Below are 144179 nucleotides of genomic sequence, written 5' to 3' on the forward strand. Positions count from 1 at the left end.
AATTCTGACATAGGTGTACATGAAATCCTAAAAGGAAAAGAGACGTAAGAAGAGATAGTGACCAAGATGTTTCTAAAACAGAGAAAAGATATCAAGCTACCAATTGAAGGGATTATGTAAGTGGCACTCATCCCATGACCCAAGTGGGATGAGTACAAAGAAAACCATATTTAGACACATCACAGGAAAATGGCTGAAAACTAAGCAAAAAACAAAAAAAACTAAAAGAAGCCAGAGGAAAAAATGACATTACTTTCCAAAGGAGTAACAAAGGAATGATGGAAACCGAGGAGATCTTCGAAGTGCTGAAAAAAACTTGCTAAACGAGACTGCTATACCCAGCAAAAATACGAAGGATAAAATGAAGTTTTGAGGCAAACAGAAATGGAGAGAAATTGTCTCCAGCAGACCTGCTCTGAACAGAGGAATATTCAAACAGAGGGAAAAAAATTCCAGTCATAAGCACATAAATGTATATTGGAACAAGAAGCAACATAAAGGGTAAATATGTAGGCGAATATAATGAGTATTGACTGTACGACGATTATAAAACCTTGTATGGTTTAAAATATATGCACAATTAAAATCCATGACAATAAACACAAAAGGGTAAGTGGAGGCACAATATTACTCTAAGCTCTTAACATTTGGGGGAAAGTGGTAAAAGTAATCATTTATATTAGAGTGTAATAAGTCAATCAGGAATGCTGTAATCTCTAAGATTTCTTTAGAAATGTATAATTAATAAACTGATAGAGGAGGTTAATGGTATACTTAAATATTTAAATTAATTCAAAAGGCAAGAAATAAGAGAATAAGGGATATAAAGTAAATGGACAAAGGAAATGAATAATAAGATGGCAGGTATAAATCTAAATACAGCAGTAATTATATTAAATGTAAATGGACTAAAAACTCCTGTTGAAACAAGGATAGAGCAGCCTTCCAATTTTAGGCTTAAACTAGGCTGGACTCTGTATAAACTGTAGTTTATAACAGATACTACTGAAAGGGCAGGGATTCCTAGAGCGAAATGTGGAAGGGGGAAGAACTTTTAGCTGCCAGCCCTGCATGGCTGAATTCTGAGGAAGCTTGAACCAAAGAGAAGCTGTCCTCCCAGTACTGTGGATTTTGTTTTTTAACATGCAAAAGATGAAGACCTTAATATGTCTTTGTTGCAAATCTTTTATTTTGAGAAGACCGCCTGAATGTGCCATTAAGTTATGCAAATGTAAAGCAAAGAGTCTCTGTAGAAGCTGTTTGAAAAGCTAAACTGTGCTTTGTTGTTGCAAATTGTTTTAAATTCTTGCTACTGTGTGCTTAAACTCCAGTTTGGTCTTTTCACAGGAATGCCTGTGGCTAGTTTCCTTCTAAATTAACCAAAAGCAAACACAACTCATCTCTGTATTATTTTTCTTCTGAAGACCACACACTAGTCTCACATGAAGAACTCATTTTCTTTCTATTAATATGACTTTACCTGTCCTCTTTGGGAAATAAAAACATTGCTTTACTCTTTGAAAAGAGAATTTCCCCCACTTCTTCCCCCCAAATGTATTTTCATTACAAATATCTCTTATTTTACCTGAGACTGCATCTATCTGATTCATCTAGGATGGAAAATATTCTAATAGATTATTTTCTATCCCCAAATTTCTCTCCTAATTTGGGGATGGGGCTTGGCAGTAGGTGATTCAGTAAATCTCACCACATCACACTGACGTTAGCAGTTGTCAGTGGTAGGATACTGAGTTGAAAATATAAGTTGTTATGTTATTATTGAATGGTCTAGACAGTCTATGGTATAGAACAATAAGGCTAAGGATTAGAGTAGAGAAAAGCTATAGAGACAGGAAAGTATAGGTTGAGGTATAAACAAGGCAGGGCTTGATTAGGGGGGTGGAAATTCAATCTCTTAGTAACTGAAATAATGTTCATTCACTAGCAACATTTTTTGGAGTCTTTACTGCTTGCACAACTCTATGCCACTAGAGATGCAAAGAGGCATCCTAGAAGAGAATATACCTGGGAATGCATTCATAAAACGTAGATGAGGCCACACAACCGGTGCCACACGAAAAACAGGGCAAGTGGTCAAACTACAAAAGTTCAGAAAAGGAAGTAGACGATAAGGTAGTAAGCGAGAAGGTGCACTTTAAAAGGTAAAGCTGAGATAAAACGAGGAGGTGTTGGGGAGAATAGTCTACCAGATAAAAAGGTCCAGTGGCAGGAAAACGCTTCCACACAAGATTATCAATTATTTAGTATGTCTTTTCATTTGTCATTTACTGCCCTTCCAGGGAATGCAGGCTAATAAAAAGTATGACTCAGTCTCTGCCTCAGGAGTTTAAACTGGAAGAGAGACCAGACAAAGAAACATCCATGCAGCCAGTAGAGGACAGGCAGGCCATGAAAAGTGCCAGTCCGCAGCTCAGCCATAAATTCGGACAAGAGCAGTGCTGCGTAGGGCACGGGTACAAGACAGGCGTCGGCATTAGACAAATGGAGGCTCCAAACTCAGAAGTGTGCCACCAGACAGCTGTGTGACCTGTGCGGATCTCACCACCGAGCCTTCGCTGGTCCCTACAAAGATGGCTCTGGTGAGGTCCAACAAGTCTCCTGGGGTAGGGAGGATGAGGTCATTGTGGTGAAAGGGCTCGACACGGCATCCAACTTTCTACCCTTCCCCTCCTCCTCGCACCTACTGATTTTCCCGCAAAGGGGTGGATGTGTGGGGAGAAGATGCGCGCAGACAGGGAATGATGAAGCGAGGCGGCCTTCTCCCCGCCCTCCGCCCCAGCTCCCGACCCGGTTCCGGGGAGTCGCCGTGGGAGCGGGGCGCGGGCACCGCGGTGCGGAGGGAGGCTCGGTGACGGTAAACACAGGCGCCATCAGAGTTCAGATCCTACCGGATTTCCGCGCCGCACCGATGCCTCCCCACCCCGGCGCGACCCTCTGCTTCCCCAGCTGTGCAATGGGGACACAGCACCTCCTGCCCCGGCCATCGGCCCGGCCCAACCGCGCTAGAGGGGCGAGCAGGCGCCCCCGACCGCCGGCCTCCTCCAGTCCTCCTCCCGCTTTGGCTTTGGCCTTTTGTACCGGCCCCACGTGATCCGCCCGGCCGGCTCTTCCCTCCTGCCCCGCCCCGCCCTCCGGCCTTTCCCGGCTCTCGGCCCAGCTCTTCCCGCTCCTCGGCCGTCCCCCTCCCGCGCTGCCCCTTCCTCCCCCTCCCGCTCGCCTAGCTCTCGGGCTGTTCCCGCGCCCTCCCCCAGGCAGCCGTTCCCTCGCGACGCTTCCCCTCCCCCCGCGGCTGTTCCACCGCCTCGCCTCCCCTCCCCCCGGCCGCAGCTCACTGTCTCCAAGATGGCGGCCGTGTCAGTTTGGGGCATCTCCGCGGTCCGGCCCGGGGCCCCGCTTACCCGGCGTTCTTCTCCCCCGGTAAGTAGTCGAGGGGCCGCCCCCGGCCGCCCCCGTCCGTCAAGCCCGAGGCTGAGCCGCTCCGGGACCCGCCTCGCCGCTTCGCAGGGCCGGTGGCCGCTGCAGGCCCCGCCGCGGCCTGCGCCGCCTCCCGCTGCTCTGCGCCAGGCCTCGGGCTGGGGCGCCGCGGCCGCCCCCTCGCGCCCGGCCGGCGCCCGGCTCCCGGCTCCCCCGCCCCGCGGCCCGCGCGCCGCCGCCGGCGGCCCGGGCCGGGCTCGGCCGGGGAGCGGGCAGCCGGGAGGGGGCGGCGGCGGTGGCCCAGGCCGCGAAGCCGCGGGCGGGCCGTGCAGGCGGCCGGCTCTCCCTCGGGGCGCGCCCACCGGCCTGGCTCCTGCGCCCGCCGCCCGGCCCGCCCGGCCCCTGCGCCCGCGCTCCCGGCGCTCGCGCTCGGCCCCTGCGGCCGCGCGGCGCGGGGTGACAGGCGGCCGTGTTGTGGTGCGGAGGGCGCACGTGCGGCGGCGTGTGCGCCGGGCTGTCAGCCCCGGCGCCGGGGGCGGCGGGCGCCTGTCAGCGCGGAGCCGCCAGGCCCGCCCGCGCCCCACCGCCCGGGACCGGCCTCCGGGCGGCCGCGGCTTCGGCGAAGCTGGGAGCGCAGATGTGCGGCTCTCAACTCTTTCACGTGATTTCATTGTTAACTTCGTCCTCGGGTTCCGTTCCCGTCCGGTGGGAGCCGCCGACTCCCCGTCGGCAAGCCGCGGGCTGGTGCCGTTACAAGTTTCTGAAGTTTCTCTCCCTTTAAAAATAGAGCGCGAAGAGGCGTTCGCGGGGAGGTGGGGGGGATGGAGGTCGGGGAAGGACTGCCGGAGGCGAGCTGCACTTTCTCTCCGGCCGCCGGGGTACTTTCCTGGCGTTAAAGCTCAGGTCTGCAGGCGCTTCGCTTACTGAAGACCTGAAGACCCGTGCGCATCCCGGCCCGAGAGACCGCGGGTGACTGTCCTTCGTTCTCTCACCTGCGAGGTTAAGCAGCCAGGACGGGCCCAGCGTCTGCAACTCGGGCTGAAGCCTCTCATTTCATTGTAGCGTTAATGCCTCCGTAATGCACCCACTCCGAGTAATACCGTGATTTCTGTCCTCTCGAGACTTTCACCACGGTGAAGCTGAGTTCTTCCCTCGGGGGACTGCTTTTCAGTCAGCTAATTTAGAAAAGAAGTCTTGGCTCAGGTTTGCGTGTTTCCTTCAGCCTTTTCTTTCTTATCAGAGTAATACTATCAGTTTCTTCATATCTGTTAGTTTTCCTTTTGATTTTAGAGGCACTCGGAAGAACGATTACTGTGGGAGCCATTTTTCTAGGATGTTTATGTTGTAAGTGCTCCTCAGAGTACTCCTTGGAGTTCTAAAAAACATTTAGGTAAAGGTAAATGTATTTTTGGAAGCAAAGAAGTTATTAGATTCGGAATTCATTATTTTGGTGATTTTCAAAAAGATTTGTATCTGCCAGATTCTTTTGTCTGAAAGAATACTGACTTTGATCCTGGAGAGGCAACGTATGTGTGTGTGTGTGTACATACATATATGTGTGTGTGTATAAGTATACGTTGGTGTCTTATTCATTCATGTTCATTTCAGGACAGCAATCTTGAATCTTTACGAGGTCGTCTTCTCTTTAGACTACAGACAGGCAATACATTTTTCTCCTGTGCTGTACATTTGATATGTAGTGTGTACATTTGAAGCCAGTGATTCTGGGCCATTCTCATTTCTAGTTGCTATGTCTGTAGATTGGTTATGAACATTTTGACAGTTGTTGGACTCTCTCCAGTATATTGAATGTTACTAGGAGAAGCTTATCAGCATGTGATTCCTAAAATTTGAAGGAAATTGGAATTAAAAAAAATTCTTTGAACACTTTTCGCACTTGACTATTTCCAAAATGTTAATTTTGTTTCCACTTGGAATGTTGAAAGTAATATCATACTTAAAACGTGAACTTGGTTTGTGGAAATTGTATTTGTTTCTTTTACTATATGCAATAGTTAAAATTTTCTCAATGGTTTTCTGTCCATCTTATTGACTGTTTTCATCCAGTCTGAATGTCTGGAATTTTGAAAGATGAAAGTTTCACTCTTACTTTCATTGCAGGATTCTTTCTGCTAATCTAGATACTTGTTGAAGTGCTGAATAGTTTCTTGGAGAAAGATGTCAAGGAAGAGTTTCAATTCATAGACTGGTGAGCAGAGATTGTGGAGGGCAGAATAGCCAGCACCCCTCTGGTTAGTTGTAGCCTAAGGTCATTCACAGTGCATCTCGTCTTGTTTCCTCATTGTATCCTAATTTTTAATCTTTTCTTCCTTTTCTTCGTTTTTCCAGTGGTTTACATACATGATCGTTTTGGAATGTTGATGGAAACATGATCAGACTCCTACAGGTGCTCAGTGAACACTGTTTGAGTGCTTTAAAGACTAGGATGTTTCAGTTCCAGTGTATTTATAAAACGGGCCTTGATAGGAAACTGACCTTGTTTTAATTGTTTTCCAGGCATAAGATGCACATTTTTCTGCTGGGAATGAGATGTTCTTGAGTTCTTACAACTTTATGAACAGACCCATGTGTGGTGCTATTGAGAAGTTTGTTGAGAAGTTTGAAGATATTTCAGATAACAGGTTGTTTTGGTTTCTAAAGTAAAAGTGGGGAGGCACTCTGTTTTGTGAAAGGAGGAAGGACTCAGGCCAGAAAACTTGTATGCTATGGTTAACTGGTTCCCAGCCTCCGGGAATGTTGTTTTCCATGGTGTAAAACTTACTCAGCATCAGGATAAGGGATAACGACTCTATGGATATACAGAATCCTTCACCATGGTAAAACTCGCCAACCCGCTGTATACGGAGTGGATTTTGGAGGCCATCAAAAAAGTGAAGAAGCAAAAACAGCGTCCTTCAGAAGAAAGGATATGCAATGCAGTGTCTTCATCCCATGGCTTGGATCGTAAAACTGTTTTAGAACAATTGGAGTTGAGTGTCAAAGATGGAACAATTTTGAAAGTCTCAAATAAAGGACTCAATTCCTATAAAGATCCTGATAATCCTGGGCGAATAGCACTTCCTAAACCTCGAAACCATGGAAAAGTGGATAATAAACAAAATGTAGACTGGAATAAACTGATCAAGCGGGCAGTCGAGGGCTTGGCAGAGTCCGGTGGCTCAACTTTGAAAAGCATTGAACGTTTTTTGAAAGGTCAGAAGGATGTGTCTGCATTGTTTGGAGGCGGTGCTGCCTCTGGCTTTCACCAGCAGTTACGATTGGCTATTAAACGCGCCGTTGGCCACGGCAGACTCCTTAAAGATGGACCTCTTTATCGGCTCAACACTAAAGCAACCAATGTGGATGGGAAAGAGAGTTGTGAGTCTCTTTCTTCTTTACCTCCAGTGTCACTCCTTCCACATGAAAAGGATAAGGTAAGAATGGCCTATGCATCAGTGTTCACAGAGCTGATGATACAGCATGCTACAAAGCCACATTTCTAGGAAGTTGAATAGAAGTTACCGTTGGTGTTTGGGGCCTTTTGTGGAATAATCACCTCCTGTTTTTTATTGGTGAATTCTAGGTGTGAGAACTCAGTAGATGCTAATTGTTCTGATACTTTGACATATTTGATGACTAAGATTCAAAGTGTAGAGTATTGCTCTGCCTAAAAGAACATACCTAGATTAGAATTAAAAAGTAGCACACAACTTTAAACCTGTTACATAAAAGTTCTTATAATACTTTATTGCTGAAGTTGATGAGCAGCCAAATGCTGGAGACTTTAAGAACCTGTCTTCTTTCTTTTTTCCGTTTTGATGCCGATTACTAGACAGGAATGAGACCGATTATCCTGACCATAGTAGTGGCTAAGCAGATTTAGCAATTCTTATTTTTGCTCTTTGTATTCTAACTTTTGGTCATGCTTTATTTTTTGCATATGATGAAGTCCTAAACATTATTATTTACGACAGGTGTAACTGCATGCATCAGGAATACAGTAGCCTATGCTCCTAAAGTTCTGGGGAGTCCGGAGTCTTGATACTCAAATGGTATACTTTACTGTGCTGTGTGTTTTATGCCATTATTTTGTACCATTGAAAGTATGTCTTCTTAACAGTCAATCTTGGCCCTTAAATAGATATTTGAGGATGAGGAGAGTTTTGTTAGCAGCTCCTTTGTACGTTGACCTGGTGTCTTAGCTGTGAATTTATTTCAGGTGTTCTGAATTGTGGTTCTGTGGGGAGTGGCTGTACTTTAAGTTGTTGCACACCTTACTGTACACCAGTAACATCATCGTCATTGCTTAAGATCGTGGAGGCTACTTCTAGGGTGTTAAGATTCTAAAGTTAACATTGAATGTATTTTAAAATATTTGAGATTTGATCTAAATTCATTGCAGTTAGTAACCCACCAGTAGATTTTTGTTTAAATAGCAACTGAAAATGAACAGGTTTTTTTTTTGGATGCAGGTTTTAGAGATCTATTTTAAGGTTCAGTTTTCCCTGTGAACTTTGAAATAGAAGCATTATCTTACTGTTAGTACCCTTAAAATGATTCTGATGGAGTCATGGATTAATAGGCAATCCCATTCATAACATGGTTCATGCTCCGCGGCATGTGGCATCTTCGCAGACCAGGGCTTGAACCCGTGTCTGGGGAGGTCCCGCTAGGATTTTACTTTTGAAAGGGACTTTTAAGAACCATCTAATCCAGCAATCCTTATTTTGCAGCTGAGCCTGAGACCTTTGCATTAAAAAAATGTTTAATCCAGTAGAGATCTGCTGGTTTGCTTTGGTTAGGAACATCTCTTTGGTTTATATAACTTTAATATACAGTATTGTTAACCAAAGTAACTAAACTTGGAAAAATTGTGTTTCGTTGAGTAGACTTTTGTATATTTGTACTGGTCTGATTGGGAAACAAACTTATGATAGTATCTACAAAATTAGAGTTGATGAGATCCATTATATATTTTTGAATGGAGTCTTATTTTCAGTGGTTAAGTTTTGTGCATGACTTTCCCCAAAGATATGAAAAGCTCACATTAAAAATAATAATACAGTAAACTCTAGGGCAAGGAATTATTCCTCCTATGAACAGATTACGTTTGTTCCTTTTGTTGTATTTAACTACTTTCCTCTTTTTTTAAAAAAAACAAAACTGTCCAATCATTCCCCATTTGGAATTGATTGATTTGCTGTTATGAAAACCTAGATATTCTTTAAAAAAATTATCCAGATTATATTCGACAGGGGTGGAGAAAGGAAAGTGTTAGGCTAGAAGTAGTTTCACTTTTAGGGCATTAATTAATTCAGCAAATAGTTACTGAGCACTTACTGTGGGCCAGGCATTCTGCTTGGAGCTGTGGTGGCCTTACCTGCTCTGGAGTGCATGTGTACCTACTGGTCTGCTCAGCTGTGGGTGAGAGATGAAGTTCAGGGACTATGGAGCAGCCTGAGTACGTTCTTCTTTTTTCTATACGGTTCTAACTTTTATTGTGATTATTAACCTTTGGAAGGAACTGTACATTAACTTTTCAGCCACTGAGTGGTTTTTGTTTTGCTGTTTTTGGTGAGATAGCTGTACAGAAATATTTTTAAGAGTTTTTGTGAAGACACTTGAACTTAAGTGTGTTTTCACTTGAGGGAGAATCTGGAGATACTGTGATTTAAAAGTTTTATCCATGTTATAAGGGAGATTTGCTGTACTAACTTTAGGTTGTTGTAGTTTATGGTGAGTTTATTTAACTTAATGATGTATTTATACTATATGCCAGACGTTACTTTACAGCCAGGCATATATTAACTCGTTTAATCCTCAAATAACTCAATGAGATAGGTACTGTTGTTTTACAGATGGAGAAACTGAGGCATAAAAGAGGTTCAGTAACTTGTCCGAGTCACAAAGGTATTAGGTGACAGAGCTAGGTTTTGGACTTGGGCATTCTGGCTCCAGAGTCTTTGTGACAGCGATACCTACTGCCTCTTGGGAGTTGTTGGGTATAATGCCTGTCACCGCATTCAAGTACACAATTGTAAATATTCTTGGTGTTAACTTCAAGGCACATTCTCTGATTGTAAAAGGACATGTCCCGCCCCCCGACCGTTCCCATTTCACTGGCTGCGTCCCTTTTTTCTCTTTCTGTCATAGAATGAATTCTAAAATTTACTTTGAACCAGCACTAAGAACGTATCAGAAACCAGAGATTATGAATAATCTAGTTTTGTATACCTGAGGTCCATAAATTAAAAAAACAGTTTGGTCTGCATGACTTTTTTTTTTCTTAAAGATATTTTTTGTGTTTCATTTTCCTTTCAGATGTCACTGAAGTCTTCTGATTTGTAGTTTGGGATTGGTTGCATGGCTGTAATAGAGTGCTTTCATTTGGGACAAAATGTTGCTTTCCCTTGAATTATGGGATATGGGTGAGGGTGATAGTGTGTAACTAGCTTAAATAACAACGTCCTCCTTGCAAATTTCTCTTTTTTTTGAAATACAGATATTACTGTAAGATAATTTGTTCATTTACTTCATTTATTCATTATTTATTCAGTAAGCATTTAGGCATCTACCATGAACAGTGCATTTAGGGTTTAGGTCCTGTTGGGGATTAAGGCATAGAAATGTGAAATAACTTTTTTGCAACGTTTGTTTAGCTTATGAAATATAACTTAGTTTTTTGCATTCACTATTTTTTTTTTTTTTGGTAACAATTAGGTATTGTGAATCTCTGAGAAAGAATGAGATGTTTCTTGGGTGAGGCTAATTATTATTTGAGATTCTAATGGTCCATTAAAAGAATTACTTTGGACACTGAGTCTCCATTTCCCTTTCAGGAGTAATTTTCACCTTCATTTCAAATTTCTGGGTTCATTTTACACAAAGAATAATTTACTTGAATATCTAAAGCTTATGTTCCATATTACTAGTACAGAAAACTATACGCTTATGGTAATCAGCCACATCAGGAAAGTGTTGTTAGCCTGTGGAGTATTGTGGAACAGAATTATATTTTGCTGAAGCATTCCACTTGGGAAAGGAAGAGAAGATATTGTCAACTAATGTTATTGTTTAGCTTATTACCCATTAGGTTATTAATGTTATTATTTAGGTGACTTGGAGCAGAAAGATCAAATGATAAATACTAGCCTTCTAATATAAGTTATATCACAATTCAGTAAACTCTTAGTGCAGTCCAGATTATTTTGTGTTACTGGAACTTGGCATTTTAAATTCATAGAATAAAAGGGGCATTGACAGGAACTTTGGTATTTGATGTAGAGTTGCTGATTAGAATGGAAATATGTTTTCAGGTTACGAGAGTTAAGAATGATAGTTTTGATTTAGCTATTTGGAAATGGCCTTTATTGTAAAATTGTTTCACATGTTATGTGTTAGAACAGTGATATGATAAAATTGTTTATAAATGTAAGCTTGGTAATGTTGTTTTCAGATATTTTGTTGCTATCATACTTTTTAGTAATTGTCCATGCTATTAAATTCAGGGGTGTGTTGACTGCTTGGCAGAATGATTGTCTATTTAAAAAAAAAAAAAAAACACAGGCACACCAAAAAACTGCAAAGTAAAGGTGCTACAGAAAAGTTGAGAAGAGATACATTAGTAGTAAAAAGTGGAAGAAGTTCTCAATTTAAAAATCCTTATGAGAGCATGCAAGGAAGTGTATTTCATAGTAAAATTATTGGGAAACTTTTTAAGTTGCAAGTTTTAATTCTTACATCATGGGGGAGGGAATGGAGGATAATGCCAACTGTATCAGTCTTTAAGTGAAGAAGGATTATTTTAGTGAAAATTGTCCTAACCTCATGTAGTTGACTTTATTTTTCAAGTAATGGCAAGGATACAGCGACATGAATATTGTAGATTTTGTAATGTCACCGAGTTTGCAACTGATTGATCTCAGTAGTTATATTTTCTTACATTATAATTAATTACATTAATTATAATTACAGTAATTGTACATTTCTTACATCATTGTTTGTACCATTTTTTGGTGACTCTTAAATATCCTGGGTCCTGAGGAGAAACTGGCTAGAAATAAAAATTTGTTACTAACAAGTCATTGAGGTGGATTAAATATAAACGTGGTTAATATAAACTGACTTCGTCTCAGCAGACTTGTTCTATTTAAAAAAAAACAGAAATTTAAAAATAACTCAGGCAGAGATATGTTTGTAATGCAATATTTATTTAAATACAATCAATTGTACAGATATTTTAAAAAATTTTATTTTTGGCTGTGTTGGGTTTTCATTGCTGTGTGCAGGCTCTAGTTGCGGCGAGCGGGGGCTACTCTTCGTTGTGGTGTGCGGGCTTCTCATTACGGTGGCTTCTCTTGTTGCAGGGCACAGGCTCTAGGCACGCAGGCTTCAGTAGTTGTGGTGCATGGGCTTAGTTGCTCCGCGGCATGTGGGATCTTCCTGGACCAGGGCTCGAACCCATGTCCCCTGTATTGGCAGGCGGATTCTTAACCACTGCGCCACCAGCGAAGTCCCTGTACAGATACTTTTTTGGTCTTCTAGTTAGCCTTTGAGCTATGTGTGCTTTGGTAGTTTTCAGTCCATGACACACCCTGAAAGAAAACTTGAGCTACTAAAGCAACCTTTGATTTAGCCATTGCTGATCAAACTTCTGTACCCAGCCAGTGCACACAACCTAAACATTTTTCTTAGAGTTACAGTTGCTAACACTTTACTCTTTCTTGGGCTAACTTCTTGTAAATTGATGAAATAAATGGAAGAAATTAACGAAGACATCAGATAGTACTACAGATTGCTTCTAACCTCTTTCTTTATCCTGTATCAGGAGGCCAAGGGAATGTAAGCAGTTGCTTGTAGAAACCTATTAATAGCTAACATTTGTTAAGGCCTAACAGTGTGTTGGGCACTGTTCTGAGTACTTTCTTATTGAAGTCTCAAAAGAACTTTACATGGTTAAGTTTTATAGGCATGATATATTTATATAATAGCTGTTTAATAATACAAGTTTTTATTATGGCTTCTTATAAAATGCCAAATGGAAAATAAATATATGCAAAATACATTATTTTCTTATTCTGCTGCCTGTTTTTTTTTCAGTTCATTCGGACACGTGGGCCAGCACTTTTTTACATTGTACTTAACTGTTAATACTATGAAAGCAAATAGATAACAGGAACTGTGCGATGAATCTGGGGAAAGAAATATTGTATCATTCCAGGTTTCTTGAGGTTGTAAGAATCTCCTTCACAGATATTTCTTCCCTTTCTATTTAGAATAGTGGATGAAGTATATTTACACTGACATGTTTCTTAGATATGTGAGAGGACTGAATCTGGGTGCCAAGTTTGCTGGTTAAACTAGAGTTAAAAATGTTGTTTCTAGTGAACTGGGAAATGTTTTTTAAAATTATAATACTGAATACTTTTCATGCTCTGATTTGAAATGTTTTAAAGAACCAAGTAAATGTTACCTATAGGGATTAATTAAGAGCCTCAATCTGGTAAAGTTGTTTACCAGTTGGCTACTCAGGGGTGGAGTCAGTTCATAAAGAATCTGCAGCAGATGAATTAAGCCAGTAGCCACTTCACCCTTCTGCTTTTCCCAGCTGGAGTAGGATTAGGACTCATTCAGCTGCAGCTGGTTCCCAGGAAAATCTAGGCTGTTTCTTCTGGTTTTCTCCTTTTGACAGGAAAGTCAAAGTTCCCAACAGATGGCTTTCATCAGCACTGTACATAACTCTGTAAATTCAAGTCAAAAGAATTACTTTCAACTTTATTAAGGGACAGGTGAAGAAACAGTTCGTAGTATGGCCCTATTTGGTTTAGGGTTGAAATTAAGCATAGAGATTATAGGAGTGTAGCATTTAGATTTGCAGAATGCCATTCTGGGTCAAAATAGTTTTTAACTGCTAGCAATTAAAGAAAAAGACCTGCTAAGAAAAAATAAGTCTGGCTGTAGTGTTGAGTAAGGTATATTTTTTGATTACAGTATATTTTATATATTTATTTATGTTTTATATGTTTTATGTTAATATTTTATATTAAAGTGTACATTTTTATTAAGGTATGTAATTTTTATTTTGGATTATTCTTACAAAGCATAGTTACATTCTTAGAAAAAATAAAGGGTAGAATCATCTCCATTTTGTAGAACTTGTAGCCAGTAGCAATCTTGGATAAAAATGATTCTCATCTTATTTCACAAATAGAGAAACTGAGGGTCAGAGAGATTTGAGTGTCTTGCTTAATGCCCCACAGGAAGTTAATTGCGTCTGGGAGAAGTGGTCGGGCCCTTCTCGGTTCTGTGCTTTTTTCGTTAGGCTGTAGTACTGTCTTACAGTTTTAGAGAGCAACGAGTATAAAATAACATTGTTAAAAATCTCTTCCTTAATGGAAACCATAGGATGAACCCTGGTGTAGAGAATTTTGGTGGTTTTTGTAAACCACAAATATGTAAATCTGCTTGTTTCGGTGTTTGAAGACTCCAGAAAGTCGAAACAGTTTTTTGTTTTGTTTTGTTTTTGGAAAAGACTGCTTTCTTATGACCCAAACTAGAGGAATTAGAAAGTTTTCTTCTGTTTTAGCTAAATATTAGGAGAACATGTTAAACTACCCTAATGCTGGGAGATGAAGTACTCCTTGAGTTTTGGAAAAAATGTCCACTTCCAGTTAAGTCTAATTTTCAGAACGTCTGCAACTCACGATGTCCGCATGATTTGGGTAATTGGTTTGAACTTAAAATATTTAAGACGGAGATAGAAAGGTACAAGCCTTTCTATTAATTAATGAAGTAATTCTCATTAAAGGCATTAAATATGGGTGGCCTAGAAGTGTACAGTTCATCACTCATTGTTATGTATACATAGTATCTTGGTTCTGGGTGAGTTTGTTAATACCAGTAAACAAACCTTACAGGGAAGGCAACAGGCAACAGGTCATGTTTGTCTTTTTTGGTCTTTATGACTAACCGTTCATCTCTGCATTACTTTTAACTTTTACTTTGCTGTAAAACTTAGCAAATAGACTAGGAAGTGGCAAATAAAGGTTAAGATTGGGGACAGTTATAAAATAATTGGATAGAGTAGTATGGCACTATTTGGTTTAGGGTTAAATTAAGCATAGAGATTATAGGAGTGTAGCATTTAGATTTGCAGTAGGTGGTTTTAAGATTATTGGTAAAACTTGTTAAGGAGAAAGTGACTGCTGTAGAAAGACAATCAGGCAGACTAAAAAACTTAAAACCTTTGTATATGTGAAAGAAGACAGCTGATTCCTTTACCTTTTGTGCAGAAGAGGTAGAGTCCATGTACGTGAGATTATTATCGTGCTTTCACTGTAGGCTGCCTTTTCCTCCAGGGAGTTGTGAACTGTAGTTGACCTAGAGAGCTGTTGTTCAGTGTTGGTTTTCAGTTCTTTCTGCTTAGTACAGTGCAGGTTTGTCTTTTTTCTTAGTCATTGGCTACAGCGAAGCATTTAACTCCTGAGTTTTCTAGAACCTATAACAGAACTCTTGGAAACATTACATTTTTGGGTGTGTGTTGAGTATGATGCTGTGTTTTAATAGTTTCCTAACTTTTCTATTCAGGACATCTTTAAATATCTGACGTAGGGTTTAGATCCTCTTTCACCATTTTCCTGCTTTAGTTATTTCATTTCTTCTCATGCCAGTCTGTTTTCCTTTAATTCTCTAACATAAAGCTAAAGTCCTGTTCTTTCTAAAGCAGTGGTTCTCGACGCTAAATCCACTTTAGAATTACCTGAGGAGCCTTAAAAAATAACCACCAAGCCAATTAGACTCCAACAGTGGGGCCCAGATTTCAGTTTGTTTATTTGTTTGTTTGTTGAAGTCTCCATGTGCATCTGATATGCAGCTAGGGTTGAGAACCCCTGCTCTAGCGCTTCGAACCAACATGTCCTGTGGTGGGAACTGGCTGAGGGAGTCAGGGGACAGAATTGCCTAGGGATTGAAATTCAGATACAGGAAACAGCACATTTCACACCTACTCTCATGAACGCACTTTGAACCCAGGACAGGGTACCTCTGGAAACCTGAATTTTGTTCTACTCCGTGACCATAACTGCCTTAATTTTCCACTTTTCTCTTTTCACTCTTGCTGCACCTGCTCTTTTATCTCATCAAGGTTTCCCATAGGGAATGTAGTTCAAAGAAGGTTCCCTGTGTGATTCTGATGCCCCTCCTATCCCCCCATGAATGCTTTTCTTCTAATTGTGTGGCCTTACGGTTTATCATTGCAGTTACTCACTTTACTCCTGCATCTAATTGGCAAACCCCAACCTTGAAATTAAGCCAACCATCCTCTCCCTGCTCCTCTGTGAGACTCGATCATTTTGAAGAAAATGGCACAAACCCACTGGTAGGTTGCCACTTGCAAGTTTGTGGCCTCAAATCTCAGCTCTGTCTTCTGCTTGGGGATGTACGTCTGTGTCTGTAGTCTGTTTTCTCTGCAGCAGTTCAATATTCCCTCCAACCCTTTTGCCTCTCTCATTTTCAGCAGATACTCCTGTATTCTGCTTCATAGAGAGAAGAGAATCTTTCTGACCATATGAGCTCATCCAGCTTTACCCTTCCCACGCTACCCTAAATACATTTGTACTTACTTTTACCCCCTTTACTACCCCTTCAGAGGACGTGAAAGAAGCATCTAGAGGTAATATCTCTGTTTATGTGCAGGATCCTTTTCTTTCCTGCCTTAGGAACCTTGCTCCATCAAGTGTTCCAGTCTTTTCGCTCTTTGCCCCTTAGCATAGAGAAGTCTCTCCCATCAAGTCAGAATAGAAGCAACACTGCTCCAGATTCTTCTCTCCATCTATACCCTGTCTCCTTCCCTTCGTTTTGAAACTTCTTGGAAAAAAGTCTACAGTTGTTCCAGATCTGTTGCAATCTGGCCTTTGGCCCTAGCACCGTCTGAAACAGCTCTTGTGGACAGTTTTCAGTCTTTATCTTACCTGACCTCTCAGCAGCACTTAGCATTTGTTTACTCTTCTCTCTTCCCTTGACCTCTGGGATGATTCTTTCCTAGGTCTTCCCCCACTCCTCCCATCTTTCTGGTGATTCATTTTCAGTTTACTGACTTTTTATCTTTTGCCTGTAGCTTACATGTTGGATTCCCTAAGGTTCTGTTCTTTGTCTACTTATTGTGTTAACCTTCCTGAGTTATCTCCAGATGTACCTTCTCTATACTGATGACTCTAAATTCATATCTTAAACCAAATCTCTCTTTTGAGCTCTGGACTTATATATCTCACTGTGTAGTGTAGTGTCTTATCTCAGGCACTTCAAATTCATGATGACCCAGAAGGAGTTTATCACCCTCCTTCAGCTTGCTCTTTTGATTTTTTACTGTGGTGAGAGGCATTGCCATTGACTCTGATTCCTAAAACAGGAACTTCGGTGCCATCTTCTACGCCTCGCTTGCTCCTCTTTTGGATTCAGTTCTAGTCCATCCCCAGTCTTTTCTGCTGCTTTAACATCTCTATTAATGAGCCCTTTCTCCATTCTAGCTGCTACTCTCTTGGTGCAGGTCCTCATTGTTTCTCTCCTGACTTAGTGTAGTAGCTTCCTCACTGGTTTTCCTTCCTCCAGTATCATCTCCTTCTGGTTCACATTATTGCCAAGAATGATCTTATCAAGAAGCAGTTAAGAACACAGGCTCAAGAACCAGACCATCCAGGTTTGCATCCCATGTTGGTACTACTTGCCTTATGACCTTGGGTAATTTGCTTAATCTTTCTTTGCCACATTTCTTTTTATAGAATGGGGATAATACAGTACCTCTCTCATAATGAAGTAGTGAAGATTTAACGGGTTAATGTAATGTACATCAGTGTTGTCTAATAGAGCTTTGTACGATGGTGGAATGTTTTATACCTGTACTCAAAGCAGTAGCCACTAGCCATATGTGGCTCTTGAGCTCATGAAGTATGGCTGGTTGACTGTAGAACTTAAATTAAAATTTTATTTAATTGTAACTTAAGTGAAATAGCCACATATGACTAGCAGCTATTGCATTGAGCTACACATAAGTCTAGTGCTCTGTAAATGTTACGTATTACCATCTTTCTAAAATAAACTCTGCTTAAGATCCTTCAGTGCCAAATTCTGTGGCATCATATATATGATTTTTAACCCCCTACTTTACCTCCCATGTTGCTCCAAATTGTCTACTGCTACTGCTTCATGTGCCCTCTGTGTTTCACTATACGAGTGATTCTCAAAGTGTAGTCCTAGGACCAGAAGTAGCAGTAATGTCACTGGAAAACTTGTTTGAACTGCATATTTTTGGGCCATATTCCATGCCTACTGAATCACAAACTGGGGGTGGGGTCCAGCAATTTGTATGTTAATAAGCCCCCCATTGATTCTGATGCGTGCTGAGGTTTGCACATTCCAAACTACTTGGAGTTCCTCAGGTCTACCTTGTTTTCTCTTGCTCCTTTGTTTTCGTCCCATCTGGAATCCTTTCTCTCTTCTTTACCAGTTAGCTCTTATTTCACCTTGAAGACTTAGCCTAGGCATATCCTTTATTTCTTCCTTGTCACCCATCCTGCTTCCAGGCTGACTTAGAGAGCTGTCTTCAAGCCCCTGATATCCTGAACACCCCTCCTTCATAGCCCATTTTACACTGTATTCATAGTGAACTTAGGATCTGGTTTTTCATCTTTATACCCTGTCTATCTAACGCAGTGTCTGGTGCTTTGCAAGTATTTATGGAACATCTTCCAGGTGCCAGCACAGTGATTAGGTCCTGAGTGAAGAAGATACAGTCCTGTAATTAACACACACAGTGATAAGTGCTCTGATGGGCTGAAACAGAGTGCTGTGGAAACCCAGAAGAGCGGGTGGGGAAAGTTAGGGAAGCCTTCTCAGAGGAAGTCACATGTGAGAGGTTAGAAAATGGGGAAGCAGATGGGTGGGGTGGGAAAGAGAGCGGTTCCTGCAGAAGGAACAGCATGTACAAAGACCTAGAAGCAAAACATTGTGGGCCCATAATAAATGTTTAATTGAATATGAATAAAAAAGTCACATGTTTAACTTCTAGGTTTTGGTTTTGAAGTCGCTACTCTCCCTAGTAAACTTTAGTTAGCATTTTATGTTTCTGCATTTTATAAGCAGCTTTGGTATTTGATATCATGCTTTCTTTGAGCTGATGATTAAAGGTATGATAGGGTAACCTCCAAGCCAGCAGGATACATTTATCTTTTTTCTTTCTTCCTTTCTGTTTTTTTTTTTTTTTTTTTTTTTTTTTTACCTTTTTATGGTAGAAGAAAGAATTTATCTGAAGAATTATCCTTCAGGGTGAGTAACACATCGGTGGTAGCAGAGGTAAACAGCATTCCTTTCACTGCATAAGAATAGGCCAAGATTTTAAGCAGGCAACTTCAAATTTAGGGCATTGACAAAGCATATCATGAGGAGGGCTGAAAGGCAGCCAGCATGACAGTCACCACTGGTCACTTCTGTAGCCCCGCTCTGTGTTGGCCCTTTTTGCCCTTGTTGCTGCCATCCTTGGCTTCTTGTTGCTCTCATTTACCCTCCATTGTAAGCGCATCAAGGCCTTGGTTAATGTGCTATGTAAGCTCCCTTTTTCATAGCTGTTGAATACCCACTTTATCTATGTACGTTTTAGTAAAATCTCACCTTTTACTCTCTCTGACTGTTCTACAGGTGGGTTGGCTCCATCATCTACTAACTGTGAAGAAAGTTAAAAATACACCATTTTGTTTCTGATAACTTCAGCTACGCGGAGAACTCAACTTCAGCCAAGAAAGTTAGAGAAGGAGAAAGGGAAATAAATAGTCTTTTCCCCCCAAACTTTGTATGAGTGGTAATAACATACTCTGAAGTGTTGCACAGATTAAAAAGAATTTTGCTTTCATACATATTATTTTTGACATAGTACTTGTAGTAAGGTAGGCAGTCCAAGTGCTATGGTGGCCAGGTTTTGCTTACGCAGAATTGTATGGTTGGTTAAGGGAATAAATAGAACTAGAACCAGGTCCCTTTCAAGCCCAGTACTCTTTCAGCCACATTAGGCTGCCTCTTGTTCATGAAAATGACAAGCATTAAAAAAAGTGGGTACTTCTTCAGCATTTATTACATACATCTGTTAAACCACTTATCAAGTCATACATGTTATTAATCCTGTATCCAGGTCTTGACAGATTGTAATATGCTCAGAAAATGTTTGTTGAATGGAAACTGTCAGGTTTAAACTGGAAAGGGGAATGATAGAAATTAGGTTGATTTAAAAATTTTTTTTAAATATTAAGTCTCCTAGTAAACTTAGAAGCTGAACCATTTATCCTCTCAAAATAATATAGATTGAAAGGAGAGAGAGTTCAGACGTTTTCTGCAAATGCTTGACACCTCAGCTGAAAAGTACCATTTGCCACTTCCTTTGGGGTAATATTTGTTCTCTGTTACCCCTGTAGTATTTTTAAAAGTGTAAACAATGGTGTTTTCCCAATAGGTAATACATTCACGGGTACATAACATTTCAAACGTACGGAAGAGTATCCCACGAGAAGTGTTCTTCTGACTCTGGTTCCCTAGCCGACCGGTTCCCTTCCTGGGCAGCGGTCAGTGGCTTTCGTTTCTTTTTTACCTTCCAAGGAGATTCTGTGTGTATGTAAGCAGTCACTTTATATATACATTTTTTTTCTCACAGTTGGTAGCATATCTTAACATACTGTTGTGCACCCTCCTTTTTTCCATCTCTACTTAAGGACATATCTTAAGTGTGTTCCACATCAATACGTGAAGTTTGGTGGTATTCCTTTATGTGGGTGTGCCATAATTTATATAACCAGTCCCTTGCTGATGGACATTTGTTTCCAATTTTTTGTGACTACAAATAGCACTCAATAACCTCCTTTGTGCATTATTTTACTTACAAATTCCTAGAAGTGGAATAATTGGGCAAAGAGTGTGTCTTGGTAATTTTGATATTTCTAAATTTCTCTCCATAGAGATTCACCCACAGTGTATCAGAATAGTTGTTTCCCTACACCCTTGGCAACACAGTTTATCAAACCTTTTGATCTTTGGCAGTCTGATAAATGAATAATCATTATCCATTTTTGACCCTATGCTTTTGCTTTCATTGGAGTTAGCTCTTCCGACCTAGTGACCAGAGACAACCTCTGATCTGTATTTCTACTGTTAGACTGTCTTAAGCCTGATTACTTGAAAATGTACAATTTTTGGGGTCATGGTAAATTTTTTTTAACTGCTGCTTTGTTGCTTTAAGAAGTATCCAGGTCTTTTTGCTGGACCTCCCTTGTGAGCAGCAGCTTATACTGATAGGTTTCTGTCACGTAGAGTCAGCTCCCACAACACCCCCAAGTAGAAATCTTAGCCTGTCGCTTTTCTACTGATGGCAAGGAGCAGATGATTTAGTATGACCTTCTTTGTCAATCTTTTTAAGTGCTTGTATTTGAAAACTTATATAATTTTGAATAAATATTATATGCTTGATGTTACATTTAGGTCATAACAACATTTTAAGGAAGACTGTCTATTTTACAGAAGAAACAAAGGCTCATAGAGGTCTAGTGATATGCCCAAGGTTGTATAGTTATAGTATACGTGCCAGAATGTAGAGGCTAGTGGAGTGTCAAAAGAAAAAAGCACTGTGAATTCAGAGTTGAGATAAACTGAAACTCTGGTAAATTGGTGCAGTGGTTTAAAGTATTCCTGAATTATTACAACATTATTTCTGATTAGTTTAGGGCTTATATTTAAGAGTACATTATCTTGACCTCATCAATTACTTGTTGTTTGATCTTTAAATTACTTTGCCCTCCATGAGCTTCAGTTCCTTTTCTGTAGGAGAGAAGTAACCACCCAATGCGTGCAGCAGCTGCCTACTAAGGATTGTTTTAAGCCTGAGCAGGTCATGGCTCCAGGGATTTTTTTTTTTTTTGCCTTCACTTGCAAAAATAAACAGCAGGATATAGTGCTGATTTTCCTCTCCTTTCTCCGGTGAAACACCAAACACCAAACCAAACAAATCAATTTATTAAACCACAAAATCTTGCCATCATACTTTAAAGACTGAAGTTTTCATGAACACATGTCAATTTTAACAGGACATAGAAGCAGACATATAAATAGCTTAAAAAGCATTTTTCACATATCTGTAATCCATTTAAGTTAGGATGGATGTTCTCTGGTCATGTTCTTTTGGAATAGGCAAAATATTTGACAATCCCTCATTTGGTCCTGTTTTTTAAGTAATAGTAGCTCTCTCTTCCCCGAGTAAAAACAACAACCAAAACACCAACAACCCTCACCACCCCCCTCCCCGCAGAGTACCCCCTTTGTTAAAGTTGTTCATATAAGTCTGTATTTTGTATCTTGAATTTCAAGATTAGAGTAATGATGAAGCCTTAGAGCTGTTGTTTCTCCCCATGCAAAGCAACCTGGCCCATATCGGAAGTCAAACTAAGGACTTTAATATAATTAAGCACCATGTTTTATTTTTATAGCACTGCTTCTCAAATTTTCATCTGGGAATCTTGTTAAAATGCAGTTTTACATCTTTGCTGAAGCCTGAGATTTTGCATTTCTAACAAGCTCCCAACAGTTCCGCTGCTGCACAGAACACACTTTGAGCAGCAAGTTTCTGTAGGACTGAATCTCTCCTTTACTCTTTTTTTTAAAAAATTAATTAATTTATTTATTTTTGGCAGTGTTGGGTCTTCGTTGCTGCACGCAGGCTTTCTCTAGTTGCAGCGAGCGGGGGCTACTCTTCATTGCTGTGTGGGCTTCTCATTGCGGTGGCTTCTCTTGTTGTGGAGCACAGGCTCTAGGCGTGTGGGCTTCAGTAGCTGTGGCACGCGGGCTCAGTAGTTGTGGCTCGCGGGCTCTAGAGCACAGGCTCAATAGCGTGGCACATGGGCTTAGTTGCTCTGCAGCATGTGGGATCTTCCCGGACCAGGGCTCGAACCTGTGTCCCCTGCATTGGCAGGCGGATTCTAAACCACTGTGCCACCAGGGAAGCCCCTTTACTCTTGACTGATTGTGTCTTAAATCATACGGTTATTTTCAGGTGTTCATTTAGACTTCCACTGAACGTCTATGTCACAGGCACTGTGCTAGGACTGGGATTATAATGGGGATGCTGGATAGATACTCTGCTCTCAGTCAAGGGAAAGCCAAGGAAATAATAACAACCAAGTATATGAAATTGTGATAAGTCCAGGGAGCTCTGAAAATCTAAGTACAAAACTACTTTTTAAACAGGTTTAAGAAGATAGTGAAGCTAGGTTGTCTGGTACATTGACGTCTAAGTTCCCATCTAAGTTCCCAATAGGCATAAAGTGGAACTCTGATCAAAGTGTCGGTCTAAAACAGATGATGGCAAACTTTTTTTTGTAAAGGGCCAGATAGTACATATTTTAGGCTTTGTAGGCTCTATAGCCTCTGACCTAACTACTCAGCTCTTAGCAGAGTAGCCATGGGCAATACGTAAATGAACACGTGTCATTTGGTCTGAAGGCCATAGTTTGCCCACCCTGCTCTAGAACAGCAGTATATTACACTCAGTTGTAAGATGTGTTGAAAATAATTGAAAATAAAGTAATGATTTATTTAAAAAATTGAGGTGGTTACCTCTATAATAACATTACTGATTTGTTTGCATTCAAATATGCTATCTTGGAACATGAGTTGTTCATATACCTATAGATACCCCTGAGAATAGATCATGCATGTGATTGTCATTTGTCATGTGTATCATCGGGAAAGGAAGGGTAAAGAATCATAGTTAGTGTTCTTAAAGAGTAGCAGAAACACTTATTTCCTCCTTTTATATGGGGAAAGAAGCTGTGACAGGTTAGAGGGGTTAGGGAATTTCAGTACAGCTATATAATGAAACGTTTCCATAAGTTACTTTTTCTGGCCAGTATTGAAAAACATGTAATTCCTGGACCAGAAGAGGATGGCATTCATGGGCACTCAAATGAGATATCATTTAGGGTGGTGAATAGAATTTGGGCTCTGGAGTTTGCTTTCTGGTTTCACCACATAACTAGTTGTGTCATCTTGGGCAAAGAATTTAACCTCTTTGCCCCTCAATTTCTTAATGGGATCATGATACCGAATACAGTTTTTGGAGATGATAAGAAACACTATTTGATAGCACTGGTAAATAGTAGGCCCTCAGTAGATGTTGCTTCCCCTCCCTTCTGACCTGCCTGAGGAAAGTTAAGAAAAAATGTTTCTGTCATATAAGAATGTTAAAATTTTCTTGGAGGTAAAAAAGTAAAAGAGGAGCATGTTCAAAATAACACGCGAACAAATGTAAGGCCTCTTAATAGAGAGGTAAGTAGGTAAGAAATTATCATTTAATTGTGGAACTAAAAGTCTTAGGAATTCTTTCAATTCAAATCCATATTTTTACAGATGAGAAGAGATTAAACGACTTCCCCTAAGCGTCTCTATGTTGTCTTTGTAAATAGGTAGAGAAGGACACTCGAACGTTGATGAATGCATGTTACTGGCTCTTGGTTAGGATTTTCTTTATCTCTAAGCTCAATTCATCTTGTTTCATTTTAAGCACCTAATAGCTTTCTTTGCTTATTTTGGAACCTTGGTAAATGTTGACTCAAATAATTTTCTGACTTCAACAGAGATGAAGAGTAACTATAGTCTTGACTATAAATTAAATAATCTTGATTTGTTTAATGTTGCCACTAGGAACAATTTTTAAATGACATTTTTGTAGCTCTTGGATTTTTTTGCAGACCTAAGAACTTATAATACTGCGAGTCTTTTTGAATTGCATTAGTAGAAGGGAAAGGAGATATTGAATACTGACAAGCCAGAAAAAATTATACATATATATAAGATAATTGCTGTTTAGTCATGCTCCTATATCTGTCTCCTGTTGCTTTAACTCAGTTCTTTTCTATCTTGGTTTATTGCAGTTGTCTTTCAGCTGGCTTTCCTTCACTCATTCAGTAAATGATACCTGACAATAAATGCTGTGGATTGAGCAGCGAACCGAATGGATAAAAATCCCTGCCCTCATGGGCTTATATTATCTAGCAGACTCCAGTCTAGACTTTTGGAGCTCATATCTATACTGTCTGATTATTCTCTCTAAAATATCTTGTCTTCCCGTTGTTTAGAATCCTCAAGCCTGTTGCATTTCTGTTAATGTCTGGATAAAATTCAGGCTACCGAGCCTTTATGCAGCTTCATCTGTTGCCACACTCTTTTAACTTACTGTCTTTCGACGTATTGCAGTTCCCTGTAGGCACCACATTCTCGAGCTAATAAGCCTCCTTGACCTACCCACTACCATTACTGATTTGGTGAGATGACTTTCTTCCTGTATGACCATAGCAGACATTTTCTCATGGTACATTAGGCATGCTGATTTTTCTCCCTGTATTATGATAGTCTATTTAGCTGCCTCTGCTACTGGAATTAAAGGCAGAGTTGCTTTTTATTCTTTATTTTTCAGTGTCTGTCAAGGGGCCTGGCTCATAGTTTGAAATTTTTATTGAACAGTGAATGAAATGCCTGTGAAATGAAACTTATACTATCTCAGCGCTATCAAGATGACTAAAGAGTGTTGGGGGTTCATTCAGTAAACCTTTGAATTTGTTGAGTGCTTACTATGTGTCAGATAATAGATAAGTAGATAACCTGCTCTCAGATGAGTCAATGATAAGGCTGACAACTTCCTCTTATAACAGGCTATCTTTTTTATTATTACGCGCGCGCACACACACACACACACACACACACACGTGCATGCACACACATGTAAATAATAGTCTCTGCTATCAAGTATCCAAACAGTGTTGATGTTATCTTTTTAGTAAAGCAGTGTTTTAAACTATTGAATAGAGACTGATGAATATTTGGGGACCCACAAACCATTTTAGGGTCATATGAAGAAGGAATATGAGTCCTGGTTTGTCAGAAAACTTCTGTGGACACCTTCTGGTAAGATTAAGAAAGTGTCAGCGTCTGAACTTGGAGAATGGGTCAGTAGCTTGGAAGAAAATTCTGGAGACCACAGTGAAATAGTCTTTAAGAATTACTGTATCACTGACACCTGCATGGTTCAAAGAGTGATACTCTAAACAAACAAAAAACCACCAACAAAAAATGAGCACTGACAACTCTGAATAGAAAAGTGTTCCAAAAGAGATGAACTCTGAATTCAGAAAAAGGTTTAAGGATACTTAATTAACTTTGCTTACAGTTTTCCTTCTTGATTGCACAAGATTAATAATGATAAAAATATGTCTAAATAAGAGCACTTTCAATAAGTTTACATTAAAAATTTAATAAGAGTTTGGGAAAAACTGGGGAAATGGAAGTATAGAAGTATATAAAATGCCAATATTTTTTGCAACCCTCAGAGATCCAAAGTCATTTGCATAGTTTAGTAGCGTACAAGATATATTTTAAACAACTGTGTTTGCTCATTAAATCATTGTATTTATTATCTTTAAAAATGTGAAGGCTTGTAAATGTTTTCTTCCGCCAAATAAGAATAAAGTTTTGACCTTAAATGACCTTTGTAGTAGAGCTGTCTACTTGTATATCTCATATTTCACCAATATCCCTCCTTTTTTAAATAGTAGATTAGTTATTTTCATATTGCAGTTCTCTCTGTGTTTTGTAACCGTTAATCTCTCAATCTGTTGTTGTATATTTTTAGAGATGTTAAAAGTGTTTGTATGCTCATGCTGGTATTTTCAATTCAGGGATATGCATATGTAAATCTGCTGTTTTGAAAAGGATTGTTAAAAAGGATTGTTAATATACACACACAGTGTGTGTATATTTCTTATAAGGAAAAGGTTTAGTTAATCTTCGACTGATGAGCCTTGATGTTAATTTTTATTGCTCACTTTTAATACTAATTTTAAAACAATAAGCAGAAGAGAGTTGTGTTTCCCAAATTGCTTCCTTGGTATACCAGTTCCTGAATTTGTGTTCGGAGAACAGAGGAATCCCGGTCAACAGTAAGTTTAGGAACAGTGCATATTCATAGTTCACATAAACATATTAAAAGCATTGTGGAATCTCCACCCCTACACCTTTTTCACTTTGCTTAACTAAACCTATTTGGATAAGGGGAGACAACTCCCCCCTTTCCCACCTCTTAACTGCCCTTGAGACCTGTTTAGGAACCACGGCTGTCATGCTTTTTCTGGGGCTCTAATATTCTTTCAGAACCTGGCCTTTTGATTGTTAATGGCAGTTGGAGTCTGTGCTCTTGCCTGCTTTTGCAGTAAAATATCTAGGGGAGTTACTTAAAGGGGGAAAAAGGAGCCAGCCTTTTTTTGGTTGGAAAAACCTGTGGCTAGAGCATCTGTGTATGTCCATGAGCAAACTTCTTTGCTGTCTTTTAGTTCTTATATGAACATCAGACTTGTTGGCTGTTTGGATTATTGGAGCAGGAGTAAACTGACGTTCAGCTCAATTTTTCATGGCATTGGAAGGGACAAAAAGATGTTTAAAACAAAATTGTGATTAAATCAATGCCTTTTTTTTCTTTTCTTAAAGAAAAACTTTCAAATGAAGAAAAATACCCTTGAACATAACTGTTTGGCTCGGGCTTTTTAATTACCTGTTTCTCTGTTGAGAAGATAGGATAATACATATTCCAGGAATTGAAATGTGTCTAGAAAACTTACAGGAAATTGTGAACTCGCATTGCAGGCTGTTTAGATTTACTAATCTGTAAGCGCCTTGAAGGTAAAGTGTTCATCTGTATGTTGCTCACGGGCAAATATTGTTTTATGCGCCACAGTAATTTGTGTCCTCATTTAAGGCAAGAAGGGCTTTGTGTTCAGTTATCAAGTGCCTCCTGTGTGTCTTGACATTGTTCATCACCTGGGATGGCCATTAAATGTGACTGTGGTATCTGGAAAGTTGTTTGTGTAGTTACGTCCTGATTCATCTGCCCTCCTTGCTTCCCAGCTCTGCTTTCCCCCAGCTCACAGGGGCTGAAGGGATCTGGCTGTAGATTGTAGTCCTGCTTACTGTAACACAGGCCTGTCGGCTTGAGCCAGGATTCTCTTCAGTACAGAAGGGACACAGGCATGGCCCTGACCTCAGTGGACAGATGATTTGTGGGTTTTGATGTCAGTGATATATCAGGAGGTTTTGGTATGTCTTTGTGGATGGCATTGGTGGAGCATCCCTAACTGTGACTTGACATTTTCTAGCTTACTCTATTCTCATTGCCTTAGTGTCTCCCCTCATGCAGTGGTTCAGCCATTTGAAAGAGTCTCTTGAGGCTTAAGGATGAGGAGTAGTTGAAGAATTATGAACAGTGGTTCCTCAGCTAATTAAAGAGACCTGAACCTATAATCTAACCTAACCTAATGTAATCCTGAACCTGTAGCTAAAATTAATCATTGCATGTACCAAAGTTTGTTATTCTGCTTCAGTTTCTGTCTCCTTTGTACGTGAAGTTGCTCATTCTAATTGAGTAACACATCTCTGAATTTCTTTGTGTGTGTAGGGTTGGCCAAAAAGTTCGTTTGGTTTTAAGTAAAAATAAGACATTTTCACCAAGAACTTTATTGAAAAACGGATTCATTAACCGAACGAACTTTTTGGCCAACCCAATATATATGCATGCTAATCTGCTGTCCTCCCTGCCTCACTTTATCCTTTTCTTTTTTCTTACTTTGCTTCTCTTTTGTCTTCCTACCTATCCTTGTCTTACTGCTGTGATTTCTGCCCCACCCCAACATAAAAACAGAAACAAAAACTGATCATGCTATGGATTGAAGGGCTATTTGTTGACTTAATTTTATATATTAAAAAAAAGCAGACCCTGGTAGCTTGAGACTTCTCTGTGTGTGTGTTTTAAGAAAGAGCATAGCCCCTAAATCTTAAGCCAAAAATGTGGCTGTTTTTGCTGGTATATTTGCCTTCAGTTGATTTTTCTATGGGATTTGGCCCTGGATAGCTATACCATGGGTACAGTGACTGTGAACGGCCTATAGTAGCTGATTACAGGAATTAAAAAGTTCTTACAGAAGTGCACTTGCTTTGTATTGTGTATGGGGCAGTGCGGTAGGAGTACTAACTTATAGCAGAGAGACTGGTAGTGTGTCTGGCAGCTTTTTCTCACATATCACCTGCAGTCCAGTAGCAAACCCTTCTGGCTCTGCCCTCAGCAGGGGTTGGTGATTTACGGCCCCAGCCAAATCTGGCCCCCACCTTTTTTTGTACAGCCTGTGAGCTAAGAATGTTTTTTTTTAAGAATGTTTTTAAAAACATTTTTAAATGGTTGAAAAGGTCCAAGGAAGAATAGTATTTCATACATGTGTAAAGTATATGTAATTCAAATTTCACGTCTTTATAAGAGTTTTATTAGAGCACAGCTACACTTGCTCGTGGCTTCTTTCACACTTTACAGCAGAGTTGAGTAATTGCAGCTAATATGCCCTGCAGAGGCTAAAATATTTACTTCCTGGCCCTTTACAGAAAGAGTCTGCCAAGCCCTGCTCTGGAGCAGGGGTCCCCATCCTCCCCGCCCCCCCCACCCCGCGGTCCATGGAAAAATTGTCTTCCATGAAACTGGTCCCTGGTGCCAAAAGGTTGGGGACCACTGCTCTAGAGTACACAGCAGGATCCATCCACTTCCCACTTCCTCCTCTGCTACTATCTGGGTCAAACTTTTTTTTTTTAAGATTTTTTTTTTGACGTGGACCATTTTTAAAGTCTATATTGAATTTTGTTACAGTATTGCTTATGTTTTATGCTTTGGTCTTTTGGCAGTGACGCATGTGTGATCTCAGCTCCCCGACCAGGGATCAAACCTGCACACACACCCCCGCATTGGAAGGCGAAATCCTAACCACTGTACTTGCAGGGAAGTCCCTGGGTCAAACTTTTTGACTAGACCATTGCTGTTGCTTCCTAATTATCTCCTTGCTTTTGTCCTTGTTCCCCTATATCTGCATGGCCAGAGGACTTTTTTTTGAAAGTAAACCAGATTTTGTGACTGCTTTGCTTAAAACCATTTAATAGTTTGCTGTCTTGCTCAGAGTAAGTGTGAAAAGTGTGTAAAATTTCTCTGATTGTAATGGAAAAGCAAACATAGCAGTATGAAAACAGATGGACATGGCTGAGTTCCAATAAAACTTTATTTGCAGAAACAGGTGGTAAGTTAGATTTGCCCTGTGGGTTTTAAGTGTTCTGACTTCTGCTCTAGATACTATGAAATCCTCCCAAACCCTTTCCTCCCACGTAACACACACTTCCTGGTTTTACTTCCTGCTATTCTCCTCCCCTGCTGTCCACCAGCGAGATAGACTTGCTTTTTGTCCCCAGGTACATTTTGCATTTGCTGATCCCTCTACTTGGAACTCTCTCCACCCAGTCGGTATCTGTTGTGTACCTGCTATGTACCAGGTACTGCCCTCAACTCTTGGGATTTATCTGTGAGCAAAACCTGAAATCTTATCACCTTATGTAGCTCACATTGGTGTGTGTGTGTGTGTGTGTGTGTGTGTGTGTGTGTGTGTGTAGACAGTAAAAATAGTAGCAAATATAAAAGTAAAGGATACAGTTTGTCGTAAGACACATGAAATGGGAAAAAATAGACTGTGCTAAGAGAGGCCTTGTGGATAAAGTGATGTATGCAAAGATCTCTGGGAGTGGCAGTGCGGGGAGGGGGGAGTGGTCTCCAAAATAAATATTTGAGTGGCTTGTGTACCTCACCTTCTTCCCTGACTGCCCTATAGAAAATTGCAGTCTCTCCACCACACTGGGGATTCATTAGTGCCATTTTTGCGTTGTTTTTGTATATAGTACTTACTGTCATTTGACATACTCTGTATTTTATTTTTGTCTCCTCCTACTAGAATTAGAATGTAAGCTCCAAGAGAGCTTTCTTTTTGATTCCTGCTTTTTCCTTAGTGTCTGGCACATAGTGGGTATTCAGTAAGTATTTCTGAAATGAATCAGTCTAGGTGAACTGTTAATCCCTAGACTTATTCTTTACCAGTGGTATTTATAGCATGCTTATCACTGCATGTATTTACTGCTTTTTAGTAAGAAATAGGTTATTGGGTGATAAATTTGGAAGCAAAGGAGGAAGTTCAGCACCACTAAGTACTCTTCAAGATGATTTTGTTTCTTTTCAGATCAAATAGCTACCTATGTATAGTCGAAAGATAGCCATTTAAAAAAAGTGATGTTGGATGGTGATGGAAGGGGGAAAAAAACAAGACTGTGCTTAGTGATACATCTAGATAGGCAGTGACCTGAATGTCCTACTTCTAAATAGGAATGCCCATAAGGAAGTCTACGCAAATGTTCCTCCCCTCGTCCATGATTCTTCTCTTTCCTAATTCAAAATAGCCTCAAAACAATTGATATAGAGCAGGGGTCAGCAAACTAGACCCAGCCTGTGGGCCAAATCCTGTCCAAGACCTATTTTTATATGGCCCTTCAGCCAATTTTATATTTTTAAGGGTTATTTCAAAAAGAGAGACTATAGATGACACAGACTTTGCATGGCCTGCAAAACCTAAATACACTTACTTTCTGATCTTCTACAGAAACAGTTTGCCAACCTTTGACTTACAGGTAGGCACATTCTTGGTTGCTTCCAGGGTAGAAAGGTGCTTCTCTATGGTGGTCTTCATAAATAATAGAACTTTAGAATTGGAACATGTACTCCATCTCACTTGTTTTAAATGTTGTGTCGAGACCTAGAAAGCTACGTTAACTTTTTGGGGTAACACAGCTTTCTAGGTATAGATCCTGAGTCTCTAGTCCATTATTTTTTATGTACCTTTTTTCGTATCAGTAAGGAGTGGTATTCCCGCTTCTGTGATATCTTAGGCAAACTGTCTTCTTCTAAGCCTAATTTTTATCATCTGTAAAACTGAGAAATTGATACTGTAGGCATTCTGTAATAATTAGATGAAATAATGTTATAAGATACTAGTATATAGTTAAAAGTGCTCAACAGATTATAGCTATTACATTTTGTCACGTTGTAGTTAACAGATTTCTGGTGCCTAGAAGTCACACCCTCTCCCTCCCCCCACACATTTTTTAGGGGATAGGGCCAAGGAGGGAAGGTGTTTCTGTCATCTAGAGCTTTAATTCACACCTTCTTTGTGTATTGAAAAGTAGTTAGAGATCTAACTATTTCAGTAATACTGTATTTCATGAGTTTTGCGGGGCTTAATCAACTTTTAGAACACTGTTAAAAAATGGGACATTTTGTTCCAAGTTGTAAACACTGATTTACAAACAGACTTTTTGAAGTTGAAGTGCTGATTGAAGATTACTTTTCTAAAAAGTTTAGGCAGAAGGGATTTTAGGGGGAGCTGAAGGAAAAGAATGAGGGAAGGGAGAGCGAGAAATAGAGCACCTGTGGGAATTCAGGACTGTGGTTTTACAGGCCAGGCTTATTTCTAGTGTGTGGTGATAGAAATGCTGGGAGGCTGTAAAATGCTCAGAATGTCATTTATGCATGGATTAGTTTACCTAGTCTGTGAGGGGTATATTATGAGATTAGAAGGCCATCACGTTGTTCGCCTATCTCTTCTCCTACTATACTCTCTGTCTAGATGAAATAGGGTCAGTAAATTAATATCAAGCACAGTTTTGAAAGAAAGTCATAAAAGGACAAACAACCTTGGTTAAGATAGGAGCAGGGAATCACATATTTGGTGTTTAAATGTTTATTGAATAAAAAAGTGATTTTACATGTGTGCCTGTGAACTTTCTTTTAAAGTAGTAAATGGCAGAGTTCTTGTAACTCCTTCCTTCCTTCCTCCCTCCCTCCCTCCCTTTATGTACAGTAATGTATTCTTTTTGGTGTATAGTTTTTACAAGTTTTGACAAGTGCGTAGGGTTGTCTAACCACCACCACAATTAAGATACAGAAAAATTCCATCATCTTCTCCAAAAAACTTTCTCTGTGCTACCCTTTTGCAGTCAAACCCTGCTACCCTGTGACCAGGCACGCTACTGAGCTGCTATTCTCCTTATAGTTTTGCATTTTCCAGACTATCATATAAATGAAATCATAGCCTTTTGAGTCTGGTTTCTTTCATTTAACATAATGCATTTGAGACTCATCCGTGTTGTTGTGTATGTCAGTATTTTGTTCCTTTTTATTGCTGAGTAGCATTCCATTGTATGGATGTACCATAGTTTATCTTTTCCTTTATTGAGGGTTATTTAGGTTGGTTTCAGTTTTTATCAGTTATGAATAAGGCTGCTATGAACGTTCATATTCAGGTTTTTGTGTGGACACAGATGGCTTGGTTTCCTGTGGCTGCTGTAACACATTGCCAGACTGGGTGCCTTAAAGACCATGGAAGTTTATTCCTGCACAGTCCTGGAGGCCAGAGTCTGAAATGGTATTTCAAGGCCAAAATCAAGGTGTTGGCAGGAACACACTCAGTTTACAGGCTGTTCCAGCTTCTGGTGCTCCTGACATTCCTGGGCTTGTGGCCGCATCGCTTCAGGCTCTGCCTCCATCTTGACATCAGCGTCCGCCCTCTGTGTGTCCAGTCTTCCTCTGTCCCTCTCTTATAAGGATAAATATGATGGCTCACATGGTAATCTGGGATAATTTCCAATATCAAGATCCTTAATTTAATCACATCTGCAGAGATCCTTTTCCAAATAAATGAACATTTACAGGTTCCTAGGTTTAAGACCTGATATCTTCCGGGACAGTCATTCAGCTTACTGTAGTAGGTTTTCATTTCACTTAGGTAAACACCTAGGAGGGGGACTGCGGGGTTGAATGGTAAAGGTGTGTTTAACTTTATAACACACTGCCAGGCTGTTTCCACAGTGGCTCTACTGTTTCGCAATTTTTTTTTTTTTTTTGGTCTGCATTGGATCTTCGTTGCTGCGCACGGGCTTTGTCTGGTTGCTACGAGCAGGGGCTACGCTTCGTTGCGGTGTGCAGGCTTCTCACTGCGGTGGCTTCTGTTGTTGTGGAGAACGGGCTCGGCACGCGAGCTTCAGTAGTTGCAGCGCACGGGCTCAGTTGCTCTGCGGCATGTGGGATCTTCCCGGACCAGGGATCGAACCCGTGTCCCTGGCACTGGCTGGCGGATTCTTAACCACTGCGCCTCCAGGGGAGTTCCTGTTTCACATTTATACCAGCAATGTTTGAGTTTCATTTGCTCTGCATTCTCACTAGCACTTGGTATTGTCATTTAAAAACCATATTCTAATAGGTTTATCATTGTGATTTAATTTGCATTTCCATAGTGATTAGGCATGTTGAGCATCTTTTCTTGTGCTTATTTATTTATTTACATCTTCTTTGGTGAAGTGTTCGTATATTTTACCATTTGAAAAATTGGGTTATTTTCTCAGTTGAGTTTGTTCGTGGTTTTTTTTTTTTTGCGGTACGCGGGCCTCTCACTGTTGTGGCCTCTCCCGTTGCAGAGCACAGGCTCCGTTGCAGAGCACAGGCTCCGGACGCGCAGGCTCAGCGGCCATGGCTCACGGGCCTAGCCCCTCCGCGGCATGTGGGATCTTCCCAGGCCGGGGCACGAACCCGTGTCCCCTGCATCGGCAGGCGGACTGTCGACCACTGCGCCACCAGGGAAGCCCGAGTTTGTTCGTTTTTTAACAACTCTGTTCTCCCCAAGTTAGTCCTGGGTCCCAGGAAATTAGGAAGCTGTTGGTGCTTTTGTAATCCTTGATGTTTCTTACATTTCCTTGCTACAGACTTTCCTTTTTGAGTTTCTAAAGCTAAATAAATTAGACTTGAGTCCTTTTCTAGCTCCTAATAGATTTACTATGTAAAAGAAATGAAGCTAAATCAGCATGTGGTGGGTGTGTTAGTCAGGTCTGGGGTTGTAAGGAGAGTGATTTATTAGTGCATATGAACAAACTGCAAGGAAAGGTAGAGATGGAGCTGGCTTTAGGGACCGCTGGTCCAAGGACTAGATCATTGCGAATTCTCTCTTCCCTACTCTGCTTCTCTCTTTGAATTGGTTCCATTGTCCCCTGTCTCAGACAGGTTTTCTCTCACTGGTCGCACTTCTCTTAGGACTCAGATCCTTCCACCTTAGTGACCCTAGAGGGAAAAAAAGATCTTCTTTGCAGACTTTGTTCAGAAAACCCCTGGGGTTTTCAGCATGAAGGCACATGCAGATCAGTAAAAAGCAGTCACTCTGACCTACTTGAACATCTTAACTCAAATTTAATGGGAATGAAATAAACTCTTGTTTTCTTCTCTCTCTTTCCCCCCCCATAGTTTTCTTTCTATTAGTAAATCCACCCCTTGTCAAAGCCAGAGAATAAGGAGTCCTACTCGATTTCCTGTAAGGAATAGCCCTCTTCTTCCATATCCAGACCATCACCCTTGCCTGCTGCTCTGTAACCACACTGCTATTTCCCCAGTTTCTCCATGTGCCAAGCTCTTTCTCTTCTTGAGACCTTTGCACATGTTGTTCGTTCCTTCTGCATGCAGTGACTTACCCCTCTAGGGGTATAGCTTCTTCTCTACCATTAGACCTCTGCTTAAGTGTCACCACCTCAGAGGTTCTCTTTCTAAGGAGTGTAGCTCCTTCTTCATTCCCATCTCTTTCCAAACTCCTTATTTATTTGCTTCATAGTACTACTTATAACAGCTGAGAGTCGTTTGATCCATCTCTTTGCTTGGATTTTGTCTTTTTACCACTAGACTCTAAATTGCTTGAATTTAGGGACTATCTTGTTTACCTTTGTATCGCCAATTCTAGTGTAGTGAGGGGCATGTGGTAGGATGTAAAGGTTTTTGAATGAATGAATCAGAATGCCTTTTTACAGTTGGCCCAACCTGGGTTTAGTGCCCATTTAGGGTGGGGGTTGGTGGATAGACAGAAACACAGTAGCCACCGCAGTAGGCTCCAAGTTAACCTATGATGAGACGCCACATTTCTTCTAGTTTTTTAAAGAAAAATAATAGTGATTAATTCTGGTATTAGTCATTGTATTTACTAGTATAATTATTTGAATAGAAATAATCTCTAAGAGTTATCTGCAGGCATTGGTCTAAACTAAGTTTAAAATCTTGATTTAAAACAATAGCCAATAGAGTCTGATTAACGCTCTTTTTCTAGTACCTAGTGTGGTGTGGCCATGTTATGGGCCAACCAGATGTTTTAAAGCATCAGTAATGACATTCACCTTCATGTTGCTCCATTGTGCTTATCCTAGGAGGCTTCTGTTCAGCTGCTTGTATTGTCCCTTCCTGTCACTTTCCTTTTGACTGTCCATTTATTTGCTGCTCTCTTAACCAGTGCTGGGAAGTTCAAGACAGAGAAGGATCTGGTCAAGAATGTTTGGCCATGCACTAGAGCACAAAGTTTATAACCTGTCTGGGAATGACTGTTGAATTAGTGAGGGTTAAGGTGATTATACAGTTTGTCATTCAAATGAGGTGGTTTCTGAGCTGAAAGGGAGTGCTGGGAAAACAGGTGTAAACCTGGACTGTCTCACAAATCCCAGTGATGGGGAGGTGATAATCAGTTGTTGCAGGATAGGGTGCTCTGAGCCTGAGAGCTTTGAATGGGAAACACCTTGCCTAAAAGTGTGTTAGAGGAACCCAGGCAGAGCTCTGGGCTTTCTTGAATCTTTTTGAGGACTGAATGTAAACAGCGAGCCAAGGGTTCTGTCCCATTTAGTAGATGTAATTGCCTTATGGATAAGGTTGAAATCCTAGAATCTGAACCAAATTCTCTTTTTGTTTCCCATAGGAAACTAGTATTGTGTTTTGCTGAAATACTCAGAGAATACATGGGTTGTCTGACTGCGTCTGGCCTACTGTCAGTAGAAGATTACTGCGTGTCTTTTGCACTAGTGTTTGAAGGATTTTCCCTTTACAGCCTCTTGCCAGTTTGTGCTATTGATAGTTGTAGTGCACATTTGAGAGTAGGTTGGAAAGATGGGCTTTAAGAGTAGTTTTTAAGTCTTATTTATATGAAGCAAACTTGAACTCTTAAATTAGAGGGAGGGCAGAATTTTATAGCCAAGTACATACCATAGAATTTTGGCTTCGCTTTTTAGATTCCAATCTGGGGATTGTTAATAGGAGCATGGTAATTGAGATTAATAGCTTTTACAGTATGTAGCATGATGGATTCTATAAAGGTAAACTTATCACTCAAGAATTGGGTTTATCTTCTTAAATTAGGTAAAGGTGTGCTTTTTCTTTAATAAGATTTTTGTGCTTTTGACAAAGGATGCTAATATCTAATGTTTTGTGGGAAAACAGAAAAAAGCATTAAAAGTTTTGTGAGGAACGTAAAATACATACACACACAGAGTTGACTTAGGACCACCTCATATGTAACTTTTTCAATGAAGACACTTTTGTTATGCCTTTTCTTATAGCTTTTTTTAAAAAAAACTCCCTTGTTAAGTTACATGTACCTAGATAGAATAAATAGTACTGTATATGGTTTTTCAGTGAGAATCAGTTACTGTGAAGTTTCTTGAGATAACAACATTAAAAATAATATTTAAAATTTTATTCCTGTATAAAGTAGTGGCAATGCCTTTTTTTTTTTTTTTGGCAATGCCTTTTTATGTTTTAATTCAGAGTACTTAATGGTTTCCATTTTATTTCATTTAATCAAGTCAGACAGAGCTAGTTACTGTTATCTCCATTTTATGGGGGATGAAAGAGAACCAGTATAGGTAGCTAACTATATTTTCATCAGCCGACTAAACTAAACCCTCAGAGCATTATATTAAAGGTGAGGGATGACACATGATGTGAAGCACTTGGTATTAAAAAGTGGCCTTGCACAGGGTGCTGTGCATGTAGTCATACACTGGTGAGTTTGTCAAAAACTGTTTTTCAGGGTAAAATATTGCTGTGTAGACATTGCTGTATTCACTTTTTATAATTGTCTTATGCATCAACTTTAAAACTTTATCAGTTTTAAAATGTGATTTCCCTCTATATGGATTTTCTAGAATGGTACCCATACAGATGCCATTAGCCACATGTAGCTATTTTAATTTAAATTAATTAAAGTTAAGGGGCTTCCCTGGTGGCGCAGTGGTTGAGAGTCCGCCTGCCGATGCAGGGGACACGGGTTTGTGCCCCGGTCCGGGAAGATCCCACATGCTGCGGAGCGGCTGGGCCCGTGAGCCCTGGCCGCTGAGCCTGCGTGTCCGGAGCCTGTGCTCCGCAACGGGAGAGGCCACAACAGTGAGAGGCCCACGTACTGCAAAAGAAAAAAAAAAAAGTTAAAAAAATTAACGTAGCCACATTTCAGGTACCTACTAGCTCACACGTAGCTAGTGGTTACCGTATTGGACAGCAGAGATCTAGAACATTTTCATCTTCACAGAAAGTTCATTTAAGAACAGTATTAAAGAAAGTATCATGGGAGGACAGGGTTTGCTTTTGTTTATTAAGCTTTAGGGTTTTTTGGAGTTAAAAATGTGAGCTTTGAATTATTTATCCTAATCAGATGAGCTTTGTGATTTACTATCTGTGGATCAAGCTTGTCATGTTCACACTCGCCCTAATCTTTTTTTAGTCTCTCTGGCTCTGTATAAATCAGTCATACTAGGCTGAGGGTATTTTGGGCTAAGTAATACAAAATTTGCAAATGTGTTTTATGTTGTTAATGTTTAATATCTTTTAAGCCTTAACGCTTAATATCTTTTTCCTTATCGATAGAGGTAATGAGATAATGGCTACCTGGAATTTGAATTAATTGATTGGGGTTATGAAGTTAACAGTTCGAATCCCGATGAACCTCCTGGTCCCAGCAGAACTCTTGGCTCTATTTTGAAGTTATCTCAGCCTCAGCTTTCCTTCAGCCTCTAAAACCCTTACTTAACGTCAGGACTGTCAGCTCAGTGCCTTGCTGAATGGTCTCACACTTGTGTCACTCCTCTGGACCACTCACTCACTGTCTTACATTATTTGCTAATTCATTTATGATTACCCAATACGATTACCCTTAACTAGATTATGAGCTCCTTGAAAGTAGGAAACCCTGTTTTGTATTTAACCTGTAATTTTAGAAATTAAGAACTGAAAGAGGCTTTAGAGATAATCGTGTCAAATATTTTCATTTTACAAATGAAGAACATGACAGGCTAAGTTGCCCATTACTGGAGAACTAGGACTAGAGAACTTGGATAGCTTCCTGGCAAGCTGTCTCCTTAATTAGCTGATTTTAAAGTTTAAACTGAAGCAAGTCCTAAGCACAACTGTTGGTTGAATCTATTTTGTGTGTAAACTATGTCAGTGTACAACAAAGTTATTTATAACTACTGATTTCAACACACGATATTTCCTGTTTGTTTCTTATGACACATTCTTAGGGGCAGATTGTATTCTATTTTTGGAGATACAGCATTTGATCTTGAAAAGGCATTTTTGGTTTTAGACTGAAATAGATTGGTTTCTCAGGTTAAATAAATACTCAGGGTTTTTATTTTCATGTATTGCGTTTGGTAATAGTGACTCTTGCAATGTGTCATGGGGTTGCAGTATTCATTTATTGAAACTAATAGTGTTGAGTTTCTATGAGCTATGAATTCTGATCTCTACTTTCATATTCCAGTTCCAGTTTCAATATTATTATTGTGTACACACACATGCATGCCGGCACATACACACACACACACACACACACACACACACACACACACACACAGGAATACTAAGAACAGCATACTTCCCTACATATAGACAAGACTTTCTAGGGTATATGAACTGTTCCTTGAAATTCATTTTTATTCTCTGTAGTCATTGGCAAAGTGTACATTAGGTATTTATAAGGTAATTGTTATTAGACAGGATGCTTTTGCTTCTCAGAAGTATTACTGGTTTATTTCTGTGGTAGCATATGCTTGTAGTGGGCATGGACCAGACCAGCTGAGGCTTTTTTGCGGACTGTGTTGTTTCCCCACAGGGTCAGAATACCTCCCCTCCTCCTTCCTTCTTCCAAGAACTGACATCAGTTTCAGAAGGGAGTCATTGCTTGTGAATCAAGACTTTAAGTATAGGCTTTCTTCTTTCCACGGGCAGCTCTGTCCTCTGCAGTTGCTCTTGGGTGGAGTGCGCGTGTGTGTGCATGTGCGCGTGCGTGTGCACCGTGTGTTTGCTTGCAGCGTTTGGATCTGTGCAGCGGCGGCACACTGGCTTTCTACACATCCTTTGTAGAGTGACAGCACGTGTGGAGGGGCTGGCAGCCTGTGAAACAGTTTTTTTGGTCTTCCTCCTCCTCTCAACCTCACTCCCTCCCTAGATCTGGTGACATTACAGAGATAAATGTGCTGGCTAGGAAAACAGCAGAAGGAATTGACTGTCTGCCAAAAATGTGCAGCATGAAGCCAAGCTGGCTGCTCAGGCTTGCTTCCTTGATCTCTTATTGTGTGTGCAGTCTGTGAGCCCAGGGCTTTCCTTGTGGAGCATTACGTCACTGTGTTCTCCACCCTCAGGACACTGCCTTTTCTTTTGACAAGCGACTGTCCTCAGGCTTCAAACTTGTTAAACACTTAAGGCTTTATTTATACTGTCACAGAGGTAATATTGAAGATGAAATATATTAGTGTCTGAAAGAGACATTTTATTTTATTTTTTTTTAACATCTTCATTGGAGTATAATTGCTTTACAATTGTGTGTCAGTTTCTGCTTTATAACAAAGTGAATCAGCTATAACATACATATATCCCCATATCTCCTCCCTCTTGTGTCTCCCTCCCATCCGCCCTATCCCACCCCTCTAGGTGGTCACAAAGCACTGAGCTGATCTCCCTATGCAGCTGCTTCCCACTAGCTATCTGTTTTACATTTGGTAGTGTATATATGTCCATGCCACTCGCTCACTTTGTCACAGCTTACCCTTCCCTCTCCCTGTGTCCTCAAGTCCATTCTCTACATCTGCTTCTTTATTCCTGTCCTGCCCCTAGGTTCTTCAGAACCTTTTTTTTTTTTTAGATCCCATATATATGTGTTAGCATACAGTATTTGTTTTTCTCTTTCTGACTTACTTCACTCTATTTGACAGACTCTAGGTCCATCCACCTCACTACAAATGACTCAGTTTCATTTCCTTTTATGGCTGAGTAATATTCCATTGTATATATGTGCCACATCTTTATCCAGTCATCTTTCGATGGATGCTTAGGTTGCTTTCATGTCCTGGCTATTGTAAATAGAGCTGCAGTGAACATTGTGGTACATGACTCTTCTTGAATTATGGTTGAAAGAGACATTTTAATTTGATGTAATATCCACTTGGGCATGTGTGGGCATGTGCTCATGTGTTCTGGACAACCTTAGGGTGGTGTAGAGAAGTAAGGTCCTGGTAACTACCTGAAATTATTACATCACTTTAAAAAATCTGTTCTTCAGGGCTTCCCTGGTGGCGCAGTGGTTGAGAGTCTGCCTGCCGATGCAGGGGACACGGGTTCGTGCCCCGGTCTGGGAAGATCCCACATGCCACGGAGCGGCTGGGCCCGTGAGCCCTGGCCGCTGAGCCTGCGCGTCCGGAGCCTGTGCTCTGCAACAGGAGAGGCCACAACAGTGAGAGGCCTGCGTACTGCAAAAAAAAAAAAAAAAAAAAAATCTATTCTTCAGGAAGAGGCATATCGTCTCAAATGACTTCGAAGACAGTTCAGAGACGTACTCATTTTTAACTGTTGATCTTCATTGCAGATAGACATTTCTAGGACAAGTGATTTCATTTACTTTGTTGAATTAAAGAAGATAATATGAGATCTGGAAGTTTGGGGTTCTTATTTTCAAGACTACTAATGAAATTGAGTATCTAGATTGTGTAAAATGTGTCAGTGATTTTAGAGAAAAAAATTAGCTTTTTGTTCTTTTCCATAGTTTGGTGAGACTGTTTAAATCCATGTCTAAAGAAAATGGTTTTAGCTATTAATTAAAGATTTATATAGTCCTTTAAAAAAATAAGATGAGGTCCTACTTTTTATCATTTTAGAAAAGCATTATTTTAAATAGGTTCATTTGGGTGCCTTTAACCATAGTATTTTCATTGTATTTGTTCCTTATCATGTGTTACCCTGTATTGTAATGTATTTTTAATGTGTATGTTCTGGTTTTACAACTAGATTGTGAGACCCAGAAGCAGGGAACTAGTTTTGTTACACCTTGTTTCTCCAGCATCGAATTTGGTGTCCTTATGCATAATAGATGGTGCGGACAATAGTATGTAGAGGTAACATTGAAGATGAGAATTGTGTGAGGTGATTTTACTAGCTGACTGTCTAAGTCAGCTAAGGCTTCCATTGAAGAATACCATAGACTGGGTGGCTTAAAAAATAGAAATTTCTTTTCTCACAGTTCTGGAGGCTGAAGTCTGAGATCAAGGTGCCAGCAGGGTTGGTTTCTCCTGAGGCCTCTCTCCCTGGCTTGCAGATGGCCACCTTCTTGCTGTGTCTCACATGGCCTTTCCTCTGGGCACACCGCCCTGGTGTCTCTTCCTGCTCTTACAACACACCAGACCTCTATGATTAGGGACCCACTCTTGTAACCTCACTTAACTTTACCTCCTTAAGAGTCCTATCTCCAGATACAGGTGTCCCATTGAGGGTTAGAGTTTAACATATGAATCCTGGAGGGATACAGTTCAGTCCAGAACACTGGCCTGAAGATAGATATGCCAAGTTATTAAGGTATGAGATAACACACTTTGCTGTACACCTGTAACTAACACATCATTGTTAGTCAACTATACTCCAGTATAAAATAAAAACTAAAAAAAAAAAGGTATGAGATAACATACCAAGTCAAGATATAGTCAGAAAAACAGAAACCCTGAGAGAATGCAGGATAGGGCATTGATAAAGCAGATGTTGGAGAACTGAAAAGCACAGTGGGAACACTGAAGATGATAACTTCCATAAGCAGCTACCACTCCTAAGGCTGGGATAACAAAACAAAAGGAAGAGATTTGGATTATTAGAACCTAGAAACTTGGAGGAGGGGCCCCATGGAGCTGGAGTTCAGACCTATGAGGAGGGCCCACTGCTTGGTTTCTTTTAAAAGCTTGGAGAGGGCTTCCCTGCTGGTGCAGTGGTTAAGAATCTGCCTGCCAGTGCAGGGGACACGGGTTCGAGCCCTAGTCCGGGAAGATCCCCCATGCCTCGGAGCAGCTAAGCCTGTGCGCCACAACTACTGAGCCTGTGCTCTAGACCCCGTGAGCCACAGCTCCTGAAGCTCACTTGCCTAGACCCCTGCAACAAAAGCAGCCACCACAATGAGAAGCCTGCACACCACAACAAAGAGTAGCCCCCGCTCGCCCCAACTAGAGAAAGCCTGCACAGAGCAATGAAGACCCAACACAGCCAAAAATAAATAAATAAAATAAATTTATAAAAAATAAAAGCTTGGAGAGGTGCCCGACAGAGTTGGGGTGCAGACCTCCCAAGAGGATAGAGGATATACATTGTCCTGCTGCTGATGAGGCTGATCCTGAGAGAGCTGGAAGAAGCTGAAGACGGCAGATGACTGTTGCTGCTGGGAAAGGACCAATGCTAGGATGGCATTGGCAGGAACAGGAGACAGACCAGAAGGAGCAAGTCCACTCTTTTGTCTTTACCTTCTGGTCTCCCTCTAGCACCCTGACTGGTGGAGCCTAATGGGAAGGCAGCTGAGCAAGGAGAAACGAAGTGTGCATTCTGAGCGCAGCATCACAAAGCAGCCTAAGGGTGAGATTGGAATTGAGAGACAACAGCTTTCTAGCTGGCACAGGTACTACTGGTGGAGTCAGCTTCTCTCAAATTCAGTTGGCAGCATGTGTCAGAAATCTTAGAAATGTGCACCCCTTTGACCCAGCAATTCCAGTTCAAGAAATATATCCTAAAAAAAAAAAAAAATATATATATATATATATATATATATATATATATATATATCCTAAGGAAGTAATCCCAAAGGTGAGCAAAGATGTATGTACAAGGATATTTGATTACAGTATTGGGTATAATAAAATATTAGAAGCATTAGATGTTCATGTATATGGGATTGGTTAGATTATCTTAAAACATGTAATGAATGTTATATAGGCATTAGAAAGATGATGTTGATTTAGATTTGTTGTGGAAATAAATTTAACAAAAAGCAGATTGTACGTCATATGTAATATGAGCCTATTTATGTCTTTTGTTTAAAAAAAACCTGTATATATAGGGAAAGCTGAGAACAATGTACATGAAAAGAGGCAGCACAGTGTCAGGTTGAAGAGTGTGGGCCCTGAAGCCAGTATGCCTGGGGTTTGTATAATATCTGGCTCTGCCCCTTTTTATGACCGAGGATACGTTAATCTTTCTAGGGATCTGTTTTCTCATCTGGAAAATGGTGATAATAGTACCTACCCCATAGGGTGGTTGTTAGGTGTAAAAGTGTTAGTACTATAAAGTATATATGACAGTGTTTTGGTTGCTCAGTAAATGGTAGGTACTGTAGGGGAGGAAGAGAAAGACTAGGGAGAATTTAACTGTCTCTTCTCTCTTTCTTAGCTAATTTTTAAAATGAGAATATAATGATTTTATTATTAGGGTAAACAATAAAGTTTTCTATTAAAACTTTATTATTTCTATTAAAAGTTTTCTAGTTTCTATTAAAACTAAAAATGAGGAAGCTGACAAATATATAATAAGTATTCTTGTTTACTTCTGGAAGTCCTAGAACCCCAGGGTGCTTTGTATGTAGGAGAGCATTTCCCACTGCAGCCTCCATGCTGAGGCTGGTCTCCTAACAGCCTCCTTCCTCCTGTGGGGCAGGTTTACTCAGATACCCAGGGACAACCTTCTGACTGGGCTCCTTGAGTGGGCTCTCTTACCTCTGCCCTGCTCTGTGAAGAAACAAACTGAAGTTCCCTCACTTTTTTTTTTTAATTACTGAAAAATCGCTCACTTCTGTTTTTCATGTGGAGTACAAGTTTCAACATCTTTATTGTAGCATGGAAACAGTCTTAGAACTGAGTGTTACACAGTTCTTCAAAGTCCTTTTACCGGCCACCTCTTTATCCACATTCCAGCCGCCTTCCACATTTCTTTTTTTTTTTTTTTTTTTTTGCGGTACGCAGGCCTCTCACTGCTGTGGCCTCTCCCCTTGCGGAGCACAGGCTCCGGATGCGCAGGCTCAGTGGCCAGGGCTCACGGGCCCAGCCGCTCCGTGGCATGTGGGATCCTCCCGGACCGGGGCACGAACCCGTGTCCCCTGCATTGGCAGGCAGACTCTCAACCACTGTGTCACCAGGGAAGCCCCCTCCACATTTCTTGACCCTCTCTCAATACCCTCTCTTGGTTTTTTAGGCAGACAGTTTGCCTTCCTCGTTTACCAAGACCCTAATGTGCTGTGCTGAAACAGAAGGGCTCTTTAGCCTTTTAGTTACAATTAGGAACCTGCTGTGGCTTCTACATTTTTGTTTTCCTTACCCGCTCCTTAATCATTCCCTCAGAGTAGGAAAAAGGGGTAAAAGATTGATTCCTTTTTTTTTTTTAACTTAGTTATTTTTGGCTGCACCAGGTGGTTTGCAGGATCTTAGTTCCCTGACCAGGGATTGAACGCAGGCCCACGTCAGTGAAAGCGCCGTGTCTTAACCACTGGACTGCCAGGGAATTCCCAAAGATTGATTTCTTACTGCTGCGAATAATGCTTCTCTTTGAAGAAGGCAGGAGAGGATGACTGGTCAGCTTTAGTTTTAAGTATGTAAATTTAAATCCTGCCACACCATATTATTAGTGAATGGTATCACTGTTTACCAATAATGGAAACTCAACCTTTCCCATCTGTAAGGTCTTTCTTTCTTTTAAAAAATTATTTTATTTTTAGGTTGTTTACTTGAGTGACTTAGTTGAAGCTGTTGACTAGAGTTAATACTCTAATGAATAGATTCAGACTTATCTACCTGACTGAATAACTTAATTACTTTACTAGTCATGTATAGCCTTTGACAATGTTTTTTATCTTTGGTAAAATTAGTATATAATGTTTTTTTGAAGATCCCTTCCAATTCCAAACACCGTGATTCTGGTAGTAGCAGAGCACTACCTGTTCTGTCAGATATGTGTCAGTTATTATTTTTGGTAAGGACTTGAGGAAATGATGCTTTTTGCCAATTTGTTTAAGTGCTACTTGTTTTAGACCTTAGTTTGGCCAGAATAAATGCCTATAATTGCAGTCTCTTAAAAATGTAAGGGAACACAAAAGTCTTGTTGAACATCTTGCGTCGTGTAAACCATCACTTCTGTATATTTTTAGCATAGAAAATATTCTTTTGCTAATACTGTTATACTCAGGTACCACTAAAGTTTTTTTTAAGTGCTAAATGTGTGTGTGCAGAAAGACTTAAAAACTTAATGCAGTCTTGCAAATAAATAACATATATAGAAAATCTGTAAGCCCATGGAAAATTTTTATCACCATGCCTTTTTGGGGGTGTCAAAACAAAACAAACATTTGCCCTGACTTAAAAAGTGGTGGTCATTTAACAAAGGTAAACTTTGAAGGATAGATACAGTTTTGAAAAGGAATATAAGAAGTCAGAGTTTTTAGGTGCTTCTTATGTTTGAGTTACACACCCAATAACTTTATCTCATTTTATCTTCGTGATAACTTGAAAGGTAGGTATGTTGTACCGTTTTACACCAAAATGTTAAGTAACTTGGCCAAAGTGATGCCGTAGTAGGAGCCCAGTCTGTCCCTAAGCTGTACTGAGTTGATTCTTAGAGGCAGGGATACAAAGGACTTTGAGGGATGGGGTAAAATAACCTGGAGAAAGAGCATTAAGTATGATCTTTGAAGACAAGTGAGTAATTGGAAGTAGAGGAAGATAGTGTGAGGAAGGTAGTTTGGTGTATGGTGGAGGGAATGGAATACCAGCCGGCAGGAGTTGGTATGTGTTGTGTAAGTTTTGAGCCAGGCGAGTAACTGGATGAAAAAAAGTATTTTAGGGGGATTAATCTGGTAGTAGTGTGCAGAAACCAAGAGAAGAGAGAGTCAGTCCGTGTAGAAGATTGTATATGGTGATATGACTGTGAATTAGGGGAGAGCCATAGGTATAGAAAAGAAACTGAAATAGGAAGGAAAGGCCCACAAAGGAAAGGAGAGGCAGTAATAACTTGGCAGTATCATATTTGGGTGAATGAGGAAATTGATACATAGTGATATATCTGACAAACTGAAAGTGGAGCTTTCAAATAACTGATGAATATGTGAAAGAAAGACAACTCTTTACTGTTTCTTAGCATAGAATTTAAATCCAGCAAATAAGCATATTATCATTTTTGATGTCACCTCTGATTAAGAAATAGAAAATTGTTATAGTATCTTGACAGATGATTACTTTCTCATCTAAATGTACAGTAATCTGTATACATAGTAAAAGTGTAAATTGAAATTGATTGTTACTGATCTCATTATATCAGTAATGTATTTTCTTTCACCAGTGATCTTGTTATGGTATCTAAGTGTAGAAGTTATTGAATGAACTCATAATAATAAAAGAACTCAATTTAGTACCCCTATTAAAGCTTTGTAATGGCTAATGGATTATGTTGGAACTGATTAAAATTATGCAAGATTACCTTATTGTAGACTGTAAATAGTAGAAAATGGACTCTTTTCCAGGCCATTCATGTTGTTTTATTATTATATATCTTTTATGACTGTATGCTGTTGAGGAAAAGATTATCCTAAAAGAATGTTTAATAAGCAGCCACAGAGTACTTAATAGCCTATGAGGTGCTGAAGAATTTAAAGAGATTAAATCCTACCCAAGTTATGTCTCCCCTGAAGGTTATCGATTCTTGGAGGAAAGGCTTTGAGGAAGTAGCTAATAAACCTATTTGGAGCTAAGCATGATTTTGTTGTATTTTAATTTCAGCAAGTGCTTAGTACATACTGTGTACAGGCACTTAACGAGATGAATTAAGAGGTCTAGGGTGATTTCTGCTTACCTAGGGTTGTCTTTCTGGAAAAGATGAAGGCAGATTGGATTCTAAGCTGTTGGAAAGGATTTGGAAGGAGCATGAGTTCACCCAAGGCCGTTGGTAGTGAGGGAATGAAGAACTGGGTGAAACCGAGAGGAGGACTTGCCTGACTGGAAGAGGGACAGTGTATGTTAGAATGTCCAGCTTTTTCAACAGTGTATAAATGCCTTCCAACAACGCATTGATTTCCTAAAGTGAACTGTTATGGGCAGTTTGCTTCTCTTCTAATATTGGAAAAAACGAATCGTGCAAACATCCTCTCAAAAGGCTTGCTTTTGAATTTTTTTTTTTTGTGTGTGTAAGTGGTTAATGTGAAAAGTGAAACCAATTTAATTGGTTTCTAATTATTTTGTGTGGAGTTTTTGTATTTACTGACATTTATAAGTGCTTTAAAAATGTGAGTCCTGATTCTTTTTTTGTCTTCTCAAATTTTTATGTTACATTACAGTGCTTACCAAACAGTAGTATTTACCAGACTTCTTATGCTTTGGATAGTATTTTGAAAAGGTAGCAATATTTGCTTTCCGTGTGCTCTGTCACTGAGCAACATTTTGGTTTCCTTCACTATACCATACCTAAGAATAGTTCAGTTTTCGTCTTTTCTAAGCTAAGACTTACCTCCTCTTTATCCTTTGGGTACTTATTATATATAATAGAGCCATTTTTTTAGCTTTATTATATATAACAGTACTTCAGCAGTAGATATTATCAACTAATAAATGATATCTCTGCTGAAAGTTATTTAAATTTCAAGTTGTGTGAAGTAAATATCCATTGAAGAAAGTTAATTTGCAGTTAAATTTATTTTACTTGATTATAATTGCAGTAGAAGAAACAGGATAAACAAATAGATCTGAACCACTAGAAAAATTCAAAGAGGTAGGTGAGGGCTGTGGTTTTAGGAAAAGTTAAATGTAAGGAAGAGAAATTCAGTGGGTAGATTTGAGAGGAGCTTATGGTGGTTCAGAAACTGGCTGGATCACACAGTGGTCAGAAAGAGGTTTCAGCTTGAGACTGGTGCTTGATTGATAGACTTTTATTCTTAGACTTGTTTTACAAGAAAATTGTTAAGGCATAAGGGTGAGCTATTTTTATGTAATTGGATTAAAAGGTAACCAACTTCGGTGTAGGTACAGTGAGAATAAAATGCCTAATGGTTAAATTTAATAACCATAATTTGTTATTAGTAATTAAAAACGTTTTCATTTTGGGGAGAGTTAAAACTATATTTCTAAGTCTTAATTACTGCACTCAAAGTTAACATAATAAGGGGTTCCACAGGAACAGTTAAAAGATACAGGTTTTCAAGATGAGGACAAATTATAGTAGTTGCTTCTCACCTTTATCAATTTTGACCTTATTACTTCAATCATCTGACTTGTGAGAATATGAAAAATCATAGCACTTAATTTTTTTGTTTATTTTTTATTGTAAAATTTACATAAAATTTATTTTAAACATTTTTTAGTGTACAATTCAGTGGCATTGAGTATATTAACAGTGTTTTATTTTAAAAAATGTTTATTTATTTATGGCTGCGTTGGGTCTTTGTTGCTGCTCATGGGCTTTCTTTAGTTGCAGCGAGCGGGGGCTGCTCTTTGTTGCGGTGCGTGGGGTTCTCATTGTGGTGGCTTCTCTTGTTGTGGAGCATGGGCTCTAGGCACGTGGGCTTCAGTAGTTGTGGCATGCGGGCTCAGTAGTTGTGGCTCGCGGGCTCTAGAGTGCAGGCTCAGTAGTTGTGGCGCACGGGCTTAGTTGCTCTACGGCATGCGGGATCTTCCCGGACCAGGGATTGAACCCGTGTCCCCTGAATTGGCAGGCGGATTCTTAACCACTGCGCCACCAGGGAATTCCCTTCACAGTGTTTTAAAGCCATCACCACTATCCATTTCCAGAACTTTTTCATCATCTTAAGTATGTACTCATTAAACAGTGACTCCCCATTCTCCCCTTCTTCCCAGCTTCTGGTAACCTCTATTCTACTTTCTGTATGAATTTAACCACTCTAGGTACCCCATACAAGTAGAATCATACAATATTTTTCCTTTTTGTGATTTGCCACTTGATTTTTTAAAAAATGAGTTGCAACAATTATAGTTGAACATTAAGTTTTTTATATAATGTTTTTATAGTGCTTTATAGATATTTCGTATTTAAGTCTAAGAACGATATGACCATTATTATTGCTTAATGCATGTTTGAGTATTATAGGGAGTCTTATATGAATTACGTACTTCTTTCATACTCTTAACATTGGCTCTGCTAACTTGTCTCAATCATTTCTAGTGGTCATAAAACGAGAATTTGTAGCTTTTAAGAAGTCACAAATCTTTATTGCCTGATAGTCTGTGACAGGATCTCTTAGAGGTTTCTGAAATCATAAGTCTAAGTGCAGGGTTTTTTTCCTTGAAAATTCGGGTGGTCACAATTCCAGAATTTATCATTCAGGTCAGTCTTGAAAGAAATAATTGCAACAAAACAGATTCTTGATTATCCTTTATGTCAGTGTTTAAGAACAGAGACAACATAAAGGTGGATTTGAGGTCCTCAGAAGATATTAGAAGATGAAGACAGTGACAGGTATATAGTGGATTAAAAAATTAACGTCAAGTCTGGGAAAAATTAAAATTGGACTTTAATAAAGATGGGAATATCTCAGATAATGTGTCTCAGCATTTAGAAAATGTCATTATATTTAAGATTGTCTAAATGATTGTGTCCAAAATTTATTTTCTTTCATGGCGTAACCTCATGTAATAGAGATCATTGGGCAAAATTTTTGCTGTTCTTTTTTTAATCAAAGTTATTTCCAAAAACTCAAGTCAGAATGCTACTCAACCATCTGTCTACTAATGGGAGCATCTACTGTGTATTTGGCTCAGTGCTGCCATCCAGTGATTATTGTGGAGATCTCAACGTGGTGCTTAAGGCAGCCTAGGGCAACCCATGACACAGGGTACAATTTAAGTGCCTCCTGCCACAAATCTCCCCCTACTTTTGAGAAATTGAATGGCAGTAGGTTGCTGTGACCGAAATCTTACTTAGTTATTGAGGTCATGAAATCACTTGGTGAGATTACTTTGAAACAGTAGAGCATTTTTATATTATTAAGATTATTATTGAGCTGTGCATAGCTTCATCAGGCTCATAACCAACTCATAGTTCTTTCTGAGATACTGTTTTTCTTATTATTACCAGTTTTTCAAGGTACTTTGATTAATGTATTGAACACTTCTCAAATGCATATTACATGCTAGGCACTGTTCTTAGTACTAGGAATACAGTCCTCAACAAACAGAAGTCAGAGTCTTCATGGAGTTTACATTTAGTGGGGGACAAATGATAAGATACACATACACACACAATATTTTAATTAGTGAAAAGAGTTAAGAAGAAAAAATAAAGGCAGGGGTTTATGAATTATTGTAGCTGGTGAGTTGCTTTGAATTGTTGGAGTGGCCACAGAAAGCCTTACTGAGAAGGTGACTTTTGCGTAGAGGAAGGATCTAGGGAAGAGCATTCCAGATAGAAGGAAAGCAAATGCAAAGGCCTGGAACAGTTGACTTGTAAAGAAAGAGCAAGCAAGGGGGCTGGAGTAGAAAGTGAGAGGGAGAGAGCAATAAGAGATTAGGTCAGAGAGGCCACTGTGGGCTTGTGTGCGGGGGTACAGATCACATGGGGCCTTTAAGCTGGAAGTGCTTGGGCTGGATGGAGAGTTTGGGGCACCAAGCGACTGTTCTGATTTACCTTCTAACAGGCTCACTCTGGCTTCTGTGTTCAATGGTGTGTAAAGTCATTTGCTACAATTTTTTTTCTTGTTTTATTAGCTGTAGGAGTAGGTTTACTTTATATAGATATGAGAATAATCAGATATAAGGACTACGTTTGGACAGTTCTGGGAACAAGTGATTATATTGCATATTGTGTATCTCTATACATATTTTAAAAGACTTTACTCATGGATTATCAATTGTTCTTATTTTATCTTTGTGATACAGGATAATTGAAATCAGCTGGTAAGAGTTTTACTTGGAAAATGTTATGAATATCACTACCCCAGTACATTTCAGGTTCAAATCTTACAGTGAGCACAATGTAGTGTTAGCTTTTCTCACTGATTTTCATGCTCAGTGATATTTTGGGAATGAGAATGATCTGGAGTTGTAAGTTTTTACGCACTTCACGATATGGTTAGGCATATGCTAAAACAAATCACACAGTTAACTGATTAGCAGTTCTATTTGATCAACACAGAAAACCTCAGGTTTATTTTGTAACCTAGATGATTTATTTAAACCACTTTTTTGCTTCTAGTTCATCAGCTAAAATGACTCATCCTCAAAGTACTGTTACTCTTTCCCAAATTGCACTTAAAAAATGCCCTGAAAATAATTTTTTTTAAAACCCTGAAATTATCAATTAGTTAAAATATCACGATCACTGTTGGTAATAGTATTTCTTTATGGATTCAGTTTTGTTTTGGTAGCTGAAATATTTATTATTTTTATGCTTGGTCCTATGATGTCAAAGAATAAACATCTTCATTGTACAGTGTTTAGTTCAAGGAAATTATGGCTGTACTGCCATGTGTTACTGAAAAGTATCTGTCTGTATAAAATTTGAGTCTGTTTGGACCAATGTCTTTAATTGACTTAACAAATTGCCTTCCAGCCTGTCGTATTTTCACACTGTAAATACCAATACTGTTTAAACTTTTTATTGCTGATAATAATCGAATTGTTTTGTGTAGGGAGTAGGCAAGGTCTAAGACTGTTGTTGTTTGATAAGTACCAGAATAACTGAGTTACACTGCCTGCACAGCTCCAAGTTAACCATGCAGCCAGTGTGTCTAAATCACTGCCCACCCCTTTCCCCCAACTTTAATGAAAGACTTGAATGAACTCAATTATTTTGTTTGAGGTAGACAAAATCTAGTAATATGGAGCAGTGATCATATATTAAAAATATTAACGGCAGAAATATTACAGGGAACATACAGGAACATATGGGGATAGTTTTGGTAAAGATTTCTTAGGTATGATTTTAAATAACATTTCTGCCATTAAGAACTTTATTGTCTGGTTCTAGATGACAAAGATATATGCTTGAAGACACAGATTACTGCATAGTTTTACTTTTTTAAGACTATATTTCCTATACTGAAGAATAGCAATTTGTTTTTCAGACTTCCTCTTTTCTTCATCCTTGCATGTTTGCTTCCTTAAGTATGATCTAATCTATCCCTCAGAAGTAGCAGCAGATTAACTTAATATCTGTTAATTATGTTAACTAAATTTGAGTTATGATACTGTTCCTGCTCTGCCCTGTAGCTTCTTATTGTAACATAGGTTTCTCCAGCTCCACGATTGCAGGTTATACAGGATTCTTTATCTGAACCCAGCTTTGTTTCTTTTTTAGCCAGACTGCTGAAGAGATACACTGCACTTTATGTGAAAGTGGAACCACTAGTCTGCCAGTAGCAGATCCTTACATTGGACTGTGTCCATATCTTCCTAGTGGAGCTACTTTTCCATACTCTTATCCCTATTTTAAAAAGAGGGTGGGTAGGGAGAGACCCAGGAAGACAAGTTGATACACAATCCTTGATCTTTACCACTTCTCAGATGATTGTTGTTCTCTTATGGAACAAGTTCTGACATGAAGTTCTTCCCACCATGAGCTCTGATTGTGTGTGTGTGCGGGCGGGTGGTGGGGAGAGCTGTCATTTACCAATATTCTTTTCTCTAAAACTTAAAGTTTTTGCAGAACTTTCCTATCTTGGGCACAGTCGTCATTTTCACTTAGTTGAACACATGTATATGATTCTTCTAAGATCATGCTTTCCCAGCTTTTTGACTTCTTTTATTGTCTTCAGTTTTACTTTCTTCTGCTTTCAACTGGAATGTAAAACTCTTTGAAAGTGGGAGCTTTGTCTTTCTCACCATTGTATCCTCAATTGTCTAGAATAGTGTTTACTAAATGTTAAAGAATTCATGCACATTTGCCATTTGGGGTTTTCTTTATTAGCAAGAACTTCATACGTAGGAAATCAGAAACTCTAACACTCCTCTGCTAACCACAATCTTTAGTTTTTCTACTTTTCTGTTTCTTTTACTTTCTACTGGACCTTTATTTCCATTTGATCAGGATTCCTATTGGTCCTTAACTCAGACTTTCAGTTTGTCAGGCCCTGTTCTGCTTATGATGTCCAGCCTTAACTTTGTGGCCCACTGTTGTAGAAATATTTGCATTTGCATTCTGGGGAATTCCCACCCTTTAGCTTATCTTGTCTATCTACAGTTCTCTGATTTTGTGAGTCCAAGGCTTCAGAGGTGTTAAGGAAAGTTGTACAACCTTCTTGATTGGAAATACTACACATTGATTCTCTATCTTAGCTTTGTGGTTAGGGCTGATTGACAGTTTTATTTTCCATCACGAAGTGATTCCCTGTCACTTTCCACACAGATTTTCAGACTTTTCTGCTCTGTAAATGCCCAAACCCATACCTATCTACTTCTCTAAGCAAAAACATAGCCTTCTATTTTAGTGAAAATATAGAGGCCACTTTGTAGGGATTTCATCAGCTTTTCTCTTCTGTATTTCAAATTTATTCTATGTTAATACATACTTTGCTGATTCTGTCTTGCCTGAGGAATGTGTGTCCATTTCCATTTTGATAGGAGGTTTTTCTGTTGTTGCTGTTATCTCTGTTCTTAAACCCAGCCAGTCTCACCTCTCAGTTTTCTCTGTCAGTTATCACTTTCTCATGGTCTGTCTAGCCAATCGCTGTCCCACTTATAGCAGGTGATTTTATTTCCTATTTTCCAGAAATAATGAGGCTATTGAAAGTGAACATCCTCGACTTTTCCCTGTTCCCACCATCCCACCTGCAAGCAGTATGCATCTACACCATTCTGTCTGCGAAGGCCAGTCCCTTTACCTGTGCTTACAAATCCATCCTCTTTTCTAAGCCAGTGTTTTCCAATAGAACTTTGTGTAATGATGAAATAGTTCTGTATTTTTGCTGTCCAAAACTGTAGTCAGTAGCCACATGTGACTCTTGGGCAATTTAAATGTAGCTGGTATGACTGAGGGATTAAATTAGTTTTATTTTAAATTTAAATAGCCACATGTTGTAGTGCCTGCCATGTTGAACAGTGTAGCCTAATCCTTACTACATAATATGTTCCTGTTATTTCTTGTTTCTTGAATCTCTTGGACCATGTGTGTCTTCTCTTCCACATTTAAATAGGTTTAGTCTTTCTCATTTGAAATAACTAGAACACATCAAAACCCTTTGTCATTTCCTTTTAGCTATCTCCTGTCTACTCTCCGTCCCTGCATGGCAGCTTGTTGGTTCCTATGACTTCAGTTCTTATCCTGTCACTGAGAAGGGCTCTGTCTTAGTGAGGTCTCCAGCTATTTCTCAGTTGTAGAATCCAGTAGTTACTTTATCTTCCCAACATTGATTTTTGATTGCTCTCTGCTTCTTGAAATTCTTGTGTCATCACTTCTCTTGGTTCTGTTTTGTCTTGGTCCTTTCTGGCCTGCTTTTCCTCTGATGCTTCTAAATGTTGCTGCTCTTCTATCCCGACTTTGTCTCACTTCTCTACTCCCCTCCCTTTACTGTCTACCCCTTCCACCTACTCCACTTACCTCCACCCTCTCACTGGGCATTGTCAGTTATCACCTGCACACTCATGTCTTTTGAATCTATCTCTAGCCTCTTTTCTAAGTTCCAAACTTCACTGTCTAAATCACCATCGGTATTTCTTTCAGAATATTCCAGAGGTACCACAGTCCTCCTCAATAGATGTTCATAATTAAATTTAACTTTCTAATTAAAATATATATTCAGAAAAGTACACAGATTGTAAGTGTATGCCTTAATTCCTAATTAAGATCCATGAAACCATCATCCAGGTCAAGAAAAGTAACATTATTTATACCTCAGAAGCCCCTCTCCAATTCATTACCTCTTTCTTTCTCCCTAAAGGTATAATCACTATCCTGACTTACAATAATATAGAACTATTTTTGAACTTTATATAAATAAAATGATATATTATGTATTCTTCTGGGTCTATTCTTTCATTTGCTGTTGTTTGTGATATGTTGACTGTAATTTATTTTCATTACTGTTTAATGTTCTACTGTAGCAGGATATCACATAATTTATTTGTGTAACCATTCATTGATAGTTATTTGGGTAGTTTTTATTTGAGTAGATTTTGGTGTTATGAATAATGCTGCTCTGCTCATTTTTGTGTATGCTTTATTATATATTGTGTGTATGTACTTCGTTTGGGTATATAGCCAGGAGTGGAAGTGCAGGATCATATGGTATGCTGTGTTTATTTTTAGTAGTTTTCAGAGTGGTTTTGTCAATTTATATTCCTATCAGCAGGGTAAGAGAGTTTCTTTTGTTCCATTTTCTTACCAATACTTACTATTGCCAGTCTTCATAATTTTAGCCATCCTTGAAGATCTACTTCCTTGATGGCTAGTGAGGTTGAGCATCTTTTCTTATGTTTATTGGCCACTTGTATATTACATATGTATTTTCTGTTGTAAAGTACCTGTTGAAGTCTTCTGTCTGTCTTTTCCTTATTGACATGTAAGAGTTCTTTGTATATACAGTACTGGATATGAACATTTGTTGGTTAAATGTGAGTTAATATCTTCCATTCTGTGGCTTTGCCTCTTCACTTCTTTAATGGTGTCTTTCTAGTCCTTTTGCGTCCTTCTTACTGTGTTTCCTAACCCAAATCAGTTAGCCAGCAGTTCCTGCCAGTTATACCTTTAAATACCTCTTTTGTCTCTTCTCCAGTCCTTTCATCAGTGCCTTAATGCAGGCCCTTGGTACTCAGGCCCTGGATCATAGATCATATCCCTTCCCATCCATTTCCAACCACGTACAGAGTGACTTTTCTAAACTTCAAATCTTACTCATACCATTCCTCTGTTAAAATCTTCTTGTGGTGCTTAGAGGCTACAGCATAAAGCTTAAGCCTCATGACCTTGCTTCTACCTTCTTTAGAGGTTACTTCAAGTTTCTACTCCTGGATGAAGTCTTTCCCGACGTTAGTCCCTGGTTCCTTTTCATATTTCTTTTTAAAGAAAGGCTGTGGTTGTCTTTACCACAGGCCCAGTTGTTACGACAGCTTCCTGCTGTTCATCTCTCATTTCACCGCTCGGCTGAGCAGTACTGTTAGTTTGCTTGTGTTGGACATTTTTACGTTGATGTACCATCCAACTCTCTGACTAGTCTATTTCCTTTTCAGGCTTTTTCCTCTGCCAGTCCCTTAAATTTTGATGTTTTGACCTTGGCTTTCTTCTTTCCACCTGTTCTCCATGGGAGAACTCATCAACTGTGATGGCCTTACTGCCATTTTGTACGTGCAGTCAGCCCTCAAGGTATCTGCAGGGTCTGGGTTCCAGATTCAACTGATTAGGATCCACGGTTGGTTGAATTCAAGGATGTGGAACCTGCGGATATGGAGGGCTGACTGTCTGTGACTTCCAGATTTTTATTTCCAGACCACCTTTTCTCTTGAACTCCAGATCCATGGGCATTGCCCCTTTGATGTTTCTTAGGCATTTTAACCTCATTAAGTCCCAAACTAAGCTCATACCTCCCATCTCCCAAATCCATTTCTGTATGATTCTATATTTTCTTTGAACATCCCCTTCAGGTATGCCTGCCTGTCAGATACCTCTGTGAAGCCCTTCCCTGATACCACTTTTCCCTACTTGGTCACTTCTTCCTTTGTTTCCCTATCATAGTACCTGCAAACATCTGTTCTCCCCTGTAGACTAAAAGCATCTTGAGGGGTTTGTATCACTGTCCTGCACAATGCTTAGCATATGTAGTTGAGAGGTGAATGAGAGTACCTCCAACTAAACACACCTGAAATCAGATTCATCATCCCTTTGCTTTCCTCCTGGTTTTCTTCTTTAAAATGACTCACCTTTCACAGTTGATGACATTCCCATCTTTTCAGTTAAGTTAGTCATGTTTAATTCCTATTCTATCACTTCCACAACTAGCTGGTTTCTGAGTCCATAGCTATGTTTTCCTATTCCTTTCCCTTAGCTTTGGTTCAACTTCTTATCTTGTCTTCACCAGACTGTTGCAATCACTGTTTAATTGTTCTCCTTATCTTTAGGTTTTCCCCAGTTTGTCTTCGTTATTGCTACTGGAATTATTTTTGTCAAATACAGTTGATCATCTTTTGGTTCAGTAACCTGTTCGTCTTTTCTTCAGGATAAAGTCCAACTTCTTTATAAGACATTCAGTGGCAATCTTAAAGAAGTGGTCTAGTCTTCCTCCCTCCACTCATCACGGAAGCCATATCCTTTAAGCACTAGCCTTGGCAGACTGCAAACCGAAGTTCACCTTGTTTACACTACCTGTATTGCCTTTCTCTCCATCCAGTGCTGTGGAGGAACCTAGAGACCTAGGTTTAAACCTGCTTTTAACAATTACTATCTGTTGTCCTTGGACAAGCTTCTTAAGATACCATAGCAACATGTATTAAGTACTGGCACTTAATGTGTGTTATCTTCCTCGTTCAACCCTTCTCCTCCAAACCACAGTCGCAATTTATCTTTCCCATTTGTACAGAGCTCTTACTGTTACCTTTCATTATGCTTATTAAACATCTTATTTTTCTCCTACATCACATGCCTTTTAAGGGCTGATACTATGATTTCTTGTGCTTAATTCAGTTGAAGTTTTCAATCTTAGGTAATGGATTTGCTTTGCCTAATCCACACTGTATCATTTAGTTTCTAAGTGACCAACATGATTGGGATATGATTTTTTGGACCAAACTTGTCACTATGGGGACTGTTTGTAAAGGCCCAGCCAAAGCAGCTTGGTAAAAACTCACCTACTTTGTTGGAAATTCAGGAGGGGGATACATTTGTCCTAAAATTATATGTAACTCTCGAAGGAATTTACAACTGTAATTGTAATGTCTTTATATTTATACTAAAAAAAAAGCCCAGTACCTGAGTGAATTGTGTTTTTCTTTACAGCCAGTTGCTGAACCAATCCCCATCTGTAGTTTCTGTCTTGGTACAAAAGACCAAAACCGAGAAAAGAAGCCAGAGGAACTAATCTCCTGTGCAGACTGCGGCAACAGTGGTATGTAGCCCTTGTGTCCTTGTGACAGGTGCCCTCAGGCGAGAGGATGATTGACTGGAGTTTGTACCCTTGGTCCTTAAGAAAGGAACATTTTAATTTGATTCTGGTTTTAGGTACCTGAGATGAGCTTCTAGATGAGGGAGGGATTTAAATGTATAGTTGAAATGTTTTATTCAGTTAAGTTAAATCAGGCCTCAGCTGTTATTGTTGTTTTTATAAAAAGCTTTCCATAGACTTATTTTTTTCTGTTGATCTTTATATTTCACTATCAAACATCTGTTCAAATCACAGCAATCAGTTAGAAGTTATTGCTGGTTTCTTTAATAATCACTACTTATCTTTCTTGATTTATGCCTCAGGCTTCATGAATAGAACCAGGATGATAACAGATTTGTTTTTCTTGATAGAAACTTACATATGTCACATTGGGAAATAGAGCGTTGACACTGCAATTTAGTGAGCTGTGCGAAACTCTGGGCTCTAAAAAAGGTTTTGCAAAGAGTCTCCTAATTTGTCAATTCCAGAGATAGTCTTGGTCTGCATTTTAAGAACTTAAGAGGCTTTGCAGTATCTTTAATCATTGGCTTAATAGTCAGTGTTTTATACCAGTAACAAATAGGATTTAGTCCAGAAAGCAGAAAACACACTACATACTTCAACGGGAGAGGAATTTAATACTAGAATCAGGTTTTTGTGAGATCGTTGGAAGGACTGAAGAGGCAAGCTCTGGACTGGGCCTCAAGGACTGATTCCTGGGACGTTGCAGAACTGGCCCACCAGGGAGCCACTGCATCTGCCTCCATCTGGAAGAGGTGGAAGTGGGAAGTACTGCAGAACCGTTGAGTTCTGTAGCTGGTGCTGAAATACTGAATTCGGCCGTCGTCACAACTGCTTCTGGATAGCTATGAAGGTGGAGAGTAGACACTGGCGTTTTCATAACTTTTCATTAGAAAACAGTATCAGGAAGAAGATGGTCTTTGCTTCATTACTGCCTTTCAGAAATCACTCAAACACATCCCATTGGTAGAATTTAATTCGTATCTAGAGCCTAACTGCAAGAGAGTCTGGGAAGTATAGTCTTCAGCTTTTCGGTTTTTATGTATAGAAGGCATTAGAAGGAGGTGGGAAGAGATCTTGAGTAGTGGTGACCATATCCAGCATAATACCACAAACCAAAATGAATTCTGGGTGGTTTCACAGTTAATATAAACCATAAAATCATAAAAGGTTAGACAAAAATATAGTGATATGTCATACAATACAGTGATTTCCAAACAATTTTAGTAATGGAACCCTTCAGAAATCTTATGAGAACTCAAATATATAAAACAGATGAAAATGAATCTGCTTTAGGTGAGGTAGGAGTGAAATGGGAGCAGGGAGAGGGTTGTGTTGTAGCCCTGCCTTCCAAGAAGCATTATATTTGAGGTGGTCTCGGAGTTTCTGTAAGATAGGGAAGAGCGTACTTTGAAAATCTTACTATAGAGGGGACTTTTAAAGAACTAGTAAGATAACTATTAGTTACCATTGCTATAGAAATAAATTACTACAAAACTTAGCAGCTAAAAGCAACAACAAACAGTGTTTATTTCATGTTGTTTCTTTGGGTCAGGAATTAGGGAGTGGCTTATCTGGGTGGTTTTGGTTTGGGATCTTTCATGAGGTTGCAATTAAGATTGCAGGTCCTGTGCTTGTGTCATCTGAAGGCTTTCATGGTGACTCATTTACCTGGCTGGCAAGTTAATGCTGCCTGTTGACAGGAAGCCTCAGCTCTTTGCCCTGTGGACCTTCCCATAGCGCTGCATGAGTGTCCACAGGTGGCGGCTGATTCCCCCAAGCAGGTATCTGAGAGAAGGAGCAAGGTGGAATTGGCAGCATGTCTTATACTTACCTTAGAAGTCATGCTGTCATCTCAGCAGTATCCTGTTTGCTGTGGGAGAGAACTACACAAGGGCGTGAACTGGTGGTGTTGCCAGGAGGGCTGCTTGGAGCTTGGCTATCAGAATAACCAAGGAAGAAAGTATGGACATGGTCAAGTATACGAAATTTGGTATTTTTCAAATTGAGAACTAAAATACCCCAAATTTTTAAAAGCAAGAATTGTTTGAGAAAAATAATTGCATTAAATATGGCAAGGGGCCAAAAGCTCTAAAGTATAGAGCGCGTGCTTACATTCTAAACGTGAAGTCTGGGGGCAGAGCCTATGAATAGGCAGTTCACACGAGAGAAATTTAAGAGTTGAGCGTGTGAAAAACGTTCTACCCAAATAATAATAGGAGCGCACACCAAAGCAGCAGCGAAGTGTTACTTTATAGCTTTTATAGAGCTCAAAAGATAAGAGAGCCCAAACTGGAGCTGATAAAATTGTGGTGAAGTATTTGTGCTTTGCTGGTGGCACTGGGTATTATATCATAGGACTTGAAGCATGTTTTGGCAGAGCAAGTCTACCTCTCAAGCTATAGCAATGTTTATTTCATCTCACCAACTCCTCTTTCAGGAATTTATTCTCAGGAATTAACTTAAAAGAAGGAAAGAATCTATCATCATGAAATAATTCACTTTAGTGATCTAATAACTGTTACGGGTAATTGTCTAAATATTTGCAACAGGGAAATGGTCAGGTAGGTTATAGTGTGTCAAGTCAGTGGAATATAATCAGTTTAAGGAATGTAAATATAAAGTTTGCTTGAATAAAATAATGAAGAAAAGCAAATCAAAGCCGTATATATTCTATAATTAAAACCATGCAAGGGCTTTAGTTAGTTTACAAAGGAAGAGTAGGACACGAAAATGGCTATTGTAGGATGATGAGATTATGGGTGAGGTTTTTACACCTCTTCCATTTTCCTTGGATGTTAGTGATGTTTTGGTGATAAATTTCTTATCATCTCTTAAAAGAGAAAATTATTTAGGAATAGAAGAGAGAGGAGAGAAGATAATTTAACCAACACTTTCTCTCACTGAAGAAAAATAAACATAACGAATTTTTAGAGGAAAGGGATAAATCTTTTCAGAGTTAAGAGCAAATTGGCTACCCTAAGTTTTTGAGAATCAAACTGATACTAATTTTCGGGAGAGGAAACATTTTTTTTCTGTTACTATTAATTTTGATCACAATAGAAATATTGCTTAGGTTTTAATTTTAGCTTGAGTGCCTTAAATCATGAGCACATAACTCACATTTATTTATTTATTTATTTATTTTTTGTGGTACCTGGGCCTCCCACTGTTGTGGTCTCGCTCGTTGCGGAGCACAGGCTCCGGACGCGCAGACTCAGCGGCCATGGCTCACGGGCCCAGCTGCTCCACGGCATGTGGGATCTTCCCGGACCAGGGCACGAACCTGCGTCCCCTGCATCGGCAGGCTGACTCTCAACCACTGCGCCACCAGGGAAGCCCCATAACTCACTTTTAAATGATGGCATTTAAAAAATATATTTTTTAGTTGTAAAAGTAACTCATGTTATTGTTTTAAAAATGAGAGCACAGAAGGGTATAAAGTAAAATGTAAAATCCTTTTCCTGCAAAATATTCATAGCTCTATATCCTAGGATGTTACAGTTGTAAACAGTTTTTGTGTTACTCTTCCAGAAATGGCCCAGGTATGTTTTGTATTCATATGCATGGGAGCATGTGTACACACATAGTGCTTTAATTAATGCGGGCTTAATAAAAGTTTGGAGTTTGTCAAGCTTTTATTTTCAAATTGGGGAGGGTGATATATTTAGCACGCATAAAACTGAATTGAGTGCCCAGTCCTGATGAGGCGTGTGTGGCAAGCTTCCAGGGGCTTCTTGTTTTCCTTGATGTTTTGGTTTAAGAAAATCGCCTTTTTCTACCTCATTCCTTTAATACAGTTACAAAATGATTCTTCATTGTTTTGTTTGCGAACTTTCCCCTTATTAGGTCATCCATCCTGTTTAAAGTTTTCCCCTGAGCTAACGGTTAGAGTGAAGGCCTTACGGTGGCAGTGCATCGAGTGTAAAACGTGCAGCTCCTGTCGAGATCAAGGCAAAAATGCAGTGAGTATCTTCGTCTTCCAATGTGAATATTTCATTTATAAGTAGAATGTACAACTGGCATTTTCCTCTAAGTTTGGTTGGTTATTTTCAGTCACTTGGTCCAGCAGAATTTAGAACAGTAGCTCCTTCAGTAGCTCCATCATTAGTTTAGAATAGTTGCTCATTGACACTTGGATGATATCTAGGTAGTTTCTAAAGCACCTTAATTGTATGTTTGCAGAGAGACTAGCTACTTTAAAGAAATACTCGTGAAATTTGTTTGAGTGATATGGAGGTATTCATTTAGGGATGGTCAGTTATATTAATTACAGTCATCCATTTCTCTTCTTTTATTAAAACAGACCAAAGTTAGCTTGTATCTGGCTACTGGATAAACTTAAAAATAATAAAACTTTAGTTCTTTATTAAAGATGGATGAAGCAAAACTTTTTGCTAACTCAGGCTGTCCGTTTACTCAACTAATACAAATTAAGGGAACTTTCATTGTTATGGTAACTCATCTTCTTTACGGAAAGGAGCTTCCTAGGTTTCATGAAGTCATGATCCTGACATGTTTCACAAGGTTGAACCAAACTGTTCTTTCTCTCCTTTAGGATAACATGCTCTTTTGTGATTCCTGTGACCGAGGTTTTCACATGGAGTGTTGTGATCCGCCACTCACCCGGATGCCAAAAGGTAAGACATACTTTCTGAAATCAGTCTGGCAATATAAAAGGGCAGGTTAGTGAAAGCGCTTTTTAATCTGCTTTGTTAGGATGAGAGAATAGTTTGCATCTTTCTATTTGGTGTTGTATAAGTAGGAAGAGAGCGGGCAGTCACCTTAAAGGTGGGGATAGTCTTTCTGTTTAGGCATCCTAACATTCTTATGTGGTGTGGATTTATTATTAGTTTCCTCTGTTTTCATTATTTAAGTATCCATGGAGGGTGAAGGTGTTCATTTATAATTTTTTGCCAGCTCTATAGCTAGAGGGCAAAATACTTGCCTCCTTATGTAATAGTTTGAAATATCTATTTCTTGAAAGGAAGAAGTGAAATTGTATTAGGTCATGTTGATTATATCACAGCTCATCACTTTTGAGGGGCCTAAAGCTATTAGGACCTCTGATTTATCGAAAACCTTAAAAATTTTATAACATTTTGCAAACAAACAGGTGCCCAAATCAGAAGAATACAGCTTAATAATGTTATTCTATTCTTTTGACTCCTGTTCCTTGAAAGGTATGTAGTTGGGATACAGTTGCCTGTTGGTTGGATTTCCATCTTATCCTATGCTTATAGTTTCTTAAAAAAAAAAAAATCATTAGTCTTCCCTGCTTTGTCTTACCATAAATTCCATTCTCAACTCGGATTTTGTGATTTATAGGTTTCTTAAGTAAAACGCTTATGGGATACTTGATGTGTCTGTTTGAAGAACTTTTTCCTGTTGATGGAAAGGGACTCAGCCTTAGTTACAGCCAAGTTATTCCACTTTAGGATTTTACTTGAGTCCCTCTGTGCCACTATTGATTGTCACCTTTTGAAGAGCCTACACTTATATGTACTGGAAGAATAAGTATCCCCCATTTCCTACCTCTTCCATTTACTTGAAATGTGGACCTCTCTCTTCTATTCCTAAAAAGGCCTTCTGAGAATCCTTCAAGATAGTAAAGATTTTCTTAGGACTTCATTCCTGTGTATTTAATGCCTACAAAAGAAGTTTTATGGAAGCTTAAAGCAGGCAACATTTTATTTTGAAATAATTTCAGATTTACAGAAACGTAGTACAAATAGTATAGAGAGTTCTCATTGTACCCTTTACTCAGCTTCCCCTAATGTTAACAGCTTACAGTTATTGAAACCAGGAAACTAACATTGATCTGATGTGATTAATCTACAGACCTTATTTGAATTTCTGGTCCTGAGAATCCAATCCAGGATGTCACATTACATTTAGTTGTCATATTTCCTTACTCTCTTCCAGTCAGTTCCTCAGATTTTGTCTTTCCTGACCTTGACACTTTTGAAGAATACTGGCCAAGTATTTTGTAGAAAGTCCTTCGTTTTGGGTTTGTCTCTTGCTTTATCGTGATTAGATTGAGGCTATGCAGTTTGACAAGAATACTAGAGAAGTGATGTTGTGCCCTCTTAGTGTATCATAACAGGGGTATATTATACTGGTGTGTCTTATTACTAGTGGTGTTAACTTGAATCACATGATTATAATGGAGAAACTTGACAGACACCTTAAAGTTACTCCTTTTCTGCTTTGTATCTCCTTTAGCATCAGTCATTGATTCGTGCATGCACCACTTTTTACTGTGGTGTTTGTCTACATAGTGATGAGTTTTCTATTTCCATCATTTCTTCTACATTTACTAACTGCAATTCTGCTATAAGAAAGAGTGATCCCCAGCTGTGGGATGATCTGAGGTGATGCCTGTTTGGCAGACTTTGGTTTTTGCTGTCAGAGCTCCCATCCTGGCTTCTGAAGCCGATATGGATGCCCTGGGGTGGGCACCACCTGGCTCCCACGGGCTCCCAGGTTTGACTCTATCCATTTGGAGTGGCTTGGGGACCCCAAAGCCTTTGCTCCTGTTGGTTTGTCCCTGGCAGCAGACAAAGCCTCGTGCTACCCTCAGTTTTCCCCCTTTATTTCTTTTGAAGAACCAGTTTTTCACGGTACTTGTCCTGATTGTTTTCATAGTGTTCAAATCTGTATTTTTGTATGTAGGGGGAAATAATTTTCTCAACAGTAATTGTTAATAAATACTGTATTAAATTGTCATGAAGGAGTTCTTGTTTAATAAATGGACATGTAAAAACAACAAAACCCACCCAAAAAAAAAGAAGTAAGAGTGATCCCTTTCTCCCACTTATTTATTTATTCAGCTATTCAAATCATTATGGACTCATGGATATTTATTTTATTCTATGGCTTATAGTCCATTGCTGTGATTATTCCTTTTTTTCTGGATTGACCCAGATCTGGCTGTTGGGAGTTCCTTCACGTTGGCTTCTGGGTCCTTTTCACATGCCTTCATCATCTGTTGAGCTCTTCTTTATTTCCTGGCACCACAAGCTGTTCCAGGTTATCTTGTATTTTCCCAGCTCCAGTCCTGGACTCAGCCATTCCTCTATGGGAACCTGGCTTCTTTTCTTGCAGAACAGTAATTAGAAGCCCGTATGTGGGTTCTGGGTATAAAGTGAGGATCAGTGGACTTCAGCCATGTGTGGCCTTCAGGATATTTGTGAGTCTCTTCCAGTTGTTTGTAGAATTTTGTGTGTGTATGTTTTCATGTTTATTTTTCTGGGGGGCTTTTATCAGATTTTCAAATGAGAGTCCTTGACCTGAAAGAGGTTAAGAACTCCTGGCTTAGAGTATCTGAACTCTTTCATTGTATTTATGTTCATTATGCTTTTATGTGGAATTTTCTTTCTTTATAGGCATGTGGATATGTCAGATATGTCGACCTAGGAAAAAAGGACGAAAACTTCTACAGAAGAAGGCGGCACAGATAAAACGGCGCTATGCTAATCCAATAGGACGTCCAAAAAACAGGTTAAAGAAACAAAACACGGTGTAAGTTGTACTTGTGGCAAGGTGAGGGGAGAAGAGCGTAGGGTCTTCTCTGTAGCACAGGATTCACTTGTTTGCTCTGCGAAAAGACACGCAGTTGTCACAGCTGCCACTTTTATGTAATAATAATGGCTAACTCTTCCTGAGCCCTTAATAAAGTACCAAGGCACTCACTGTTCTAAGTGCTTGACATGTGTTAAATCATTTAATTCTCCCACCAGCCCAGTGAAGTAGGTACTGCTGGTACTCTCCTTTTTCAAAGGAGGAAACTGCAGTCTAGAACGATTAACTTGCATAGTTTATAGTAAGTGTTCAACTGAGGTTAAAACCCCAGTAGGCTGGCCCCAAGGTCTGGCTCTAAACCGTTACCTTAGATTGCTTCTTTTACCTAAAAAACAAGGAAGAAAAAAATTACGTTATGGAAGCATTTCACAGATTCTTCTCTTGATGTAATCTCAGTAGTTTATTTCTGTCATATGTACAGATTGCTGGATAGCTTCTCCTACTGAGGTCATAGCTAAGTCCCATTTCTGTGTCCTGAAGTAAAATAATGTGAATTTTCATCTGTTAGCAGAAATCAGGGATATAATTATCTCTTGTGGACTAGAAAACTGGGCTAGGTTTGGAGGAGGTGGGGCAAGATTAAGTAGCTAATTTTCTCTTTTCTTTGGAGTATCTTTACAGTAATTCACCTTTGATGATATGTAAACTGTCTTTAGGCCTGTCAACCTCTCACAGAATTTACCCACCCTTTGTACACTTAAGACGAAGGTGGTATAGCTGAAATGAGTGGGCATTAGCAGCTTGAAATACATAGAACCAGTATTGTAGTTCATATTTTAAATCTTAAATCAAGCTTTAACTTTCCTGTAAAAAGATCTTTTGATTCCTGACTTGCAGAGAGTAACCCATCCTTATGTTTAGAGGTAAGAGTATAACTCTGAGTTGGTGCAGAGATCCTTGGACTTCATACCTGGAAAGGTCTTAGTTTTTCTCTGGTACAACTCTCATTGTATAGATGAAGACACTGTTGTTTAAAGAGAATGTGATTTGTCCAAGATGTGCAGCTAGTAAGTGGTAGAATTATGACTCAGATATGCCCTCTGACTCCTGACCTAGGATTCTTTTCTCTATAAAATGAAAAGGCTTCCCAGAAATAGATGTTTCTAATAACATTACTTTTTAGTCATATAATATTTACAGTTTATGGAATATTCTTAACAATATAGATTTTTAAAATATAGTTTTAGGTTATTTACTGTGTGTTATATATTAAATAGAAACCATATAAAGATTTCTTTTTAATAGTTTCCCTTTTCCCTGTCTGATTCTTTAGGTCAAAAGGTCCCTTCAGCAAAGTTCGAACAGGCCCTGGAAGGGGTCGGAAACGTAAAATCACTCTCTCCAGCCAGTCAGCGTCGTCATCAGAAGACGGATATCTAGAACAAATAGATGGCTTGGACTTCTGCAGAGATGGCAGCGTCCCCTTGAAGTTCAATAAGAAAACCAAAGGGCTCATCGATGGCCTTACCAAATTCTTTACCCCTTCCCCTGATGGGCGGAAACCTCGAGGGGAGGTGGTGGACTACTCTGAGCAATATAGAGTCAGGAAAAAGGGCAACAGAAAATCAAGCACTTCAGATTGGCCCACAGGTAAAAGCTGTTCACTTAGAGACAAAAAGTGTTCCGAAGTGTGTTATTTGGAATAACAATAGTTATCTGGAGTGGATTCATATTTGATTATTAAAAATTGGTCTTGGACTATAAGAATGTGCTAAAGATATGTATTGTATGTAGGTGATACTCAGGTGATAACTGTGGCAGGAACTTAGAGGCTAGAGATGAAGTTGGAGAATGGGCAAGTAGGAGTTTTAGACAAAAGAAGATGCTTTTTGGGTGGAACCACAAAGAATCTGCCTACAGAAATTTGGTGTATAACCTTGACTCAAGGATAACTTTATGTAATATTTCATAAATTACAAAATAAATGATGTGATGAACATCAAGATGCTTACTTTATTCCTGGAAGGAAATTGCAGAGTATAGGTAAATATTGGGTTGGCCCAGAAGTTCGTTTGGGTTTTTCCAAGCCTGAACGAAGTTTTGGGCCAACCCAATAAAATGCTGATGATATGAGCATAAGTGAAAGACCAAATTATATGCAAATATGATGAGGTCATTGATTTTTCTACTTCAGATCTTGGCAAATACAGTTGTAATTTTTCATGGAGTATACTTAAAAAGAGAGAAAGAGAACCACAGCTTCACACCATTTGCTTATGTGTCAGGCTCAGGTCCCTAGTTTTCAAAGTAGAAAACATCTGTGGAGAAGAGTTAAAAGTATAGCAGATAATTCAAGTCAGAGGAGAACATTTTGATGAGCTGTCCAGATAATTAGAGCTGGTCTTATTGAGTTGCGAGAGCCTAACCTGTGAAGAAAGTTAGAAAGGGCTCTTGGATCACAGGGCCGAATCTGTAGTGTCTCATGTGCTACAAGGACTTCCTTAACTTTTATTTCCTTCCCCGCAGTGTCCCATTGGTGATTGTATTCACTTCTTCATCATTCCTGCTTATATCAATGATTGATTGGTCCACTGCAGGAGAGAAAAATCCTCATCCTTGTCAGGTCCCCCCTTTTATGCTGTATTGATTGGCTTTTCACCTGAGTGGCAATCAACTAACTACAGTTTAAGCATTTAAGTACTTTTCATGTCTTTATCAGCCATGTAGACTGTAGATAAGCGCCACGCTGAGTACATTTATCTAAGAAAATATGCAAGCCATTTAGGTTGGATTTAGGAAGGAATCTCTTAAAGCAGATCGTGATAAAAGACATTTTTGAATTAACCATTTCACTGGTGGTGGATTATTAGAAGAATCTACTGGAAAGTGTTAGAAATTATTAGAGCAAATGTATAAAGTGTATGGAGAACCAGTATTGAGCTTTAGGCATTGGTATGAGCTTTTGCTTTAATTGGCTCTGTCATTTTCTTTATGAATTGTAGAGTGTAAGAAGCAATCTGCACCATCTGACACAATGCTACGGAATACTGTGCTAGATCTGTGCCTGCATCGTCTGTGTCATGCACTAGGGGGCATTAAAGGCACAGAATATCTTCAGATTAGATATGTATTTTTCAGTTTAGGAATATTGTCAAGAGTGAGTCCTTGTCCTTCTTCTTCTTACACTAAATGAGTAACTGTATGTGCAATTGATTTTTAAAAGAGAACTGTCTGTCACTAATGGGGTTTTTTCAGCCATACTCATACAGAGAGGAAGTGAGACCACATCAGTGTCATCTTCAAATGCAAAGGATAGTGATCTACTTAATCCCTCAATGCTCCTTTCACTCATTTCTTTACCCATTTGAGGAAGGTGCATCATTTAGTGTATGCTTATTATAATTTGTCATACTTACCCAGAGGATTACCACCTGTGATACTCAGGCTTTGGAGTTTGTGCTTTAAAAGGGTACCCAGAATGTGAGGGGAGTTGGTAGTACTTGGCATCAGTTAAAGTAGCTATTTGAAATACATCTTTTTGTTGAGATAAGAATGTATTGGCCTTATGAAGATTGCGGAATCATTGAGCATTTTAAAAGGAGCAAAATTTCCTTGTTTTGCTCTGAAGTGATAAAAATTATGTCTTGCTATAACATAAACTTCATCCATACTACCAAAGAATGAAGAAGCAATATTTGCATGTTGACATGTTAAACTCATATTAAAAGTTTTATATTCATGTTATTTCAAAATAGACTTCATACTTCTTAGACCCTTTCCCTGTTCTACTTTTATATGTATGTATGTATATACTGAAATATAATCTCTTTTAATGAAGTTTAAGTTTAGTTATTTAGCTAGTATTTTTAAGCAGCTTTAAGTCAATTCAGGGTTTTCATTATAAGGCAAGATATAATATGTACATATTGTTTATTGACTAGTATCTTTCTGGGAGTCAGTTTAATGTTATCCTCTTCTCTTTTATATAAATAATATTAAGACTTTTGAAATTTGTTCTAGTTCATGTACTAAACTGAAGGTAGCATTAATAACGTGAGCCCTTTCTTAATGTGCAGACAATCAGGATGGCTGGGACGGCAAACAAGAAAGTGAGGAACGGCTTTTTGGGAGCCAGGAAATCATGACTGAGAAAGATATGGAATTATTTCGTGATATCCAAGAACAAGCACTGCAGGTAAAGTTGAATATTCAGATGGGACAAACAGTTTGTTCATGGATGAGAAACAGAAGATTAATTATATTGTGGGTAAAGCAGTAATAGCAATTTATTTATCCATCTGATCTGCAAATAGATGTGGTTTGTGCGTGTGCATAGTTTGCTGGTGTTCTTTTCAAACCCATGATAACTGCTTTGGTTTTGCAGATAAACACATTGCTTTGACTACCAGTATCAAATGAGCTTGGTTTATTTATCAATATTTTCTGTCTTATGTATGAAGAAGAGTTTAGGATTTTACCAACAAACAAAAACCAAGCCTCTCTCAAGTGATAAAACACATATTCATTAATTCAGGAAATATTTATTAAATGCTTCTGCCTTAATCCTTTGTTAACACGTAGCAAGATACAAATGTACAGACACAGAACCTACTTCTGTGCCAGATGCTAGAGATGCCAAGGTAAATGACAGGATTCCTTCTCTAGCCAGGAGAGACTTGTAAATAGATAATTTCCTTAATGTGAAAGTTTAATTATAGAATACATGGAATTTGGGGAGTATGGGAGGCAAGTATGTACTTCTTTCTTTCTGGGGAGGTCAGAGGAGGATTCATTGAGGGGAAATAATACTTGAGGTGGTCTTAAGAATGTATAGGAGTTTATCAGGATGACAAGGAATGGGGTCCCGTATAATTAGAAGGAACAGAAGTGTGAAGATTTGAAAATGGGGGGAAATGTGACGAACATAGGGTGTAGATAATGGCAGAAGAACAGATTGGAAGAGTGCAGGGGTAGATCATAAAGGCTCCTTTGGATTGTGTTTATTTATCTTTTGTCTTTTCCTCCTTTGCCACCAACTCACTGTGTAAGCCAAGTTGAGTTCTGTCTCTTTTCTTGAAATTAAGAATTTATGAGGCTGATGCTGGGGATTCCTGTTGCATAGGTGAAACTCTTTGGATTAAGAGACCCATTAGTGAATAGACTGTTTATGTAGAGTATTTTTGAAAAATAAAGACAACAGTATAAGTATTCAGCAAACATTTACTCGGCATTTCACCGTCTTATGATTTAACCAGGTATGGCTTTGAGTCAGGTAGATCTGAGGTCAAGCCTTGGTCTGTCATTTACTAACTTCTACTTCAGGCAAGTTGCTTAACCTCTGAAGGCATATTCTTTTCCGGACAATAAGTAAAAAAAAAAAAAAAAAAAAAAAAAGTGTTATAGGTACTGTAGTAGAAAGTTACATGATGTTCAGTGGGAATTCAAAGGAGTTCTTCACTTTTTAAGAACCTTTTTTTTTCCCTGAATAAGTTGCAGACATATGCTAATGCCTTTTATTCCTGCTTATTTGTGTGTATTTCCTAAAAACAAGGACGTTCTTATACTTGACCACAGTACAGTCATCGCATCAGGAATTTAACACCAATGAAGCATGTTACCTAATCTGGAGATTTTAATCAAATTTCACCAGCTGTACCACTAATGTTCTTTATAGCAAAAGGAAAAATAAGCCATGTCCTGGTCCACTGTCCAGTCTAGGATCATGTGTTTCGTTTATTTGTTGTGTCTCCTTAGTCTCCTTTAACCTGAAACAGTTTCTCAGTCTTTATCTTTCACGCCCTCGACATTTTTGACGTGTGCAGGTCATTTATTTTGTTAAACGTCTTACAGAGGTGACGTGTCCTCGTCAGTGTGTCATACCAGGAGGCACGTAGTAGGTGTTCGTCCTGTTACAAGTGATGTTAACTTGATCACTTGGTTACAGTGGTATCGTGCCTTGTTTCTTCTCTGTGAAATCATTTGCCCTCTGTAATTATTAATATGTATCTTGTGGGAATACACTTTCTGTAAATATCCTGTTTCTTATCAAATTTTACCTGCTAGACTTTGCGGGTTGCTTTAGATGGAATTAGATGATTTTCTAATTCCATCATTTATTTTATGTTTATTAATTGGCGTACTGCTGTAAGGAAGAGCTTTTCCTTCTTCCTGTCTATCAGTCTATCTATCCATCCATCCTTCCCTCCATCCATATGTCTATCTGTCTATCTATGACTTGTAGATTCTTATTTTATGAGTTATCTTATCATTTGTTGCTATTGATATTTATTTTGATGCTCAGATTGTTCCAGATTTGGGCAGGGGGAACCTCAAGCCAGCCCCTGTGTCATTCTGACGTGTCTCTGTCATTTTTCCCCCCACACAGATTGAGAACATTTATTGTGATTTTAATCTCTACCTCACCCTTAACTTTGGTTTTTGTGTGTGTGTTACTTTCTCCAGTTTATTCATTTGGTGATTTTTAAAATTGAGGTATAATTGACATATAACATTGTATTAGTTTCAGGTGTACAACAAAATGATTCGATATTTGTACAGTCCATATTCATATTTACTTTTGGCCACAGCAGTATATCCTAGGCTCTTGTTGTTCTAGTTGTAGATTCAGCCATTTCTCTAAGAATCCCTGGTTCCTTTTATTGGAGAACAGGAGTCAGTGGTAGTTCTGTTCTTTTACTTGCTCAGGCCCAAAGAGGTCCTTGATTTTTTTTCTGTCTCATGCTCTGTACATATTCAGTTCATCAGCAAATCCTGTTGGTTCTGCCTTCACAATATATCCAGAATATGACTCCTTCTTTTCCCTTCCACCTCTGTCTTAGCCTAAGCTGCCGGCACCTGCTTGGGCTGTTGTAACGTCTCCAGACCCAGCTACTTGCTTCCACTCCTGTTCCTCACCCCAGTCCTTAGTCTGTATTCTTTATACAGGGCCCGCAGTAAATGTTTTGAAACATACCACTCCTCTGCTCAGAAGCCCTCCAGTGTCTTTCAGTCTTGCTTAGAATGTTTAAAAAGGCCCACCATGACCTTGTGCCTGCTCTCCTCTTCCACGTTGTCCTCCCACTCTTGCCCTTGTTTGCTCTGCTCCAGCCACAGGCCTCCTCCTCTTCCTCAGACACACCAGGCACTCTTCTGCCTTGGAGCCTTTGCACTTACTGCTCCCCGTCTGGATTGCCCTTCCTCTGGCCCAGGCGTCTAGTTGGCTCACTCTGTTTAGGTCTCTGCTCCTGTCACCCATCAGAGAGGCCCTTCCTAAATCCCAAACTGAAATAGCATACATTTATCCCCACTGTATCACTCTGTGTCCCCCTACCTGCTTGCTTGTCCTATATAGTACTTATCACTTCCTGAATGGAAATATTTATTTCTAGAATGTAAGTGCCTTGAGAACAGGCACTTCCTTTTTGGTCACTGCTTTATACCAAGTACCTGGAATATAGTAAAGGCTCAGTAAATATTTGTTTAATGAATGGATGTTTAAATGAAATTTTCTGCTGGGAGAAATGGGCCAGGAGTTGGAATAATAGGAGTGTGAAGAGAAAGATGACTAGAGAGAGTTAAAAGGGGTGCTGAGCCTTGCTGAGACCCAGTGGAGACAATATAAATTTGTATTGACAATAATCTGGCTAATTGTGTGTTTCTTCCAGCATTTTATTAAACTTGTGATTGTCCATGTACGTTATCTGGCACCAAAGAAATAACTAGATATTTGAATTCTAATCTGTGCTTATTTTCATTGGCAGTGCACTGAAATTCTGACGATGGTGGTATTTCTGCATGAGGTTCATTCATTTGGAATTCATGTGCCCGGCATGGAACTAGAGCTATAGGCTGAACAAAAAGTCATAGCTTCTGCCTTCATGAAACTTTGCCTCATGAGTGAGACAGATAGTAAACAATCATACAAATAAATCTGTTATTACAAACTGATAAGTAACAGGAAGAAAATAAGAATGCAATGAGAGGTTATAGTAGACACTTCCTGGTCCAGGTGTCTGGGATTCCTCTTTTAGGGCAGTGATAATTTACACAGGGACCTAAAGGTTGAGTGGAAAAGTCAGCAAGGCACAAAACAGTTAAGAAGGATGTTCCAGACATAGGGGCTGCCTGTGTAAACGTCTTGAGGCATAAAGGATCTTGGTAAATTTGAGAAACTAAAAGAAGGCCAGTATAACTAGAGTACAGTGAATAAAATTCACAAAAGATAAAGCTGAAGAGATAAGCTGATGACATAAGTTAGGATTGGGGTTTTTATTGTAACTGTAGTGGGAAACCATTGAATGCTTTTTTTTAGAAAATTCTTTTCCATTATGGTTTATTATAAGATATTGAATATAGTTCCCTATGCTATACAGTAGGTCCTTGTTGTTTATCTCTTTTGTATATAGTAGTGTGTATCTGTTATCCCGAACTCCTAATTTATCCCTCCCTGTCCCTTTCCCCGTTGGTAACCATTAGTTTGTTTTCTATGTTTGTGAGTCTATTTCTGTTTCTTAAATAAGTTTCATTTGTATCATATTTTTTAGACTCTGCATATAAGTGATGTCATATGATATTCGTCTTTCTCTGACTTACTTCACTTAGTATGATAATCTCTGGGTCCATCCATGTTGCTACAAATGGCATTATTTCATTCTTTTTTATGGCTGAGTAGTATTCCATTGTATACATCCACCACATCTTCTTTAATCATTGAATGATTTTAGAAAGGAAATAGATCAGATTTGCATTGATTTTTTTTTTTTTTTTTGGCCACTCTATGAGGAATGGATTGGAATTAGGCAAGAGTCAAAGCTGGGAAACCAATTTAGAGGCTTTTTCAGTGATCCAGATGGAAGAAGATGGTGACTTAGACTAGAGAGGTGGCAGTGGAAATGGGAGAGAAGTGGATGGATTTAGAATGCATTTCAGAGACGGAGTCAGCAGAACTTGGTGGTAGGTTCAGTGTGCAGTGTAAAGGGGCAGGAGGTTGTCAAGGACAGCTCCCAGGCTCTCTGACCTAATGTAACAGAGAAAGTGGGTTGAAGCCAGTGGGGAGAGTCACTATTGATTAGATTAGATGATGTTTTTAAATAATAGAAGCATTCATAAACATAACATACAAAGTCATTTTTGAGAGCCTAGATATTCTTTAGTAGAAACTGCTTCAACCTTTGTTCCACAAATTTTGCAGGAAGATTTTATTACAGGGTCTTATGCAGTCTTCATAAGAGATAAATAAATGATAAAGGAGTTAATATAGGAATACATCCAAGCAAAAACCCATCATTTATTAAGTACCTACTTTGTTCTAGAAACTATGCTAGGTGCAGGGGCTATGAATGAGACATTGTTTTTATTTTCATAGAGCTTTTACCATTTAGTAGGAAACGAACTCACAAAAGCAAATCCAATAGTGATGATCTTGAACAATTAAATTTTGTGTGATACATTATCTAATTAAGTTGAGCATTATTGAAACGTTTAGCAAGTGCCACCCCCCCCAAAAAAAGTCATCTGTTAATTGGTTTTGTTTTGTTTTGTTTTTGTTTTTGTTTTAATTTCAGGAGAAGGATATAGTTTGCCTGGTACTATGTTCCATCATTACTAGCTAGTCAGTGAACACTTCATAAAAAAGAGCCACCTCTAAAAAGAAAAACAGAAGTATAAGAAATTAGTAGTATAGGCTTTTGTTTGGAATTATATTTCAACAGTGATCTTGTGAGCTTGGAAGAAATGGTTTTTCTTAAAAGATGCATTACCAGAAAGAAGCATTTGTATTCAACTCATTACATTGAAGAGCATAACAGCCTCCTCGAAATATATAGAATGATATTTACATAAAATATCACCAAATAGCACATTATATTTCTATAGTAATTTTAGTGCTTTCTAATTTTGAAGGATTTGATTGTTTTTTTTTTGTGGTTCTAGAAAGTTAACAGCATTTTTGAAATCTGTGTGGGCCACTAAAATAATTTTCTTCTTTGCATAAAGAATTGAACAGTTAATTAGAAATGGAATAAACTAGGTTCAACAACTCTCTTCACCCTATGAGGTAAGGATTGTTATCCCTATTTAATTTAATTAAGTAATTAATTTTTTTCCTAGAAAAATGTTTATCTTAGAATTAACAAAACATGCATGTAAAAGCATTAACATTATATGCCTAATGTCGCAACTACCTAAACAGTCATTCTCAAGCCAGGATGTACTTCAGAACCACCTTAACCTGCCTAGGCTCTGTTAAAATATTCAGAAACTCCAGGGACTGAGGAGAAGGGGCCCAGGTACAGTATTTAGGAAACACTTGCCAGATGATCTTGTAGTTGGGAGCTGCTCTAAGATATATGAGCCTGTTAGCTACAACTAGAATAGGAAAGTCAAGATGCAAAGGCAGTTCTATAGCTTTAAGCAGTTAGTTCTCATCCACATTAACTGTCTTGAGATTTTTGAAAGTGGTGACAGGTACATAGGTAACCAATGTATAGAGATTGTTTGGCGAATCTTCGTCTTCGTTACGTTTTCTGGACAACTGCACACGGATACGGTATGTGACATTCCTTATTCCTTTGGCCCAGCAGCTTTGTTGAGCCTGTTGTCAACGCGCACATCTGGAGTTCCCATCTCCTTCATGGCAAATTTCCGGATTTCTTTGAGTGCCCAAAGGGCATGCTTCTTGAAACCCACTCCACTTTACACAAGGAAACCGAGACTTTTAGTTGAGTGACTTTCCTGAAGTTATGTAACTAGTAATGGTAGAGGTGGATTAGAGCTGAAGCCTGTGTGACTTCCATTTTTGTGCCCCTGATCACAGTAACATCCTGCATTACCTTGTAAAAGACGTTACAGAGGCATCAAAATCATAAAGCCTGTACTGAATGCAAGTAGGGAAAGGTAAGATAAACAGCAAACAGTGGCCCAGAGTACCAGTTGATGTAATTTGTTGCTGTATTAAATGATATGGACTGTTTCATATGTTCACAGTATATTCTAGGATTAGTAAGAGTTGGTATGATCTGAGATGGTCACAGAAGAAGCAGGATTTAGGTAAATGAAGAGGATGAGGGCTTACCAGGTAGAGTAAACCACATTAACTTCAGCTTTGAGGAATACAGTGTATATATTATATTAATACAAGAGACATTGTGATTATTGGTCCATCAGGTCAACAGATATTTGAGGGCCTACTATGTGCAGGTCATACTGTGGCGATGATGTAGAAACACAATAGCTGCCTGTGAAGGTGTTATAACACGGGCAGTCCTTGCTTTGCATGGCGCTGTGCTGATGGGGACACATGCATATCAGAATTGTGTTCGTGCTTCATGCACTCGGTAGCGACTGAGATTGGATCTCAGTTTTGATATGCATAAGTTTCAGTTAACATGGTAGCATGCAATGCAAGGACCGCCTGTAGTTTAGTCTGAGAGGTAAAACTGCATGGAACATTGTTGGGTAATGGTAAAAAATACATTGAATTACTGGTATAGGGCTGGATTTTAGAGGACTTTGAAAGCTAGTAAGAGGATGTTAGTTTTAGCATGCTAGGGTTTTAAGGTATCTCCATGACTGCTTTTTTTTTTTTTTTTTTTTGCGGTACGCGGGCCTCTCACTGTTGTGGCCTCTCCCGTTGCGGAGCACAGGCTCCGGACGCGCAGGCTCAGCGGCCATGGCTCACGGGCCCAGCCACTCCGCGGCATGTGGGATCTTTCTGGACCTGGGCACGAACCCGTGTCCCCTGCATCGGCAGGCGGACTCTCAACCACTGTGCCACCAGGGAAGCCCCATGACTGCTTTTTTGTTGCTGGAGTGGACTCCTTGGTACTGCTGAAATTAGGGATGGGAGCAGAGGGCTGTTTTAGTGTCTGAAGGCATTTACCCATTAATTATGAGTCACATATTAAAGGCTGTTTAGATGTATTTTGAGTTCATTCATTTGATGATTTAGCAAAATTGTATTGAGTATTTATTAAGATAGTGGTTAAGAGCCTAGGTATTAGAGATAGCCTACACGGGTTCAAATCCTGTCTCTGCTGAGTGACCTTGGTCAACCAAGTTACTTAATAGGTTTCTTGAAAGGATTAAATGAATTGATATTTGCAAAGCGCTTAGTATGTTATTCACATCATTTGGGGCATTGACCTTAGGTAGGAGCCTAGACCATTTATCCATAGCCTTAAGGAAGGGCAGGGTGTATGGCCACAAGGGTAGACATACAGATGTGCCGTGGAAAGCTGTGGAAGCTCTCTTCTGATTGCTTCTTAGAAAGCAAAGGCATTGCTTGAATGTGAAGATGGGGTACAAGGTATTGGAGGCTTGAGAGACAGGAGAAAGTAATGAAATAATCTAGAAGAGTAGGAGAGTGAATGGAGTAGGGAAGCATCAAGCGCCCATTGAGGTTAGTGGGTATGAATTATAAATTGAGACTAGTGAGCATGGTTCTGTGTTTTTCTCTAATAGTGTTCAGATATGAGGGTAATAACTTGGATTGTGTTGGAATATTGAATTTAACCAGAGTTGGGATTTTGGTGAATCAGGAGAAAAGCAAGGAAGTTAAGGATGTATGTAAAGATGAGGTACAGTAAAAGACCTTGGAATCTAAGCTGGATAAGAAGAAAAAGAAAGTCTAAGTCCCCATTTCTCCCTCCCCCAGCCCCTAGCAACCACCATTCTACTTTCTGTCTATGAATTTAACTACTCTAGGTAGACCTCACATGAGTGCAGTTGTAAAATATTTGTCCTTTTGTGTCGGCCTTATTTTACTTAGCATAATGTCTTCAAGGTTCATCCATGTTGTAATATGTGTCAGAATTTTCTTCCTTTTTAAAGTCTAAATAGTATTCCATTGTGTGTTTGTACCACATCTTTTTTATCCCTTTATCCGTCAATGGACACTTGGGTTGCTTCTGCCTTTTCGACTTACGAATAAGGCTGCTATGAACATGGTGTACAAATAATTGTTTGAGTCCTGGCTTTCAATTCTTTTGGCTGTATTCCCAGAAGTGCAGTTGCTGGTTCATATGATAATTCTGTGTTTAATTTTTTGAGGAACTGCCATACTGTTTTTTTCCGCAGTGGCCGTACCATTTTACATTCCCACCAGCAATGCTTAAGGGTTCCAGTTTCTCCAGATGCTCGCCAACACTTGTTATTTTCTGGTGTTTTGTTTTGTTTTTTATAGTAGCAATCTTAATGGGTGTGAAGTGGTATCTCATTGTGGTTCACATTTGCATTTTCCTGATGATTAGTGATGTTGAACATCTTTTCATGTACATATTGGCCATCTGTATGTATATCTTCTTTAGAGTGAAAAAAAATTATAACTCATTTTATAGTAAGATCTTAGTTACCCTAATTCAATTGTTGGCAAAACATGATCTGAACTGAGTTTAGACTATATATATTCTTTACTTATCCCATTTAATGTGACTATTCATATGCTTTGCTAAAAAAATATTAATGTATCTGATTATGGAGCATTGTCCCAAATCCTACTGAGGCTGTTGATTTAAGATACATATAGGTACTGTAGAACTTCTCTAACAAGAGAAAAATTCAGTATTCCAAAGTACATTCTATTCCAAGGGTTTTGGATAAGAGACTCTGGACATGTAGTAGCTTCATTTCTTTGGAAAACTAAGTTCCAGTTCAAAGAAACGTACACACAAACTTTTGGAATTCAGAAATTAATTAGTTGAGGGCTACCCATATTTTCTATCTCACCTTGTACCCGGTTGGTTCTTTTCTTTCTTTGTGCTTCACTCTTGATATTCCTGTCCTGGAGTTCTTTACCTCTTAACTTTTCTGATCCTTGGCTTCTCTCCCCTCCCCCTATCTATAAAGCAGGCATGTTGTTTCCTACTTTGAGGAATGGATTGTGGGGAATAAATGAGATGACAGTGCGAGGTGCAGAGACTGCACAGTAGGTGCCCCACACATGCTGAGTCTCTTTACTCCTTAAGGTCATGCTCTCTCCACTTTGCAGCATGTGAACTCATTCTTATGCATCTCTTTCATCAGGTAACTTTTAATCCCTAAGGAACAGAATTATTTTTTATCATAGTTTTTATGGGAAAATGTTCAAATACCAGAAAGATATGTCCTCTCCCCACATTTCACATTCTCATACTGATACTAAGGGTACAGTCCTACCCTCCACTCCCACCCCAAAATGTCATTTCCCACAGGGAATGGGAAAGGAAGGTCCGGCAGAGGGAGGGAACAGGGCTGTATTTACATCAGTTGTAATTTTCGTTCTGTACCAGATCTAGACTTGGGGGTCTCTGTGTGCAAGAGTGGTCTCTGTATTGGAAAATATAAATTAGTCATTTGACAGAAGTGGAGTTTTTGCAGAAGAGTAACAGTCTTTTCTCAAATTGCTGGTAATAAAAGTTTCATTATCTAGAATAGGTATATTTAAAGTTACCTTTTGATTTAGCCCAATTACTAGTGCATTTAGTGCCCCCCCTTACTTTCTTAGATTAAAAAGTCCATTCTGGCCCAGAATATATGTTATGTTTTAAAGATTTTGGCGTATTCAAATGAGAAGGAGGGCACAGAGTGGCAGAACCTGAGTTAAAAGTTTAAAAAAATGTTGTGCCCTTGATTATATTAGATATCTGCTACTTTGAAAGCTGCATGTTTAATGAAATTTTGACTGAAATTTAAAAATAAAATGATTTAGTAAAGATAACCTTGTAATTCAGATTTGACAATTTGAATTTGGCAAGGACTAGGTTAATGAGTGGTGTAGATGCAGCTGTTACTTCCTCACTGCACAGAGCCTTTGTTAATTTCCCGACCTTGGTAAAGGGAAACACACTGGCTCAGAGGCTTCTTTCTCAAGGGAGCTGGAGGTCGTGGAGCCCTGTGGCTGTGCGCATCTCACAGTGCGGGAAGGCGAGAGCTGCGAAGGCAGAGGAGGTCTGCTCTGAGTCTGGTTTTACATAGACTCTCCTAGTGACGGCAATGTGCAGACAGTTGTACTGGGGCTGGGTATCCACGTTTGCGTTGGGCATCCACCTGGAGGAGCACCGGGCAGCGGATGGGAAAGCTCTCACACAACAGGCGGTGCCGGAGCAGGTGCATGGTCTCACCTTTCGTGCTTCCTGCTTGATCCTTGGCTCAGGAAGTTAGATTTGGTTTCTGATATTGGTTATTCTGATATTTTCTATACTACTATTCTTGTTGTTTTGAGCTGTGAAGATAGGCTAAAAGATACTACTTTATGAATTAGAATACATGATTCTGGAATGTAGTTTAAAGAACAGTGTGTTTAAAACCTTTTGCAGAGTTCTATTTTGGTTTTCAGAAATGAAAAAAATCTTATTTTAACCCTGTCTTGTGTTTTTCTTTTTGATTTTTGCCTTTGGAAGAGCCTCAGTACTCCTTGGTGTCATAACACAGTTTATCCAACTAATAGATGTTTGTCTTTTGTTTTGAGGTGTCTGAGGAAGAGGTGAGGTTTCACCTGGCTGTGTTCCAGCATGAAACCTGAGATAAGTCCCTTGGCCTTTTATAAAAGGGAATGGTTAGAAAGACCAGAGAGTTCTCAAATGAGTTGTGGTGAAAAGGCTTCTTAAATGAATTTATATGAAAAGTGAATAAAAGCCTCTGAATTTTTTTTAGTTTTGTTAGAAGGGGTGTGTGTGTGTGTGTATGTGTGTGTGTGTGTGTGTTTGTCACGAGCTCCAACAAGGGACTTTAGTAATCTCTCAGTGATTTTTAAAGCATAAAGTTGAAGGATAATTTTGGTTGCTCGTTTGAAGAGTTATTAATACTCGTGTTTGATTAGGCTAAATTCTAGCTCCTTTTTTTAAAAAAAAGTCATTTAATAGACTATCCATAATAAATATACATGCATATATATTACATGTTATATGCATAACACACACAGGGGCATACCTTGTTTTATTGCACTTCACTTTATTGTGCTTCATAGATAGTTAGGTTTTTACAGATTGAAGGCTGTGGCAGCTCTGAGTTGAGCAAGTGTATTAGCACCACTTTTCCAGCAGCATTTGTTGTGCCTCTGTCACATTTTGGTAATTTTTGCAATATTTCAGACTTTTTCATTATTATATTTGTTCTCATGATCTGTTATGGTGACTTGCTGAAGGCTCAGATAATGGTTAGCATTTTTTAGCAGTAAAGTATTTTTTACTTAAGGTATGTCCGTTGTTTTTTTTAGACATAATGCTATTGCAAACTTAATAGACTAGAGTATAGTGTAAATAGCTTTTATATGCACTGGGAGACCAAAAAATTCGTGTGACTTGCGATATTCACTTTGTTGCTGTGGTCTGGAGCCGAATCCACAGTATCTCCGAGGTATGCCTATATACATGTATGAATCTTGCTGTAGTGGATGCAGGGCAGATCAGATTCCCCTTGAATTTAAGGTTTTAAAACCCGATCCTTGTAGTCAATAGCAGTGGCTTATATTTGAGCTGCTGCTGTGGAAGTCCTCAACGCTTTACAAGTTATTCTTTTTTTAAGATAGTGTAGTTCAGGTTATTGCAGGGATGGGGGTATAGAAATTATTTTAATTATATACAGAAGATAGATAAAAAGGGATAAAAGTGTGTGTTTAACAGAGTATTACTTTCTTTGGTTAAACCTATGAAAAACCACTAAGAAGGGAATTTTAGGGGCAGTGTAAAATGAAGACTCTTACTTGTTTTGTCATATTCCTTAATATCTGTTTTCACAAACCGGAGGATGATTCCTTTCTGTACGTGCTCACATGTTGAGTAGGTGGTTGCTGTTGCTGTCACTTGGGACGCGGTACATGTGATCTCGGCCAGTGGGCAGCAAGCACTCCTCCCCACCCCTGACTTTATATCCCCAAGTGCTGGCAGGGTCTCTTTAACAACTAAGTGATTAAGGAGTGAGTTTAGTTGAGGATATTCACAGTATTATTAAATGTGGAAACTGCAACGTTACCAACTGCATTTGGTTCTAAGAGATTTATTAGCATTTTTATTCTTCATTTGGATGCTCTATTTAAAGGATAATACAGCTTATTTCAAAACTTACTAGCTTGTTCCTGGCTTTTTAACTTTTCCTGTGGAATCCTGAGAAGGCGACACTTAGATTCAGATGGGTTTTTTTTGTTTTATTGGTTTTGTTATCTGTCTCAGTGTATTTAATTTAACTAACTTATGTAATTGATGTATTTTCTCACTGCACAGAAAGTTGGAGTGACTGGTCCCCCTGATCCACAAGTCCGCTGTCCCTCTGTTATTGAGTTTGGGAAGTATGAAATCCACACCTGGTACTCTTCTCCATATCCTCAAGAATACTCAAGGTATGTTTTAAGAGACCATTTACTTTCTGTTCTTAGATTCATAGAACTTCAGCACTAGAAGGGATCTTGGAGACACTGTAGTGCAGTTCATGTTTTTACATTTGAAAAAACTGGTTGGTTTTAAATGTCCATAATAGCAGCATACTTTGGCAGCTGCTTAATCTCAGTTGGCTTTAGATTTTCTTTGCTGTAACCTGTCCAAAGCTGTTACTTAAGATTGGAAACCCGACACATGGTCAGAATGAAAGGGGAACATTTTTTGTTTATGAGAAATTTGCCTTCATACTTCACACTAAGAATATTTTTAAAGGGAGATTCTTATTTTTAACTATAAATAAAGTTTCACTGAGTAGCCTTTTATTTAAATTTTTATAATTTAACGAACTTAGTAAATAATTTGTTTTCCCAGGAGTAATTGGACAAATATTACATATAAATGGCTTGGGTTTCTAGATATAAAAACTGGTCAGTCACCAGCTTTTTGGGGTAAGGCAGCATGCCAGATTTGTTTCATGACTCAACTCTGACATTTATAAGCTACGTAACCTTAGGAGTTACCCAGCTACTTGTTACCTCAGTTTCCTCATCCGTAAAATAGAGCTAACAGTAGTTCTTACTTCATGAGGTTTATTGTGAACATTAAATGAGTTGAAATATGTAAATCACTTCAAAATGGTGAGTGCCCAGTAATGTCAGTTATTATTACTTTTTTCTTTTAGGGTTGAAATTGAAAGAGTTAAAGTAAGATTTGGTCAAAAAATTAAATACTGGCCTACCATTTGAAGTACAGCAGTCATATTAATTCTTTCTTTAATCCCTAAGCTACATATGCCTCAGTTTCCCATTTAGCAGAGTGTTATAAGAAATAATAAATTACGGTGCTCTGTGGGTTAAACACGTATTCAGAGTACTCATTATATAACTTCTTACCTATCTAGTAACATGGTTTGTCTAAAATGTTAGCCAAAATAATTATACTGACAGTGATTTATTTAGTGCTTTATAGTATACACAGTGCTTTAATAGGGGTTATTTCTAAGAAGCTGGGAATAGGCCAGTATAATTTGTTAAAAAACTAGAACTCAGTATTTTTTTAAACTTTCCATGTAACTTAATAACTTGCTTGTGGTTTCCAAGTCTAACAGAAATAGAAAAATAAGAATGAGAATGTTCTTACAGACCTAGATCTCAGTGACCAAAAGAAAAAGAGAGAGAGAGAGAGAGAGAGAGAGAGAGAGAAAGCAAAACTCCAGGAAACTAACATAAAGCTTATGAAACACAGCAAACTGAGACCCATTTATTGTAGGGTCAGTTAGCCCCAAACTCTGTGGTAGATCTTTAAGGCAGCATTCTGTTTATTTCATGGAAGAACAACAATCTGAGTTTATTAAAAAGATTAAATTATATTTATATATTATTTTATGTATATATGTTAAAAGAGGGAAGGAAATTCCTCAACTACCTACAGAACACAGGTATTCAGTGCAATTTCCTCCTCAGGAGTTCTGGGTAGCCAGGATATTGTATGATCAAGAACAGCAAAGTTGAGGAATTAATTCCTTAATTAAAATAAATTATTTAAATAAATAAATTATTATTTAAAGTAATAGTTTTTGTTTTTTGGTTTTTTTTTTTGCGGTATGTGGGCCTCTCACTGTTGTGGCCTCTCCCGTTGCGGAGCACAGGCTCCGGACGTGCAGGCTCAACGACCATGGCTCATGGGCCCAGCTGCTCCGCGGCATGTGGGGGATCTTCCCGGACCGGGGCACGAACCCGTGTCCTCTGCTTCGGCAGGCGGACTCTCAACCACTGCGCCACCAGGAAAGCCCAGTTAATAGTAATTTAAAATAAATTATTGCCGTTTTTAAGTGAGCTGTCCAAATCACAAGAGTGCTTCACTTAGAAAAGAAAGCTTGTCCAACACATGTGTCACCTGTTCCAGGGATTGTAGTGCAGAGATTAGAACCACAGGCACCTTCTCTCTTCCTCTCAGGGGGAGGAGAGGAACTCCATTTACTAAGGAATGGAGATAGAAGATGAGAATGGACCCAACCATGAGGCTGTTGACTTTAAGATATTAAGGCTCATCAAAAATGTGCTTTTTGTTCTGATGAGGTTGTCACTAGAACGTGACTTCTTAATCAGCTTTGAGGGAATTAGTTATCAGTGAAAGAATGAACAAACATTGCCAGCAGAAAAATACATAACCAAAAAAGTATAATAGGAATTGTAATAGAAGGCAGCAATAGGGTAAGAACTGTAAAATTCATCAACTTTCTTAAGTAGAATTTTAGACATTTTCTATTCATTTTCTTATCCACCACTGTGGAGGGTTCCCTGAATTTTGCATCAGAAAATATTCTGTAATTTAATAAGCTCTTTAGTATGGATAATTGTGATCTTTTTCTGTCTATTCATAATTTTAAGTACATTGTTAGAAAACCACATAATCTATTTAAAATGAGTTTAGGTTTGTTTCGCTTCTGAGTTCTTTTAAACTTGAGTTGACTAAAATGTTTAGAGATCTTATGTTTTCCAAATAATAAACCTGTATTTTTACTTTGTTAATGACTATTATTCTCTGCTAAATTACTTCAAATTATTTTCTTGTTGTTAAAGGTTTTAAACACTTTTAAAAAAATTCCAAATCCTAAAGCATGCAAAATAGGACAATTGGAGCAAAAACAAAAACGATCACAGGAGGAAAAATCTTTTGGGAAGTGGGATTATGCATTGTCTCCCATAATATTCAGATATTTGTGTGTGTAGTGTATGTTAAGTAATCTTGCATCCATGACTTAAAAAAAAAAAAACAAAGCAAAATGAAACAACAGCAATGAAGCAATAATGCTGCTTCATTTGGAGCAGTATGATTAAGTCTCAGATGTTGAAAAATAGAAACCAGAGTTTTAACCCTAGGTTTCTCCAACAGGGCCATGTTATGCACACACATGGAAGACAGGTCCATAGAGGGCCCTGCTCTGCCTTTAAAAACATGACATTGATGGGCTAGAGGCAAGAGGAACTGTGATCATGGGATAGCCTCTACTCCTGAGCTGCTTAGAGCCTAGCTTCTTAATGACCTCTTTGCTGCAAGATCATATTAAGATCCTAAGAAGGCAGATTCCCACATTATTGAGTAGCTTAGGAACCTTGCTCTACCTTTTGATCCTGTTCCTGACTTGATTTGATGCGTAGATTATGTACAGCCCCAGTTACTAAAGAACAGCATCCTTGAAGTCCTTGAATGCCCATTAAATGATGACGTAAAATGGATGAAAGGAGAATAAAAATATTCATAGTATTAATTATAAATAATAGCAGCTATAGTTACCATTCACTGAGCTTGCTACTGGACTAAACATCTCTGGAATAATTCTGTGAGGTGGATATTGCTTTCTTCGTTTTACAGCCTAGGGCCCCCAGCAAACATATTTAAGACCATACAGTTTATAAGTGGCAGAACCAGGATTTAATCCCACTTTTCTCTTACCATATAGCCATAACCTTTAACCTCTCTGCTTCACTACTCCATATAGCATTGATATCTAGATTGATCTTAGATGGCTTGTACCATAGTCTTTGACTCAAGTAGTATTTGATACAATTTTTATTGTATTAAAATTTTACTACAAGTTGACCTGTTATAAAAGTCACACAAACTGCTACTATCTTGGGCAATGTTCAAAAGCCAAGAAGGTATTGTAGGGACTTCTAGGAAGAATATTTGCATCATCCTAGAAGTAAGGGAAACAATAAGCTGCAGCCCAGTCCTGACTTCATAGACTGTGGTGTCCATATAATGGGTGACTTTAAAATTGAATGTCAAGTATGGGGGCTATACCCCATGATGCAGCTAATCACAGTGACCATACACCAACTTGATGGTCAAGGCCGAGGTGCTCTCAGGAAGAAGATGACAGAAAGCAGCACCCAGCAGTATTGTTTAGGACAGGGAGTATTCATAATCTCAATAACTGCATTTCATTTCATGTGAGCTAATGTTTTTCCTATATGATAATATCTTTTCAGTGAGAGAACTGCAGCCGTTTGTACTATTACAAGAAGAAATATTTTGTTTTTTCCTGGAGTTTTATTGGATGATTCCCTTTAGACTAACAGTGTCATCCCAGTAGGCTTGGTTTTAATAAAGTAAGAGGCTTTTAAAATACAAAGGATCATAAGAGACTATGACAAACAACTGTATGCCAGTCAAATGGACAACCTAGAAAAAATGGAAAAATTCCTAGAAATTTAGAATCTCCCAAGGCTGAAGCAGGAAGAAATAGAAGATATGAACAGACCAATTCCCAGTAATGAAATTGAATCAGTAATAAAACAACTCCCAATAAACAAAACCCTAAGACCAGATGGCTTTATAGATGAATTCTACCAAACATTTAGTGAAGAGTTAACACCTGTCCTTCTCAAACTATTCCAAAAAACTGCAGAGGAAAGAATGCTTCTGAACTCATTCTATGAGGCCAGCATCACCCTGATACCAAAACCAGATAAAAATAACCACAAGAAAAGAAAATTACAGGCCAATATCACTGATGAACATAGATACAAAAATCCTCAACAAAATACTAGCAAACCAAATACAACAATACATTAAAATGATCATAAACAATTGTAAGCAGTAATCAAGTGAGATTTATCCCAGGGATTCAGAGATTTTTCAGTATCTGCAAATCAGTCGGTGTGATATATACCACATTAGCAAATTGAAGAAGAAAAACGATATAATCATCTCAGTAGATGCATTAAAAGCTTTTGACAAAATTCAACATCCATTTATGATAAAAACTCTCCAGAAAGTGGGCATAGAAGGAACATACCTCAACATAATAAAGGCCATATATGATAAGCCCACAGCTAATGTCATACTCAGTTATGGAAAGCCAAAAGCATTTCCTCTCAGATCAGGAACAAGACAGGGGTGCTCACTCACCACTTTTATTCAACATAGTGTTGGAAGTCCAAGCTGCAGCAGTCAGACAAGCAAAAGAAATAAAAGGAATTCCGACTGGAAAGGAAGAATCAAAACTGTCACTGTTTGCAGATAACATGATACTATACATAGAAAATCCTAAAGATGCCACAAAAAACTTCTAGAGCTCATCAATGAATTTGGTAAAGTTGCAGGATACAAAATTAATATGCAGAAATTTGTTGCATTTCTGTACACTAACAGTGAACTATCAGAAAGAGAAATTAAGGAAACAATCCCATTTACAGTCGCATCAAAAAGAATAAAATACCTAGGAATAAACCTACCTAAGGAGGTAAAAGACATGTACTCAGAAAACTATTAAGACATTGATGAAAGAAATTGAAGATGACACAAACAAATGGAAAGATATATACTGTGTTCATGGATTAGAAGAATTATTATTGTTAAAAATGACCATATTACGCAAGGCAATCTACCGATTCAGTGCAGTCCCTATCAAATTACTAATGACATTTTTCATAGAACTGGAACAAAAATTTTAAACTTTGTGTAGAAACACAAAAGATCCTGAATAGCTAAAACAATCTTGAGAAAGTAAAACAGAGCTGGAGGCATCATGCTCCCTGACTTCAGACTATACTACAAAGCCACAGTAATCAAAACAGTATGGTACTGGCACAGAAACAGACACACAGATCAGTGGAACAGGATAGAAAGCCCAGAAATAAACCCACACACTTATGGTGAATTAATCTATGACAAAGAAAGCAAGAATGTACAATGGGGAAAAGACAGTCTCTTCAGTAAATGATGGTGGGATGACTGGACAGCTACATGCAACAGAATGAAATTAGACAATTTTCTTAAACCAGGTACAAAAGTAAACTCAAAATGGTTTAAAGACCTAAAGATAAGACCTGAAACCATAAAACTTCTAGAAGAAAATATAGGTGGAACACTCTTTGACATAAATCGCAGCAGTGTTTTGGGGGGATCTGTCTCCTAAAGCAAAGGAAGTAAAAGCAAAAATAAACAAATGGAACCTAATTAAACTTAAAAGCTTTTGCCCAGCAAAGGAAACCACTGACAAAATGAAAAGACAACCTACTACTGAATGGGAGAAAATACTTGCAAATGATATGACCAATAAGAGGTTAATATCCAAAATATATAAACAGCTCATACAACTCAACATCAAACAAACAAAAAAAACCCCCAAAACCAGCTGATTAAAAAATGGGTAGAAGACCTGAATAGATATTTTTCCAAAGAAGACATGCAGATGGCCAACAGGCATGTGAAAAGATGCTCAACATTGTTGATCATTAGAGAAATGCAAATTAAAACCACAATGAGATATTACCTCACGCCTGTCAGAATGGCTGTCATCAAAAAAAATCTACAAATAACATGTTGGCGAGGATGTGGAGAATAGAGAACCATTGTACACTTGGTGGGAATTTAAATTGATGCAGTTACTGTGCAGAACAGTGTGGAGGTTCCTCAAAAAACTAAAAGTAGAACTACCATATGATCCAACAATTCCACTTCTGGGTATATATCCAAAGAAAACAAAAACATTAAATCGAAAAGATATATGCACCTCAATGTTCATAGCAGCATTGTTTACAATAGCGAAGACATGGAAGCAACCTAAGTGTCCATCAACAAATGAATGGATAAAGAAGATGTTATGTATATATAACATCTTCTTTATCTATGTATGTGGTGTGTATCTGTATATATGTACATATGACAAAGGAATACCACTCAGCCATAAAAAGGAACGAAATAATGCCATTTGCAGCAACATAGATGGACTTGGAGGGTATTATGGTTACTAAATAAGTCAGACAAAGAAAAATACTATATGATATCACTTACGTGTGGAATCTAAAAAATAAACTAGTGGATGTAACAAAAAAGAAATAGACACACAGATACAGGGAACAAACTAGTGGTTACCAGTGGGGAGAGGGAAGGGGGAGGGGCAAGATAGTGGTGCAGATGAAGAGGTGCAAACTACTATGTATAAAATAAATAAGCTAAAATGACATATTTTACAGCACAGGGAACATAGCCAATATTTTAATAATAACTATAAATGGAGTATAACTCAAAAATTGTGAATCACTATGTTGTACACCTGGGACTTATTGTTCATCAGCCATACCTCAATAAAAAAAAGAAAGAAAAATAAGTAGGAGGCTTTAAAAATGTTTTCAGCAGGAACTGATTTAGAATAAACTAGATCATATTATGCTTGCTTCTGTTTTATTAGTTTTCACATAATAAGGCCCAGTGAAGTTTTTAAAAAAATAATCAGTAAAATGCCATACATCTTGCTATTCCAAGTAAACAGCTTGAAGTTGGCATTTGTCATTATTGTAACCCGGAAAAGTCACTGGTTCTTCCTCTCTTCCCTTCTCCCTCCTCTCCCCCCTTCCCTTCCCCCTCCTCCTCTCTTCTCTTCCTTCCCTCCCTCCCTCCCTCCCTCCCTCCATCTCTCTGTCTCTTTCTTTCTTATTTCAAAAAGCTCAGAATTTTGTTTAGGTTTTTTAGATTCACATTTGTAGGAAATATTTATTTGTAATATTTAGCTGTCACACAGAACCTATACTCAAGGATTCTTCTCTGTCTTCATGTTGTAACAAGTTAAAATTGGTCGTTGAGAATTTATTTATTTATTTTATTAAAGTATAGTTGGTTTACAATATTGTGTTAGTTTCAGGTGTATAGCAAAGTGATTCTGTTATATATATTTATATATATTATAAATAATTTGATATATATTAGATTATTTTCCATTATATCAATAGGTTATTACAAGATAATGAATATAGTTCCCTGTGCTACACAGTAGATTCTTGTTGCTCATCTGTTTTATGTATAGTTTATATCTGTTAATCCCATACTCCTAATTTATCCCTTCCGCCCTCCCTTTCCCCTTCGGTAACCATAAGTTTGTTTTCTGTGTTTGTGAATCTGTTTCTGTTTTGTATGTAGATTCATTTGTATTCGTTTTTAGACTCCACATAGAAGTGATACCATAAAGTGTTTGTCTTTCCCTGTCTGACTTCACTTAGTATGATATTCTCTAGGTCCATGCATGTTGCTGCAGATGACAATAGTTCGTTCTTCTTCATGGCTGAGTAATATTCCATTGTATGTATATGGGTGTATATGTACCACATCTTCTGTTGATGTGCGCTTGGGTTGCTTGCATGTCTGGGCTATTGTAAATAGTGCTGCTATGAACATTGAGGTTCATGTATCTTTTCAAAGAGTTTTTGTCTTTTCTAGATATAGCCCATTGAGAATTTAGAACAGGTAAAGAATAGGTAAGTAGTAGAGTAGTTGCAGGGAGGAGGACGCCATTAAGTACATTTATAGGGAGAACCTCATTCTTCCACCTTCCTTTGAAGAAGAAATCGTTCAAAATCCAAGTTATTCAGGAAGACAGGCTGGCAGTTGTGGGTCATCTTTGAGACTCAGTTAATACAATTAGTGCCCACATTAGATGATGAAGTATACAACTGGGGCCATTTCATTTTGAGTTTTTTTTAGTTCTGGTGGTAAAGAAGGAAAAAGCTATTTATCCTGCTGTCGTTGCTTCTCTGAGTAGTTTGAGGCAACATACAAAGGAAATAAGCAGAGTGGCCTAGGAAGCCTTTCTTTTCTGTGCTCTTGGCGCCTGCTGCTTTTATTTGTAATGTCAGTCATTATTTGGTTCACTCAGTACTTTATTTTGGAATGGCTTATTTTTGTACTAATGATATAATTTTGGGTTGTTTGAGTTTGACTAATATTAGACATTATTTTTGTGTTACATATTGTAGACATTTAGAAATATTATATACCACAGCAGTTCCATGGAAGCTTTTAGTGTGCTGAATGGCAGTTTTAAAAATAAGATGTGGGATTGTAGAGAAGGAATTAATACACATTGTGAATCCCCAAGGGAGAAGAAAAAATTAATCACATGCCTTTTCCCACTTTACTTGAGCATGAAACACTTAAGTGTATACAGAACTAGTGTTCCATAATACACCTGGGAAAGGCTTTAGTTGAATGTTAGATGTTTTCAGGTAAATATGCTTCAAAAGCTGCTTCTAAAGTAGAACTTGAAAAACTAGTTATGGTCTTCACACGTTAACAAAGGAAACATTTTTGTACATTAATCTACTTTTTCTTTAATTCCAGATTAATCTTTTTAAAGCATAGCTATCTAAACTGATGGCAACTAAATTAATGAGGTTTTTTAAAAATTTCCTTCCGCCTCAGTACTTATTTATATGAGGGAAGATACCGTATTTTATTTGGATTATATTTTTTGTCATATCATCCAGTATTTTCACATATGCAGTTTTCATTGTAGGATCAGATCTTAGCTTACCAAGGCATGCTTACCAGTTTTGGACACAGTTCAGGACGCAGGGAAGCCTCTGTGCTGAGGATACATGGGGTGTATATTTTATAATAGAGAGCCGTTGGGGGGTCTTCTCAATTCAGACTAAAGTACATATAAAGGCCACTGGGTTTTAGTTTAGGTTATGTTCCTTCTGTTACTTTATGAACTGATCTCATCACTTTGTTGCCTAGCTCCTCATAAAAGGGACATTATAAGGAAGAAATCCTGTTAAACTACGGCTAAAATAGCAAGACAGTTGAATAAATATAAATGATATGAGTATAACAGAGAATATGTGAATGAATAAATTGAAATTTTATTTCACCTTGAAAAATAGACTTTTGAGTTGCAGGATTTAATGTGATATTTAACTAGAGAGGAAGCCAGAATTTCAGGGGTGGAAGGAAGGAGGTAGTGTAGTATGTCCTGACTTGAAAAAAACATACTATAATTTTATACTTAAAAAGATATACAAAATCTGCTTTTATAATACCTACTATATGTCCATCCTACTCAGCACTCTGTACCTAGTGTACCTAGCACAGGGGCCTGATAGTATTCAATAAATGTTCATTTTCTGAAATTAATGACTGAATGATCAAATAAAGGAAGAAAGAATATATAGCGTAACAAAATCTTCACTTATTGGTGTGTTCTCAAGGTAGACTTTACTTTTTACTTAATGGAGATTATCAAGGAGTAGAGAAGGTGAGATTTTCATATCTGTCCCGTGGGTAACTTAAAAAGACTGCAAAATATTAGTCTAATAGGAAGAGCACTGAATTGGGTGAATTGATTCTCACCCCTGCCTTCTTGCCGTTAATTAGTTGGATCCTGTTATTCAACTTAGTTTTATCTTTAGTTTTTGTTTTTCCTTTTTTTCATTTGGTTAATGGGGATAATGATACATTCTTTACCTTTTTACCTGGGTAGTAATGAGAATCAAAAAAGAATAGTGATGAAAGTTTAAAGTCTTATAAAATATAAAGCCCTCTTATTTGTGTAATTATTTTTTACAGGCTGCCTAAGTTGTATCTCTGTGAATTCTGTCTAAAATATATGAAAAGTAGAACTATTCTACAGCAGCACATGAAGAAATGTGGTTGGTTCCATCCTCCTGCTAATGAGATTTATAGAAAGAATAACATTTCTGTCTTTGAGGTAAAGTAGAAGATGTTTAGTAGTTGTCTTCCTACCCATTTCAAATACAGTGCCACCTGTACTTTAATTGCACAACTTGATTTTTTTTTGGAAATGTTATTTTACTGTTGTTCATTCACTGTTGAGTCAGTAATTCAGCTGTATGAGGGAGAAGCAGAATTAGGCCAATCTAAGTGGTACCCAGTTCACAAGCTTGATCTCTGAATAAACTATTCTGTATTTCACTGAATCAAAGACATCAGTTGTAATATATCTTATTTTATGTACTACTGAGAAGGTAAAGGTACTGCTAATTATGATCAAACTCCATTTGATTATTAAGTGCCAACGGATTTTACTTATGTTTAGATGTGATAAGATTGTGTCTTAGAATCTATGAAATATGACACTTAATTGAAAAGATTTCTACTGCTCTATTTAAAGGAATATTGTGTAGAGGTATGTGTAATAGCTGTATATTGAATAAATCTTAATATATTTCCTGACTGCATCATGTTTGTATGACTTATGCTACATCTGTGATTCTGTGTTGTTAGTAGTGGTTTTTAATTTCTTGATCTCAGTTCTGTGGTTTAATTGCCAAGTATTAATTGAGTACCTGCCATGTGCTCAGTTCTGTTAATTACTATGATGATAGAATTTCAGATTGTCAGGAACTATTCCATCCCTCACTTTCTTCATCTTCCCAAAGCCTTTATTTTAGGTGAGGAATAGAGGAGCTCTTGACGTCGTGGGGAGGGAAAGGGTGTGGTGTACAATAAATTACTTAAATTGCTAAAGAAATTGCAGTCTTGAAATGTCAATGTCTTTGGGTCTGATGTAGGCAATTGTTGGCATTTTCATAAAAGAACTGGCTCCAGCAGTGCCAAGAATTACAGGGGTATTGGGAGCGTGTAGCCTAGTCCTCCTGATCTTGGCCAACCGGAGTCCAAGAAATAACCTCACTTGCCAGGTTGCTGCCTAGCGAACCTGCTTGGTGCTTCTGACAATTGATAATAATCCCTTGAGTAGCTTTATTTGGGGGAAATCTCATCATGGCAGTCAGATTACATTGCTTTTAGCTGCTGGCACAGATTAAACTATCGTTTTACCTTGCTTTACTTATATGTATTTTAGAAGAGAGGTTGCATTTAGATCTTTTGTTGAATTGAATACTTTAAAAAATACATCAGATCAGCTTGCCATCTGAAGGATTCCTGTAGTCAATCTTGTTATAAAAGCAAAAAGTGCTGTTTTTAAAACTGGCCATCACCTCCTTGTCTAGACTTTTCATGCTTTGTTGAAGTGCAGTGTTTTATATATTTAGTTGTTTTAAAATAGCAGGCACTGTACTCTGCCGTTTCAAGGGACCGCTTCCAGGTCCATTTTGTTCTGATAGCTGCCAGCTCATCTTAGGCTGGACTGTGGGTACTCACAGGTGCTTGTTTCTGATGTGTGTTATTCTAGAACTAAAGAGACACCCTGCTGACCATTTTGTCTATTTTTTTCCTCTAGGTTGACGGGAATGTGAGTACCATTTATTGTCAGAACCTGTGTCTTTTGGCAAAATTGTTTCTTGACCACAAAACACTCTATTATGACGTGGAGCCATTTCTTTTTTATGTACTAACCCAGAATGATGTCAAGGGCTGCCACCTTGTTGGCTATTTTTCTAAAGTAAGTATATCAGCTTAAATTTGTTTTGAATTCATATGGAAATCTGAAACAGTCTTTGCTGGTTCTCACTAGGAGACACTACAGGATGCAGCACCTCTGGGTGCCATCTAGCTTTCTGGAAAGGGAAACAGAAGGAACATTGAGAAACTTACCTGGTACCAGCAGGTGCCTAGTAATGTTCAACAGACTGTACTCTGCTGGGAACATAAACTGCTGCTTACCCAGAGGGAAAGCTTTAATATGACTTCTACTCCCATGGTGATGATAGATAGAACTCATGAAATAAACAGAGTCATTACCTCTCTGAGTTCTTTCTCATTTTAAATCTCTTCCTAATTTGCATTTTAGGCATAGAAGTAAGAATTTTTAGGAAGCCATTTTTATTAAAGGGTATTTTCTCTCCTTCAATTTTTCATTCTCTTGGGGTGAAAAAATAGTTTCTTTTGTAGTCAAACAATGTAAAAGATGTACTTTCATTTAAGCAAGCCCATGGTAAAATCTAAGTGTATAAAGATAGTTAAGTGAAAAGTCCTAGTTCTGTTATTAGGCTATTTCAGTAGTTAAATATAATTTTAAATATATTGCTTGATTTATAAAAGTGTACTTATTCCCACCCTATGTAGCACCAAAAAGGGAAATAAAGGAAACTTTGGTGATGAATCGTCCCACTTCTAGGGTGCCACACTGACACACCATTTGTAGCTTTGCAGATCCGTTGGGACTCGGATTCCTCTGCTCACCTCAGGCATTGACATACTGTTTTTGAGCTGCACATGGTGTTGGGTGGCGTCATTTCATTTTATATTTTTATTCTCCTGGTATGGTTGCTTTGTGGGTAATGGCAGTGACTTAACTGTGTCCTTTCTCCTCCCAGAGGGGTGTTTTTTTCTTGATGTGCATTGCTATTCCCAAAGGACCAGGGCTGTGGTTTTGACTATTAGTATTTGTTTCTTAAAAATTAGCATCAGTGTTTAGTCTTACCAGCCAAACACTTGGCTTTTGTTTTCTCCACCAGGAAAAGCACTGCCAACAGAAGTACAACGTTTCCTGTATAATGATTCTTCCCCAGTACCAACGCAAGGGCTATGGCAGGTTTCTCATCGATTTCAGTAAGGATTATAGTAACATAATTGCTCATTGTCTCTTCCTGTGGAGGTGTGTGTGTGTGTGTGTGTGTGTATTTTTAAAGATTTGCAGATGATTTATTGGTTGCTTGTATCTTTTGTCATACTGCTGAGTGGAACTTATTTTATCCTTTAAAATTAAGGGTACTTTAATTAATTTATTTATTTATTTTTGTCTGTGTTGGGTCTTCGTTTCTGTGTAAGGGCTTTCCCTAGTTGTGGCAAGTGGGGGTCACTCTTCATCGCGGTGCGCGGGCCTCTCACTGTCGTGGCCTCTCTTGTTGTGGAGCACAGGCTCCAGACGCGCAGGCTCAGTAGCTGTGGCTCACGGGCCTAGTTGCTCCGCGGCATGTGGGATCTTCCCAGACCAGGGCTCGAACCCGTGTCCCCTGCATTAGCAGGCAGATTCTCAACCACTGTGCCACCAGGGAAGCCCTGCTGAGTGGAACTTTAAAGCCTAAGGCCATGAACATTCTTTTTCTTTTGGTTGCATGTGAATATTTCCAAAATAGCTAATATTGGATATGAGCTTCTGTGTGATCTATAGCAAATAGTTTTAATTTGCAGCTATTAATTTACAACAGAACTTAGTTCTGTTTTATGCAGTTAATTCTCACAACAATATTAAAAACACTGTAGAACTACTTAAATTAGTACTAATAAAGAAGTGCAGCACCTGCCCTCTTTTGATTACCCAGTTATCTGAGAAAATGTGTGTGTGTGCATCGTTTTTTTAGTTACAGGCTCTATCTACCTCGTGGTTAAAAATATGCACCTTTAAAAATATTAGAAGTAAATGATACAGTAAAAAATTTGAGTTAAACTTGAAAGCTAACAGTTCTTAAAAAAGGTTATTGTGGAACTTGCAATTTGTTGTTGTTGTTGTTTTTATAAATTTATTTATTTATTTTTGGCTGTATTGGGTCTTCGTTGCTGCACGCAGGCTTTCTCCTAGTTGCAGTGAGCGGGGGCTACTCTTTGTTGCGGTGCGCGGGCTTCTCATTGCAGTGGCTTCTCTTGTTGCGGAGCATGGGATCTAGGCGCGTGGGCTTCAGTAGTTGTGGCTCACGGACTCTAGAGCGCAGGCTCAGTAGTTGTGGCACATGGGCTTAGTTGCTCTGTGGCATGTGGGATCTTCCCGGACCAGGGCTCAAACCTGTGTCCCCTGCATTGGCAGGCGGATTCTTAACCACTGCGCCACCAGGGAAGCCCTGCATTTTGTTTTATACATTGATAATCTTGCTTAGAAAGTACATGTATGTTTGAGGTAAATTTTATACTGATTATAAAATAGTGGTATTTGAGGGCATATTTTCCCTCAGATAATTGGGCTAAAAATAATATTTAAAGGAATAATATTTAAATAAATAATAATATTTAAATAATATTTAAAGAAGTAATTGTTAAACTGAGGATTTTGATACAGGAAATTCTTCTAAATATCAGATGATTACATCACTAGTATTAATTCTCATGCAGACCAATGAAGCTTATTCTACTTGGCCTTAGACTGTGTTCCTGACTATATTTTATTTGAAATATGTGCCATTGGTTATTTTTTACATTTTCTTGGTGGTTTTTTTTCCGACTAATAGTAGAGGGTAAAACTCAGATTATTTCCTTTAATATCAGTATACTGTTTTGAAATAGGACTCATGATTGGACATGTATGCCATTAAGTAGCAAAGTTAGGGGAAAATATTTTATGCATTTATTAGTCATTTTTTTGAGATATACAAATAATTGTATGATTACAGTATTTTTTATTATAAAACATTATTTTAATGTAATGTATTTTCCCACATTACCATTCTTAGACTGATTTCCCTTAGAATTTATGCCTTTCTTTTCCTGTTCTTGAGACTCACGCACTGGACAAGAGGACAAAGTAATACCACCACGCACAGTGACACTCGCACACTGACATTCTTGTTCACCAGAAATTAGGGTGATAGGTAATTGTGAGGAGAGCTTTGGTTGAAGTTAGAAATCGTCATCTAAATCATTCACAGAAGAACTGCAATCTTCATAGATAGGGTTATGTAAAAACTAAAGGCGTTCTTTTGTATTGTGCAGTTCGTGTGGATCTCTTGCCATCTAGTGGTCTAAATAAAACATGCAAGGGTGGTTTCCCCTCCTTGTACATTTGAATAAAAAGCATTCTTGCCTATTAATGTGAAGTCCTGATTCTAACAGTGTGATTGATATTAACTATAGACAAAGTAATACTAACTTAATGTTCGGTGTGTACAAATTATGTAATCTTCCTGCAAATTTGTTTTCAAGTGATTTTGTAATTTTGTTCTTTTTCTTGAAGGAATTTACCTTTGAAATTATAGCGTATGATACTTGGATTGATTGTGGAAGAGGGGCTTGTTATTTTTGTAAACCGCCCTCTTTTAGGCTCTCTGACATATTTGTGATTTGGGGGTTTCTTTAGGTTATTTGTTATCAAAGCGTGAAGGCCAAGCAGGGTCTCCAGAGAAACCGTTATCCGATCTAGGTCGTCTTTCCTACATGGCTTATTGGAAAAGTGTAATATTGGAGTGCCTTTATCACCAAAACGACAAGCAAATCAGCATTAAGAAGTTAAGTAAGTTGACTGGAATCTGCCCTCAAGACATTACTTCCACACTCCACCACCTGCGAATGCTGGACTTCCGGAGTGACCAGTGAGTATCACATCCCTTTGTATAACCTTTGAAAGATAATTAGGTAGAAGGTTTTGGATCGGACAGCCAAATTATCAATTAAAGGACATAAACTAATACAAATGGTGTACTTGGTGATACTGAGACATCATTTTCCCTTCTGTATTTTATACTATTGACCATATTTTTTTTTACAACTTTTTTTCTGGTCTTCCTTCTTCTAACTTTTGTACCTAAGCTACTGAATCTTTTGTTTATTGGGAGCTCCTTCACAATACAAGAGGTAACAACTGTAGAAATAGTGTCAAATAAAATACACCCTTGATTAATTTCCATACAAATGGAACAAAAGAAATACAGGTCAAAGGAAAGACAGCTTATTACCCTTTTCTAGTGTGGTTGAGAAAAGGTCACAAAGAAAGGAGGCATTTGGGCTAGAAAGATGGAGAGTAAAAGAGTACAGGAGAGTAGCAGAAGTTTCAGAGGTGGGAAATGTGAGAATGGGAAGTGGCTGAAACAACCTCATCCCTCACTCTAGTTGAGTGTGAAGTGTTTGTCCAGTTCATATTCTGAGCCATCTCAGTGGTGGTGTCTTCCCAGGCAGGCTTTTTGTGAAGCGTTTTTATCTCCAGGGCTTTCTGAGGGCGTAGCTCCATATTCATTGTTTGGTGCTCCTTGTGCGTCGTTGATCGCTATAAACTTTTCTCTGGTTTCAGATTTGTGATTATCCGCCGGGAAAAACTGATCCAAGATCACATGGCAAAGCTTCAGCTGAATCTGCGGCCTGTGGATGTAGATCCAGAGTGTTTGCGCTGGACTCCTGTCATAGTCTCCAATTCCGTCGTCTCGGAGGAGGAGGAAGAGGAGGAGGAAGAGGAGGAGGAGGAAGAGGAGGAGGAGGAGGAGGAGGAGGAGGGAGAACAGGAAGAGCCTCAGAGCCAGGAAGGAGAATTAGAGCCGAGTGTAAGGGCACGAATGGTCCCTGTTGTTGATGATACAAGAGCATGTTTTGGTTTTCATGAGTGTTTGTGATGTACCTATAATGATATCTTAAACCAACACCATAAATTCACATTAGAATTTCTGAGTTTATTTCAATGATAGAAATTTCAGGAAGACTGGGTTTTGTTTACTTCTTTCTATATTTTTAAGCCTTCTATCATTAGGAAACCTTCAAATTTGTTATAATATGTTACTTCTGAGTAAATATTTCTTATCACAGTGCCAATAAGCAGCTAAATTTGAAGCTGTTTAGGAATTGAGGAATCTGAATTGAATCTAAATCTGACCATTGTTTAAAATAAAATGAAGATGCATTTTCCTTAAAACATTAAGGAAATAAACAGATGCATGTTTTCTAACAGAGCACCAAATAGTTCAGTGTCTCTAGCCATTAAAGGGTTAATGAGGGACTGTACTCCATTACATCATTTTCAGTATTTTTCTTTATGTGATGTGTACTTGTCTCTGTTCTTTTCTTATTTATTTATTTATTTTTAATTTAATTTTTTTTTTTTTTCGCGGTACTCGGGCCTCTCACTGTTGTGGCCCCTCCCGTTGCAGAGCACAGGCTCCAGACGCGCAGGCTCAGCGGCCATGGCTCACGGGCCCAGCCGCTCCGCGGCATGTGGGATCTTCCCAGACCGGGGCACGAACCCGTGTCCCCTGCATCGGCAGGCGGACTCTCAACCACTGCGCCACCAGGGAAGCCCCTGTTCTTTTTTTTAAAGCAGTGCTTTTCATCCTTTAAAAATCTGTGTCCTCCTTTGATAAACATAAAGTTTCATACCCCTGTTTAGTGTAATTTTCAAAATAAAATAAAATATTCAGAATAAAATAAGTCAAAATAATTACAGAAATTTTCTTTCATTTTTTGAGCATCCTCTTTCTCTTGCCCATGCCCCAGAGTCCGTCTCCTCTGTTTATAAATTTGTTTCTGAGAAATTTCATAAACTATCTCTTTTAACATTTACCAGATTATAAGAATAATAATATTCACTTTGTTTATTGAATATGGTATTGTATAGCAGTTAAGAGCACTGACTCTTGGGTCAGACTGTCTGGGTTTATATCCCAGTTTCTTCATTTGCCATTGCATGACCTGGGGCAAGTTACTTACATTTCTTTGTGCCTCAGTTAACGTCATTTGTAAAATGGGGATATAATAATAATAATACTTCATGTAATTGGTGTGAATTATACCCATATAGTATTTAAAACAGTCCCTAACACATAAGAGATATTTGTTAGCCATTAAATAATAACTTTCTCTTTAAAGCTCTGTTTTCTTTTTTTATCTCAGTATTTAAAAGGTCAGAATAGGAGATATAACCAAATAAGACTGAAAATTAACCAGCATGGTTTTATTTTCTAACATCAGGTGGGGAAGTCTGCATCTCGTGAGAACAAAGAACAAGATTCTTATTCTTCAATAGAAAGTGAAAAGAAACCAGAAGTTACAGCACCAGCCAGTTCTACGCGTTTGAACAAACAGGTCCTTCCCCGTGACAGTCTTCCTGCCAATAATCAGCCATCTCGGAGAGGCCGCTGGAGGAGGAAGAACAGAAAAGCCCAGGAGCGCTTTGGTGATGAGGATTCAAAACTGCTTTTGGAGGAGACATCAGCTCCTCCGGAGCAGTATGGAGACTGTGAGGAAAAATCAGAAACCTGCCAAGAAGAGTACACGGAAGGCCAGGAGCAGTCGGCAGCCTCGCAGGAGCAGCCGAGCCAGGACACGAAGCCAGACGGTCCCAAAAGAAGACCGAGTGAGGGGCTCGAGCTCTGGCGAGGACCGCTCAAGAAAAGCCCCGAGCCTCTGAAGTGTGGGCTGCCAGAAAGCCACGACAGGCTGCCCCGTCGCTACAGTGAAGGTCGCTACAGCGATGGGGACAGGGCCCTCCTGCGGGGCTGCAGCGAGAGCAGCGAGGAGGAGGGGGAGCCCGAGAGCCCGCGGTCCAGCTCGCCCCCGGTCCTCACCAAGCCCACGCTGAAGCGGAAGGTGGGGCCCGTCTCTGTGCTGTCCTGGAGTTAACCCATAGTGTGTTAGCCTTTCAGCTTCAAGCCTCAGTATGTTGCAGCATGTGATGTTCCCAGTGAGCATTTGAAATGTGCACATGACTTCTTTGGTTCGTGGGAGTTCACTTAGAAGTCACAAACTTATTTAAGGGCTGACAGACTGTTTTCAGCTTGCTAGTTTGATTTCAAAGTATGACTTTTCAGGGATTTAAAAAAAAACATACAGGGACTTCCCTGGTGGTCCAGTGGTTAAGATGCTGCGCTTCCACTGCAGGGGGCACGGGTTTGATCCGTGGTTGGGGAACTAAGATCCCGCATGCCACGTAGTGTGGCCAAACACAAACAAACAAAACGTACAGATTAGAAATGTTTCTATTAGAAAAGGAGAGGAAACCACTACACAGTTCGATGGAAAGTGGGCGTAACGGTGCCCTGCATTGCGATGCTCGGAGTGAAGCCATTCTTCTCACCCCTGGTGGTACTGTCTCTCCTGTCCTCTGTCCTCCCTTCTCGCTCTCCTCTCCAACCCTCCAGTGGTTTGACTTAACTTTGTTTTAAAAGTATTTTCTAAACTACATTTCATCATCTTGCAAAGGTTGAATGATAGCCAGATCGTTAGTAAACGCTGTGTGATGATGACAATGAATTCTGTTAATCTGTATACCAGAAATCTCCCAGGCTATGGGGTGAACTTTAAACATTGCTGCAGACCAGCCAGACTGAAGTGTGTCAGCTCTGGATGAGCCATTCTGTGCTAGTGAGGTACAGCTTTCATCCAGAGCAATAAAATCATTCTTTTCCTTAGCAGAACCTTTAAAAAAAAAAAGAAGATAGGGCTGTTTATTAAAGAATGAGCTTTCCATTTTAGAAGAGTTTTAGATTTACAAATTTATTGCAAAGAAAGTACAAAGAGTTCCTATATTCCCCAGTTTCCCCTATTATTAACCTTTTACCTTGGTATGGTACATTTGTCCCAGTGAACCAGTACTGATGCCTTTCTAGCTAGAGTCCATACTTCATTCAGCTTTCCTCTGTTTTCCCTAATGTCCTCTCCTGCCCCAGCACACCACCTTACGTTTAGTCGTCATGTCTCTTTAGGCCCCCTTCTTTTTGTTGACAGTTTCTCAGACTACTTGTTTTTGAAGGCCTTGCCAGGTTTGAGGAGTACTGGCTAGATTCTGTAGAATGCCCCTTATGATAGTAAAATGGGGTGATGGGTTTTGGGGAAGAAGGCCCCAGAGGTAAAGTGCCATTCTCATCACATCATATAAGGGCATCTGCCATCAGTCCATACCGATTACCAAATACAAGGGTATTTGCTGTCAGTGTGACTTCTCACTGTTCACGTTCACATTAACCCCGGTCGCCTGGCTCCAGGTATCAGGTTTGTCAGGTTTCTCTACTGTAAAGTTACTCCTTTTTTCAAACTCTTTTCCATACTGTATTCTTTGGAAGGAAGTTACTGCCTACAGCCCACACTTAAGGTACAGGGAGTTATGCTCTACTCCCTAAGAGCAGAATATCGTGTTAATTATTTGGAATTCTGTTTGGGGGATTTATCCATTTTCCCCCATCTATTTCTTGATTCAGGCATTTATTTATATCAGTATGGACTCATAGATATTTACTTTATACTTCAAGTTATAATCCAGTTCTACCATCTTACTAATTTGTTGCTCAAATTGTTCCAGCCTTGGCCATGAGGAACTCTTCCAGTTTTGCTCCTGTGTCTCTTCAACATACATACCGTCAACATTGTGAAGTGTTTTTGGTTTGTTTTGTTTTGAGCACTTCGTTACATTCTGGTTCTACAAAATGTTCCAGGTTCATCTTGTGTATTTCATGCCCCAGTCCTAGGATCAGCCATTTCTCCTCAGAGCAAGTCCATGTTTAACCTAGTTTGAAAATTGTGTTCTCAACTAGAAAACTAGTAAATTTGAAGTGAAGAAAAAATGATTAACCTGCTGATCGTTACGTGACCATGAAGAATATATCTTTGCCATCCTAGGCTTGTATTGCCTTTTTATAAAATAAAATTGTGCTATTTGCCTGTGTAAAAAGAGAATATCATAACAGGCAGTGAGATCATGTACAGGATACTTTTGAAGTTTTTGAAGAGATTCACTTGACTAGGAGTCAGAAACTGTTTTACAGCCATTTCTCTACTGACTGGATATGACCTTAAAGCAAGTTCTGTAAATTCTCTGGCCTCTCTAGAATGAGGGGATTGAATTAGATCAGTTTGGGTGATACAGTATTATTTTGTGATATCTTTCATGTGATTCAAGGTGTTAGATCAACCCTAGTACAAAATTGTGCCTAATGTACCAGGTCCCAGTAACAGAGTTATTTTACTTCTGAATGCTCACGGACACCAAGGAGACCGGTACCCATTCCCAGGCTCCACTGTAACTCTTTGTGGATAGCCTATGAAAATGGTGTACAGCCTTCCTGATGGTTCTGCTGACCTGCACAGTGGAGCTGTGAGACGAAGAGTGTTTTATTTCTTTTTTTCTTTTGAGGAAAAGAGAAGTTAAGGGACTAGTCACTGTGTCATTTCTGAAATAGGCAGCTTCCCTAGGGTGCTAAATTTAACTGAACTGTTAGTAAGGGAATGTTAATATCTGCTCTGTAGGCATGCCTGTCTATTCTTTTACAAAGTTGTATTCAGTGATACTTTGTATCTGTGACACTTTATGTATGTATAGTGTCTTACTATAGTATTTTTTATCTTTTACTATAGTATTTTGAAATAATATTCAAAATGTCTTTTGGCAAACGGCCTATTCATTTTGTATGTGCTAATTCTAGCAGGTTTAAAAACTATTAATCATGTTACTAATGGAAATGATAGCATTCATTACAGTAAATAAAATGCTCCTTTCTCTTTTAAATAGAAACCAATTCTTCACCGAAGAAGGCGAGTCCGAAAGCGCAAACACCACAATAGCAGTGTGGTCACAGAAACCATTTCTGAGACCACGGAGGTCTTAGACGAGCCTTTTGAAGACTCTGACTCCGAGAGGCCGATGCCAAGATTAGAACCCACGTTTGAGATTGACCAGGAGGAAGAGGAAGAGGATGAGAACGAGCTCTTCTCTCAAGGGTACTTCCGTCACTTGTCCTCACAGGACGTTCTCAGGTGTCGACCCGCTTCTAAGAGGAAGTCTAAAGACAGAGACGAAGACGAAGATTCAGATGATGCTGACGGTATGTTTCGCAGAGCTGTTGCTTACTGTGGTTTTCTTGTTGTGAAAGATACAGCAGTGATAGTGGCAAACCTCCAATAGAGAGGGCTGAAAGGCAGACACGACCCACTGGGCAAGTGCAGAATGACTTGCAGCCTCTGAAGAGTTGTATCAAGTGTACTCATCCTCATTTTCTCACTTAGTTTTCTGTCCTTTTATAAAAGTGCTTTTTCATAGTTCCCCCTTCAACTCAAGACCTATTTTTGCCTCTGCAGAAAATATCTTGCTGTTAGGAAATTGTTCTTTTGCCTGCTCCTTTCTCGGCCATTATCTGAATCTTTAGTCAATGGGTATATTAGACTTAGCATCAGGAAGATATTTAATTAATAACCTTTTAATGGAATGTGCAGTCTATAGACCTGGCCTGTTTTGCTAATTGTGTATGCTCAGTGCTTAAAATAGGCACTCAGTAAATATTGTTAAATGACTAAGTGCTTAGAAGTGGTTCTCAAATAAGGTCAGATTCATGTAAATTGGACTTGCTTCAAATCTGTTCCTGAATCATATCTCTAATATGTCTTACTCAACAAGTAGTTAAATTTCTGATAAAAATGGTAACAGTACCTCAAAATAAGTTAAATTTTATGGCATAGCTAAAAATCCACTGATTAGACTTGTTGTCATTTCCTTTTTAGAGATGAAGAAAATGGGCTTATATATGACTTGGGTTCCAAACTAGCTGTTCACGTCTAGCCTAAAGTTTCTGCCCATGTGTCGTGCTGCTTCCGTCTGCAGGGCTTGCCTTGCTGGGGTCAGATTGAGCTGCTTTGCTTTGCTGGGTGAATTTGTAGGAATCTTGTTGTCCATGCTTGGTACATAAGCCTATAGCTTTTATGTACTAACCAGTTGGGCTTTTATTCTCCTTTTAAAAATAAATTCACTCAATTTCAAATCTAGTAGACAACTTGCATTTTCTTCAGTCTCATAGTTTTGTATAATAAATACTTTTAATATAGTAATGACTAAGTTTTTTGCTTTATCGTGCATGATTTTCCAGAATTTTATTATGTTCTATTTTGAGATGTATAACTAGGAAGCTAAAAATTTATTTTGTAAAACATGTGGCACTTTAGTAAAATTCTGTCTTGGATCATCATAGATTAAAATAGTATCCTATAAGTTCCTGTTGGGCAAATTTTTCTCTAATGTAGACATTTCCTTTGTTTATTTTCAGGTTGTTACTGCTAACTACCTTTTCAGTCCCACCAGTGCCCCTCCCCCTCAATCCTATTAAAAAATAGGATTTGCTGGTCTTCTCTTTAAAAATTAATGGGAAATGTGGATGTACTTAATACCACACCAAACTGTACACCTAAAAATGTTAAAATGGTAAATTTTATGCTGTGCATATTTATAGTTTTTAGAAATAGAAGAAATCAATGGGGAGAAAATAATGCTAATAATCAAATTTATTTCTAATAAACCATTGTCATTGGTACATTAACTTTTGCTTCAGGTCAGTATTTGTCTGGGACTACATGCCTTGCAGCTCTTCCTATACAAACACAACATTGGCTGGGAACTGTTGGTGTAGGGTTGCTCAAACATGGCCTGGAGTAATTGGCTTGATATTACCTGAAGTAGTGATTTTGTAGAAACTAAGAAAACCAGAGCAATAATATAAATTGCGAACAGGGGTGGGGGGAAAGAAGGAGAAATGAGCTGATGTGTAATTTACACAATAAAGACAGCTTGTCTAAAGTAGCTGTAGGAACTATTTAGTATTTGCATCCTTATAAAGCTTATTTCCATTTTAAAGATGGTGAAACTGAATATTAAGAGTAACTCTCCAAAGCCATGCAGTTGGTGATGATAAACTTGAACCTAGTGGGTGGGCCAGGATCCTCTCGTTGTTCTGCCGGTTCACTGTGTGACTTTAGAGGATATCATGGAATGGGTGTCTCCTTTAGATCCTTAACTTGAAAGTGAAGATAGGAGTTCAGGATGGTTATTAAAATCATTTCTGTTGCACGTGTGGTCTCAGAAAGAGGCACTAAAAAATACAAGACCCTGTAATCTGTTTTATTTTTTATCCCTCCTGTGCAGACACTCCTATCCTAAAGCCAGTATCTCTTTTGAGAAAATGTGATGTGAAGGATTCTCCACTTGAGCCAGATACGTCCACGCCCACGAAAAAGAAGAAGGGATGGCCCAAGGGCAAGAGCCGCAAACCAGTCCACTGGAAGAAAAGACCTGGTCGCAAGCCGGGACTTAAGCTGAATCGGGAGCTGGCAGCCGTTTCTACTCGAGAATGCGTTGTTGAGCCTGTTGTCCCCCTTCCTGAGCCTGGACGTGAACCCCAAGTTCAAGAGAACCAGGAAGCTGTTGGACCACGAGAAGACTTGCCTTTAAGGGAGGAAAGGAAGGAAGGGGAGGAGCTGCCCCTGGAAGCGGAGGAGGGGGAGGAAGGGGAGGAGGAGGAGGACACCACCAGCAGTGACGTCAGGGCAGCCTCTCCGGCAGACAGTTGCAGCCCCGAGACCGGAGCCAAGGGGCCTGAGGTGGGTGAGGAGGAGGAGGAGCCCCGCGCCCCTATGGGGCAGCAGCCGTTGGAGGAGGGGCCGCAGGACCTGGCTCAGCGTGCACGTGAGGAGGAGGAGGAGGAGGAAGAGGAGGAGGAGGACGCCGCCGTGGAGACCCAGCAGAGCGAAGACCGCGACGCGGATGATGAGGACGACGGCCACCTGGAGTCCACAGAGAAGAAGGGGCCGGAGGAGCAGCCGGCTGGGGGCGACGTCAAGGAGGAGCACGGTGGCCAGGAGTCTTTTTTAGATCCTGATGTGCACAGCAGTCGGGAGCACGCAAAAGACAAGGAGGAGACAGAGCCGGATTCCGAAGAGGAGCAGACTTCCCACGAAGCATCCGTGGTCTCGGAGCACATGCCAGGCTCTGAGGACGACCACGAGGAGGACTCCCACTCTAAAGAAGAGCTGCTGCAGCTGAAAGAGGAGGCGGAGATCCCTCACAGTGACCTGGATCTGGAAACCGTGCAGGCCGTGCAGTCTTTGACTCAGGAGGAGAGCAGCGAGCATGAGGGCGCCTACCAGGACTGCGAGGAAACCCTGGCGGCCTGTCAGACCCTGCAGAGCTACACCCAGGCCGACGAGGACCCGCAGCTGCCCCTGGTGGAGGACTGCCACGCCTCGGAGCACAACAGCCCGCTGTCTTCTGTCCAGTCCCACCCCAGCCAGTCGGTGCGCTCGGTCGGCAGTCCCAGCGTGCCTGCCCTCGAAGGGGGCTACACCCAGATCAGCCCGGAGCAAGGATCCCTGTCCGCGCCGTCTATGCAGAACATGGAGACCAGCCCCATGATGGATGTGCCTTCCGTATCGGACCACTCCCAGCAGGTGGTGGACAGCGGCTTCAGCGACCTGGGCAGCATCGAGAGCACCACGGAGAACTATGAGAACCCCAGCAGTTATGACTCCACTATGGGCGGCAGCATCTGCGGGAACAGCTCCTCCCAGAGCAGCTGCTCCTATGGCGGCCTGTCGTCCTCCAGCAGCCTCACCCAGAACAGCTGCGTGGTCACCCAGCAGATGGCCGGCGTGGGCGGCAGCTGCAGCCTGATGCCGCAGAGCAGCGTCCCGTCCGCCGCCGCCACCTGCAGCATCAAGTCCCCTCAGAGCTGCGCAGTGGAGCGGCCTCCCAGCACCCAGCAGCCACCGCCGCCCCAGCCGCCCCCGCAAGCGCCGCCCGCCCCGCCGCCGGCCCCGCCGCCCCCGCCACCGCCGCCGGCCCCGCAACCGCCGCCCCCGCCCCCGCAGCCCCAGCCCCCAGCCCCGCCGCCACAGCAGCAGCAGCCCCCGCTGTCCCAGTGCAGCATGAACAGCAGTTTCACCCCAGCGCCCATGATCATGGAGATCCCAGAATCTGGAAGCACGGGGAACATCAGCATCTACGAGAGGATCCCTGGGGACTTCGGGGCCGGCAGCTACTCCCAGCCGTCAGCCACCTTCAGTCTAGCCAAGTTGCAGCAGCTGACCAACACCATTATGGACCCTCATGCCATGCCTTATAGCCATTCTCCTGCTGTGACTTCCTATGCAACCAGTGTTTCTCTGTCCAACACGGGACTGGCTCAGCTGGCTCCGTCGCACCCCTTGGCTGGGACCCCTCAAGCACAAGCCACCATGACGCCGCCCCCGAACTTGGCCTCCACTACCATGAACCTCACGTCCCCTCTGCTGCAGTGCAACATGTCTGCCACCAACATTGGCATTCCCCACACTCAGAGGCTGCAAGGGCAGATGCCAGTCAAGGGGCACATCTCCATCCGCTCCAAGTCCGCGCCCCTGCCCTCCGCGGCAGCTCACCAGCAGCAGCTGTATGGCCGCAGCCCACCTGCGGTCGCCATGCAGGCTGGCCCTCGTGCGTTGGCTGTTCAGCGTGGCATGAACATGGGGGTTAATTTGATGCCAACCCCCGCCTATAATGTCAATTCCATGAATATGAACACCTTGAACGCCATGAACAGCTATCGGATGACGCAGCCCATGATGAACAGCAGTTACCATAGTAACCCTGCCTACATGAACCAGACAGCACAGTATCCTATGCAGATGCAGATGGGGATGATGGGGAGCCAGGCCTATACCCAGCAGCCTATGCAGCCAAACCCTCATGGAAACATGATGTACACGGGCCCCTCCCATCACAGCTACATGAACGCTGCTGGCGTGCCCAAGCAGTCACTCAACGGACCTTACATGAGAAGATGAGCAAGACGAACTTGCAGTTAAAAACTTAAATATATATAAATAAAGGAACCTTTTATACTGACAAACCAGAGAAAAATGGACCTTTTTTCCAGTTAAAATATTGCTGTAGATTTAGAGGAATTTTTCTTTGGTTTATTTTATTTTTTAGAAAACCTGGTCTTCTCTTTTTTGGGGGGTTCATTTTGTTCTGGGTTTTGGTTTTCTTCACAATCTTGAACATTTTACAATAGAACTCATCTAAAAATGGATTTGGGGATGGGGAAACATGCACAAAAATCTTTTCATAATTAAAAAGAGCCTTACTTTCTTTACACACCACATGGACAGACTTTGTGTAAGAGTGAATTATCTTTATTTTATTTTAAGATGTATGTTTCCCCTCAGTGTTTGCAGCTCCCAATGTTGTCATTTTTAAATGTTATATATACATCTCGAGGGTTAGCCAGACCCTTTCCTCCACACCCAGCCTTTCATTCCCTACTTCATTCCAGCAGGAGGCACTTATGGGAGACTCGGACGGGGACATGGAGAACAACCCAAGCTCCTTAAACTTATTATTATTGTTAATATTATTATTATTATTAATAAAGTGAGGCAGGAAAATGCTTCTTCTCTTAAAATCCCCTCCACTCCCTACACACACACAAACACACACACACACACACACACACCCCTCTTGAAACCTTTCCACAAGAATGTTTCTATAAGTGAACTTCATTGAAATGTTTGTTTTTCTTAAATCAAGTGTAATATAATTTTTTTTTTAAACTACTCCCACTCAGCACTCAGAGACACAAAAATACTGTAAGTCTCAGTTAACAGCGGAATCTCAGAGGAAAGCTGTTTGCAGTCCTAATCCAGCCTTGGAGGAATAGATGGTCAATTAACAATCAAAAAGAGGCAGCTAACCTCTTGTTTTTTACCACCTGGTGAATCAGCCATACGCACATATTCCACGCAGCCTCTTGTTTTTAGTATGTACTTTGAGATGCCAAGGGTCTTGATTCTTGAGCCTTTGACTCTGATTAAACTCAAACAGCAGTCCCCAGTGATTAGCCTCTTACATTCTCACGTAAAGCGTTGGTGGATGACTGTACATGTCAGTGATTTGAGAAATACCTGACTAACCTTTGACACTGTTTACTTTGTGTTGGAAGAGATGACGCAGAATGTGTGTCGTGAGGGAGATCGTGGTGTGAGTTTTATAGCTACTTCAGTGATACATACCTCTAGTTTTCCTTTGTCTTTTGAGATCCTGAGTTCCTCCCCTGTGAATCAGAGTGCGCCAGCCCCTCTCCTGTGAGTGGCTGAAGAGAAGAGGGATTAAACCAACCACCAGCATAGTAGGGCAAATCTGGACAGCAGGGTTTTAGCAGGCTCCTGTGTTGCTCCCAGCTTCATTCTCTTTTCTCTTGTGCAGCCAGTTCGCCCATTCTCTTCTTGTTACTTGCTCCAGGGATAGGTAAAAAAAAAAATATATATATATATATGTATATGTATATATATATATATACATATATACGTTCCATCATTAGAAGATGGAGACTATTATACCACTTGGTATGTGCAGTCAAATATCCAAAAGGGGGAAGTACTGCTTAAAGAAATATCTGTAAGCATTAAATTCTCTCCTTTATTTGTACATTTTATATAGATAAATTTTTGAAGTACAAATTAGGCATTAAATTTTTTCAAATGCACAGGTTTGTTGGGTTTTTTTATACACTTTAATTGACTTTCTCAATTAAACGTGTTAGGTAGAAAAAGGCAGAATTCCACATCTTACCGCTATCGATTCTGAGCATGTGCAAGGCTGTGTAGGACCCAGTTTCTCTGTATATACTGTTCCAGTTCCCAGTCCTCTGTGTAGAACGTGCACTGTGCTGCCCTCTGCCTACTCTTCGGCGCTGTCATTGCTTCCTGGTTGGGGTGGGGACGGGGTGGGTCGGGAGGGAGGGAGGTGTATTGGGAGGAGGGTGGGTCAAGGCAGAAGGAGAAGCTGTTGAAATGAGGGCCGTGAATTCAGTTTCTGTTGGTTTGCGGTTGTGTTTGGGTTTGTTTCTTTAAAAAAAAAAAAAATTTCAATCAGGCAGCTCCCTTTTCCACAAGCCTTTTTGTGACTTTAGAACTATTGTAGAGAAAATGTTCTTTTCTATATTATAAAAGAAATTATCCAACACAGTAATATTGGTACCTGTCATTTTTTCACTTCTGTTTAAAAAAATGTATTTTTAGCAAGATAACTTGGGTAATCTTCTAAAAAAAGAAATTTAAAAACTCACTGTTAGTGACTTTGATGCCTTTTAAAATAAGAGCTTTTTCATTTCATTCCATCTTTAAAATTTTTTATCTTTGTTGTAGAATATTAAAAACTATTTTAAGAAAGATAAAAATTCTCTTTAAAGAGATCTCTAGAGTGTGTGAATAGAGCTCCAGATGCCTCTAAAAGCCGCATGTACAAATGAAGCTAAGTCTATTCCTGTCTGTTTATATTTGCTTTTCCTGTTTTGTAACCTCTTTGTACTTTGTTCATGGTGACTCGTAAGCTAAGGGGAAGGGGTGCCTAGATGCCTTTGTACTTCTCCATGTCACGCGCTCCTGGGCCAGCTGGTCTCCTTCCTCTCCTGTATGTAATATCACTTTTTTTCCCCCTTTCTAGCAAGTACTTTCAAAAGAACTCTGTACATTTTAACATTAAAAAAAAAATAAATTATGTTGAGCCATTTTGGATGTCTGTCTTGCATGTGGAATTTTTCTCCCTTCCAAGTGTTTCAAATTCTCTGATTCTTTTTCTACACACAGAGACTTAGAAATATAAGCCTTTTCATGTTCTTCTTTATGTAGCAAGTATAAGTTTATGACCTTTGAAATTTCAGTTTTCACTCATAATGTGTTTCAGTGCCAAGAATATAGATGGTTTTCCCTTTTCCAAAGAAAATGGTATTATAACCTCACTTTGGATTTTTTAGGGAAACCCATTTGAAAACCTTCTAAAGAGATTGTAATTCCTCCAACCAAAAAAAGGAAATACAGTTGCAATAACAAGTAGCTCCCACTTGGAACAAAGTGTTTTTTCTCATTTCAGTTGACTTGATTATGTAATCTAGGAAGATTTGCCAGAAATCCGGGCCCTAAATACTGATGATCTTTTCTGATGCGTTCTGAGTTAATGTGCTCGCCTCTCATCATTAACAACTTTGCATATAAGGCAGATTCCAGAATTAGATTTAGCTTTGGGAAGCTAACAGCTTCCTGGGGTACAGGGGTGAGGCAGACACAGGTTTTCATGCCCTCCTGACTTGATCTGCTGTTCCTTGCTGCTGAGTTAGGAATTTAGGAAGTGATGTGAACACTGTCTGTAGCAGGCGTTTGTTCTAAACTTTGTGCCATTGAAGTTTTAGGCCATAGAGTCATGTCATCTCCGGAAAATAAATGGCTTGTCTCCCTTGATTTCTTGCTTCATAGTCACAGTTTGAGCCCAAGACTGCCACTGCTCTACGCAGTTACTAGTGAATTGTCCCAAAGACATACTGCCTTTGCTACTGCAAACTACCTGCTTTAAGTGAGTTCAGCATAACAACAATTACGATTTTTCTACAAGGAGGTGATGTGACCAAAGAATATACTACAGATTTCATTGAAGTGCTAACAACCCTCACTATGTATTACATGTAAACTGTAACTTGAGGAATCTCATGTGTAGCCAACGCTCTCCTTTACCGTCTACATCCGGCCTTTTCACTCTCAGAAGGTACATGTTGGGGGAATCGGCAACACATTTGACTAACGTGTGTACTGCTGAGAGCCTTGGTCTACCGGTTTTCGCATCTACTGCCATGCCTTCAGTTACTAGGGTTCCAGGAATCAGTTTCCTATACGGCCTCTCTGAGCATCTCAGGTGGTGCCAACTTCTTCTGTAGCGTGGTGAGAACCGTGTGTATTCCCTGAACACCGAGTGTCAGGTTGACAGCTCTAGCTCTTTAGGTGAGAATTACTGCGTTAGGTTCTCCCTGGGACACCCTCAGCGGTGTATGGTTTTCGCCCTTCCTCTCGTCTTTTCGTAATGTACAAGATAAAGGGTCAGTGATGATGATGGAAAAGCATAGTGAAAAGAGAAAAAATGACCTTGTTGACAGAACAAAGTAAGCAGAGTTATGACAAATGGTGGGCGGGAGGGAGCTCCATATTCTTAATGTAACTTAAATCTAAAAATTCAAGTGACATTCTATAAATGAACTCAAAACCATGAAGAGTGACATTTATTTGTGTTGTCAAATGTCTGGAATTCTTGAGCATGGTCCATCCAATTAAAAGCTGAAAATCCCCACAACAAAACCCAACTCGTTTGTTTATATATTTCTGTTAAGGGGCAGGTTGGGTTTGTTAATCTAAGTTGGTGTGGTTGTATAATGCAGCACAGACCCATGGATTTTCTCTCCAGAATGACAGCTTTACAAATTGGGCTTAACTGCAATTCCTTGCTGTATTAATAAGGAGCCTAAATATTGGTATACAGATTACATAAACCTCAAAAAGGTGGCAGGTGTAATTTTTGCCTGAAATAAGGACAGCCATGGAGTCTGATGGACTTTGGTTTTTTGAGTACTTTTGAAACAGTAGACAGACATAGTCATAAGGAATTGTTTTCCTGTGACTATTGTGAATACTCTTTTTGAAGGTGAGAGATACATTCTTGTTAGCAAGAAAAAATATTCTAACATTTAACTCTATACTAACAGACATTTCTGAAAGCCACATTTAAGCAACATTCAAAAAAAAGTTAAGCGTTCTCTGGGGTGATGTGTTCATTTTTAACCGTTTTTAGTTTATGCACACACAAAGAGGAGAAAGCAAAGGCAAGCAGGTGAACTGAGGTAAACTAATCACCTTTGCCTGCATTCGAGAGCTACAGTGCCTGGACTCACCGGGATGTCTATGAATATGCATTGAGAAACTGACATCCGGTTAATGCTGGGAGACCAGCCATTCAGATCACCTTTCAAGTTGTTTACATTGGCCTTAAAGAGCTTTCTGAGCCTCAGAATCTTCTGTTTTTGAAAATGTCACTTAAAACCCTTCAACTCTTATCCTAAGTTCAAAGTCTCTTGTGAACAAAGTAAAGAAAAATATTCATACACAAAACCTCTTTGCTAGGACTGAGGCTCTGCCCCATGTACAAACAGCTCTAATTGTTTAATTGATGTATTACATTGAATAAAATTGGTTGGTTTCATTTTCTTTTTAAAAGAAGGTTAGAAAATCATTCAAAATGACTGAATTTGATCATAGTTTTCAAGAGAAAGTGAGGACAGTTATATGTTGACTAGGAGACAGTGGCAAAGGCTTTGCTGGAGGCAAGGACCTCTTGCAAAATGGAATAATCACACAATTTTTAAAAAGTTTGTCTAGCTCCTGTTTAAGGAAAAGAACTAGAATTGACTAGGACCCCTAACTTGACGTCCCCAAAGGGTTCTTGATGGTAAGAAAGTCGTGAATCTGAAAACTGAATAATACGGAATATAGTGAGACCAACTGTAGAGGCTAAGGAAGAAATTCTATTAAAATTACAAAGGAAAACAAAACAGGTCCCAACCAGCCACTACAGCCTATCTTAATTATTTCTTTGGGGGCTCCCAGGTATTTCTTTTTTTAAAAAAAATATTTATTTATTTAATTTTTGGCTGCTTTGGGTCTTAGTTACAGCATGTGAGCTCTTTCATTGCAGTGCGCGGGCTCTCTAGTTGTGGTGCATGGGCTTATTTGCCCCGTGGCACGTGGGATCTTAGCTCCCTGACCAGGGATCGAACCCACATCCCCTGCATTGGAAGGCGGATTCTTAATCACTGGACCACCAGGGAAGTCCTGGTATTTTATTCTTTTTGATGCAATTGTAAATGGGATTTTTTCCCTTAATTTATCTTTCTGATAGTTTGTTTTTAGTATAGAAATGCAACAGATTTCTGTACATTGATTTTTTATCCTGCAACTTTACCGAATTCATTGATGAGCTCTACTAGTTGTCTGGTGGTGTCTTTAGGATTTTCTGTGTATAGTATCATGTCATCTGCAAACAGTGACAATTTTACTTCTTCTTTTCCAATTTGGATTCTTTTATTTCTCTTTCTTGTCTGACTGTTTTGGCTAGGACTTCCAACACTGTGTTGAATAAAAGAGGTGAGTGGGTACCCTTGTCTTTTTCCTGATCTTAGAGGGAATGCTTTCAGCTTTTCACTGTTGAGTATGATGTTAGCTGTGGATTTGTCATATATGGCCTTTATTATGTTGAGGTATGTTCCCTCTATGCCCACTTTCTGGAGAGTTTTTATCATGAATTTTATCAAAAACTTTTACTGCAGTTATTGAGATGATCATATATGGTTTTTATTCTTCAATTTGTTAGATGTAGTGTATCAAATTGATTGAACTGTGGATATTGAAAAATCCTTGCATCCCTGGGATAAATCTTAATCATGATGTATGATCCTTTTAATGGTATGGTTGGATTTGGTTTGCTAGTATTATGTTGAGGATTTTTGCATCTGTGTTCATCAGTGATATTGGCCTGTACTTTTCTTTTTTTTAATCATATCTTTGTCTAGTTTTGGTATCAGGGTGATGCTGGCCTCATAGAATGAGTTCTGAAGTGTTCCTTTCTCTGCAATTTTTTGGACTAGTTTCAGAAGGATAGGCTTTAACTCTTCTCCAAATGTTTGATAGAATTCACCATCTGGTCCTGGTCTTTGTTTATTGGGAATTTTAACATTACTGATTCAATTTCGTTACTGGTAATTAGTCTTTTTGTATTTTCTTTTCCTTCCTGGTTCAGTCTTGGGATATTGTACATTTCTAAGAAGTTGTCCATTTCTCCTAGGTTGTCCATTTTATTGGCGTATAATTGCTCATAGTAGTCTCCTATGATCCTTTGTATTTCTATGGTGTTGGTTGTAACTTTTTTTTCCATTTCTGATTTTATTGATTTGGATCCTCTCCCATTTTTTCTTGATGAGTCTGGCTAAATGTTTATCAATTTGCTTTATCTTTTCAAAGAATGAGCTTTTAGTTTCACTGATCTTTTCTTTCTTTCCTTTTTTTTTTTTTTTTGTCTTTGTTTCATTTATTTCTGCCCTTACCTTTATGATTTCTTTCCTTCTGCTAACTTTGGGTTTTGTTTGTCCTTCTTTCTCTAGTTGCTTTAGGTTTGGGTTAGGTTGGTTATTTGAGATTTTTCTTGTTTCCTGAGATAAGCTTGTATTGCTGTAAACTTCCCTCTTAAAATTGCTTTTGCTGCTTGCCATAGATTTTGGATTTTCGTGTTTCCGTTTTCATTTGTCTCCGGGTATGTTTTAAATTCCCTCTGTGATTTCTTCAGTGATCCATTTGGCTGTTTAGTAGCATTTTGTTTTGCCTCCACATGTTTGTGTTTTTTGCAGTTTTTTCTTGTAGTTGATTTCTAGTCTCATTGCCCTTTCACTTTCTTAACGGTGTCTTTTGATGAACAGAGTTCTTCCTTTACGGGTAGTGCTTTTTCTGCTTGTGTTAAGAAATCTTTTCCTACCCTGAAGTTATAATAAGATTCTCTGTAATTTCCAAAAGCTTCATTGTTTTGCTTACATAGTTAATTTTTTAATATATCTGGAATTGATTATTGTTCAAAGCATAAGGTAGGGGACCAGTTTCATTTTCTTCCCATGTGGATATACAGTTTTAACATCACTCTATCTTTCACCACTTCTCTAAATCAAGTGTCCACATATGCATAGATCTATGTATGGACTATTTATTCTGTTCCACTGATCTGTATATCCTTCCTGGCTTAATTATTGTAGCCTTATGATAAGTCTTGATATTAAGTAAAGCAAGTCTTCCTAAGTTGTTTTTCTTCTTCAGTAATGATTGCCCCATCTAGGCCTTTCGTCTGCCCCCATATATATATATATATATATATATATATTTTTTTTTTTTTTGGCCGTGCAGCGTAACTTGTAGGACTTTAGTTCCCCAGCCAGGGATCAAACCTGTGACCCATGCAGTGGAAGCATGGAGTCCTAGCCACTGGACTTCTAGGGAATTCCTGCCCATATATTTTTAGAATTAACTTATCAGATTCCTTTAATAGTCCTAATGACATTTTATTGTGATTGCATTGATCCTTAAAATCAATTTGACAAAAATTGACAACAGTATTGACTCTCCCATTCATTTAACATGATGCATTTGTTTGACTTCTTTAATTTCTACTGAAAATTTTATTGATTTTTTGCATAGAGATTCTGTGCTTTGTTATTTTATTCTTGGATATTTAATATTTTTGAAACTATTAAAATATCTTTAAAAATTTTTATTTTCTGTTTATTTTTGGTATACAGAAATTTCAGTGATTTTTGTATTTTGCCCTTGTATCCAATAACCTTTCAAAAGTCACTTAGTAACTCTAATAATTAATCTACAGATTCTTGGACTATTTACCTATATGTCATATCATCTCTAAAAATGAGAGTTTTATTTCTTATTTACAATTTTTATACCTTTTTCCTTTTTCAGGCCTTACAGCACTGTGTTCGACCTTCAGCACAATGTTGAATAGAAGTGGTAAGATCAGGCATACCCTTAATCAGATGAAAGAAGATTCATTCAGTCCCTAGTTTTTTAAGAGTTTTTATCATAAATGTATGTTGAATATTATCAAATGCTTTTTCTGCATCTATCGAGAAATGGTTCAATTTTTTCTCCTATAATCTGTCAATTTGGCCAAAATGTTGATTGCTTTTCTAATGTTAAACCAATATTTGGGAAAATACGCGGGTAAATCTAAATGATTATACACACGTATATGTATATAATTAAAATACAAAATGACGATTTCACATGAGTTAGGTGATAAATGGAGTGAAAGCGTTTTAATGTTCTTACATTGTCTTGATTAATTTTAGCTATTGATAAATTAAAAGTCCATATTTTAATTTCCAGGGGAACCACTAAGAGAATAGAAACAGAGTGTGTAACTTCCAAAATAGTATAAGGGGAAATGGGATGATAAAATATAATAATAAATCCCATAGAAGGGAGCAAGGGAGAGAAAAAACACAGACAGGTGGTAACCTGCTTAATAGCGGAAAACCCAAAATAAAAAGACTTAAACCCCAATATGTTCATTACTTAATTATTTTCTAAATGGACTAAATATTCCATCTAAAAGACAAAGATTTTTAGGAGAAAAACCTAAAAATCCTATTATGTGCTCTTTATAAGAGAAACAGCAAAAATATAAAGATACCAAAAATTTTAAAATAAAAAAGTAGAAAAAGATATGTCAGGAAATTACTATAGTCGTAAGAAAGCTCCTAAAGCTATATTAATATGAGATAAAATAGGATTTAAAGCAAAAGGGATTACTAAAAGAGAATTAATTAATAATAGTAAAGTTTTTAAGAATTCTATATACATATACACTTATTGATATGATTCTAAAATATATAAAGCAAAAATGTCAAAACTATGAAAAGAAATTTTAAAAATCTACAGTCATAGGGATTTCTTTCTGAATTAATAAACTTTATTTATTAGAGCAGTTTTAGATTCACAGCAAATTGAGCCAAATATACAGAAGGTTCCCATATACACCCTGTGCCCATGCATGCACACCTCCCCCACTAAAGAATCCTCTACCACAGTGGTACATTTGTTACAACTGATGAACCTACATAGACACATCATAATCACTGGCAGTTCATAGTTTACATTAGGGTTCACTCCTGGCATTGTACCTTCTATGGGTTTTGACAAATTTATATCATGTATCCACCATTGTAGTATCATACAGAATAGCTTCACTGCCCTGAAAACCCTCTGTGTTCCATGTATTCACCCTTCTCTCTCCCCTAAACCCTGCCAATCACTGTTTTTTTACTGTCTCCCTAGTTTTGCCTTTTCCAGAATGTCATGTAGTTGGAATGATACCTATGGAGCCTTTTCATATGGGCTCCTTTCACCTAGTAATATGCATTCAAGTTTCTTCAATGTTTTTTCATGTCTTGAAAATTCATTTCTTTTTATCTTGAATAATATCCTATTGTCTAGACATGCCACAGTTTATCTATGTTGTTTCCAAGTTTTGGCAGTTATGAATAAGTCTGCTATAAACATCCACGTGCAGGTATTTTTGTGTGGACATAAATTTTAAACTCATTTGGGTAAATCCCAAGGAGTGTGATTGCTGCATCGTGTATTAGGAGAATGTTTAGTTTTTTAAGAAAATGCCAAACTGTCTTCCAAAGTGGGGTTGTACCATTTTGCATTCCCACCAGCAGTGAATGAGAGTTCCTGTTGCTCTACATCTGCACCAGCTTTTGGTGTTATCAGTGTCTTAGATTTTGGCCATTCTGATAGTATCTCACTGTTGTATTACTTTGCAGTTCCCTAATGCCACATTGAACATCTTTTCATATGCTTACTTGCCATCTGTATGTCTTCTTTGGTGAGGTATCTGTTCAGATCTTTTGCTCATTTTTTAATTGTGTTGTTCATTTTCTTATTGTTGAGTTTTAAGAGTTCTTTGTATATTTTGGATAACAGTCCTTTGTGAATATATCTTTTCCAACTATTTTCTTCCAGTCTGACTTGTTTTCTTCTCCTCTTGGCATTGTCTTTCACAGAGCAGAAGTTTTAAATTTTAATGAAGTCCTGTTCATTAATTATGTCTTTCAAGGATCATGCCTTTGGTGCTGTCTCTGAAAAATCATAGCTATACCCAAGATCATCTAGGTTGGTCTCCTAAGTTATCTTTTGGGAGTTTTATTGTTTTGTGTCTTACATTTAGGTTTATAATCCATTTTGAGTTAACTTTTGAGTTTTGCGAAGAGTGTAAGATCTGTGTCTAGATTCTTTTTTTTTTCTTGCGTGTGGATGTCCAGTTGTTCCAGCATCGTCTGTTGAAAAGATTATCTTTTCTTCATTATATTGCTTTTGCTTCTTTGTCGAAGATCAGTTGACTATATATGTGAGACTATTTCTGGGCTCCCTATTCTGTTCCATTGATCTATTTCTCTCCCTTTCTCTGTCTTTCTTTGTGGGAGGGGGCAATGCCATGCTGTCTTGATTATTGTAGTTTTATAGTAAATCTTGAAGTCAGGGAGTGTCAGTCCCCTGACTTTGTTCATTAATATTGAGTTGGCTATTGTGGGGTTTTTTGCCTCTCCATATACACTTTAGGATCAATTTGTTGATATCCCCAAAATAGCTCGTTGAGATTTTGATTTTGATTGGACTGAATCTATACATCGAGTTGGGAAGAACTGCCATGTTGACAGTGTTGAGTCCTCCTATCCATAAACTAGAATATCTCTTCATTTATTTAGTTCTTCTTTGATTTCTTTCATCAGAGTTTTGTAGTTTTCCTCATATAGATATTATACATATCTTGTTGGATTTGTACCTCAGTATTTAATTTGGAAGGATGCCAGTGTAAATGGTAATGTGTTTTTAATTTCAAATTCCACTTGTTCATTGCTGGTGTATAGGAAAGCACAGGGTGGGATATTTTAATGACTTTTCTAAGTAAAAAAAAAAAAATGACTAAGCAGGCTAGTTCTATCAGTCATGATATAAGATAATTGCACAAGAGGAACAAAACTGTCCTAATGAACACATATAAAATACAGCATGCAGGGCTTCCCTGGTGGCACAGTGGTTAAGAATCCTCCTGCCAATGCAGGAGACATGGGTTCAAGCCCTGGTCCGGGAAGATCCCACATGCTGTGGAGCAACTAAGCCCATGCGCCACAACTACTGAGCCTGTGCTCTAGAGCCCGCGAGCCACAACTACTGAGCCCACGTGCCACAGCTACTGAAGCCCGTGTGCCTAGAGCCCGTGCTCCGCAACAAGAGAAGCCACCACAATGAGAAGCCCGTGCACCGCAACAAAGAGTAGCCCCTTGGCTTCCCTGGTGGCGCAGTGGTTGAGAGTCCACCTGCCGAAGCGGGGGACGCGGGTTCGTGCCCCGGTCCGGGAAGATCCCATATGCCATGGAGCAGCTGGGTCCGTGGGCCATGGCCGCTGAGCCTGTGTGTCCGGAGCCTGTGCTCCGCAACGGGAGAGGCCACAGCAGTGAGAGGCCCACGTAGCCCCCTCCCCCCCCAAAACAAGTAGCCCCTGCTTGCCACTGGAGAAAGCTTGTGCACAGCAACAAAGACACAACGCCGCCAAAAATAAATAAATAAATAATAAAATAAAATACAGCATGCAAAAATAGCAGAATATGCATTGTCTTTAAACATTGTATACTAAGCAATAAAGCATGCTTCAACAAATACTAAAGGACTGAAATCACATAGAGTAAGTCTTCTGACTACTCTGTGATAATGCTAGAAATCTGTAACAAAAAGATAACTGGAAAATCTCCATATGTGTAGAAATTAAGAAATACACTTTGAGATAATTCATGGTCCAAAGAAAAATAAAAATTAGAAAATATTTTGAGCTGAAATTATTTGCAACCCATATGAAATAGTGGATCTAAATGAAGATCATCAAATGCTGCTAGCATCACAATAAGAGAGACATCCAGGACACATGTGCTTTGCACACCACCTATGAAAATATTCATGCCAGAAAATCAACCTGATTTGGAATCAGCCTCAATCTATCTGTTTACAGGAAATACAAGAGACAGTGGGACATGCTAAACTCCACCACAGGGACGCAGTCAACAAAATCTAGAATATGAGAAACTTTATGGGATAAATGACTCAATTTCCTCAACAGGTAAATTGCAGAGAATAATAAAAGATAGGAGGTGGGGGAAGAGCAGCAGTGTGGTGGGAACTTACAAATTAAGGGATTTAAGAGACACGAATGAAATGCAACATGGGGACCTTGTCTGAATCCTGAGTCTAGGAAATTAACTTAGAAATGTTTATGATACAGGGAAATTTGAACACTGTATATTTGATCTTATCGGAGGTTTGTTATAAAGTGTGTTATATTACACCTTAAGTGTAATATAATGATATTGTGTTTCTTTTTTAAAAGATCACTTTCTTTTAGAGTTAAATGCTAAAATACATATATAGATGAGAGGATATGTGTGAATGGGACTTGCTTCAAAATAACCCAGCACTGGTGTAAATGACATAATATTAGCAATGAGCTGATAATTGATGAAAGTGCCTAATGAGAACAGGAGAGTTCATTATACTATTTTCTCCAATTTTGAATACATTAAAATTTTTTCCTGATAAAAATGGTTTTAAAAATCATGAGATGCAACCAAAGAAATATTTAGAGAGAAATGTATGGCTTAATTGAAATACAACTATTCAAAAAGAAATTCTGAAAAATGAACGGCCATTGTGTACCCAGCAGATTAGTAAAAGTGAAAAGGATAAAAAATATAAACCATTCTCACGTTGGTGAGAATGTGAAGCAAATGGAACTCATAAACTGCTGGCGGAAGTGTAAATTAGTTCACCTCCTTCTGGAAACTACCTGGAATTATCTGGTACAGTTGAAGTTACACATGTCCTATCACTCACCCGGCAATTCTATTCTGTTACAAACCTAGAGAAATACATGCACATATGTCCCAGCATATGGGTACAAGTGTGTTCATAGCAGTGAAACTTATAATGGCTGAAGGAAACCCACACATCGTCACCAATAAAATGGATAAATGTGCAGTCTGTACATGCAAGGGAATCCCATACACCAGTAACAGTGAAGGAACTACAGTACACACGATGAATGAATCTAAGGAATAACAGTGAGCAAAAGAAACCAAATATAAAAGAATCCAGAGGACACCAAATACATGAACCGTACAACGAAACAATTGATAAACTGGATTTTATCAAAATAAAAATTTTCTCTTCAAAAGACACCATTAAAAGATGAAAAGTTTGGCCACAGTCTGGGAGCTATACATACTTGCAATACGTATATCTGACAAAGGACTTGCACCCAAAATATATAAAGAGTGCTTACAATTCAATGATATAAACAATCCAATTTAAAAAAACCAGGGGCTTCCCTGGTGGCACAGTGGTTGAGAGTCTGCCTGCCAATGCAGGGGGCACGGGTTCGTGCCCTGGTCCGGGAAGATCCCACATGCTGCAGAGCGGCTCGGCCCGTGAGCCACGGCCTCTGAGCCTGCGCGTCCGGAGCCTGTGCTCTGCAACGGGAGAGGCCACAACAGTGACAGGCCCGTGTACTGCAAAAACAAAACAAAAAAAAACCAGACACCTCACCCAAGATGATGTATGAATGACCAACCAATAAGTATGTGAAAAGATGTTCACACCATTAGTCATCAAGAAAATGTAAATTAAGACCACAATGAGACATCACTTCACATGGCTAGGAAGGAAGAGGCTGACCTTATGACCTGTGGATAAGGATGTGGAGCGCTCTGAACTTTCACATAGCACTGGTGGGAATGTGCATGATACCACCCCTTGGCAAAAGTTTGGCAGTTTCTTATAAAGTCAAACATAAACTGACCGCATACTTCACTGCACGTCCACTCCCTGGGTTTTACCCAAGAGCAATGGAAGCATACATCTTCCCAAAGACTGCTCTGAAAATACTCATAGGAGCTTGTTTCACAAATGCCCGACCCTGGAAAGAACCCAGTGCTGAATGGATGAACAAATGTGGTCTATCCATCCGATTGACTAACGTATTCTGCAATAAAGGAAAAACTACAGATATATAACAGCAGAGATGAATCTCAAAAACACTATGCTGGGACTTCCCTGGTGGCACAGTGGTTAAGAATCCACCTGCCAATGCAGGGGACATGGGTTCGAGCCCTGGTCCAGGAAGATCTCACAATGTGCTGAGCAACTAAGCCCATGCACCACAACTACTGAGCCTGTGCTCTAGAGCCCGCGAGCCACAACTACTGAGCCCATGCGCCACAACTACTGAGCCTGTGCTCTAGAGCCCATGAGCCACAATTACTGAGCCCGTGTGCCACACTACTGAAGCCCTCGTGCCTAGAGCCCGTGCTCTGCAGCAAGAGAAGCCACCGCAGTGAGAAGCCCACGCACTGCAACGAAGAGTAGCCCCCGCTCACTGCAACTAGAGAGAGCCTGTGCGTAGCAATGAAGACCCAACATAGCCAAAAATAAATAAATAAATAAATAAATAAATAAATAAATAAAATTTATTTAAAAAAGAACCCACTATGCCGAGCACAAGAAGTCAGATTCAAAAGAGTACTTTCTCTATCTTTCCATTTATATAAAATTCTAGAAAAGGCAAAACTAATCTCTAGTGACAGAAAGCAGATCACTTGTGGCCTAGGGGTGGGGAGAGGGATTGACTGTGAAAAGGCACAAGAGACTTTTGAGGTGATGGACATGTCTTATATCTAGTCAACGCTAATCAAACTGCACACGTAAAATGGGTAAATTTTGTTGTATATAAATTATCCCTCATTACATTTGATTTCAAAACAAAACAAAACAGGAGATAGTTGTACACCCATGTTCACAGCTGCATTATGCATTATAGCCCCAAAGTGGAAGCCACCCGAGTGTCCACTGATGGATGAATGGATAAACAAAATGTGAACTATACACACAATGGAATATCATTCAGTCTTAAAAAGGAGGGAAATTCTGACACATGCTATCATACAATGTGGATGACACTTGAAGACATTATGCTAAGTGAAATAAGCCAGACACAGAAGGACAAACGCTAATGGTACTACTTAAATGAAGTATCTGGAGGAGTTAAGTTCGTAGAGAGAAGGTAGAATGTTGGTTACCAGGGGCTGGGGCGGGGGAGGGATGGGGAGTGTTTGATGGGTTCAGAGTTTGGGAAGATGAAAAAGTTCTGGAGGGGAATGATGGTGATGGTTTCACAACAATGTGGATATACTTACTGCTATGGTACATTTAAAAATGCTTAAAATGCTAAAATTTATGTTATATATATGTTACAACAATTTTTAAGAGAAGAGAAGGGAAAGGCCCAACAAAGGGGAGCTAGGGACCAGTTTTTTTCTTTGTACGTCTTCTGAGAGAGCCGTGACTGCAGGTCTGGGGGGTCTCAAAGGCCCATGTGCCAGCAGGGTGGGAGTCGGGGGGGTCAACACCTGGCACAGCCAGCTCAAACCACTGATAGGAGAAGAGCTGAAAAGCTGCTGACGGTGCCCACGAGAAGGGAACACACGGGAGAGAACCAGAACCGTCTTAGCTAGGCTTATGCCAGCTCAGACGTGAGTCCTTTATCGGGGCCCTGCAAAGAGGTTACTGAGACCGTCCGGGAGAGAACAACCAAAGAGGAGCCGAAAAGTGATGCTTCTGGGAGCAATTAACTAGTAGTTAGTAGTAAGTAAAGTAAGACGTACACGCGTTAGAGAAGTAAAACCGCATAGAAGTGTATGTTTGCAATGAACAGTTAATTCCTCTCTCCTCCCATCTCCTCCATTCCCTCCCCCAGGGGCAGCCTCGTTAACCATCTCCCTGGATCTTTCCAGACACCTTCTGTTTAGAGCATGCATGTAGCTCTCCGGTTTCACTCCCCAGATGCAAGCCCACCATCAACGCTGTTCTTCCTCTTCTCTGTGTCCCTGGCTCCCTCTTGGAGGGGTTCTGTGCAGCCATCACTACACATGGAATTGCCTTGTTCTTTGTAAAGGCTGCATGGTTTTCCATCATGGGGAAATGTTTCGTTATAGGCTAATGCAAACCCCTTTCCACTTCTCCCCGGGGCCGCGCGGTCTCTCCTGGTGGCCTTGGCTGGTACTCAGGGGCCCCTGCCCCGCGGTGTCTTCTCTGCACAGGGCTGCGTGGCCCACGTGCTCGGTCAGCCCTGCAACAAATCACGTGGAACCTGGTCCATCCTCTGGCCCTAGAAACCTCTCTGCCCTGCACAGCCTTTCCCACTCCACTCTTCCTCATTTGCTTTTCCTCCTTGTTCATTTTCTTTCCTCCCTCCTACCCGGCTTCTTGCTTCCTTCCTCCTGAGCTGCCTTTGTGGGGATGGCTCCCCACACACCTCCACCTTCACAGCCTTAGCCTCTACTCTCATCCAGACGGCCTGTCCACCCAGAGGGCCTTCACCTTCTGCTCGATTAGAACAAAGCCAAACCCACAATCAAAGGTCCAACGTGCTGATATATGCATATTTCTGGACATTTAAAGTGTGTTTGGTCTTAGTAGCTGAGACTTTTAACTTGTACTTCACGGGCTGTGGGCGTATCCAGGTGGCAGGCCTTGCAGAGCAGCTCCTCACAGACATGAGGGGCCGGGCCCAGGGCGGTGAGGCTCTGGGGGCCTGCCTGCGGTCACACGACGTGATGGTCACTTTGAGGCTGTGTGCGATTGTGGATATGGAAATGGGTCTCGCTCATTCACTCAACAAGCATTCACGGCTGGAGACTGGTCGAGGCTGAAGCTACAGCCGTGAAGGGGCAGAGAGACCAGAAGAGCCTCGCCCCTGCCTGCTGAGGCTCAGTGTCGCTTGTCCCAGCGCGGATCCTGGCGGTCACTGCTAGGAAGAGGCCACACGGCCTGTCCCACTCTGGACTCGGCTCCAGATGGCCTAGGCCCGGCCGCATCGTCTGCCCCCTCCCCGCGGCCCCTTCCCTCCCTCCTGCCCTCCCCCGCTGTACTTACCCTCGGGGACCCATGGGATGCGGGGCTCCTTTGGCCTTTCTTGCAGCCCGCGCCGCCTCTGTTTGAGGTGCGACCTCAGGCTGCAATCGCTGGGCCACGTGCACCCGGCGGGCTCACCGTGCCGCTCGCCTCAGGCCTCGCACCCCTCTGTGGGCTCCAGGGTCCCTGAACCTGGGCCCAGCACGTCTCGGGAGACCTGGCCTTCCCTCCTGACCCCTCCAAGCCACGCCCCCTCCCCACACTGCACCTCAGTTTCTCCTCTGCAGGAGGAGGGTCGGAGGATCTTGGCGAGCCTTTGGCTGCGACATCGGGGATTCCGCTGGCAGCCTGAGTCCTGGAGGCCGCCCTCCTTGGTGGCCTTGACATCCTGAGGAACGAGGGGGATGCCTGTGAAATCTTCTAAGCCCCATGCTGAGAGGTGGCTTGTCCCCGGTCACAGGCGAAATCAAAGGAAGCTGGGAGCCCCCATACCCCCGCCCCCGGGCACTGGGGAGCAGAGGACCAGCCTCCCTCCCTGACCCCTCCCTGTTACCCCAAATCACCACCCCGTGCCCTCTGCTCACTCACGCTCTTGATTCCAAAATTGGGAGCCCAGAGCAGCCATTTAGAAATTCTAGGGGGAAAAGATGAAAAGGTCAAGGAAAGACCTTTTACCAAAGAAATGCCAGGACAGCTGTACCTAACGATGCAGTACGAGTGCTCTGTGTGGTACTGTATGAATGCAAATGCATATGTCAGGCCACATTTTAAAAGCACCAGAGGAAAACCACTATTAAGGAAATGCACACCGAATGCTTAAAGAGAAACTAATAATTTTTTTAATTTATAATTTATTTTATTCACTTAGTACAGTAAGAACACCTTTCCATGCAATTAAATATATTTCTACAGAATCTTTTTTTTAACATCTTTATTGGAGTATAATTGCTTTACGATGGTGTGTTAGTTTCTGCTGTATAACAAAGTGATCAGCTGTACATATACATATATCCCCATACCTCCTCCTTCTTGCGTCTCCCTTGCACCCTCCCTATCCCACCCCTCTAGGTAGTCACAGAGCACCGAGGTGATCTCCCTGTGCTATGCGGCTGCTTCCTACTGGCTATCGGTTTTACATTTGGTAGTGTATATATGTCCATGCCACTCTCTCACTTCGTCCCAGCTTACCCTTCCCCCTCCCCGTGTCCTCAAGTCCATTCTCTACATCTGCGTCTTTATTCCAGTCCTGTCCCTAGGTTCTTCATGACCTTTTTTTTTTTTTTTTAGATTCCATATATATGTGTTAGCATACGGTATTTGTTTTTCTCTTTCTGACTTACTTCACTCTGTATGACAGACTCTAGGTCCATCCACTTCACTACAAATAACTCAATTTCATTTCTTTTTATGGCTGAGTAATATTCCATTGTATATATGTGCCACATCTTCTTTATCCATTCATCTGTTCATGGACACTTAGGTTGCTTCCATGTCCTGGCTATTGTAAATAGAGCTGCAATGAACATTGTGGTACATGACTCTTTTTGAAATATGGTTTTCTCAGGGTATATGCCCAATAGTGGGATTGCTGGGTCATATGGTAGTTCTATTTGTAGTTTTTTAAGGAACTTCCATACTGTTCTCCATAGTGGCTGAACCAATTCACATTCCCACTATCAGTGCAAGAGGGTTCCCTTTTCTCCACACCCTCTCCAGCATTTATTGTTTCTAGATTTTTTGATGATGGCCATTCTGACTGGTGTGAGATGATATCTCATTGTAGTTTTGATTTGCATTTCTCTAATGATTAGTGATGTTGAGCATTCTTTCATGTGTTTTTTGGCAATCTATATATCTTCTTTGGAGAAATGTCTGTTTAGGTCTTCGGCCCATTTTTGATTGGGGTGTTTGTTTTTTTGATATTGAGCTGCATGAGCTGCTTGTATATTTTGGAGATTAATCCTTTGTCAGTTGCTTCATTTGCAAATATTTTCTCCCATTCTGAGGGTTGTCTTTCATATTGTTTATGGTTTCTTTTGCTGTGCAAAAGCTTTGAAGTTTCATTAGGTCCCATTTGTTTATTTTTGTTTTTATTTCCATTTCTCTAGGAGGTGGGGCAAAAAGGATCTTGCTGTGATTTATGTCATAGAGTGTTCTGCCTATGTTTTCCTCTAAGAGTTTGATGGTGTCTGGCCTTACATTTAGGTCTCTAATCCATTTTGAGTTTATTTTTGTGTATGGTGTTAGGGAGTGTTCTAATTTCATTCTTTTACATGTAGCTGTCCAGTTTTCCCAGCACCACTTATTGAAGAGGCAGTCTTTTCTCCATTGTATACTCTTGCATCCTTTATAAAAGATAAGGTGACCATATGTACGTGGATTTATCTATCTCTGGGCTTTCTATCCTGTTCCATTGATTTATATTTCTGTTTTTGTGCCAGTACCATACTGTCTTGATTACTGTAGCTTTATAGTATAGTCTGAAATCTGGGAGCCTGATTCCTCCAGCTCCGTTTTTCTTTCTCAAGATTGCTTTGGCTATTCGGGGTCTTTTGTGTTTCCATACAAATTGTGAAATTTTTTGTTCTAGTTCTGTGAAAAATGCCAGTGGTAGTTTGATAGGGATTGCATTGAATCTGTAGATTGTTAATAATTTTTTTAAAAAGTATCTTACTGAAGAAATCACCCTTCCCTTTTGCCCCCTACCTTTAGCTGATGTTTTTGGCATTTTCAACTTTTTATGTATTTCAACCTTTTAAGTCTTCTTAAAGCAAGGCCCACAATTACAGAAAATTCACCTGGAGGGAGAAAAAGGCTGTATTTATGCCTCTCAGGGTATATTTTTAAATACCAAATAGAAGGGCAGGAGGGAAAAAAATTACACGCCTTCTTGTGCCAAAAGGAGATTAAGAAACAAAAAGGCCTTTTGTAGTTGGATTGAGGGAAAGGTACCAGGGAAAAAATAGTCCACTAATAGATGAGCCACGCCTGCCGCTTATGATGACAGCGAATGTTTTAGATGATGAGTCCATTTTCAAAGTTCATTAAAAAAAATCTGTAATAAAAATATCCAAAGAAAGAAATATGAGCACCAGGGTGTTCTAGAGGCCTTGTAAAAATAGTTGTGCCTTTAATTAATTAATTAAACATATATGAATTATATATGTTAATGATGTTGTATTAGCCTAGCGTCTGCTGTGTCCCCGGCTCTGTTAGAGGCATGGGGGTAACGCAGTGAACACAAGAGACAAAACTCTGCTCTCACGGGGCTGACATTCAAGTGGGGAGACAGATGAGAAATAAAATACAGATTTAAAACACACAGTGTGACCAATAAGTGATGAGAGCTAAGGAGCAAAATATAAGCAGGAAAGGGAGATATGAAGTGTGTGGGGTGGAGGGGATGAAATTTTGGGGAAAATGGTTAAAGAAGACTGGGATGGGCTTGAATTGTGTCTCCCCAGATTCATATGCTGAAATCCTACTTGCCAGCACGTCCCAGTGTGACTGTATTTGGAGACAGAGCCTATAAAGAGCTAATTAAGTTAAAATGAGATCATTAGGGTGGGCCCTGATCCAGTGTGGCTCCTGACCTAATAAGGAGAGAAGGTTGGGACACAGACGCAACAAGGACGATTGTGTGAGGATGCGGGGAGAAGATGACCGTCTACAGACCCAGGAGGGAGGCCTCAGAGGAAACCAGCCCTGCCGACACCTTGGCCTCAGACTTCTAGCCTCCAGATCAGGGAGACATCAATTTGTGTTCCTCAAGCCACTCGGTGTGTGGTACTTTGTTACGGCAGCTTTAGCGAACTCATACAAAGACCTCACTGAGAAAGCAAGGGGACGAGCCAGCAGCGGGGAGTGGGGAGGTGGACAAGCAGGTGCAAAGGCCCTGAGGCAGGGATATGCCCCGTGTGCCGGGACAGAGCAGCGGGGGGCTGGGCAGAGAGGTAGCAGGGGGTCCGGGGAGGTGGGCGGGGTTGGGGGGAGCTCTGGCTTTTACTCTGAGATGGGAAACTGCTGGAGGGTCTTGGACAGAGAAGTGAGACATGCTCTGACCTACATTTCAACAGAGGCGTTCCGGCTGCCGACTTGCAACTCAGACGTCAGGCCGGCGAGGGAGTTAGCAGGGGCACCACTCAGGAGGCGGGTCAGAGCTTTCGATGAGACATGACGGCAGCTTGCACGAGGGTGGGGTAGAGGGTTTGATAAAACGTGGCTGGATTCTGGCTGTATTTTGAAGGCAGAGCCATTAGGCTTGGCTGATGAATCTCATGTAAAATGTGATAGAAAGAGAAGAGTGGAGAGCTCTGCAGTGTTTTTGTTCTGAGAGACTGGAAGGATGCAGCCGCCAGCACCTGGGATGGAGCCGGGTGGGGGACAGCCCGGGGTTCGGTGTTCGGTGTGTTGAAGTCCCTCGCCTTAGAGAGGTGGTTAGAAATCCAGAGGGAGACTGGTGTCCATCCAGGGGTGAGCGCGGCCTGAGGAGCGACGCGGGCGAAGCTTCAGCAAGAGGAATATTAAAATGGTCGATAAACACACAGAGGTGTGCACAGCTTCTCTAGTCATCAGCAAATGCAAAGTAGAACCACAATAGGTGAGCACGGCTCGCTCGCTGGAAGAGCTGAACTCAGAACCAAGGGCGATACCAAGTGCTGGCAAGGATGTGGAGGCCCCGGGATGCTCTTACGTTGCCGGTGGGAACACAAGTTGGTACAACCACTTCGGAAAAGTGCTTGGCAGTACCCACCAAAGCAAAATACATGTATGCCCGATGATCCGGCCATTTCACTCCTGGGTCCACACCCAGCACAGATGCATATCTGTGCTTCTGTCCCCCAAAAGGAACATACATGAGTGCTGTGTCCATAGCAGCTTTATTTATAGTGGCCTCGAAGCAGAAACAGCCCATGTCTATCAGCATGAGAATGGGTCAACTCTTGTACACTCACACTGTGGAATATACTGCACAGTAACGGCAAAGAACCCACTCCTGATATATCCTGGAAACTTTCCTCAGGTTGATCTGAGTGGTGTTACACAGGGTCGACGGATTAAATTGTCGTGTAAGGGAGGGACAGAGAATAGGGGCCATTGTTGCAATCCATCCCTGCTTGCCAACTCCAAGCCTGCATTTTAACAGATCCCTAGGTGACTTGAATGTGCATTCAAATTTGAGAACAGATTTTGAAGAAAGACTCTGGCATCTAGTGGGCAATGGAACTGGGGGTGGAAAGGAGAGGAAGGGGGGAGCTCCGTGGGACCTCAGGTTCCCAGCTTGAATGATAGGTGGATGGTGGTGCTGTTACCTGGGAATTGAGATGCCAGGAGGTGTGATGATGGATGTGACCTCTGACGATGCTGCCTAGAAGGCTTGGGTCCACTACTTGTCTCCCAAGGAGAGAGATCAAAGCTGGAGTTAGAGACCCAGGGTTGTTGGAAAGCGGGTGCAGGTTGACACCCAGACTGGGATCATGGCGGGAGGAGCACTAGACTGAAAGGGGCCAGGCAGGAGTTCTTATTAATGAGCCCTTAAAGAGCATTCAGGAGACAGGAGGGGAACCAGGCGAGAGCAGGGTCTTGGCAACTAGGGAAGTTTGCAACCAGGCCAAATGCCAACAGGGAGTTAGTTTCAAGATAGAACTGTGGCTGTAGGTTCCACGGTGCGAGGACAGAATTCAGGGTGAGGGACAAGGGATGGGGATGGAGTGACCGTGCTTTGGGGCAGCTTGGCCATGGAGGGAAGAGATGGTGGGCATGGCTTGTGGACAGGCATGCTGTGGATGTCTGCCGAGGGAAGTGGTGATTGAAGCCGTGTTTTCTGAGGAGGTGAGAAGGGATGAGATCCAGAGGATAAACGAGAGGAAGAGCATTGACAAGGGGGTGGGTTTAGACAAGAGCAAATGCTGACGATGGGGAGGAAGCTGCGGATGGGCAACCTGGCGGTTTCTGTTTCTTCTGTGAAGTAGAAGACACTGGCATCTGTGGAGAGTGACAGGGGAGGACAGGCCTGGGGTGGAGGAGCAGACAGGAGGGTAGCAGACGGCGTCTCCGCGGGCTCTGGGGGCCCAGTGCAGGGTGAGTGGATACATGAATTTTATTCCAGCGTTTTCGGAACGCCTTGGCTTTACGCTCCTTTACCTCTTCAAATCCCACTCTGGAAAACGCAGTGATTAAAATGGTAAGTCGCCTTCCTTTGTAAACCTTGGGCAGGAAATGAGGAATTCTTGAGCTCAATATTCACCTTTGCTATGAACTTCTGACATTATTTTGAACAAGCATAGGAGAGAAGTGAAAGCTCTCCTCAAATATTTGAAGGGACATCACATGGAAGGAGGGTTTGAAGAGTCTCTGTGTCTGGCCAGAGGGCAGCGCCGGGTCTGATGTGCACACACTCGGGGAGATGGTTTGGACTCAGGTGCAGCAGAGGATCGGCCCTCGGGGGCAGGCCGTCCAGGGAGCGATTTGGCCTGGGAACATGAGAGTGAACAGAGAAATCCAGTCCTCACGTTGGTCGGGAAATGGAAAGGCAGTTCCTTCGAATTCTGAGAGTCTCTGATTTTGAGCCCTTCCTGACTCAAACCGGAATTGCACACCTGCAGGGGTGGCACTGGTCGGATGGTGGGGACAGTCTCTGTCTCCAGAGGGCTCAGGAGCTGCTAGGGGCTTGGTGGTACCTTCTTTCCTAAAAGAGATTAGGGCACAGGGACAGAATAGGAGCGACCTTCAAAACCACTCTCCACCGAGGATGTCAGCCCTAACACCGCAGTAAAAACACAGACGCTAAAGATTGACTTTTGTTTCAACCCTAGGTCCCGTGACTTACCAACCATCGATCTGGAGCAAGTTACTCATTCTCGGTGCCTCAGTTTCCTCACCTGTAAAATGGTGATGGTGAAATGGCACCGCCCCACATGGAGTTGTTCTTAGGGTCAAATGTGCTCAGAAGAGTGCCTGGTGCACTCGGTATAGTTTAGCTATTTATATTATTTAACGCAGGAGGCAGCTTTTATCTTGGGAAGCTTTATTAATTATTGACAATGTTTCTTTTAAGAACACAAATCGGTCCAGTTGCATAAACTCATAATAACAGAATGGGGTTGGGGGAGCCAGTTGGAAATCTTAGGGAAGAAAGCAAAAATTAAAACATGGGTCCCTTTCCCTTCACTTAACAGCAAAATTCAAAGGCTCCACTGAAATATAGAATTTACTTGAGTAATAATTGTCTCTGGGGAGAAAGAAAAAGAGGGGCTTCTAGGGACTGTCTCTGATGCTGGGGTTTCAACATGCATCTCACACCGCCCTCCTGTACATCTGAGTGAACAGCCCGCGCTGACCGTGGGTGCACGCAGGACCCCGGGGAGCAAGGAGAAAAGGCAAGAAGAGCCCGAAGAGGGATCACAGCCCAGCACCGCCAGCTGGACAAGAGACGTGGGAGACGGCCCCTGGCGAGGCTGTGCTCTGTGGGTTCTGCTTCTACAGCTTCAGAGGGATAGGCTGGCCCTTTGGTTGCCTGCCTGGAGATAGCATCCCATGTGTCTAACTCAAGTAATTACTATTACTTCCGCACTGCGGGGGCCTGCTGAGTCACTGGCCAAACCAGTCTCCTGCTGGCTTCCTTCAGGTCAGCCTTGGAGTTAGGGAGCTTGCGTCTGAATTCTGACTCTGCCCATGAGGTGTATGACCTCGGGGAACTTAGGTGAACACGCTCGGCCTCAGTTTCCTCATGTGGGAAACAGGGATAACAAGGCTCTTGTTGCGAGAAGTAAATGTTACACAAATGACTATCAGTGCCTCAGGCGTAGCAAACCATTCATAAATGGGGACTATCGTCTGTTGACATAGGAGTGTCTAGAAGGGTTATCTTCCGAACCCCATAGATGCCCGACACCGTCTGTCCTCTGACCAGGAGGGAGGAAGCCCTTCCAGCGGCCAAGGTGGCCGACATCACCGTTTTCTCCGGTCTCTTCATCTGCTGGTGGAACTCAACGAGAGCCCGGCGGTCTCCTCTTCACCCCGCCCGTGTCCAGATCACCCTGTTGGAACAGATGCCTTCAGACAGCACAATCCCATTTTCTCCTTCTGAGTTTGCAATCTTCTCAATACAGAAAAAGATCCAAGGGGACCACCTTACAAGTGACCCCTGGACATGGACCAGACTTTCATCTTGCCCCCCACTGAGATTTTGGAAATCCAGGGCCATCACTAGTGGTGATTTGGGGGAACCAAGGCAGCAGATCAACGACACCCATTGTTGATCAATGACAATGTTTCCCCTTTGCATCTCAGAGGGTTTTTGTTTTGCTTTTCATCTTCAAAAGGCTCCTTTAAGGATATGGATATATAAGAGAAATCAGGGTTCTGGAGCTGAAAATGGCCGTGGACACCAAATTGTCCAACTCATTGCCTTAAGAAACGGAAGTTCAGTGCAGCACAGTCTGGTTCCAGAGTATGCACTCTGGAACCAGACTGCTAGCGTTCAAAATCTGCCTCCACCGTTGACTAGCTGTGTGACCTTGAGAGAGTTACTAAACCCCCGTGTGTCCAGCGTCCCCATCTGTAAAACGGTGGTAACTCCCGGTGAAGTGGAGGGGCTGAACGAAGGTCCGCTAGTTTTATTGCTGCAGGCAGACCTTGGAGATACTGTGGGTTCTGTTCCAGACCACCGCAGTAAAGCACATATGTCAATAAAGTGAGTCACCTGAATTTTTTTGGTTTCCCAGTGCAAATAAAAGTTATGTGTACACTCTACTGTGGTCTATTAAGTGTGCAAAAGCATTGCATCTTTTAAAATGTGCACACCTTAATTAAAAAACACTTTCTTGCTACAAAATGCTAACCATCACCTGACGACGCAGGGTTGCCACAAACCTTCACTTTGTAAAAAATGTATCTGGGAAGTGCAAGAAGGCGAAATGCAATAACACGTGGTAGCCTGTATTCCTTGAACCAGTACACAGTAGACTTGTTGATTTCTTCAACACATGTTTATTGAACCACTACTATGGGCCAGGCACCATGCACGGTACTGACGATACAACGGTGGGCAAAACCAGACACTGTTCCTTCCCTCATGGAACTTAACGTCTAGTGAGGAAGAAAGGCATCAGTGAAAACAGTCACACTCATACAGTTGCACCAGGGCAGGTGCTATGAAGGAGGCCCCGTGCGGGGCAAATGGGAAGGTAGAGTTGGTCAGGGGCTCCAGAAGGGCCCATCCAGAAGTGCTTCCTTGAGGAAGTGACGACCACCTTGACATCTGTTGAGTGAGTTGGACTTAGCCAGCCTGGGGATGGTGTGTGGGGTGTGTGTGTGTGTGTGTGTGTGTGTGTGTGTGTGTGGTCAGACAGAACAGTCTGAGCAGAGGGCAGCAAGGACAAAGGCCCTGTGGAGGGACAGCGCTGACCCCAAAGACTGCTGAGGCTGGAGCACTGGTACCAGGGCAGACCTGGGGTAAGACCCATAGGTGGGAGGAAGAGCCCAATCATTCAGGGCCTTGCAGGCCACACGAAAGATTTTCATCAGGACTTCCCTGGTGGCGCAGTGGTTGAGAATCTGCCTGCCAGGGCAGGGGACATGGGTTCGAGCCCTGGTCCGGGAAGATCCCACATGCCGCGGAGCAACTAAGCCCGTGCGCCACAGCTACTGAGCCTGCGCTCTAGAGCCCGCGAGCCACAACTACTGAAGCCCTCGTGCCTGGAGCCCGTGCTCCTCAACAGGAGAAGCCACCGCCATGAGAAGCCCGTGCATCACAACGAAGAGTAGCCTCTGCTCGCTGCAACTAGAGAAAGCCCGCGCACAGCAATGAAGACACACTGCAGCCAAAAAAAGAAAAGAAATTTAAAAAGATTTTCATCTTCATGCTTGGAGCAAAAGAAGGATGGTGAGCTGAGACGTGACAACCACCAGCTCTGTGTTTTGAAAAGATTAGTATACCAAAACTCCTTCACTACCCCATCCAGGTCGGGACACACAGTTTTGAGGGCATTAGCTCTCTGTGGCCCTCTTTGCCTGGCAAAGCAATAAAGCTATTCTTTTCTTTTTCACCCCCTTCCGCCCCCCCCATCAGCAAAAGAAAAGAAAAGATTAGTGTGACTGCAGTGTGGGGCATGGGTTGTGGGTGACCAGAGCAGATGCAGGCATGAAGGTAGGAGGCTGGGGGGCACAGGGGCATGGGCTCATGCCCCTGTGCCCCCCAGCGTCCTAGAGGTCTGGGCCGGAGATAAAATATGTGCTTTGTTGGCCAGGTGATTGCAGCCAGGGATACGGGTAGGCTGCCCTGGGGAGAGGGTCTAGAGCCCCCTTGTACAGTACAGTAACCACAAGTCACATGCAGCACTTAAGTGACTAACACGTGCCTCCTCTGAATTTAGATGTGCTGAGTGTAAATTACACACTGAATTTTGAAGCCTTAGTCTAAAACAAGGTGAACTATCTCACTGATACTTTTGTATTGGTTGCATGTTGAAATGATAATATTTTAGACACACTGAATTGAATAAAATATATTATTAAAATTAATTTTACCAGTTTCTTTGAACTTTAAAATACGTGGCTCCTTGAAAATTTAAATTACATACGGGATTGGCGTTTGTGGCTCCCGTTGTGTTTCAGCTGGACAACGCTGAGTTATTGTGAGACGAGGAGAGGGTCCTGGACCAGTCCTGGGGAAGGACGGTGTTCAAAGGAAGGCTTCAGCCAGTACTTTTAAACTATTGGCAAGCAGCTAGGTGGAGAGGGTTGCCCGGGATAGGGAGATGGAAGGGGAGTGGGGAGGGCTGGGGAGGGAAGGTTCCAGAAGGAACTGAAGAGGAGGTGGCCGACTCAGCCGCTCCCCAAGTTTGTGCTGTCGGGGGGCCGGTGCCCAGCGTGGAGTCCTCTGAGCATCATTCCCCGCCCACAGTGCAGCCGACACCTCCTCCGCAGGCTCTAGTCCCGCTGGTTAGTCTGCTTCAAGCCCTCAGCTTAGGAGGGCCGAAAGAAGCAGACTGCTTCCCAGGAACTTCTCACCCACTCTTGAATATTGTCTTCCACCAGTCCCTCTCTAGCCCCCTGTGGACGAGGAGCTCCGTCCCCGCGGACGGGCCAGAAGTGGGTCGGGAGCGGCACGGGGCCGAGGGACAGGGGGTCGCGATCCAGGGCCTCGGCCACGCGAGAGGGTGGGCGGATGAGCGCGAGGCCCCTTCCCCCTCCCGCAGCCTGGCTCTGTGGCCGGTGACCCGCACGGCCACGGGTGCGGCTCTTTCCCGCTGCACACGGGTGCAGGTGCGGGAGGCCGGGAATGGGGGTTGGGCGGTGCCCGGCGCAGAGATCAGATCCACTCCCGACAAAAGACAGCCGAAGGAAAACTCTCTTCATCTCGGACGCGTTTTCTCTCTGTACCGGGAAAATATGCAAATGAAAGGCCCCCATAGTCTGACGGGGCAAATCAGCCCTAGGCGAGCGGCTGGGGGAACGGGCGCTTCCCGGGAGCCTGGCCACCGCGCCCCTCGGCGGGCGGGCGCCCGGGGCGGACGGCGGGGCGGGCTCGGGGGGCTGCGTCCCGGCCCCCGCGGCCGCCGCCCCCGCCGCGGCCTCCTCGCCCCGCGATGCGGTCGCTTCCGCCGCCGCCTCCAGGCGCGCAGGTCCGCGGGGTGGCCTCGGCGCGGGGCCCGTCGCCCGCCGCAGCGTCCCCCCGGCCCCCGGCGCGGCGCTGCCGCCCGGAGGAGGGCCCTCCGAGGCGCCCCGGCAGCTCCGGGGAGCGCGGCGGCTTTGTTGCCGCGACCCGACGGCGCGGGGGCCGGTGCGTCTGGCGGCGGCGGCGGCGGCGGCCCTGCAGTGGCGGAGCCCGGCCGGCCCGCGCGCCCGCAGCCGGGCGCTCGCAATGCGCCAGCGCGGGCGCCGAGCGCGGGCGCCGAGCCTCGTCGGGCTGGCCGGGCCCCCCGGCCGCCAGCTGCCCCCGCGCAGCCCTGCGTTAACTGCTGAAGTCCGCCTCCTCCCCGCCGTTCGCCGCTCGCCGCAGTACGAGCCGCCTCCCCGCAGCCGCCGCAGGAGAGGGAGGGGGACGGGGGGAGGGAGGGGGAGGGGGGAGGGAAGGGGAGGGGGAGGCGGCGGCGGGGCCGAGCCCAGAGCCCGTCCCGGGCGCCGGCGAGGAGCTCCGGCCACGGCGGGAGGCGCCATCCGGGGGCCGCCTCGCCCTCCGCGCTTCTCGCGGCCGCGTCCCCCGCCGACCCGGCCGCCGCCTTCCCGCGGCGGGGAACGCCGCTCTCCGCTCCGCCGGCGCGCAGACTCCTTTTTTTCCTCCCCGGGAGGGTGTCGCCACCTGGATCGCCAAGTGTGAGGGGTCCGGGAGGCGGGGACCGAGCGGGGCACCGTGGCCGGCCATGGCTCAAGCGGCCAAACAGCTGAAGAAAATCAAAGACATCGAGGCGCAGGCCCTCCAGGAGCAGAAGGAGAAGGAGGAATCCAAAAGGAAGCGGAGGAACCGCTCCCGTGAACGAAAGAAGAAGGTAAGGGGGGCGGCGGCGACAGCCCGGCGGTAGCGGCGCCCGGAGGAGGCTGCGGGGAGAAGCTGCTCGGTAGAACCGGGAGCGGGGAGGGGCGCGGGGCCCCGGGGCCGGCCGAGTCGGAGCCGCCGGGTGGAGGGCGCGGGGCGGGAGGGGAGCGGGGAAGAGGCTTCGGTGCGGCCGGAGGAGGACAGGGCAGGAGGCTGGAAGGGCAGAGCGGGCGGCCCGGAGGCTGAGAGCGCGCGGAAGCCGGCCCGCCCGCTGCCCGCGCAGCCCCTTCAGCACCCTGGACAGACGCCGGCGGGCCAGCGCCGCGCCGCGCCGCGCCCGGAGGAACTTTTCCGGCCTCGGGCGGCGGCGGGATGCTGGGCTGCTCCGCTCCGGCGCGCCGCCTCGCCGGGCTTTGCAGGGAAGCCCGTTTGGGGAAACGCGGCTCCGGGCTCCGAGGCTGCTCTGCCCTGCGCCTCGCCCTTGGTGACCCACTCTCGGGAGCGCGGAGGGCCTCGTTCCCGGGGCTCTGAATGGGGGGGGGGGTTCCTGCCCCTCCCCGACCCTCCTCGAGCCCAGGAAGCGCCCTTCCCAACCCTGTGTGCCCGGGGACAGAAGGGCTCGGCCCGGCGTCACTTGGCAACGTCTCCTGTTCTTGTCACTCAAGAGGAGCGGCGGATGGCCAGGAGGGGAAGTTCCCTTGGAAGTCGGGCGCGGGTGCTGTCCAGCCTGGCCCGAGGGCCTGCTCAGAGAACAGGTCTCCTCTCTGTGGAGGAGTCGGGGGACAAGACACCCCCCAGCGAAGGCCAAGACCCCTCAGGGCAACCGCTGCTGTGTTCAGCGCTTCCCTTCTGGGTCTGGGGCCTTCCTACCCCCAACTCAAAGCACCTTTAGAAACACCTTTGGTGAGAGACACCTTCCCTTGTGAAGGGAGGGGGTTAGCTGACGGGGCCGGGGCTCCAGCAGAGGTGTTTAGAGCCCCCTGTGCAGGAGGCCGGGAGTCCATGGATGCGGTTCTTTGGATTGGAGATTGGGCTGAACTAACTTCAGCTCGCAGAGCCATTTCAACCTGCGGACCTCAAGGCGGACCACGGCCTGCAAGCCCTTCACTGGGGAATGGGGCCCCCGGGGTTCCAGGGCTGAGACTCTGGTCTTCCTCGTTGAGAAGGAAACAGTTTTTCTCGAAATTGTCTCACTCTGAGAAAGAAGTTTGGAGCCTCTGCTTGACAGCCGAGGGGGGACAGGCTGCCTTTGGGTCAGGCTCCTCATACCAGGTTGGTCAGCAGCACCCACACCCAGCCTGTTCCTCGAGATGAGACCCAGGGGCAGAGATGTTCTCTGACCGTACCCAGAATAGCCGGCGTGCTAGGCTTAGCCGTACCCCTTCCAAAGGCGGCCCTCCCCCCGACTGCCCCCTCCTGGAGTGCCGTCTCGTGTGTAAATAGTAGTTTCGCAAAGGCACCACCCCTTTAGCAGGACCTAAAAAGAAGCCTTCCCCAAACCGAGGGGGAATCGGAGTCTGGGTTGGTGCCACTTAGAGAGAGAGTCCCATCAGGTCCTTCTGCTGGGTCTGAAATACCAGAGCCCATCTTGTGAGTCAGGCAGGGGGAAGTCTGGTTATATCTGACAGCGCTCACCCACTTCCTTGGCATGAATGTAAACTTCTTCTGAGGAAGGCGTGCTCTCTATTTCCATTCCTGTCTGGTGCTTTAGGAGCGAAGCCCATCCTCTCCCAAACTGCTCACTCTATGTTTTTATCCCACTTCTTGCTCCCCAGCTTCTTCCCTGATGCTTCTGACACTATAAATAATTTTTTTTTCTTTTTGGGGAGCCGTAGTCAAAACAAAACTCTCCCTTTCTCTTCTGTGAATTCTTTCCATTCACTGCAACTCCCTTCAGTATAACTCCGAATCCTGACTGCACGTAATACACACAATAGGAAAGTGGCAACTCCAGTATTCCTTTTGTTCCTTGATCTCAGTCTTTACATTCTTGGTGAACTTGACCTCCATGGTGAGTGCTGGATGATAATATATTCCCTTCCCCACCCCCTAGTTGTGTTATTTTGTTTTACTAGCTGGTCATACCATACTGCGTCAGTAAGCATTTGAAAATCTGCCGTCTACAGATCTTCCTTATTTTATGCAGTGTCCTGGGTGCTAGGATGGACCCAACAATAATAAGGACATCTTAATTCAAAGTGATAGTGTGAACTCTTAAGTTCCTGGGGTGAGGGGCGATATGGTATGGGATGAGGTGTGAGGGTGCCTGCTTTGAGTTTCGTAATGATGGTGAGTACTTTTCGCCGTCGGCCAGGTCTTGAGAGCCATCGTAGAGAGTGGAGTTAAAATTTATAGCAAAATACAAAATCACAAGAAAGTGGAAGGCCCTCAGGAGAAAGGTACGGGAGGTAGAGCAACGCAGAAAGCCTCTTTAGAGAAGGCAGAGGACGCTCGTGTAGGAGCTGGTTGAACAGATGGCCGAGGTGGGGCTGGGGGCCAGAGTGAAGGTTCACATAAGGTGAGGCCTAATGAAGACTCGTTTTCTACAAGAAGTCATTTTCTTAAGGCAAAGCATATTAAGATCAGCAGCCGAGGACTCTACCCTGGTCACCCCAGACGTGGGGGTGCTGTGGAACCATGCTCATTTCAGCAGGAAGCAAGAACTTCACACAGGCAGGTAGACGTTTGATGCCAGTGGATTGGTGATTTGGGTGAACGCGTAGCTGAGCAAGGGAATTCTGGACTTACTAAAAGGACAGGTGTTTGTCCCACGGGTAACCCACCTATCACAGGGGACTAACTGAGCAGAACCGCATCCCTCCCCATGTGTGGAAATCATCGCGGTTGTAACTTCAACGGCGGTTGCAGCTTTTACAGTCGGTGGTATTCTGTGGGAGGCGCTGGCTGACAGGTGCTGTGCGGCGGGGCGGGAGGCTGATGTTGTGACGCACTGGCTGACACAGACAGAAACCACCTCGACTCAGGCAACTGAGCTAAAGCTCTGGAGCTCGAGAAAGGCCTGCGTCCTTCTGGGGCTTCATTCAGTTTTCTGCTGTGCAGCTCACGTCCTCATCAGACGCTTGCTGTTGGAGCTGCAGTTTTTTGGGAAACAAAAATAAGAGCCAGTATTTATGACGCTGACTGATAAGTCCCCTGCTTCTGAAGATGGGGTTGGAAGTAAATAAATTGCAAAGCATGTGTCAAGCAGGCATTTGCATTAAGGACGACAGCTTTCTAGGGCTGAGGAAGCCTTGGGCATAAGGATGTGTGTGCTTTTTCTGTTTACTCAGAGCTTGAGGTTGGGAGAGGAGGGTGGGGAGGCTGGAGAAAAGGTGAGGCCGAGGATGGATGAAGAAGAAGAAGGACAGAGTTAAAGAAAGGAGGAGAGGAGGAGGGGTGAGGGAGGCAGGCAGACAGGGAGGGAAGGGGGCTGCCATCTCAGCCCTCCTTTAAGCGGTGACACTCAGCCTGCAGTGCCAGTAAGTTCCCTGGGGTAGCGTTTACTGAGCTCTCTCCTTTTCTCTTGTTCTGTCCACCTCCTTCATCCTCTGATGTTGGTGAAGGAGGGGACCAGGCCCTGTACATAGCCATCCACCCGATACCTAGCTCAGCACCTGACACACAGTGGGCATGCCACGAACGTGGGGGTCAAGTGCTTGAATGAGTGGGGTCGTACGTCTGTCTGTGTTT

At 40.9% G+C, this 144179-nt stretch overlaps 2 protein-coding genes across 2 annotated transcripts in view; both read left to right on the forward strand.

The window, feature by feature from the left end:
- Positions 1-3361: 3361 nt before the first annotated feature.
- Positions 3362-110733, forward strand: KAT6A (lysine acetyltransferase 6A). The gene is made up of 17 exons (XM_060001514.1): positions 3362-3438; positions 5953-6869; positions 58466-58574; positions 62481-62596; positions 63190-63271; positions 66020-66155; positions 67489-67805; positions 70232-70350; positions 83348-83463; positions 93851-93992; positions 95487-95648; positions 96664-96757; positions 99213-99444; positions 100140-100386; positions 101804-102421; positions 105336-105648; positions 107733-110733. Exons 2-17 carry the CDS (start codon positions 6270-6272, stop codon positions 110405-110407), a joined length of 6078 nt encoding a protein of 2025 aa, XP_059857497.1. The 5' UTR covers positions 3362-3438; positions 5953-6269; the 3' UTR covers positions 110408-110733.
- A 29643-nt stretch (positions 110734-140376) lies between these two features.
- The window catches only part of ANK1 (ankyrin 1), a 215797-nt gene continuing 211994 nt past the window's right edge, over positions 140377-144179 (forward strand). The window contains exon 1 of the mRNA XM_060001240.1: positions 140377-140502. Coding sequence (XP_059857223.1) covers positions 140377-140502 — 126 coding nt within the window. The remainder of the gene's footprint in view (positions 140503-144179) is intronic.

Source organism: Delphinus delphis, chromosome 21, assembly GCF_949987515.2.
Source record: "Delphinus delphis chromosome 21, mDelDel1.2, whole genome shotgun sequence".
NCBI lineage: Eukaryota > Metazoa > Chordata > Mammalia > Artiodactyla > Delphinidae > Delphinus > Delphinus delphis.

Bases quoted from the DNA above. Each gene is read 5' to 3' on its own strand.
- KAT6A (XM_060001514.1), top strand. From the start codon at position 6,270: ATGGTAAAACTCGCCAACCCGCTGTATACGGAGTGGATTTTGGAGGCC. The intron at 70,351-83,347 runs GTAAAGTTGAAT...CTCACTGCACAG, and splicing joins TCCAAGAACAAGCACTGCAG to AAAGTTGGAGTGACTGGTCC. The intron at 100,387-101,803 runs GTAAGGGCACGA...TTCTAACATCAG, and splicing joins AAGGAGAATTAGAGCCGAGT to GTGGGGAAGTCTGCATCTCG.